The 136,919-nt window shown below is 54.7% G+C and overlaps 6 protein-coding genes across 11 annotated transcripts; 4 read left to right on the top strand and 2 right to left on the bottom strand.

Moving 5' to 3' along the window:
* Positions 1-17,389: 17,389 nt before the first annotated feature.
* On the bottom strand, positions 17,390-22,019 carry LOC104353026 (green-sensitive opsin). Its single transcript, XM_086476451.1, has 5 exons — positions 21,659-22,019; positions 19,666-19,834; positions 18,088-18,253; positions 17,736-17,975; positions 17,390-17,521 (listed from the first exon to the last, which is right to left on the bottom strand). Exons 1-5 carry the CDS (start codon positions 22,017-22,019, stop codon positions 17,390-17,392), a joined length of 1,068 nt encoding a protein of 355 aa, XP_086332577.1.
* Positions 22,020-36,144: 14,125 nt separating this feature from the next.
* MLN (motilin) lies at positions 36,145-42,918 on the top strand. Its single transcript, XM_086476742.1, is given in 7 exon segments — positions 36,145-36,225; positions 36,227-36,262; positions 37,776-37,852; positions 37,854-37,896; positions 39,298-39,406; positions 40,917-40,982; positions 42,743-42,918. Coding segments are annotated over 7 exon segments (588 nt in total).
* Positions 42,919-45,072: 2,154 nt separating this feature from the next.
* On the top strand, positions 45,073-56,798 carry LEMD2 (LEM domain nuclear envelope protein 2). 4 transcript variants are annotated; one of them, XM_086476560.1, is made up of 11 exons: positions 45,073-45,659; positions 45,834-46,456; positions 46,496-46,690; positions 47,952-47,992; positions 48,706-48,781; positions 50,074-50,150; positions 50,802-50,881; positions 53,243-53,388; positions 54,447-54,548; positions 54,640-54,742; positions 55,912-56,798. In XM_086476560.1, exons 1-11 carry the CDS (start codon positions 45,073-45,075, stop codon positions 56,060-56,062), a joined length of 2,181 nt encoding a protein of 726 aa, XP_086332686.1. In that variant the 3' UTR covers positions 56,063-56,798. The 4 variants fall into 4 exon arrangements, with proteins under 4 accessions (XP_086332686.1, XP_086332685.1, XP_086332684.1 ...); XM_086476559.1 differs by having other exon boundaries at positions 45,073-45,680; positions 45,798-46,456; XM_086476558.1 differs by having other exon boundaries at positions 45,073-45,845; positions 45,927-46,690.
* Positions 56,799-69,544: 12,746 nt separating this feature from the next.
* Positions 69,545-78,602, top strand: IP6K3 (inositol hexakisphosphate kinase 3). Its single transcript, XM_009957635.2, has 5 exons — positions 69,545-69,743; positions 74,633-74,855; positions 75,905-76,077; positions 76,717-76,892; positions 78,132-78,602. The coding sequence occupies exons 1-5, from the start codon at positions 69,545-69,547 to the stop codon at positions 78,600-78,602; spliced, it is 1,242 nt and encodes a 413-aa protein (XP_009955937.1).
* Positions 78,603-81,020: 2,418 nt separating this feature from the next.
* UQCC2 (ubiquinol-cytochrome c reductase complex assembly factor 2) lies at positions 81,021-84,698 on the top strand. 2 transcript variants are annotated; one of them, XM_086476563.1, is made up of 4 exons: positions 81,021-81,164; positions 83,320-83,394; positions 83,738-83,807; positions 84,520-84,698. In XM_086476563.1, exons 1-4 carry the CDS (start codon positions 81,027-81,029, stop codon positions 84,612-84,614), a joined length of 378 nt encoding a protein of 125 aa, XP_086332689.1. In that variant the 5' UTR covers positions 81,021-81,026; the 3' UTR covers positions 84,615-84,698. The 2 variants fall into 2 exon arrangements, with proteins under 2 accessions (XP_086332689.1, XP_086332688.1); XM_086476562.1 differs by having other exon boundaries at positions 83,320-83,410; positions 83,700-83,807.
* Positions 84,699-85,875: 1,177 nt separating this feature from the next.
* Positions 85,876-128,529, bottom strand: ITPR3 (inositol 1,4,5-trisphosphate receptor type 3). 2 transcript variants are annotated; one of them, XM_086476426.1, is made up of 58 exons: positions 128,441-128,529; positions 120,397-120,467; positions 116,250-116,371; positions 112,974-113,060; positions 112,626-112,784; positions 112,395-112,493; positions 112,185-112,268; positions 111,068-111,214; positions 110,585-110,680; positions 109,344-109,394; positions 108,601-108,743; positions 108,332-108,431; positions 107,860-108,020; positions 107,014-107,155; positions 106,608-106,769; positions 106,302-106,474; positions 106,053-106,172; positions 105,707-105,889; positions 105,371-105,622; positions 104,939-105,083; positions 104,624-104,771; positions 104,144-104,340; positions 103,867-103,996; positions 103,524-103,581; positions 103,149-103,314; positions 102,819-102,983; positions 102,530-102,598; positions 101,961-102,086; positions 101,666-101,788; positions 101,279-101,479; positions 100,683-100,934; positions 100,462-100,587; positions 100,029-100,154; positions 99,789-99,909; positions 98,877-99,061; positions 98,592-98,740; positions 98,303-98,411; positions 98,041-98,131; positions 97,654-97,823; positions 96,800-96,974; positions 96,533-96,717; positions 95,973-96,173; positions 95,445-95,555; positions 95,057-95,152; positions 94,710-94,811; positions 94,373-94,459; positions 93,568-93,678; positions 92,903-93,095; positions 91,776-91,901; positions 91,104-91,276; positions 90,825-90,989; positions 90,148-90,340; positions 89,520-89,615; positions 88,953-89,077; positions 88,519-88,684; positions 87,661-87,821; positions 86,990-87,151; positions 85,876-86,678 (listed from the first exon to the last, which is right to left on the bottom strand). In XM_086476426.1, exons 1-58 carry the CDS (start codon positions 128,527-128,529, stop codon positions 86,610-86,612), a joined length of 7,995 nt encoding a protein of 2,664 aa, XP_086332552.1. In that variant the 3' UTR covers positions 85,876-86,609. The 2 variants fall into 2 exon arrangements, with proteins under 2 accessions (XP_086332552.1, XP_086332553.1); XM_086476427.1 differs by having other exon boundaries at positions 88,953-89,071.
* Between the last annotated feature and the right edge of the window lie 8,390 nt (positions 128,530-136,919).

Genomic DNA, 136,919 nt, shown 5'->3' with positions numbered 1-136,919 from the left:
GGTGGGTGATGACGGCCCCGCACCCTCCTCCCATCCCCTTCCCCTGCAGCCCCCTGTGCGGAGGCAGCACCGCTGCTCCCCGGCTCCGCTGTCTCCGCTTCCCTGCTTCGCTTCCGCACGTGCCGATGTGCCGACGGATTCATCGGTGGCTGCGCTTCGCTCCCGGCCCCGCTGCTTCCAGCTGCCAAGAGCAAGATGTTTCCACGCAGCCACCGCTGGAGAAGCCCCAGTGATACCCCTGCAGCCCGCTTCTCCGCTTGCAGGGTGGTAGCCCCCTGGGGTGCACCCCTTGGGGGCTGATTTAAGAGCTGCCTTTGGAAAGAAGTTATTAAGAAGTTGCCCAAACCCAGCCATCCCCGCAGCTTGTCATAACTCCGGGGGTCCTTTCCCAGGGTCTGGAGCCTCTAAAATCGATGTTGAAGGTGTGGAGCAGCTGAGGAGGCGGCAGGGAGAGGATATTGTGAGGCACCGGCTCGTTTTGGAAATTGCTCTTTGCAGCAGCGAAGGGGCTGTGACCACATTTCTGCAGAGGAAAATGGAGAATTTTCTGCGTTTTTATTAACTTGGATTTTAACTGAAGAAATGAGAGGAGCAAAGACACTGAGGATGTTTGGCAGCCGAGCACACACACCCCTTCCTACCTCCTGATGGCTTCTTGGCCACAGAGATTAGAGCACTTGATTTCATTTTGCTGCCACCAATAAAACACACATCGAAGCGGATTTGTGGGGCAGGCGGAGGGAGGGAAGAGAAGCATCATGAGCTGGGAACCAGTGCTGAAGTGGAGGGTGGGGACCAGTCCCATTGGTAACGGTTAAAGAGAGAAGGAGTAATAATCAGGGGTGGTGGGTATTTGGCAAGATAAATGGTGCAGAGAAAATATGCTTCTTGCAAACTTCGCAGGGATAAAAATGATTTAGAGAGACACCATGAAGATAAAAATCATATCTATTCAAGAAAACTCCTCACAAGTGTTATTAATAGTACCCGAGATTGTTACTCTGGGAAGGACTTTAAAATATTGTGTTTGCTTTTCATGTCGGTGCTGCCTGGTTTAATTTCTGCAGCGTGCTCAGCCACAGAGGGCAACAACGCCTGGGCAGGTTGTCGGCAAGCCTTGGAGTGAAGATGAGACGGCAGGGCCATGCAAGCCCTGGGCTACCCTGAATTCAGCTCCTCAGCGTGCTCAGGGACATGGTTTTTGGGTGCAGACGCATTTCTCCACCCTGTCCTGCAGCCATGAGCATCTCCTGCACCCCGAGCTGCCCTTGCATGGTGATGTTGAGGGCTGGGTAGAAGCAGCGGGTACTTTGCTGTGTTGATCCTGACGCTGGTGCTGCTGGACCCTGGCACAGAGCCTCTCCTCACTGCACCCCGTAACTGCAGCCAGGTTGGGGTGAGACTTCAGTGGAAGCCTCCAAGCGCTGGTGCCTTCCGCGCATCCCTTGGGAAGTTGCGCTTTGACTGCGGGATGAAAGGCTTCTCGGGCATCAGAGACCTCCTCCCTGGGTGTTTAATTACAGGCTGTGATCCACTTGTCTCCTCATCTTCTCTTCGCCAACATCAAGGCGCCGCTCAGCCGGGTCCCCAGGCCCCGCTCGTCAGCGCTTGCAGGGGCTGGGTTCCTCCCCGCAGCGGCAGGGACGGGGCGCGGAGCGGGACAGGGGGGAGCGGAGCCGCCCCGAGCACCGTTTGGGGATGTCAAGTTCAGCACAGCAGGAGGACCAGGGGGACAGGCCGAGCGGGCAGATTCTCTTGGAAACAGGGAAAACCAGATCGTTCCCAGTTTCGTCTGCTTCCCCCCAGCCCGGTGGCGGGGATGGCCAATTCCACGGCCCCATTTGCAGCTCAGGACTCAGACGCAGCCCCCTCTGGGGGCTGGGAGAGAGCACGGGGGTTGGGGGGATGTGATGAGGTTGAGTTTTGCTTAACGCTCCCGCTCGCTTGTCCTGCCTCTTCCCAGGACCCCAGACGTCCCTGTCTGCCTCCCTCTCCACTGCTTAACTCTCCGCAGAGCATCTCCTCCCGCCCAGCCTCAATCTCTCCATCTCTGACACCCATTATTCCTTTCCGCGCACCCAGGGGACAGATTATACCTTTCCTCTCCTGCCGAGCTCTTGCACCTTTGAAAACTGTGATCGTGTTTCCCCTCTGTCTTCTTTGAACCGCTCAACCCCAGCGGCCTCCATCCCTGCCCACGGGTCTCGCTTTGCAGCCCCCCCCTCAATCATTTCTGTTGCTCTCTTGGGCTCGTTCCCGGCACTTGACATCTTTCAGCCACATGAAGATTCATTTTCGCTGCCTGGCCTGCCCGTACACCAGGAAAAGGGGGATCGCTGCTGTATTTTAAGCCGGACTGGTTTGAGAGCTGTGAAAGCAGAACTGAGAATTTAATGGCACATTAAATATATGGCTGATTGTTAGGTCCAATTCTGATTTCAAAGCAAATATGGGCTTGGGAATTAAGGGTGAAGTTGAGTTTCTACAAGGCAAATAAAAATTAACTGATGGTGATATAAATACACCCGTGTATTAAAAGCGGGCAAGTGTTTTTTGAAATACACTCAATTAGAGAAGAGAGTGTTTGGGGTTATTTTTAATAAAAGCTTCATAAACACGGCAAAATTTCAAGGACTTACAAACAATAAAAATACACCCAGCTCCAATATCTAACTCTGGGTGTTTATGACTGTTTAGTGCTCCTCGCATAAAATAAAAGCACCGCCACAAATTAAGCCCGTTGCTTTTGCTACCTCTTGTCCCTGATCTCTGCAGGCGGCTCTAAACCCTGCCTGGGAGCGAGGAGGTGGCAAGGGGACATCTGGATGTCCCTGGGGATGATCCCTGGCTCGCTGTGGGATGGAGAGGTGGCCCAAGCTGGGAAATGGGGTGGAATGGAGTAAGCGCAGGGATTATTAGGCAGGGCTGTCCCTTGAATGCAAGTCCCTGGGTGTGGGTGCAATTAAGCGTCACCCCCGATGATGCTCTCGCAGGGTCTATTTATTCTCGAGGGTGTTTGGAGCAAGGACTGGCACTTTCCAGACAGCCCAGCGCTGGGGCTGGGCCGGAGTGTTGGTGTTGCTGTAGCACAAATGCATGAAATAATAAAAATTGGCTAAACTACCTTTTTACCTGCTTGATTTGCACTTTGCATACGCAGCACTTCTAGAAACCTGCTTCTGGTTTGGGTACCAAAGAGGGAGCTGAGGACGATGAAACCCAGCCCTGGCTCCCCAGCAAGGAGGGCTCGGGGCTCGCGGGGTCTTGCCTGGCCGAGGCTCTTTCTGCAGCTCGCTTCGGTCCAGAAAAAATCCCTAAAACGAGGCAGGAGGGGGAGAGAAAGAGGAAACCAGAAAAAGGAAAGCTCCTGCTTCAGGGAACGTTCTCCTCTGTTACCAAACTTCTCGCAAGCACGAAACAACAAAGAATTGAAACGCGGAGATAATTAAGGACGTAATTGTACACACACAACTGCTTAATTAAGCTTTTCCTCTTTAAACCTGACAGAATCTGCTTACAAGGTGCGAGCGCGAGGGGAAGCTCCCCATATGCCGGGCCATCTGCACCGCAGGCGGGGGAGGCGAGACAGCCCCATCGCCGCAGCCCGGGGAGGAGGAGGTTGCCAGAGCGCCAAGGAAAAGAGCATCCCGGCCCCGAATCCGGCCAAGTGCCGGTGGCTGTCTGTCGGTCCCACGTGTCCGTCAGTCCCATGTGTCCGTCAGTCCCATGCATGTGCCTGCCTAGGGTGGGACTGGCAGGTCGCTGTCTCCTTTTTGCTGTGGAAAAGCACGGAGCCATCCCAGCTTTGAGCTCCTCTCCCTGTTTCATGCTCCTGCGTGGGATGTGGGGGATGAGGACAGACAGACAGCGAAGATTAATAAGTGAAAGAAAAAGGGAGGGGGACACCTGACCCAAGCTCCTTCTTTCTGAGATTCAAATTAGAGTCATAATGCTGTTAGGAACACGATTCAGAGTTTATGAACATGTTATTTATATTGATTTATCCCCGCAGCCCTCAAGACTTCTTGAAAATAATTAGGGTTGACATTGCCAACGCTCGAGCTAAATGTTGATATCATATAATGAAAATTGCATGCCTTGGCTCTGCCTGGCAAAGGCGGCGCGCTAAAGCAAACACGAACATCTGCAGCTTGCACCCTGCACAGCTCCTAAATCAGACACTGCAGCTGATAGTGGCACCCGGGAGGACACGTGGCCACGGGACAGGGCACCTGGAAACCCTGACTTGTGGCTCCTGCTGCCCCCAGCCCCGCTTGGCTGCAGGAGCCAGTTGTCTGAGGGGCTGTGGCAGCCCCATCGCCTCCATCCCAGCTCCGATACTGGGATAGCCCCACACATTGCTGCATCCCGCATCCTCGCCGGGACGTGCAGCCCAGCCCTTCCACCCGTGGCTGCACTGCCATGGCAGACATCTCCATCAAACAGCACTGCTTTTTCTTTGCCGTATAGTAGTTTTATTAAATTTTTTCCTTTACTTGGCTTATAACAAGATATGACACATGTACCCGGACTAGGAAGGTATATTATGGCCTCGCCTGGGGCCAGGAGACGCGGCTCCAGATTTAGCGCACGTGCTCTCCCCATTAGGGTGATATTTGCTCGAGCTGCTGTGGAAGTGGCTCCCTGGGGACAGCCCATCTCCTCCATCGATGGAGAGGGGCCGAGCTGCGTCAGCTCTTTCTCTGAACACGGAGGATGCCCTCCATCGAGCTGCTCGGTTACTTGTAGATAAAACCCCGCGGGTTTTCCAGCTCAGGGATATCAGTTTCTCTCAGCACTTAGCAAGAGGTGTCATCCTGTAACTCAGCCCCTGTGGAGGGGACACCGGCACGTGCTTTGTCCCTGTGTTTGGGGGTGTCACATCTCGCTGTCCACCCCATCCTGGGCTGATGCCAGAGATGAGAAGCTTTGGGATCGCCGGGATGACCGTGCACACAGGCATCCCTACGGAGAGCAGCACATGGGGAACGGAGAGTCCAGCCCAGGCTTTGCACGGCAAAGCTGGTGGGATTGGGGGAGCAATTCAATTAGGTGCTCGACGAGGCAAGGAGAAATGAGATGGGTCGTGGCTGCACCAGGGATGTGCTGGGAGAGGCAGAACAGGCGCGATGGCAAAGGGCAAAGCTGGATCCTGGGAATATCCATCTTTAGTGTCAACAAGCGGTAATGGAGATGAGAAGCCTGGCAGCCCCACTTGCCTCCAAAAGAACAGGGAAAAGGCAACACGAAGCTGCTGGGGAGGGAAGGGAGCGGAGAAAGCCCAGCTGGGGGTGGGGGGGGGCAGCCCTGGGGGGTGTGAGATGGGGGCTGAGCCCCAGCTGGGGCAATTTGGGGATTAGCAGCAGGTAGGGCACACCTGGGGCTTTGCCCTCGATAAAGGGCCTGTTGTCCCATGGGGAGGAGGTTTTGCAGGGAGAGGAGGTGGTGAAGCTGCGCAGAGGCTGTCAGGCTGGTAGGGTGCTCCTTGGCTTTAGTAGAGCTCCGGGTAGGACCTGGGCAATAGCCCCCGGTGCTGAGATTTGGTACTTGCCCCTTCTGCTGAGCCAAGGCTCTTTCTGCAGTCAGGGGCTGGGGTTGAGCGTTTTGGTGCGAGCTGAGCTCGGCTCCGGGGCTGGCTTTAATTACGTGCGGCGCTCGGTGCCACCCCTGCGAGCCGGGCTGTCGGCTGAGCCATCGCTCATCTCGTCCAGGTTAGCTGCGTCCCACCCGCGCCCGCTCTTATCTTGCTGTTTATTGCTGTAAATTATTGAAGTCAGAAAGGCTGGCTCAGCAACGGAGGCTGGAGGAAATTTTTGCACATCTATCAAAGCGCCGAGTCCCACTCCTGTCTGTGTTTATCGCTGGCTGTGTCACCTTGTGATGGGCTCGCTGCTGGGCTGAGGTGGGTGGTGGCGGCTGCACGAGCGACTTGTGCCTCTCCGGGGCTGCCCTAAGTGGGGCAAAACTCTGTGTGTGGATCCAGCTCTGCAGCAGCCCCTGTTGTGTCTTGTTGGCTGTGGGGTGGGATGGGGCCAGAGCGGTGATGACAGCCTGGTGTGCTGGGGCCGTAAGCACGGATGAGCTGGGAAGCTGGAGAGGGTAACTCAGCAGTGGGGTGTTGCAGGTGGGTGGGGAGAAGAGGTAACATTTTGTATTGTTTCTGCAAGGGGATGTCTCTTCTGGAGACCCCCTGCATGGCTCGATTTTTGGGAGTGCTAGTGCCCCAACACTGCTGAGAGCTCAGGCCTTAGTGTGTCAGGATTGGAGCTGCCCAGTACTTCAAAGAAATCTGTTGTCTTGGGCCAGCTGCAAAAAAAAAAAAAAAAAAAAAATCCCTCTTTGTCTTGGGGAAACGTGGCTTGTCCCCAGCACTGCAGTGCCTGCCCTGTGCTGGCCCAATCCTGGCAGCCACCCCTGTGTTCCCATCGTGGAAGTGCCCTCCTCTGGAGATACAATGGCTGGGTCCCCTGGGCGTCGAGGGGAAAGTTTTGTTTGTGTATTTGTTCCACTTTAATTTATTGAAGTGGCATGGAGACCTGCTAATGAAGTGTTGAAGATGGATTGTGGCTGGGTTGTGTTACATGGGGCTCATAGGATAGTTAATTACCCTGGGAAGCTCGAATGCAATGAATACTTCATAAAGCAAAAGCCAACAGTGAATTATTCATTATCCATTTATCAGGGGCAGCTATGATAAACCCTCTGGGACAGGGACTGAGCGTGGGCTCCCTTTCCCAGCCCCCAGCAGACATGGGCCAGCTCATCTTCCCCTCTGACGTGGGACCCACCGGGGCAGGGACCCTGTGGGGCTCCTCTGGGGAGGGATTTTGGGGGAGACCTGTTCCCTATTGTTCCGTCATGCGCTACGCCACGGCAGGCACCTGAAAAGTTCAGCAAAGCGCTGAGAAGGGGGATTGGAGACACAGCCAGGGAGCAGGGTCGGGCATCTCCCTGCAAGGGAAGAGCAGGACAGGTTGTCTGCAGCCGTGTGTCCCCTGGAAGGACAGGCACTGTCCCTCCATGAGCTGGAATTCAAGGTGGCAACTTGGTCACTGCTGCAGGGGTACCCAGGGATGAGGGGAAGGGAGAAGAGGCAGGCAAGGAGCCAGGCACCGGGCAGAGAGGCATTTTGAATAGACCTGGCTGGCTAATTTGCTTGACCCGTCCTAACCAGGGAGAAATGAAGATCCCGCCCGAACTCTGAATCGTGCTTAAGGAGAAAAACCTGGGGAAAAGGAGCTGCGGTGGAAAACTCAGAGCGTGGGTGAAGCGAAGGACTGGGCGGTCTGTAAATACCCGCTCGGTGCGGTGGCTCGCAGGGCTGGATGGTGCCTGAGCAGGGGCCGGGCTGTCGCATCCCGGCTGCTACAAGAAATAGGCTTTGCTGCCATCTACCTCTCCCGGGCTCCCCGGCAGCCGGCCTGGGTGCCTTGGGGGAGGTTGTGGGTGCCGTGGGCTGCCCTGCTGCTCTTGGGAGTCCCAAAACATCCTGGCCTGAGACGGGAATGGTGCTGGGAGGCTTTCAAGGGGGAGCACTTCGGTTTCCCCTCTCCATCCCTCTGCTTTGGTCAGTGGTGGCTCTTGCACCGTGGTCTTCCTCCGGCACCAGCCCAAAGGCAGCTCGCTCCCTTCTGGTGCAGGGTTTAAGTGCCTCCCTGATCTCCGTGCCTCGGGAGGATTTTATGGGGGAGAAGGAGCAAGAGCTGGTGGAGAAACATCCCCTTGATAACCCATTTCATCAAGCCAAAATGCCATGTCCTTCCAGCGTGACCTCCAAGGGCACGCAGCTGCTCCGCACTCACCCTCAGCATCGCCCAAAGCAAGATGTGGCTTCACTCAAGCCCTGCCAGGCGAGGCAGCCCCCCCCCCGCCTGCACGCCCTGGGCACTCGCCTCACTCCATTTCCCTCCCTGCTCCCCACTTAATCCATTTTTTGGGTACAGGCAGGGCAGCCCATGCTGCACATCTGCATGGCACAGCTGGCAGGGCACTTCTGGGTGGGATATTCCCCTACAACCTCCAGCCAAGCCTGTTCCCTGCTGTGTCTGATCCCGCTGGATGGAGATGCAGCAGCGATGGGTTGTCCTGGTCCTTTCCCTCCTGCGGCATTGGCTCTGCTGCTGCATCTTAGGGCTTCTTCAGTGCTAAACCGATGGCAGTGCCCAGTTCAGGCCACCCCCCACCTTTTTGTGCTCAATTTGTAGTTTTGTGTTATCCCCCAAAATCTGTGCTCCTGCTGATGTTCTCTAGACCTTAAAGAATATTTAACCACCTGGTAAATTATTTATCCCTCTGAGGTTTTGTGCACTCGGGGCAGCTCGCAGGGCTCCTGGAGAATTAACTAGAGCCATAAATCAAAGAGACGTTTGAGAAATTTCCCATTGCTTGTGCTGATGGCGGCCTGGCCCCTGAAATGCCACTCGTAGGTTGGGAGCCGGGTGCTGCCACTTGCTGCTATTACTTGTTTAGGAGCTTGTTAAATTTAGAAGTTAAATAGACTCCAGGAAACGTATGAGACGCACCAAGTGCCGGCTACGGGGGAAATTGGGTGGCTGCCACCCCCTAATACTCCTTTTTAAGGTATGTTTTTTTTCAGGCTTTGCAAAGCGCCGCCATCAAGCCGGTTGCGAGGGCGAAGGCAGCCGAGGGCGGCTCGTGGGCAGCAGCAAGGTGTTGTGCTGTAGGGAACTGGGACAGCAACGCTGCCTGCCTGGTGGGTGGGAGATGGGATGGTGGGACTGCAGCAGCTCCACTCACATAAAGCGTGGGGGGATGCCCCTGATGCAGAGAGGGGGGCAGCCTGATGCCCCCAAGGGGCTGTCGGCAATGCTGGGCACATAAAAAGCTGATGGCTTTTACCCGTTATCTCGCAGAGCAGCTGGGGCAGGGATGGAGCAAAGTCTCTGCTGTCTCTCTGTGATGCCCCAGCCACTCGGGAAGGCTGCCTGCGCTTCCAAGGGGGCCAGCAGCTGATGTGCAGCGGCGATTTCTTCGTTTGAGTAAGGCTTGTCCTGGGTGGCCCCGACAGGGTTAGGAATAAAAGGAGGTACAGGGAGGAGAAACCCAGCAAAGGGCTCAGCCTGCCAGCCTTGTGGCTTATTTATTCACACACTAGAGCTGAGCTGAGGATGGGAATTCGGGCGGTCTCGGCAGGGCGGTGCATTTGGTTTTGCATGGGATGCTTGTGGATGCCTGCTGCAGCAGCAGCTGGGCTGGAGCAAGGCAGAGCCCTGCTTAGGCATGCATGCAAAAACTCTTCAGTAAGGCAAGGCAGGGAACAAATCCTGGCTCTCTGATGTCTCTTCACAGCATCGTATGGAGTGGAATGTCTTTAGGAGTCACCTCTGGGCAAGGCCTCTCAGTAAACAAGCTGTCAGGCAGTGCTGCCACGTCCTGGGCAGCGAGCTCTGGGCAGCAGAGAGGCAATGGTGCCCGCAGAGCTGTGCTGACGCCAAGGGACACCCGTGGGCGTCTGCACTGAAAGGATGCTGCTGTCTTGCTGAAAATCATACAGATTGCCCTGGGCCCTGAGGTCTGTGGCTCATTTCATGTGGCTTCTGTATTTTTTTAATGGGTTTTTTGTATCCTTTACATAGCCTGCAGGCTACAGATTGCATCGTGGATGTGAGTCAGGGGCATCTCTCCCCTCCTGCTCTGTGCCCGCAGCAGAAGGGAGGAACGTGGACCTGGGAGCTTGGGGCACCCTGGGTTTGCAGGAGGAGGCTGCTTGGCTGCAGTGCTACCAAGACACCATCCCCAGCCACCCCAGCGAGGGCTCTCCAGAGGCTCTGAGCTGGACGTGGCTGTTTCAGAGTGCGTGCTGGGTCTCCATTTGTATCCCCTACCTCAACAGTGCCTTTTCCTTTGGGTCCCCTGCCTTCTCCCCATGCTGGAAGCCTTCTGCGGGGGTGGCAGACAGGCGTTTCACCTTTCCTGAGACATCGTGACTTTCTCTGCCGTCAGTGTTTTTCCAGCAGAAGCCACCTGCATCACTTCTGCTCCCGAGCAGGAAGAAGCTGCCTCGAGAGGCCGCTTTCACTGCTGACCACGGGGTGCAAATCATTTCTGTGACGGCTTTCCCTTTGCTGTCAAAATCTCCTGCTTCCCCTGCACCATCTCAGCGAGATTTTAAGTGTGGTTTGTCCTTATTCCCTTCCTGCACTAAATCTCAGGCCCACCCCAAGGTGCACGGTGGCACCTGGGACAAGCCCACATGCACCCACAGCACTGGGATCCCCAGGGACTGTGGGAAACCTCCTCCCCCCTCGAGACCAGGGCAGGGTGTCCGAAGAGAGGACACGATCTGCTGCCATGCAGTCAGACAAGCCCCAACCCCACCTTCCCTAAGAAACTAATTCATTTGTCTCCCTGAGTGATGATGCAAAGTGCAGCCAGACCCCAGAGAGGGGTTTTCTCCCTTCCTGTGCTGCCCCTAGCCCTGTGCAGCCAGCCTGGCTCAGTCCTGCTGTTTATCCCCCATAGAAATGAGAATTTCAGTTTATCACGTCTGCCTGGCAGGCAGCAAGCCACCAAGTGAGCGAGAAGGAGCCTGCAGCAGCCAGCTGGAGAGAGAGCTGGGAGAAAGCGCTAGGTAATAGAGGCATTTATTAAAGGAGGGAGGAAATTTATATGCTATTCCTGCTTCTTCAGCTCTCAGTCATCGCCAAGGGGAGAGGAGGAGTGGGCAGCTTGCGCAGGAAATAGCCAGAAGTCTGTTTTCTGCCCATTTGTCAGTCTGATGAACAAGAAAAATATAGGCGGTCTTGATGAAGGACAAATAGAGAGTCTGGAGGAGGCTGGCGCGTGTCTCTCCATCGCTGTTCAAGGCCATGAGCAGCCCCAGAGTCATGGGGAAGCCACCCTGGACACCAACACCCCTGCCCCCCCCGGGGCTGGGGGCTCCTGCCACTGTGGGGCTGGAGGCACCCGAGGCTCCTGTGTTGGTGGCAGCGAGCTGTGAATGGGAGAGCAGGGGTGAGGAGGGGGTGGATGGGGTGGGGAGGAGAAAAGGGGCTCTGGAGGAGAGCCCCGGCAGCGGGATGGGGACAGTCTCTGTGTCTGGAGCCATCGCTGCAGTCTGTGCATCTGCCCTTAGCAAGGGCCCCCCTGCCTGTTGGTTTATCTAAAGTGTTTGGCATCTACCAGAGAAGAGCACTAGGGAGTAAAAAACCCACCAAGTATTAAGTGCTAATAATTCCCTACTTTTATTTGCAGTTATCCACCTACATGAAAGAGGCTGGGTTTTTGCTGACACTTTCTTGCTGGAAATTGAATGCTGCCTGAATCATCCATCCAGGGCCATTTGTTCATAAAAGTAAGGAATTGCTGTGTGAATCTTTTTATTGCTGCTAACTTGACACAGGCAGCGGTGATGGATTCTGAGAGCCTTTGCACAGGCTGGGGGTGTCCATGCTGGGAAATGGCATAAATGTGGGTGCTCGTGCACCCTCCCCCGGGGTGCAAACACTGCCTGGGTCCCCCTGGGTTCAGCCCCATGGAGGATAGGTTGTTGGGGCTGTGCAATGTGCCCCTGGCACATCCCCTGGCACTAGCAGGGGGAAATCTTGGCTTCTCCCAAGCTGTAAACCCAACAACTCTTCCCCTGAGGGGCAGCTTCTCCCCATGGTACCAAGGTTTGTACAGCCTGGAGCAGGGCTGGGGGGAGATTTGAACTCCCCAGCCCTGTGAGTGTGATGGCACAGAGGGAAGGAGGGAGTTTTTTAATCTTCATCTTGTTGTTTCCAGAGCTGTTGGCATGGCTGGACAAGGAGATGTTTTTCCTTTGGCAGAGACAAATAGACAGAGCCAGACCCTCTGGCACCCCGGCTGCCGCTTCTGCGCTCAGACGTGCTGAATGTGTCCCAGGAGAAACCCCAGAAAGCAATGTCCCAGCCTGAAGGGGATCAGCCCCGGGGCAGGATGAGTGCTGCACAGCACGGCACCGGGCCAGGACCCCGTCTCAAACCTTGCAGCCCTGCACCCTGCGCCTGTCCCCGTGTTTCGGTGCAGGATCTCGATCTGCAGCTGCAGGGGATTCACGCAGCCGCTGCGGGGCGAGGACCAAAGAATGGTCCCTTGCTGAGATCTCCCTCCTCATCCCTGCGGATGTCTCCAAATTAGGGATGTTATTAACTACAAGCTGCTTTTTCCCTGACTGCTGCTTGCACAAATGATAACTGATTTAAAATGAATTGAGCCAATTACTGCAGTTTTCCTAAAACAGATGATGCCAATACTCTGGTAAGGAGGAGCAATCCCAGCTGCAGCAGGGATAAGAGTTAGACACTGAAATGCCCTTTGGGCCCGAATTTCCAGCTGTCTCTGTTTCCTGGCTAAGTCTGGCTGCTTTCCTCAATTGCATGTGAATTTAGGTAGTAGCAGCCAGGGGCTGCTGAGCATCCTCAGGCCAATGGTGCTGGAGAAGGTGACGGTACCTGCTCTGTGTGCAATTATCTGCTACAAATCAGTGATGCTGGAATGATCCTTGCTGATTGCAAGCATACCAATGTATTTATGGAAAAAGTGGAAAGAGAACTCCTGAATGATTTTGGTTTGTGGGTTTTTTTTTTTTCAAGGTGGGACCTTGGGGCTGGGTTTGGGGATCTCCCAGTTCCTCGGTGCACATGGGGGTTTCCCATATGGGAAAGGTGTGGGTTGTCCAAGGGCTCCTAAAGGGTAGCTCCTGCCCCAGGTTATTCCATAGATATGCCAAGCCTCCCTGCTGTGCCAGATCTGATCTGCATACGAAGTTCATCAAATTTTAAAGAACGATAATTGTCAACTGGATGTTTTGCCCTTGTAATATGGGGAGCTTTAGTGAAAAGGAAACGTAATGAAGGTGTTTAATGCACACTTAACTGCATGAGAATGAGTTAAGGAATCTTGAAATCAGGTTCCTATTTGTCTGCCTTTCCGAATCATGGGAAATACCGATTTACTGGTGCCGGCAGCAGGGACAGCACGCCACGGTCCCAGCAGAGAGGGTGAGCCCAGCTCTCCAGGATGGGGACAGGCCGAATCCTGCACTGCTCCTCAGCCAACTCAGTTGACCACAAGGTCTGAGCCCTTGGCAGGTTTGGCTGGCGCAGGCAAACACTGCAGGCTGAGTTGAGGAAGAGGCTGGGCAGGACTTCCTCACGCCAATAGTGGCAGGTGGCCAGGCTCTGCCTTGCTGAGGGCGGTGAGACTGAGCTTGAACTCTTCCCTGGGCCCATTGTGCTCCCCGGTTTGGCTGCAGCCCCTCAGCCTTGGGTTTCCATCTGCCAGGAGATGCCCCTGGACAGAACAGTCACCTTCGATGCAGCCCACACAAGCCTTTGGAATTGAGATTAGATGAGCTGTTGCAAAATCAATTAATGATAAAACCCTGTGGGCAAAGCATGATTGTATCATTTTATTATGTTGCCATCTGAGGGGTGAAAATACATAGATATACATGTATAAATCTGAAACACTGGCCCAGAGATCTGGGCTCCTGCTGCTTCCCTCTTAATCTCCTATTAAGTGATATATCTTCTCATTGCTTTTGTCAGCTCTCTAAATTTAATAACTGAACTAACCATCTTCTCCTATTGTTCGCATATAAATAAGTGTTGGATCAATAAAGAACATCTTTAAAAGCCCCTGGATTTGAAAAATGAGGAGAGCATGGCCTGGCAGGCAGTTGCAAGAAAATTATGACTTCACACCTCTGAAAAACAGTGTTTAAAACAAGGATGAGTGGACGAAAAAGACAAACCCTTTCGCTGAGATGCTTTCTGCTGCCAAAAGGTGGAATCGATGAGGACTACATGAGGTTTCAGCTTTAGGTTGCAGATTGCCCGGCTGCTGCACCTCTACAGTTTTGGAGAAACCAGTGCTGCAACTTGGATGGCTTGATTATTTTTTTTTTGCAGGGGTTTGTTGAAGGCGAGGCGAGCATCACCACCAGGGGCTGGAAGCAGAAGCAGAGGGGTTGCTCTCTTGGGATGGGTTTATCTTTTTGTTGCCATCTGCAGCCTCTGCCCCAAATGCAGCAGCTCCTCCCTTGCATCGTGGATGACTTCAAGCTGCCCGCGCCTCCGAGAGCATCCCCAGCCAGCCACACTCGGGGCACCGCATGTGCTCAGCTGGTCCAGGCTGTATCCACCTCGAGAAGGCTCCTTGCAGCGCGGTAGGTGCACCAAGGAGGTAAAACTATTCTGCTGGAGATAATCCCCTCTGCGAAGCATCCCGGGGGCTGCAGGGGCAGGCTGGGCGCTCAGGACCTCTGCCGGCTTCGCAAAGGGTGCTGGCTGGGCCGCTGCGGTGTGGCGGGCAGTGGCACGTCTGGCAAGGCAGCCGGCTGTCGAGCGCAGCTGGGGGCGGCCAGAACGCATCGCTGCCAGCATCTGCCGCTGCCCAGCAAGACGCAGCACCGCGGGACCGGGGCACTCTGCTCCATCCCTATCATGCCCGTGGGAAATTCGTCCACCCTGAGGTGGACCTGTCCCCGCAGTCCCAGCCCCGTCCCTCCCCGCACCGCAGCCGCCGGTACCCACTTGTAGGCGAGCGTGGCACTGAAGTGCTGGCGGATGTAGGCCTCCAGGACGGCGTTGAAATGCTGGAACTTCTTGTCGGCCACCAGCCCCACGATGAAAACCTGGGGGGGAGCGGGCAGTGGGACGGTTTGGTGCAGGCAGCGGGATGCCTGGGGACAGCCAGGTGCCCGCAGCCACAGCCAGAGCGGCATTGACCCCTCGTGGGGGCTGCTGGGGCTGCCAGAGCCCCCTGCACGGCCGCCCAGCCTGCCAGGACGGGCAGACCTCCAAGGTGGAAAGCCCAAAACAAGCCCTGAGCCCAGCAGCCACAGGGCTCCTCATGGCCAGCTTGTGCAGAGCTGGCACCATCACTGACCCTGGGTGTCTCACGGGAGCCGTCCTGACCCCAACCCTCCCCTGGTCCTGTCACTGGGGTCACTCTTGTCTCGGTGTGGGAGAAACGCCTTTGAACCTTGCTGGAACTGGCCCCCAGAGGGACAATGTCCCTGCGAGTCACAGCCCTGCCCTGTGCTCGGTCAGCTGGGCTCTACTGGCCCGAGGCACGGCGGTGGGGTCACGGGCTGCTGTTACCCCCTTCCAGGGCCTGCTACGTCGTTGTGAATTCTTCCAGCGTCGCTGCACGGCAGCAAAAGGTGAGCAGCCCTCAACTGTAACAGCAGCGTTTAAAAAAAGAAATAAAAAAGAAGTGTGGGGGGATACAGAGCCCGGCACTGTGCTCTGTTCAGGGCGGGCGGTTATGGAGGGTTGCGTTCACGTTATATATTGTGCTCAAAAGTCTAGGGGGTGAGATAAGCAATGCCGAGGAGGCCTCCCTCGCACGCAGCGTGTTCAATCACTCACTATAAAAAAGCCCCGGTGCCTCCGCTCCTCTGCTTCTCCCTCGCTTCAAAGAACAAAAGGAAATGGGCTTCTCGCTTTGTAGGCGAAGGAAAGGAGGCTCCCGAGACCCGGGGAGAGCGGGCCATGAATTATTCAGCGTAGCTGTCTGCGCAGGAGTCGTGCCAAGACCTGCTCCTGCAGTGACCCCCAGCCTCGGGCCCTGGCTGGGAGCCTCAAATTTGGATGGATGCAGGCACAGTCCTGCTGGGTGCGAAGGTGGGAGGGAGCCCGGAGAGCTGGGGCTGGGGGCAGCATCCTTCCCCAGGGCACGGCTGCGCTGGTGGTTTGGAGCTAAAGGTGGTTCCCTTTCCTGCACTCCCATCCCAGGGGAGAGCCTTGGGCTTCCCACTGGTTTTGGTTGCTTTGGACCAAAAAAGGAGGAAAAATGCCTGAGAGGGGGCACGTGTGTTCTGGATGGGGAGCGTGGCAGAGGGTGAGAGCCCTGGCAGCAAACGCGTTCGGGATTGCTCTCCAGCCAGCTCGGTAACAAATTCACTGACACAGGGAACAATTTTTCCCTGACTCTGCCAATTCCTTAACGACGCTGACTCGAAGGGCCCCGCAGGGAGGGGAACTTGAACTCCACAAAAAGCTCTCTGCTGAAGCTTTATTTAAAGCTGTGAGGGGGATGCTTAAATATTAAAGGATGAAAAAATGATAGCTGGTGGTCAGCTGGGCAGTGAGGGCCGTGGTACAAGCGGTGGCACCAGGTGCCCCGTGCCCTGTTTGTGTCTCTCTTTGCCTCTAAACCCCTTTGGTGCTCCAGCTAACGGGACTGTCACCTTGCTGGGGATGGTCACTGCTCTTCCCCAGGTGATCTGGGCTGGTCTAACCCACAGATTCCCCCTTCCATGGCTTTTGAGACACCTCTGGGCTTGCGTCTCCAACAGCAGCATTGCGTTTTCTCGGCTGGAGACCAGCATCTGGTCAACACAGCCCAAGAGAAAGGACAAGGACTGAGCATCTGTATTTTTCTCTGTGCTGCTTCTGTTTATTTCTTATTTTGTAATCCCTACTTCTTGACTGTAGAAGTCCTTGTGCTGACATGATATTATTTATTTATAAAATATGTACAGGAAAGCGCTCGGGTACCGGTCCCACCCTCCAAGGTTGGCCGTGTGCGTCCAGCCAGCAGGAGCGGAGGTGAAAGATGGTTTCTCTGCCTTGGAGTCAGGAGGAGGAGGAGAAAGGAAAGGGTTGAGAAAGATAGAGACTTCAAAGTACATGAGCAAATATTTACAGGTTCCAAGACAAAAAAAAAATATATCTACAGTGTTGTCTTGGGGATACAGAGAGTCGGGCTTGAAGCGAAGCCCGCTCACAGCTCCATTTGTTATATTGATTTATAAAGACTACGGGTATTGATTTCCACTGGCTGCGCCGGCAGCGGGGTGCGCAGCTCTGGCGAGCCCCAGGCTCAGGCGCTGGCAAGGGGCAACCGGGACCGCTCCAGCCATGGGTTTGTGCTTCTGGGGTTTTTGCAATGGTGCTTTGTCGATATACTTAATTTTTGTAAATGAGGGCCGGATGCTTCTGCGACGCTCCCTTGAGCACCAGGGAAAGGGGATGCTAGCAGGGAGGAAAATATTGCAGTTTGGGGTTTCCCATGGATCACTGCAGTTTTAACACACTGTGAACAAGTAGGGGGGTTTGCTGGTGCTTGGGGCAAGTAGGGACAGTCCCCAAAAGCTGACCAGCTCCTGGGAGCTGGGGAAGGGGCCTGGGCACCCCTGCAAGGGGCTGTATCGGTGTGGAAGAGCTCAGGGTGCTGCTTGCACCATTGGGCGCAGGGGTGTCCCAGCGAGCGTGCAAGGGGCTGGGGGTCTGCACACGGAGGGGGGGGGAGCTACTGCAGTACGTGCACAGCTAACTGCTCGTGCAGGGGAGGGTGTCGGCGCACAAGGGAGCGACTGCGTGAAATGAGACTGTGGGTGCGTGGGTGCCTCGATCCCCGAGCACGGTGGGTCACCCCAGTTCAAACTGTCCATGGTCTATGCAGGTGATACTTGGCTGGAGGAGACGGAGGAGACCTCGGTCTTGCTCTGGGATACAGTGGAGGAGACGTCTTCATCCCCAAAGGGGTTCTTGCCGCAGCAGATTGTGGTGATCATGCAGTTACGGAACTGAAGAAGGGAGAGAAATGGAGAATGGTGGCATCAGGGGCAGCGGGGACATGCTGCGTGACCAAGGGCCTCCAACGGCCTCTGAACTTGCTGCTCGCCCCCCCCAGGCTGAGATTTAACCACTTCTGGGAAAGAGCAAGGTGCCTTCAGTGACCCCAGACATGTTGGTAAGCCAAGGGCAGAGGCTCACCCTGCGTGACATGGGGCATCTCACCTGTTTGTTCATGAGGACGTAGATGATGGGGTTGTAGAGGGAGGAGCTCTTGGAGAAGAAGGCAGGCACTGACATGAGCGTGGCGGTGAAGTCCGCTCCCTTGTTGGTGAAGATCCAGAACGCCACCACGGCGTAGGGTGTCCAGGCCAGCATAAACCCCAGCACCATGAGGATCACCATCCGCGTCACCTCCTTCTCGGCCTTCTGGGTCGTGGCTGATTCCTGCTGCTGGGCAGCTGCCTGCGGGCAAGGGGGTGGTGAGGGGCACCCCACAGCTTTCCGCCCCTAGATCACCTCCCCTCTCCTCCCCAAGCTGCCCACCCTGTCCCCGTTCGTCCCCTCCCAACGTTACCTCTCGGACTTTGCAAATGAGGCGCCCATAGGAGAAGAAAATGACCACGACTGGGATGATGAAGTGGATGATGAACATGTAGAGGACGTAGGACTCGTTGTGGTAGTCAGGGTTGTGGGTGTAGTAGTCGGGGCCGCAGGAACACTGCATCCCCTCCGGCATGTATCTGCCAGTGAGAAAGGTTAGGATCTTCACCAGGACCCTTCCTGGGGGCAACAGGAGGGGCTCAACCTACGGACCGAATTCCCCGAGGATGGGGGATGCCCGAAGAGTGGCGTGTGTGTTTTGAGTGAGCTCCTCCCTGGTTTCTCCGCTGTGCCCCGTGCACCAGGTCTCGCTGGCTCTGCAGCGCCCAGCTCCTTCGGGGCCAGTGTGAGCCACGCCGACGTGTTGCACTTGGCCATGTAGCATCAGTTTGTTGTGACGCTCCCTCCCTCCCACGGGGAACAGGTTATTTGTTTCCTTCCTACGCGGCCGAGCGCTTGCCTGCCGGGAGCCACCTGCTCTCCCTCTGCGGATGGAGGGATGCCGAGCGGGGATGAGAGACACCAGCTTGGTAGGTCCAAGCTCTTGAAGGCTTCATCTCCGCGGCTGCACGGGGTGGAGGGATGCACAGACTGTATCTGGAGGGGCCCTGGCTCAAAGGGACGCAGCTCAGGTCTGCTTTGGAGCCAAGGGCCGGCTGCCTGGGCAGGGATCCCAGTTCAAGGCTGGAGAGGGACCATCTGGCTGTGCCTCCACCGCAGGTGGATGGTAAAGGGACTTTGCTGCCCCAAAGCCACCTCCTGCATGTGCTCAAAGGGCTGGTAGGGACTTGCTATGACCCCACAGAGCAGCTGTGCAGTGGGGTGTCAGGAGGGGCCAGAGCTGGAGCATTAGAGAAATCACCTCCAGCTTCTCCCTTAAGCTCCGGGTGGCCTTTGGCTGCTGCATCGGCTCCTGGCCAGGGATGTGGGTGCGTGCCAGAGCCAAACATGGGCTTCAGCTGCCCAGAGGCCACACTCGCTCGAGCCTAGTGAGCAGCCTGTGGTCTGAGCAGCCAGCGTTGCCTCTGTTTTTGTTGGGTGGCATTTGTTGGTGGAAGGCTGAAATGTGCTGCAGTGCCGGGAGCAGGACAGATGGGCTTGGGGCAGGGGTGCTGGGAAAGGTGCTGCAGGGCTCCCAGGAGCAATGCTGAGGTGGCAGCACATCAGCAAGGCCAGGTTTGCCTCCCCAGAGCAGCCTTGCTTGCTGGCCTTGTCATCCAAACGATTTTTAGTGTCTGCAGAGAGAAATGGACCCTTCACAGCACGGCTGAGATGAGCTGTGCCTGTCAAAGAGCCTCTTTCTCTGCGGAACATAAAGGGAGCACAAAGGGCTATTGCAGCTGGAGATGCTGAGCCTGTAGGTGCCTTTGGTTAAGAGACACCAAGCCACTGTGAGATTGACTGCTGAGGTCCCATTTCTGTTTTGATTCACCCTATCGCCCTTGTCACCTGGAGCCCAGGGAGTTTCACGTCTGAGCCACGAGTGCATCTCCTGACCCGCTAGGATGTTTGCACGGCATCTGGGGCTGCTGCTCAGCATCCTTCGACTCACCTGGACCAGCCGAAGAGGGGTGGAGCGGCGCAGGAAAAGGCCATTATCCAGGTAAAAGCGATGCCCATCATGGCGTGGGTGGCGGAGAAGCGGAAGTTTCCCATGGGTTTGCAGACGACGATGTAGCGCTCTATGGCCAAGACAACCAGGGACCACAGGGCGACTTGGCCTGCGGGAGGGAGAGAAAGCGAGAGGGTACGGTGGTGATAAGAGCTCCTCTGGGCTTGATCTTCCTTTCACGGTCTTGTGGTTGCAGTGAAGAGCAGAGGGAACTGAGAAGTTGGGGATCAGCAAGGGATAACCAGCATCCTACTCAGTAACTGAGAATCTCCCGGCTGTAACGTGCAAAAGGTCTGAGAGGCAAAGGGAGCGCCTGTGCTGCAGTGGGATGCTGGTGATGGAGGAGAGGGATCATCATGGGGTTTTAATAATTTAAAAATCAAGGAGGTGGGAATTCCACCTGGGCGTGAGGAAGCACAATTTCCGGCAAAGCCGCCAGATGCATCCAAACCTGTTGATGCCTTTAAATGTGTATTTCATGAGTCTTCCGCCAGTGCTGGATCAGAGGGATACGGGGGAGGCTGTGTGGGTGGGCATGCGTGCACATGTATTTATAAGGGATAATTAAACTTCAGGGGATTGGGAGCATTTAGTCGGTGCTGTAAGCCTGCTAATGCCCCCAGCTGTGATAATCTGCTGATAACTACACCCTGCGCTAGGATTCGCTGGAGACCTGCTGCTCGCACAGTGACTGCTTCCCACCAAACTTTCTTCCCTGTGAACAGGAGCCTCCTTGTTCTTACTAGATACAAACATTGGAAGGGCAAACGATGCTGCCTGAGAACCCACAGCCTCGCTCGATCAGAAATGGTGCAGACCCACATGATCTTCTGACCCCAGGACCAAGCCTATCCTTAGCTTGGATCAGGACATTTAGCTTTGCTTTTGCCTAGCAGAATATCCTTTTTTTTTTTTTTTTCCCCAGATCCGCGTCGTTGTGGGAAATTGCCCCATTTAGGAGGGGGAAAAAAAAAAAGTGAAGTCCTTGCAGTGGTTATGGATCTCTACAGCAAGGATTAGCGGTTGTCAGATCCATCACGAGGTGTCGTGTGGGCCCGGCTGGCTGCGTGGGCACAGGGTGCAAAATGAATTTTCCCTGTTTTGCACGGGGGCTTTCTGCAGGGTGAAGTGTTAGCGGCTCTCATGTCCCTGAGAAACGAAATAACGAAGCTCCCAAGGGCACCCAAATTGGGTGCAACTGGGAGAGAGCTGAGCAATTGCTGCAAAGCCTGGGCCTGGTTTCCCTAGCTCTGTGCAACCCTGAATCCTCCTTCCCCTCTGCGCTGCTGCTCTTCTCTGGTTAAGAGCTGCCCCATCTTTCTTTTGCCCCTAGATGAGCTGTGACCCCTCTCGTTGTCTTGAACTCCTCCTTTCCATGCCCGTACCTCTTCTGCGGGATCCCTCTCCTGAGGGATATCTCTTTCCCCTCTGAACCCTTCCCAGTGCGTCACCTTTTCCCAAAAAGGGCAGCTTTTTGGCAAAGATGCTTGAGGTTGATTCAAAGACACGATGTAGCCATCCCCAGCAGGTCTCCAAGAGCCATGTAACCTCGGCGTGAGACCCCCTGGAAGCACGCTGACCAGTACGGCCAGATGACCCCAGGTTTGATCTCGCAAGCAAGGATCCCTTCCTGCGTTTGCTTCCTTGCAACTGCCCAGCTAGTCATGAGATGGATGTTTCTTGGTATCAAGACCAAACTTGCACAAATCTCTGTTTTTATCCTCGTCTTTAAGCCGCAGGGAAGCAGCGCCTTGCATGGCGAGCTCTGCCCCGTGTGACAAGCTGCCACACCGCAGCAGCATGCGAGATGGCTTTCTGCATGGCAGGGACGCTACATGCACTGCAGTGGTCCTGATAGCACGATGAAGGGGATGAATTGGGCGCCCAAAGCCCTGAAAAAGCAAGACCCAAGCTCCCACCCCAGAGCCCTTACCTCCCAGTGTGGCGAAGAAGCCCTCCACAGCACAGCCAACGGGTCCGAAGACGAAGTAGCCATTCCAGGCAGTGTAGAAGGTGACCGTGAAGCCAAAACAGGCCATGAAGAGGTCAGCCACCGCCAAGTTGACCAAGATGTAGTTGAGCGGCTGCCGGAGCTTCTTGTGTTTGAAGGTGACCAGGAGGGTGAGGAGGTTGATGGGCAAACCGGTGGAGATGAGGAAGAAGATGTAGCAACACACGAGGCGGTATTTCCAGGGCTCAGCTAGGTAGTACTGGGGGTACTCGAAGGGGCTTCGCACCACCCCTGTCTTGTTGGACATAGGCACGTAAAAATTGATACCTTCCGTCCCGTTCATCCTGCCAATGCTATGGCAGCTGCTTTGCTTTTAAGGGTTTTTTAAAAAATCAAATGTTCTGGTTTTGTAATTAATTTTGCTTCAACCCAAATTGGGAAAAAAAAAAGAAAAGAGAAGCTCCACCCCCACAATGTGGAAAAATACACAACTAAAGGATTCTGGCCCCCTGCCCCAATCCAAAAAATAAACTAATTAATACGAACAACAGTAAATCCCGAGGGGACGGGAGGTGGTGCGCTGCCCCTGCTCCGCGTCGAGGGCTGGCGCTGCCCGCGTGCCAGGGGAGGTTTTATACCCTTTGGCCTCCTCGAGGGAGCGCGGGGGGAGGCCGGATTAGGGGCTCGGCTAACTTTGTATGACAAGGGCAACGGGATTGAGAGGGGTTGATGGTTTAAGCACCCTCTAAGCAGCCTGTTGGCCCCAAAACCTGCATTAAAGAGTATTAATTGCCATTAAGTGTTTAATATTGTTTAAGGAGTTGGGGGGAGGAAGGGATGGGGTGAGGAGCACTTTGGAAGAGGGGCAAAGGCAGGAGGAGCGGTGATGAGTTGGGGAGCGGCTGCTTTGGGTGACTGATGGGGAAATGGACCCGTGCTCAGGTCTGCGGTGGGTCACGGCCTTTGGGGTGTCCCTGGGTGGCTGAAGGAGTCCATGGGGGTGTTTGGGGACGGGGGAGCGCCCAGCTTTGCCCCATTGACCTTGGGGAGGTCGCTGGGGGAAGACTGAACCGAGCTCTGTGGGTCTGAGCCTCGGGCTTGGCTTTGGTTGTTTGGCTGCCCTGTGCTTCAGGTGCCTGGTTCAGCGTGGGTGCTGCCTGGTACGGATACGTGTCTCCGTTATAGACCACAACCAGGCTCTGCCGACATGACTGAGGGCCACTCCGTTCATGGAACTGGGCAAAGACAGGAGGGAAAGCTGCTTCCCATTCCAAAGGCTTAGGAAACACAGAAATTTGGGGCCAGGTCTCTTGGCTTTGTTGTACCCTGGAATCATTCACTCTGGCTGTGCCAGAGTGCAAAGGACTGAATTTCCTCCTTTGCCTTGTCTCCTCTCTGGGCTAAAGGATATATGTTATCCAGCTGATCCTTCAAGGACCTCGGGCAGGACAGGAGGGAGCACACCATCCTGCAGGGATGGATGTGGCACAATCAGCTCTGCTACTGCCTCTCTCCCGGGGAGCTGCCGGTGAGTGTTTCCCACCTGAGCCTCCTCTCTATCCCAGCAAGCGGGACACCACTCTGGGTTGCATCTTCGCAGGGATTGGCGGGGTTTAGGGAGGACCTTAGCCACAGCTCTAAATCCAGCTTGACAAAGCGCTGCCTCTTGCTGGAGAAGCAGTGCCTGAGTGCCTGGGGGAGGGAAGGTAAAGCCTCAGCCGTGTTGATGCCCTGAATTCCCTCCAGAGACAATGCAGAGACCAGTCCCAGCCTGAAGCCACGCTTGGAGAGCCAGCGGGATGGAAAGAAGCTTCTCCCAGTCTCTTAGCATGGGGTGTCGGATCCCCATCCCAGCACACATGAGACTGTGAAACCCTTCTCAGCAAGGTCAATGCCAGCTTGGAGCACCAATGCTCCAGCTCATCCAAGCTCTTTCCCCACTTCTTCCTTCTGGGTCATGGGAACTCCTTCTCCAGGAGACCTGCCTAAGGCGCCTTAGTGAAGCTCTTCCATTAATCTCTGTCATCTGGTGGCGTTAATGGCCCTGATCTGTTAATGCGGTAAGCTGTTAGCCTCTTTCCCACTGCTGCCCTCCGCCAAGGCAGGGTGGATGGAAAAAGTCAATGCTGTCTTGCTGGATGAATGAGGTCTTCTGCAAGACTGGAGTGTCTCGGAGCTAAAGGACAGGAGCGGAAGGCTAAGGGGTGTGGGTGGGATGAATGATGTCCTAATTGCTGACCCGTGATCCATCTGCAGAGATCCAAGAGGAGCAGAACTAGGACATGGTGAGAGTAAGTGGGTCACATCAGCCTCAGGTGCCCTGGGACAAGGATTCCCCATGGGATGTCTGTGCCTCCCAGACACAGTATCTCACTGTATGTCCTGTGAAACTACCAGTCATGAAATTCCCAGTCTGGATCTTCCTGGAGGGGAAGAGTTTCTTTTGGACAAGTCCCATGGCCTTACTTCTTATAAAGCTTTCCCTGGAGGTATTTCATGCCTCTCCTGGCCACGGTCAGGCTTCTGGACCTACAAAAGTCGGGCACGTTTTAGTTGAATTAGTTGAATGTTACAGGAGAACCCAGAAATGCCAGTACACATAAACAGACGTGCATCTCGATTCCAGTATGTCCCTCCCAACTTCCATGGTAGAAAGGAACTCTTTACAGCTAAAACAGTTCGCTATGATGGTCCACCTTCAAAAGACTTGGACCTTGCTGTCAGTGCCAGCAGCATCTGAAAGCTCTGGTGCTTCTCCAAGGTTTTGTATGCGAACACAGTTATCTCATGGGAAAGTTAATTTTCACCTTTCCCAGAAAGTAATTTTCACCTCCTGTCTCTGTGAGACTTTCTGCCACATCTTTGTGGTGTCCCGTCTTCTCCTAAAGAGTTGAACAAATGAAGCACAGCTATGGGGAGAAGGGGTGAAATGACAATCTGTTTGGGTTGTTGGGGAAAGGATCAGCAGTATTTTTTGCACAGAAATTTTTTTCCTTGATCCTCTCCACTTGCTCTTTCAGCTAAGGTGTGGTGCAGATTTGGCTTCATACGTGACACCCAGAAACCTCTCATACAGAGGACTGCCAACAGCTGGACCAAGAGGACTTTCACCTGACCTTCAACTAGATCTGGACCAGGACCTTTCCCCTTTTTGGGAGCTGAATATGGAGCAGGTAAGCCTGAGCCGCCTCTGTTGCGCTACCATGGGACTGTCCTCGCGGACTCCGCTTGCTCCCCCTGTGAGCTGAGGCCAGTGTTTCGGTCGATACCCTGAGGCTGGTGGATTTAGAGCTCTCCGCAGGTCAGTGACAGCCGGAGCAATGCCCAAGGCCTCGCATAAACTCAGCGCAGGAAAATGACACCGGGGAGGTTAGCTGGTTCCTCCAGGACGTGTCCTGAATGCAACCTTGGTTCCCTCTGCGTCTGTCACAGAAATGGAAAGTGATGCCTTTAATTTGGTGTCTCTTAGCAAGGGAACTTTATGGGCTGTCTCCCAGAGAGCTCTCAACTGTTTTCTATGCTGACTCTATGACAAAGAAGGCAACAGCAAAATTCAGGCCCTGTTTAATGTGAGAGGAGAGGCTTGCTTTCTTTGTGTTTGTCCTTAAAAAAAGGGTTTTCTTCCCTCTTGCAGGTTTTTTTTTTTCTGCTTTGCTAAGCTCTTTGAGATGAGATTGTCTCTTATTCATTGTTTGTCAGCACATTGCGTGACAGAGCCCTGAGCTGCTCTGGGCTTTCATGTCCTGTGTAAAGCAAGAAATGATAATTATAATCAAATAACTCACTTGCACTGAGCTGATACGGTTGGGCTCAAGCGACAGGCAGAGCAAACCACATGGCTGTGGTGGGGGAGGCGAGTTTCCCGGAGAGGTGGCAGCTGGGAGCCCTTTGCGGTGCCTCTCCCCATCCTTGTGCAAGGCGCTTTGTTGCTCCTTGGGCAAAGGCACGGGAGCCACTTGCCCAAGGACACCCAGGGAATGACTTTCAGAGCCAGGTGTGGAGAAATGCAAAAGAAACCTGTCATGAAGCAAACATCCGTGCTGAAATTCTGGCGGGGGATGAACGCACAGGACCTTAAACCTTGGCCGTGAGCACCAACGCCGAATGCAAAGTGGTGCTGAGCTCGCCTTTCTGCTTTGGGCTGGTTTTCTAACGTGCTGCCTTGAATCTCCCTTCTGGAGGGGTTTATTCCTCCCTGGTGGGCAGGAGAAGAGGGAGGATGGTGCAAATATTGCGGTGCCTGCCGGTACCCCCGGCTGCCCTGGGAAGACCTCGTTTCCCCATATCAGATAGCAGCCACGCGTGGCCGCTGCGCTGAGCCGCTTACGCCGGGCTTGTGAGCTCCCTCGCCAGGAAAGGGGTTAAAGAAAGATAAAGCCAGAGCGTTATAGAGACCATATGGAGGGGAAGAAAACCCTTTATCCTGTAATTGGATTCGTTCCCCAGCGGAGGTGAGGCTGAGTGGAGCTGACAGGTCGTGATGGGTGAGGCGCTGCCAGCCGCCCCGTCCAAAGCAGGATGTGTGTGCACAAACTTGTAGATCAATCCATTAGAGTGGATCAAATAGATTTAAATGTGTGGCAGGGAGAAGGAGGACACAGATGTATTTACAATTTGGTTCGGTGGGCCGTTCCTCCCCCAGCAGGGATTAACTCGGCCATGGCTGGCGGCTCCGAGGAGGCAGCCGTGCCCTCTGCCGGCAGCCGCGATGCTGGGGTCGGCTGCCTCCTGCTCCTCTGGGCTTGCACGGTTGCATCCATCCAAGACCACGACGTGGCGGTGCAGAGGGAGGTTCTTTGTACCGTGCCCTTGCTTCTTTCCCCAAAAGTAAGAGTGAACAGAAGCCCATCTCCTGCCTTGCTCACAGCTCCCAGAGGGCTGCGCCCACAAGGTTTGGGCAGGAGAAACCCCAGGTCCTGTTTTCCATGTAGGTTCCCCATCACAGCTCCTTCTCCAGGCTCTCCCTACCAGCACAGCCTCGCAGGGGGTGGACACAGCAGAGCCAGAAGGCAGCTGGGAAGTGGGGAGAGCTTCACCGCTGCCAACCTCATCTCATGTGCACCTTATCTGCAAGCAAGCAAGTCCCTGTCACCTCCCAGGCTTTTCCTCCTGCTGCCGATCCAGGTAACATCTCTACAAGCGCCGTAGGATATCCTTGGAGAGATAGAAAGTCTTTGGGACCTGTCATTTTCTTGCCAAGGAGCTGAGCAATCCTGGCTCAGCTGTGAACCTGCACCGCTCCGTGTGGTGCTGTCAACACTTTTAACTAAGTGATAAACCGGGGCTGTGGCAGAGTAGGCAGGTTTGCAAGACAGTCTCACCGGCCACGCAGCACCACGGGACGAGCAGCCAGCACAGCCCAGCAAATCCAAGCAGCACAAGCAGATTTCTCTGTATGTTAGCAGCTGTGCAAGGGAGCAAGCTGTCCTCTGACCGGGGGTGATGGCCAAAGCAAGAGAGGAGATGCTGTCTGCTCCCGTGAGATCTTCCTGCCTTGCAAACTCCAGTTAATCCCTCGCTGAACTTTGTTCTGTTTTATGGGTTATTTGAGCCAGGTAGGTGTTAGGCAGGAGTCAACAGGGTGAGCTGGGAATCAGGGATCTATGTCCAGCTCTTTTCTCCAAGCTCCACTCTGCCCAACTAGCGGCAGATGCTGAACTGCAAAGTCAGAGAGGTAAAAGACAGGCTTTCATTTCACCACCACCTTTGTTCTGTAGTGTCCAGCAGCGCCTGCCATGGCCCAGCTTTGAGAACGGCTGATCAGTCAGAAAAGGGGGGGTTAGGCAAATAGAAACAATCCAGCTCTTTTATTTTCAATTTGTAAATCTCATTTGAAGTTGAACCCTGTTATTCCCGAGGGCCTTATTGTGGATGTTCGTAGCCCTCTGCAGCGATGCTTTGTACATGCTGTTTAGTTTTGTCGTAACTGGGTCAATTTTTTTTTTCATTTCTAGTGCAGAGCCCTTGGTTTTCTCTGTGGAAGCTTGGAGACTGCTGTGACGTGGCCAGCTGGGTTATAATCTTTTGGGAAACAGTACAGAGAAAATAGGGGGTTTGCTTGCTTGTTTTCTGCTTTCCAGCAGGGCTGTTCCCTGGTGTCCGGCTGGGCTGGCTCCTGGCTCCAGTGTCCTTCTAGGACCACAAACAGACAACCTGGTGTTCCAGCTCCCCAGAAAAGCCATGTACTGGTGGCACTTTGAGTGCCCTGGCAAGAATCCCTCATGTCACTGCCCTGGCCATACTCTCAGCCAGCTAAAGAGCCCAATCCCCTTGCCTTTTGCCCCATTTTGAGGCCTCACTTCCTCTTGGTGGCAGCTGGGTGTACTGCACTGCAATTCATTTTTGTCCTCTTCTTGCTGTCCCTGCTTTAAAGCCTTCTAGGGATTTGCTCCAGACCAAATTGTCCTTTCTCTCCCTTTGCCCTTCATCCTGTAATTGGATTCATTTCTTCCATCCAGCCCACCCTGGGCTTCTGCCCATTCCTTTACGTAACGATGCTGGCTCGGGGCTGCGCGGCTCGGCACTTGACCCGCAGTCACCGAAACCAGTGGAGGGGTTTGCACCCATTCCTATTGCAGTGGAATCCCACATTGGTACAACGACTCTTTTTCTTTTTCAGTCCCTGTCCCCTTCCCATTTGCTCCCCCTCTTTCCTTTCCATGTGCGATGGGGGATCCCTCCAGCCTCTGCCTTGCTTGTGCAGCGGTTGCCTCTCTGCACGAACCTACTGAGCACGTGGTCCTGCCCGGGAGCTCCTACACCCCACATGGCAGGAGAGAAGAGGTAAATGCAACAGCCCCGCACAGATGAGAGAAGCAATGGCAGAATCATCTTGAAAAAGGATTGATTTTTCCCACTCCTTTCATTAATATTCATTGTCCTTAATTCCTGATCTCTACTGTTTAGCTCTCTAAAGCCTTTGTGGTTGAGAGGCTTTCATTGAGGTTGCTATTCATCACCTAAGCAAGATATCCATGGATTAAACAGGCATTTTATCAAATTTGAGTCCTGTGCTGGAAGCGGACTTGCCTGGACAGGCCCAAATGTCTCCGCAGATCTTTTCGCCGTTGTCAGAGTTTCCATTTGGTTTTCCCAGCCCCATGTCCCAGCTGGGATGGTTATGCTGCTGTTTCACTGATCACCAGGTTTCTCCCATGAGAAACACTCACCAGTAAGCACAGTGATTCGCAGCGTGCGCTGTCTCTTTTTCGCCCTGAAGGCATCTGACCCTGTTTCCTTGTTGCCTTGCAGAATGAATTGGTGCCTTGAAAGCCTGAAAGGAGATAAAGCAGCAGCAAACTCTTCTCCCTTGTTGCAGATAAACTGCTATTAACTGCTGAGGGTTTCCGGAATGAGAAGGGAAACTCTCCATTGAAAAAGCTGATAAATCCTGGGCATCCAGCATAATCCGGTCCACTGTATCAGGAAATCTCTCGGGAGCCGGCAGCATTGAGCACAGCACTGCCTTTTCATGCTACAGTTCTCCCATGGACAGATAATCTCCATGGACAACAACTGCAAACGCTGGCAGTTGGATCGCGCCTGCTCTTACCTCCCCTCTCCTTCTCAGCAAAACCACCGCTGCCTTCTGCAGCGAGACGGGGCTTACCTGCCAACTTCATCTGCCACGGTGACCACGGGACTGAATTTTGCATCCCGTGTGTGAGCAAGAATATCATACATCATCCCCCCGCTGATTTGACAGCGTAAGCGGTCCTGCAAAGCAGCAATTTAATGCACTTCTTGGTGCCTCGGTGTTTTTCGTCTTGCTATGCTTAACGTGATATATTGTTGTTTGATAGGGGAACAGTAGGGGGGGTAAAAGGAGGTAATAAGAAAATAAAAGGTCAGTGGGTGCCTGGTGTGTGTAAAGGCTAAATTGCTCTTTCATCAAATCTAATAAATATTCCCTGTGAGTCGGGTAGGGAGCTCCTTTTCTGAAATGCTAAGTGATTTCCTTGCCTCAGCCCAGGGCTCGGATTGTCAGCTGCAGGCAGGGTCTCCCATCGCTGGCCGTGGCACCTTGCCTGCCCCTGGGTCACCACCAGCCAAGCCCTGTGTCTGCAGCATCCCGGGAGGCCGGGGCAGCGGGGTGTGGAGGGAGGGAGCCAGCCGCCAGGGACGAGCCAGCCGCAGCCCCTCACTGCGCATGAAACTGCTTTTTTTTTTTTTTTTTTTTTTCCCTACCATTCCTAAAAATATTCCTGAGCCTTCAAGTGAAAACCCGGTGGTTTGGATTTGAAAACCAAAATGGAAACAGATGAGATGCATCCCATCTTGCTTTCTCACCTCCTCTCCTTTCTCTCTTCACTTGTTCCAGATCAGGGAGAGAACAGCAAAGGAGTGACCGAAAAATGAAGAAAAAACAAAGCAAGGAAGTATTTTTCTCTTGTTTACTTTTTTCCTTCTCTGAGAGACTAGGAAGTTTTTATAAGCACAGAAATCTGTTTTATAAAAAAAAAGGATTTTTAATTTTTTTTTTTATTCCAATGGAAGAAGATTGTTATGGGATAGGACACTTTGGCCAGTGCCTGTCTCCTCCTCCACTGGTACAGAAGCTAAACCCACCCACGCTGTGTCCAGAAACACATATTTTCCTCTTTCTTTTGTCCTTCCATTCAGAAACTAAGGCACCAGGCAGAGTTTCCAGGTGTTCCTGGTTTTGGAGGGTCCACTTGAGACCACCTCACGCCTGGTTTCCAGAGAAGCTTCGGCATGATGGGGTGCAGCACCCATTTGTCAGGCTTCAAATGCCTGTGGGAAGCTCTTGCAGGTGCGTTGCAGACTCAGAGGAGCTCAGTGAGTTGCTGAGGATGTAAACCCTGCTGGAGCTGGGTCTGCTGCGAAGATGCTGAGCCATCTGGGCTCTCTTGGAGGTGTTGGTGCTGAGGAGCTACAGAGCATTGCCTCTGCAGGTGTAACTGAGATCGCCGCCTCTGAAAGGCGAGCGGTGGGATGCTCCCTCCTCTCTGCTGCACACCCAAAAACTTCACCTCCTTCCCCATGTTGGACCTGCACCTTATTCCCAGCTCGCTGCCATCAGCAAGAAGAGCCTCCGGTCTCTGGGTTGGCTGTAGGAATCAGGCAGAGTGGGAGGAGAGAGAAACAATGCGAGACGAATTCCCCATTAATCTAAGAGATCATTATTTGCTGCTAAAACCAGGAGGGTGAACTGTTTTGGGGAGTCAGCAGGAGTTAAATCCTTGCTATTGATTCTCGCGCAGCTGTGAATTACCGTGAGTTACACCGCCGAGCGCTGGGGAGAAACCGAAGTGGGCGCCAGGCAAGCATGGGGCCAGGAGGGGAAACTCTGCGCCTTTAAAGCATTTATGCTGCAAATTAACGCGTGTGTTAAGCCTGTGATTCCTCAAATATTTATCTAGCGTTAATATTTTGAAAACTGCATTAAAATTTGCCACCAGTGCTTCATTCATCAGGAGCGCTCGGCAGCCACAGACGGCAGCACTTGCTAAATCTGAAACGCGTCCATGCAGAGACAGCAGCTGGAGGATGGTGCCTGGGCTGGGCGAGGGAGTTTCTGCTCCGACTTCCAAAGCAGGGAGCCGAAAATGAACTCCTTACCCACGCCGGCTTCAGCTGTGTGACTGCAGACATTCGGTTCAGCAGAGCATGCGCCAGGCTTTTGACCCATCTGACTCCAAACAAAAATAATTTAACGTGAGCGGGGTGAGAGAGAAATTACTGTCTATCCTGGGAACGGAGAGACCTGCTTTTCCAAGCCTGATGGCTGCCGTGGGGCTGCGAGAGCAAAGCGGGCACGCACAAAGCCGTGTCCTCCCTTCTCATACGTGCCAGCCTCATCCAAGGAGGTTGTAGGATATGCGGGAAGAGAGGGTGATTTGGCCCACCGTGGCTATCAGGGCTAGTGCTATGGCTCTGACGCTCACCCCCAAATTGGAAGCTTTTTGGGGGGACACCCCAGTGTCTGGCTGAGCCTGGCGGAGTGGCAGTGCAGAATTTCAGTCCTTCCCCCTCTCCCCACATGCTTTCCGCCCGCTGCGTTAGCCTAGGGCTGAAATTCAGCTTCAGACTCATATTGGCTCCTCTCCGCTGGTTTTTATGCAACCCACTTGCCAAAATACCCCGAGCACAGAGTGACTTGGAGGGAAAAGTACAGGACATGGAGACAAATGCTCAGTGTTGCTGGCACAGGGAGCTCATTTTCCCTCGATTCCTTGACATTGCAATTGATACATGGCTTAATGGACTTTGCTGCTACTGCCAGTTTCCTGTTAAAATTACTCCCAATTATGGCAAACGTTTAACTTTAGGTACGAGCAGAACTGCAAGCAACTCCATTTTGCACATCATATTTTTGTTAAGCTTCTAACCTCTGCTGCAATTTTGCTTCATAAAACAAGGAGAGTTTCAGGGGCCCTGCGGATTGCAAATTGTTCCAGGGACTGCAGTAGGACAGATTTTTTTGCATTATAACGCTAGGGAGCGAGATTTCCAGCTGTGATTTTTGTTTTTATTTATCCTCATTTTGCATTGGCAATGGGGGCGTGCCAGAAGCTGCTTTTACGGATGGGGCCAACCACAGGCACCACCTTTTCAGGTGCCTGTTGCTCCCACCCACTCTGGTGCTTCCACTGGAGAAGTCTTGGAGTCAGGTGCCTTATTTTCAGCTTTCTGTTTCCTTTCCTTTTTGAGTACTCTCGCATAATTAAGAGGTGAACCTGGCAGACAGCATCCAGCTAATACAGATATGATTAATTTTCATCTTTCCTTTTTATTTGAAAGGTTGTCCTTTCCAACGCAGAAAGCTTCACCGCAGATGGATGGGAAACCTGCCAGCCAGCCACATTTTTGAGGTAAAAGGGGACAAGGCATGGGAAAGTTTAGTGCTTTGAAAAAGTGACCTTTCTTGGTAATTAATTTGTCACTTCCCAACGCCATCTGCTGACTCGTCAGCTGCATCCATCATAACCACGCAAAAAATACTGGAAAAGTCAATTAAAATGAGAACCAGAGTCAAATGGGCTTTGTGCAAATTCTCTAGCAAAGCGAGGGGGGGGCGGGAAATAACCTGTCATGTAACGTCCTTTTCATCAACACGCACACACGTGGTTCCAGGGAGAAAAACTGCGTTGACCTCTCTGGAAGTTCTACGGGTAGGGCCACTTCATCGCCTGGTGATAAGCTGCAGTAAATGCACAGGGATGTGGGAAGCATCCTAGCGACTGCCGCATTTTTGGGAGGAGGGGTTTGGCCCAAATTGAGCGTTATTGACTGTAGCGACAGCAGCGAGTCCCTTCTGAGGCCCAGAAGTGCGTACACATCGTATCGACGAGCTGCGATGGGGCTCGGTGAGAAAAGCCGTTTTACGGGCTTCGGAAACAGCTCTTTTCCCCTCGTCTCCAGCAAATACCGCCAGGGCTTAGCTTTCCACCAGCCAGGCAGGAATGCCGCTGCACGGCCCCGCTGTAACGCCCCACAAGGCCGCTTGATGCAGGAGGATTTCGTTGCTTCCCCAACTCATTTTTTCCTCTTGCATCTCGCCTGGTTGCTCTCAGGTTTCCTCGCGCGTAGCCGCCCGTTTCTGAGAAGCACCAGGACATTGCTGGCCTGATCCCAAACCCTCCAGCCTCAGCGCCTGTCTGATGGTCTTGGGAGAGCAAAGATGAGATCTTATGCAAGTCGCTTGCTCTCCCTGCACCTCATTTGTCTGGAGAGAGATGTCAGCGCACAGTTTCGTGTCCCTGAGGCGGATCAGAGCATCCAGGACTGTGAAATGCTCAGTTAGGATGGTAAAAGGGGCCGCACGGAGACTCAAAATGGACAGATAAATCCCCCAGACTGCTTTAGTATCTCCCCACTTGTCTGCTCAGTTTATAAAACTCTTTGGTGATAGATGTAGCATGTATATTTTTATTTATTATTTTAATATTTAGCTCTAGATCCTGCCAGGGTATTTATTACCTTAAATCTATGCTTTTTGTATAGCTGGTGAGTCAAAGCTCGTTCTGCATTATGTTCATTTTGTGGCAACGTTGTTATCGTGATTTGTCTGCATTAGAGTAGAAATACAATTAAGACAGGCATCGTTTTACCACTGGTACACTCGCATCAGAAATGCTTTATCCTGGAGGGCTCATAAACTAAATAGACAAATTGGGAGAGAGGAATTTCTCCATCTTATAGATAGGGAAACTGAGGCAGAGATCCCCTGTCCAGCTGCGAGACTTGCTGAGAACAGCTGCCAGCCTAAAGACAGAGCCTGGGGAGGGAGGAAAGGGGATCTTCCTGGAAAGGAGAATCTCCTAAAACCCCAGTGCAGGTACCAGCATTCCCTGTCTGGCAAACTCGTTTCCATGCGTGCCAGGCAGCCGTTCGCCAGCTCTGTGCAGGGAAGCGCTCGCGCTCCGGTGCCTGTCCGTGTGCACCAAGGGTGGGGAAAGGCAGCAGGAGCCGCCGGGTGCGAACAGGAGCAAGAGGAGATCTGACCTCCAGCACCCCGCGGCTGCGCTCGCCGGGTGGGTGCTTCGTCTCTGCTCCCATTCGCCAGGCGGGTGGGGTGGGCTCAGATCGGCGCTGGTGTTACCAGCACGTGTTGGCTTCAGCAGAGTGAGCTCTGGTACAGGTAGGTAGCAAAATCGATGCTTAAACAAGGGGAAAGGTGCTTTCTGCTCATCCCCCATCCTGGGAGCATCGATTCCACCAGCTCCTCCCTGTCCGCTTGTCGTGAGCACCCAGCAGACACACCGAAGCACGCTGCAGAGGCGCAGGGAGCCCCGGGTGCCCTCTGCACTCGGGGAGCTGCTTTGAACAGACAGAAAATGAGTCACAGACGGTTCCTATTGACAGTAACGATTTGAATTTTTTGGAAGGCAGCTCGACAGATAAACGCACTGACTTGTCACGGTGCTCACGCCAGTACTATGTGGATGTTCACTCCTCCTGCCCGCAAATTGGCATTTCACCCCATTTTACGCAGGTATAAGCAGAGCTGGGCAGTGCTGTGCCCAGCCCCACGCAACCACAGTACTTTATTGTGCTGATGCTGAACTTGGGATCCTCCTCCTTTGTGCTTTCTCTTTGTAGCTGGGAAGCAAATTCGCTAACAACAAAGTACGTATCAGCCTGGAGAAGCATTGAGCTAGAGATCTCAGGTCTGAAAGACATGTCCTGCTTACAAAATAAGGAAGGGACATTCAGAAATGATGTTTTTTGACTGGAGTAATGTGTGGGGGTGTTTTTCCGGGGGAAGAGGGAGTGAATCAATTCACAAAGGGATAGTCAATAAGAGCTGAAGGAGGTGACTGGGTTTATTTCTTTGTACGTGGCAGCATTTTATTGTGGTGATAGAATAAATGAAAAGGCACAAAAGATTGATGCTATTGAGATAGATAACACCCATGTCAGCAGCACATGTGCATATCAACACGTAGTCCGAGAAATCCTCTTGTGATCACGGCAGCAAAAGGTACATCTGACAGGGCGATGCCCCAGCGCAGCTGATGGCACCCATGCTGCCCCGAGCAGCGCCAGGGGGGAGAGGAGAGGGGCTACGGCCGCCTTTGCTCGCTGTCAGCCCTCCCCTGGCCTGGCACGCAGCAGAGGGATGTGACTGGCAAGTGCTACGGAAAGGGAATATTTATTAACTCCCACTGGCTTTTGGTTCAATACCAGCTGATATTTATGGGAAATCTAATTTAGGGGTCAAATTTGACCTAACAATGTCTTTTCAATAACGTCCAAACCAAGAGGTTTCTGAAACTAATTAAGGATCAGGCTCCAATCAGGTAGAGTAGTGAAGCTGTGGGACCAGACTTCATTAAATTCATCCAGAGAGAATATTTTAATATTTAAAGAGAACATTTAATGTTTACGTAAGTCCTCTTCTGACGTGAAGTCGCTGTTAAATCACCGCAGAAGGTAGTTTTTAAAGCCCTTTATGCTAGGCTCTTATGGAGCCAGGCTGGCAAACGCTCTTCCCAGCTCTCTTGGACCCAATGAGGCTTATGCTTATTAAAAGATTCAGTCCAGCAAGGAACTTTTGAAGTGAGGAATATGAAAACAATATTTAACAAAACAGCTGTCTTAAGGCTTTTCTCTCTTACAGCATCGCTCTGTCTCCCTTGCTGTCAGTGGGATTGATGGGAGCGTTTTGCTCTGGATGTGTGTGGGTCTCAAACCAGTAGAGCTGGAGGGCTAAAGCTTGCAGAACAGAGGGAATCTTTAACAGTACTGAAGGGCTGGGCTTGAAGTCTCTGGAGATACTGCTCAAGAACAAATCTGTTTACAGAAAAAGGTTTGAGAGGAGAATTGTCAGTCATGACACTTCTATTCTCAGCTCAGGAGCAACTGGAAGAGTAAATATACCTCTAGTTAGCTGGTGAATAAATTAGATTGCAGCTGATCAAAAGCCAAAGGGATTTCTTGTCAAACGTCCCGCTCCACTGTTACCCTGGTATCTTCTTTCCCGTGTTGTTCAGACTCTCACGATGGTTTCCAAGAAGGTGGTGGCCAGTTTGCTCTTGGTGTACGTGGTGGCTATGCTGGCTGAACAGACCAAAGACTTCGTGCCCTTTTTTCACCCAGAGCGACTTCTGGAAAATGCAGGTAACTCCTAAGAAATGTCCTGCAGGGGCTGGAGCCCTGAATAAACCAGGAAAAGTGTTTCTTTCTCCCTCATTCCCCAAGCTCTGCCAGTGCACACTGCGCCACTGTCATTCCCATCATCTGCGCCTTCTGTTCAAAGAGGAGTTACTCTGATACTGGCAGTCCCTCGCTCATCCCAAAGTTAAGGGCTATGAGAGAGGGCAGAGAGAACTTTTAAGATAGGAGACTAGAAAAGAGGAGCCTGGACTCCTTCACAGAAGAACTAAAAGACCTGTGCAGGTTATCATCTGCAGCTACTGTGTCTCGGTTTTCTTTCCCCCGTGCTAGCGGCTGTAATTTTTATAGAGGAGCTGCAGCCTCCCATCACCATACTGATGGGTCTTTTTGTTGTAAGAAATAATTAACCATCCTCCAGATGGTTGTCACCTCTGGGATGTGCAGCGAGAGGAGAATGTTTTTTTCTTTTGATGTGAAACTAATACTGTTGAAAGGTGTCAGGCAGGCAGCCTCAGAGACTGCCTCTTCTTAAACACAGCCGAAGTGAGCTTCCTCCGCACGACACAACCCATTGATACTGGGGAGAAATCTTGTTTCCAACACCTATCTGCTTGCTGGATAGCAATTGCTTTTTGTGGGGAGTACAGTCATCCTTCAGCCTCCTTGAGGAAGATTATGGGGACCCACGCATGGTCCCCAGATCGGTTGTTCATATATCACAACCCTTGTAGCGATGTGTCTGCTAGTGATTGAGGGTCTTCCTGATGTGAGCGGTGAACTCAGCTTCCCAAAGGCTGCCTCTCCTCCTCCGAGCGCCCGTTCGCACCAAAGCAAGTGCACAGCAAGCAGTTTGACAGCGAGCACAGCCTTCGCTGCGTTTTACATGTCCTGTCATGTCTGTCATATCTCAAAGCAACTTTGGCTTTTCTCTTCAGGCTGGGAAGAAAAGGAGGGTCCTGAAACCAAGTTTCGCCCCATAAATGGGAAAGGACTGACACTACGGACCTGCAAGACAGACTGGTAACACGTAACGTCTGCACAGAGCTCTCCATTTGCAATGAGGCTGTGCAGGTTTTTATTAAACTTAATTGTCACTGCTACAGAACAGAAGCTGGCCCAGGCTTTGGGACGTAGCTCTGTAAGGTCATATACTTGGCTACCACATCCTGCAGACACTGTTGTCTTGCACAGATCAAAGGAGTCGCCTACGAGTGTCATGTTTGCTGCAGATCTTTACACGTAATCCTGTAACCCAGCCTCAGCTGCCTGTCAGAACTACGGTTCCCGAGGCCACGCTGACCACAGCTGATGGGTCCCTTCCCAGGGAGCTGTGGCCCTGGGGAAGGAGGCCACGTCAGGTCCAGGCGGTGGTTAGACCTCCAGTCCCTCTGGTTTTGTGCCCAGCTCTGCAGGCTCCTGGCTGCTGGGCATCCGACTGATATGGTGCAGAGCAGGTTTGGTACCCCCACGATGCTGCATCCTAGCACTACCGCCCCATTTGCTCTCTACCGCGAAGTTGCAGGAAAAGGAGAGGAACAAAGGAGGACAGAAGAAATCCCTGACCTGGCTGCAGCAGCTGGAACAGGAAAGCTTCTGAGCAGCCTGGTACAGATGTCAACAAGGTCAACCCCATCCAGGTACGTTGAACCAAGCGACTCTAGGGAGCCCACGAGGACGCACAGCGGGACCAGCAGCCCAAGAGTCAGCGCACAGGGCCTGGCTACAGAGGAGTGTTTGGTGGTGCTGCCTGAGAAGGCAGCGTGTGTTATCAGGGAGCTCACAGTCAACAGAAGGGAGTACCACCCAGTTCCTGCCAGCCCGGCCAGGCAACGGAGCAAGGTTGCATCAGACAAAGTTTTTATCTCCAACCTATAAATTATCTTGGACATCCAGCAGCCTGGTCACCCCTCCAACCCACCTGGCTTCTACCTCAGGAAGATGGAAACAACGTGAGGTCTGTCTTTGCCGTTCAGTGAACACCAGCCAACCGCAAGGCGGGAATTTGCAGCTCTGTTTCAGCTCTGGGTTTAACTTGTCACTTTTTCTCCCAACTCCACATTAACTGCCTGGTATCACCTCTGATCTCACAGTCCTCTGTGCTGGCAAGAGCTTATTTATAAACTTGGGCCCATACAGCTACACAGCCCCCCTGAAGTCTGTATACAGAGCAGAAAATTGTCAATTTTAGGGATTTAAGTGCCAGTCTAAGCCCTCAGAGGCGTGCTTACCTGGTTAGCCAAGTCTGAAACCTGTGCTTTTCCACTTGAACACAGGGAACTCTTTGCCCTGTCTGTGCAGCTGCTCCTGTGGTGAGCTCAGCCGTTTGCTTGAGTGCGTAGGTCCACCCCAAACTGCGGGAGAGACTGAGCGGGACAGGTAGAAGGACGAGCTAGACCGGAATTTGGCCCAGACGCAGGTTAACGTGCAACTCTTGCAGATGTGGTGCACCAGCAATCAATAACAGGATTTAAACAGCAAGGATTCACAGTTCAAAGCATTAAATAACTGACACATCCCAGTGTCTAACACCCCCTCCCCACTGCACCCACAAGCCCTCCTGTGTCTCTGGCCATGACCAGAACAACTCTATTTACTTCAGGTACATCTGAGCCACAGCTGGCTCCAAGTCAGTCAGTCTGGAGGCAGGATGATGTCTTATCCTCAGCCTTTACTGAGGCAGGGTGCTTCACCAGCATCAGTAAAGCTGATGGCTTGAACAGTCAAGGTGTGAGATAGCGGGGGATTATGAGCTTCAAAAATTATTCTTCTTTACAGTCTCTGTTGCCAGGAGGTACCTTTATCTGTGTTTCTGAGTCAGCCCACAAATGACCCAATGCATAAGAACTTTGGCAGTCTGAACAGCATAAGATTGCGTTGACTTCAAAATGTTGCTTTTCCCCATATGAGGATCATCCTCTTCTCTTCAAATCAGCCCTAGACCCTCTACCGACTTGAGCAACATGGGGTCAAAGCCCCCCAACCTGCCTCCCTCTGCTCTCCTCGGTTTTTCCTTCTGAATTTTCAGGCTTCTCCCACAGCGAGCTCTTCCTGTCAGAGCTGGGATGTGGCTCACCCCAAGGCAGCTGGAAAAATACCAAGATGTCCTGGAGAAACTGCTAGCAGAGATGTTACAGGACACCCCAGACGGTACTGTCAGGAGGTTGATTTCTGCCTTGGGAATTCTGCCTTTGCCTCCTCTCACCATCTCATCAGCACGGAGATATTTATATTCCTCAGAAGGGTTTTTGTGTCATGTTTGCTCAGTTTACAGAGTCCTCGGATACCCCACCCGCTCTCATGTACACGCTTTTCTGGGAAGGTTATTCACTCTCGTAGGCTGCTGTCTGTGCCCTAGAGATGATATTGACTGTTAGCAGCACCACAACCCTTCCCAGCAGCTCTCCTTGGCACTCTTGCTTCCCACTTCCCTCCTCCTCCCAAAAAGTCCTCAGTCTTCAGGGTGCAACTCCCAGCAGAGCTTATAACACCAGCCACACCTGCAAGGCAGCTCAGCACCTTGCTCCCTGTACAGGGGCTTAACGCTTAACTACAACTAGAATTAGCTGCAATTCAAGGTGTCGAGCGCTAACAAATCCAGCCCTGGGCTTTGCTCTTAGTGTACGGGAATTGCAACAGAAAATATCCAGGGGCAGTCTGTTATACAGCTATTCCTGCCTGCAGGTTTGAGGGGTGGTGGGATGGGTCTCGATTGTGTTATCTCTGGAGCTTTGTCTTATCTGGGCTTAAATGTCCCAAACAAGAGGGTCTCCGCTATCCCTGTGGGAGTTGTTATTCTGCTTTGGCTGTGCTGATTTCAGTTTGCCTTCCAGCTTTTTAGTTGGGGAGCTGAGGAGGAGGAAACAATATATAAAGCCCAGGAAAGACTGAATGACAAATTTAAGGACACTTGTTCTTTTCTCTCTTTTCTTTTTAGCTGACTGATATCTGCAGGATCAGAAGAGAAAGGGACGTAGCTTGCTAAAGCTAAAAGACTCCACTTATGTAAACGAAATCTGTAAAAGAGATTAACAACAAAATCTGAGGTGAGATAATAAAATGCGCAGTATAATTAAATGGAGGATTTGTGTCGTCTTTTCTGCGTGCCTCTCAGCCAGATGGCAAGCAGCAAGTGTGGGAAAGAAGAGAGGGAGGGTTTCCAGTTCTGGAGAACATTGCCGTCCTTCTGAGAAGTGCAAAGCATGTTGCAAAGCCCGACTAATCTTTGTTGACTAATAAGTTTTAGCCCTCCCTTTTGGCAATGAGGGAAACTGAGGCAAACATTTACCGGATCTCCTAGCCAAACTGGTGACACAAGTGTAGGATGAGGAGTGTTGGGTGGGGGATGTGGGTGTCCCTAACCAGGCTCCCTGCTCTGGACGCGGGAGGGCACTCTCTCCCACACTGCTGGGAGGAAGGAGGAGCCCTGATTCCCAGTTCCTACCTGTGCTCTTAACCCCCTCTTCCTCACCCAGGCGATAGAAATTCAATAGCGTGGTGAGGAGCACCTCTCCCATAGCTAGGGTGCAAACAGGCACAGCATGCGTGAAACAAGGCAGAGTGCTGGCCTTATTTGTGCCTCTCAAACAAACCTGGAGGTGAAATTGTAATTCCAGTTGAACATATTGCTCTTCATTTGCATACCTTTGGCTTATTTTAGAGCTGCTCCTCTATATTGGCAGCAGGAAATCCAACATATGTAAAGTAAGGACGGATGAGATCAATGGTATGTATGTGAACGTATCCAATTTCAATCCAATTTTATCCTCCCAACCTAACACAAATTCTGTTCTCACTGTGGCTCATTTAAATAGCTGTGTTTGTGCTAGAACAACACTTCTCAGTATGCTCTCTGCTGCAAGCCATCCCTTAGGAGCAAAGAAATCTCCCAATGTATAATGTAACATCCAGCGTGGAGTGGATTCCGGCTTTACCCTTCGATTCAAAGGCACGCTCCTAGTCCACAGACTGATCAGCTCAACGTAACTCAGAGTTTGCAGGGATTATTGCTGAGGCAGGTTGAGCTATGAAATCACTATAAATGAGTCTGAGCAGGAGGAAGATAAAAAATAATGCATTCTATTAGGCTGAAAGTGAAGGAAACTGCACGTACTGCTGGGCTATAGGGGATCAGCCCGTGCAAATCAGTCTGCAGTGGATGACATCCATGAGAGATCCGGCACGGAAATCACCGGTGGAGCTACACCATATTTGCACTGGTGTCCAGCAAGAGCAGAGACAAGACTGTTTCCTTCAAAGGGGGCATGTTACTTCTGAAAGACCCAAAACTTTACCCCAGGTTTAGTTTTGCCCTGCCACAGTAAAACTAGGAGAATTTCCCAATGAGAGGCAAACTGCTCCTAAAAACCCCATGTAAGCTCCTCTGCAGGGCAGAGTTGTCTCTCTAGCCTGCCCTTTTGCCCAGCTCTTTCACTCAAGTGGTTTCCCAAGCTGACAGTTCCCCCCGTGCCATCGAGGAAGGAAAGTTTCCCAGTGACAGCAAGAAACAAAGCGAACATGAGCCTCTTGGATTTGCTTCCTGGACCGTTTCCCGCCGCTGTGATGGTGGGGCTGGTGCTGTGGAGATTTCCATGAGGAGATCCACCAAGGTGACTTTGCAGGGATATCTCCCTCTACTCTTACATTTTGATGCAGACAAGCTGCAGCAGCAAAGGCCTGCTTTTGCCCTGGCCACTGGTTCTTCCAATGGCTCTTCCCAGTTGACCCAACTATAAATGAGCTCAGGGATGTATGGCTGGTTGTGACAGTAACCATATGTCTTGTCCTGCAGCAACAGCTGTGTTGTCTACATATGCACCAAAGTACAAGGGAGCCTTCAGCTTTTGGGAGTAAATTCCTTCCACCCTCAGGGGCCCGAGTAGTGGGAAAGAAGGAGGTATTCTTCTGCTGGAAGGAGAAGGTAGATGGACCCCAACCATTCTCCCCGGCATGACTCCCACTCTCAGGGCTCTATTTCTAGTCAAGAAGCAAAATGGTCTCCAAGCTGCAGGACAGATCTGTATCCCCAGTGCCCTGGAAGGCTGCTCTGGCAGCCAGCAGGCCCAAAGTCCACGTCTGCAAGCAGATAGGAAGATCTTGCTGCTCCAGAATCCGAACATTTCGTGGCAGGATCAGCAGCCCAACAGTTGGGGGAAAGAGGCAGGAGAAGGAGGGGAGAAAAGAATGAAATCAGGGCTGACTTTCTAACCTAATAGAAGCTCGGCAGGCTGAGGACATGACATACGATCGGGAGGATGAGAAGAGGTGTTCTTGGGTCACACCTGTGCCGTGGCTGTGAGTGACAGGGTGTTAAATTGGCACAGTCGGCTCCCAGGCAAGATTTGACACTTCCCCTGGTGACATATGCAGGACTGTCGTCCAAATGCCATGGGAGAAGAAGAGGGGGTGGGATGGCGGCTTTTTTCCAGCAGCCCCTCAGTCAGGGGTGGAAGGGTTCATCTGCTGCCCGTGCTTTTCGGGGTGCAGACGATGGTCCCCTCTTCAGGCGCCTTATGAAGATGGTGCAGATCTATTTCTGCCCCTCTGCTTACACCAGCCCTGTCTTGATGCTTCAAGAGGAGAAGCAGACGGCACGGCACGCCTGCTCTTCCCATTCCATGTCTGAGTCACTGCCAGCAGGCCTAAGACAGCTTCTGGGCTAGCAGGGAAGATGGAGGCTGTCCCCTCCTCGCTGTCCCATCTTCCCACATCCAGCTCAGGATATTTACAGCCAAGATACTCGAGAGTTACACCGTGGGCTGGGAAACCGGCTTTTCACAGCCGAGCATCTCTGAGCATCACAGCCCATCTGCAGCATCAGCAGGCCTCTGCTCGCCCTGGCAGCCTTTGCTGCTGCCCTGAGCTGTGGGGATGACGAAGGGGCTGCAAAAAGCAGAAAATCCACCATCAGCAGCAGCAGCAGCAGCACTGTGGGCAGGGTGATAGGAAGAAATAGGTGATTGTCCACGGGGATACAGGCTGCGTCACGTCTGAGAGACAGAGGGCTGTCTTCTGCTGCCTTCTCCATGGTGCCCAGGTACCTTCCAGGGAATGCAGGGATGCTCCCAAGGGCTGTCTTACTGGGGAGGAAGGGAGAGAGGTTGTGGATTTCTCTCCGCAAAGAAGAGGCATCTGGTCCTGCTGAGCATCGGTGCCGCCAGCCTGCGGCAAGGAATCGCAGCTTTTCCCCAGCCCTCCAGTTCTTAAACACCCCTCCCATGTTCTCCACTCCGAAGGTCACGCAATGAGGCTGCTGGGCCAGACTCTGGGCTGGTGTGACTTCCCTGACCTCCAGAAACGAGTTGAAAGGATGGCTTTGGATTTTTTTTTTTGCTGCTGTTCTTTTTCTCCAAAGCAAGAGGAGTTCACTTAATTAATGGGCATGTACCAGCTCAGGGTTAGATGCCAGCATGCATCTGCATGTCTAGGTAGAGCTTCGCCAAATTCAGAGCTGTGATCTTACAGAAACTCTGTACTAAGAGCATATTCTGATTCTCTATTTACATTAGACACTGCTCCAAATTATCAGCCGTCGGTTGTGCTTTCCAGTTAGTGAGCAGGGGAGGCTTAGCTTAGCACGTTCACACTTCCCATTGGAACTGAATATGCTCTTTTAACAGGCTCCCTGACCTCTACTAAGTGTACATTTGTTGTTGCCTACGAGATTAACAGATCTCAGCACCTTGTTGCTGCTTTCTTGAATAAATCAGGAAGAGCAAGGTGAGCTGTGCCCGACGCCCTAAACAAGAAGGGCACGGCAACAAAGGGAGTGCGAAAGGAGGGGGATCCCTAAAGAAGTTTTTTCTATGTTGGGCACAGTTTAGCATCTGCAGCCTCGTGGTGGCAAGTGGCGGGGGTCCACGCCGAGCTCTCCCGCAGCCCCCTCCAGCTCCCACTTGCCGCAGGTCCCACTTCGGTGGGACCACAAAGTTTCTACCACTCCGGTATCACAGGTCTATCACAAAACCAGTGATGCACAGACAGGCTGCACGCATTCATCACTTTTTCATTATCTTTAATTAAATTTCCGTATTACGCCACAGTATTTCAGCCGTTTTCATTACTTTCTTTATAGGCGGCAGCAGGAAAAAGCAATTACTGTAAGTCACTGCCTTGCCAAAATAAATTTTCAAGTCGACACTTGGTTTTGCCTTTTTTTTAGGCTGCAAAGTATGCAAGGAACCTCCTTCCCCGGCAAATATCCCGGGGACCCAGATCCTGATCCTGCCGAAAGAGGTGGCAAAGCTCCAGCCCGCTTGGTGCCAGCTAAACGACTGTAACTTGGCAGCAATGAGAGGGATGAGGAAAACCTGTGTGTGGGGGTGGCAGGTGGCTGGGAAAGACACTTCCTTCTCCTCATAAATGTCCCTGGAATTGTCAAAACATCGGCGTAGCTTGGTCAGAGTGAGGTGCGAGGTGCTCAGCCCCCCTCTGCTTGTTCCTGAGTAGGGTCCCCAGAGGGACGAGGGCGGTGACACTGCCCGGCTTCAGATGCTGAGGCTGCTTTTGCCCTTCGCTTTCTCCATTTCTCCCTCTTTTCCCCTCTCCCGGGATGAGCAGGGCCCTTGACCTCCCCAACATGGCGGAACCAGCGCCCCTGCCTTCCCGAGGAAGCCGGGAAGCAGCGCCTTCCCTCGACCTTCTCAATATGGCGCCCCCCCCCCCCGCCGCCTTGATCTGCGGACGGAGGCGGCCGCATTTGCCCTTCCCAAGATGGCCGCCCGAGGCGGGGGTGCGGCGGGCCCCACCCAAGATGGCGGCCGCGCTTCCCTCCTCGCAGAGCGCTTCCGGTGGGGCCTGGTGTCAGCGCCGCGGCCATGGCGGAGCTGACAGACGCGGAGCTCCGGAAGGAGCTGGTAGCGCTCGGCTACCGGCCGGGGCCCATCACCGCTACCACCCGCAAGGTCTACGTCAAGAAGCTCGGCTGCCTGCGGGCCGAGGTGGCGGCGGCCAAACGCGGGGGCCGCGGAGCGCCGCCGAGCCCGGCCCGCACGCCCGCCAAGCCGCAGCAGGCCTCGCCTTCGCGGCAGCGCTCCGGCTTCAACCTCAGCCCCGTCGGGGCCGCCCGCGACAGTGAGGAGGAGGAGGAGGAGGAGGAGGAAGAGGAGGAGGAGGAGGAAGGGGGGCAGTCGCCCGCGTCCCGCTGGGGGACGTCTGGGGAGGGTGACGGGCTGTCCTGGGGGGACTCCCGGGGGTCCCCGCCGGGCCGGGGTGGAGGATTCGGCTCCAGGGCTGAGGGAAGCCTGTCCCGGGACAGCTTTGGGGGGCTGAGCTCCTCGGCGCTGCGGGGGGTGTCTGGAGAGAGAAGGGGGGGGGGCGAGGACAGGTTGGGGGTGTCCCTGGGCGGGCTTGGGGGACTGAACTACTCCTCCCAATGGGATACGTCTATAGAGAGAAGTGGGGGGTCCAGGGACAGGCAGAGGGTGTCCCTGGGTGGACTTGGGGGGCTGAACTACTCCTCCCAGTGGGATACGTCTATAGAGAGAAGTGGGGGGCTTGGGGCTGGGTCGAAGCCATCCCTGGATGGGTTTCGGGGGCAAAGCTCCACGTCCCAATGGCACACGTCTGCAGAGAGAAGGGAGGAGTCGGAGCCATCCCTGGATGGGTTTCGGGGGTCAGGCTCCTCCTCGTTGCAGTGGGGCACGTCAGCAGAGAGAAGTGGGGGGCTCAGCACTGGGTTGAGGCCGTCCCTGGACAGGTTTCGGGAGTCGAACTCCACATCCCAGTGGAGCCCATCGGCAGAGAGAAGTGGGGGGTTAGACGTCAGGGCTGGGTCGGGGACATCGCTGGATGGGGTTGGGGGGCTGGGCTCCACGTCCCCCTGGGGTACCTCCACAGGCAGGAGTTGGGGGCTCAGCTCCAAACCCCTTTCCGGCGATGACAGCGGGGGTCTGAAGTCCAGGAGCCATTGGGGCACGTCGGGAGGAGGAATCGGGGGGCAGAGCTCCCGATCTTGGTGGGAGACAGCAGGGGAAAGGAAGGGGCTCTCCTCTAACAGCTCATGGAGACGGGAAAGCGAGGTGACACCCAGCACCCACTGGGGCACCTCGGCGGGACCTGGGGGGTTGAGTCACCAGTTTGGGAGAGGGAAAGAGGATTTGGCTTCCAGCGTTCGGAAGGAGGCAGACAGGGAGCTGAACCCCAGCAGCTGGGGAAGGGGGCTGATCCGGCGGTTCCCGTGGAAGGCTACGAGCGATGCGGGTCTGTCCTCAGGGAGCTGGTGGGAAGCGTCGGGAGCAGGACAGGGAATAACCTCCCGGCGGCAGTTGTTGCGGTCAGCGCCCAAGCAGCAGACGGAAGGAAAGGGCAGAGGCCTCGAGTACTACCTCTCCCAGTTCCTTTGCTTCGCCAGCTTTGTGCTGCTGCTGATTTTTCTGGGCATCCTCATGGTGAAGATGATGGGGTCAGGCTGGCTGGACAGGAGAGAGGAGAACTGTACGTGTGCTGGTTTGATCCTGTTTTTAAACTTTATTGTTCACCTTTCTTCCCGGCTTTCCCTTTGTTACTTCCATCGCCATCACATTTATCATTCTCATTGCCGTAACCTGACATCTCTGCTCCTGTCCCCGTTTCCATCTCCCCTTGCCCATGGGAAACCTTGTTAGTCACGGAAAGTAAGTCAAGTGTGTGCTTTTTCTCAAATGAGTTTGGCCTTCGGTTCTTCAGAACCACGGGTTTTATGGAGAGTGACATTCCTGCTAGGCCAAGGATGTATTTTATGATTGTCCGTTGTGTAACATAATGTCTGTGTAATCGCCCGTTGTGTGTGTTTTTAGTGTTTGCTCAGCACGGCCTTTCGTGGCCTTTATCCTGGCCACGTGAGAAGTACAGCGGTTGAGTTGGGACTTCAAGTGTGGCAGAGCTTCGATGAGAAACGAAAAGGGGGTTCCCCGTCACCTGGTTTTTAAAGCAGAGTTCCCCAGCTAAAATAGATGGAAATACTGTCATTTCATGGCTTTGAACTGAAAGAAGAAGGGGTTTGGGGTGTGGTTGGGAAGGTGCAAGTCCTTTTAACTCCCCGCGCTGTGCCTGGAGGTGTTTGGGCACTTTGCATGGGCTGGGAAAGCTGCTTCCCGCTTTCTCAAAGTCGGAATGAGTCAGTAGTGTTTTGAAGCAAGAGATCTTGCAGCGCAGCTGCAAACTCTTTAAATTCTCGGGTGGTTCAGATTGCTGGAAAGTCCTGCGCTGGTGGCTGGTGTAGATCCAGTTGTCGGGGTGGGAGGGGGCTGTTACAGCAGAGGCCATAATCTGCAGAGCTAACGGCTCCAACTAAAAGAAATCCTCTGCTTTTGCCTTGAGGAGGCTTCATTTAAATCCCTGTTATCACTGCGATATTTCAGGTGACCGTGGCGGGCAGCGAATGCCGTTGCTGTAAGAGACGAGTGCAAAGCAGTAAGCAGAGGAGCACAAAACAGGCAATTAAAAGGAGCTATTAAAGCGTTCAGACCCCAGTTTTTACTTCCCAGCGGAACAGGGTTCATCCTTTGCACCCGGTTTATTGGTTTGGCTTTCAGTGCTGCCTGCCGGAGCAGCGCTTGGAGCACGCTGTGTGCCTAGCAAGGTGCCTCCTAGAGTGAGATTAAGAATAGCAGAATTGGGCTTTTAAGTAGAGACTTCTTTTAAAAAGGTAATTACTTTCTTGATCAAAGCTCTTGTTTTGCAGCCAGCTAACTCGCCCTCCCCTTCTCTCTCGTAGTTAATCTCTTGCCTGTGGATTGTGACAAAAGAACGGATGATGTAAGCGTATATTTATTTATCTCCAAGTATTGTGGGTAGGGGATTCTCACAGGAGAGTAATTATGCTGGGTAACTTCCACCAGTATCGGTATCACTGTAAAATTATTTGTTCTGTCGTTTTACAGAAAAAACGTGATTTCGATGAGTTGGCATTAATGGGCCAGATTAAATTAGGAGTGTATATGACACTCTGAAAGATAAAAATTTAAATTCCCAATTATGTGAATCAATTACTTTAATAGTTGCAACAGAAGTGATATTGGTTTGCAATAAAGCTGTGTTCAGCTTTAACAATACAAGATTTAATCCAGCTAATTCCCTGAACTCCATCATAAAGTGTTTGTACGGACCTCTTTCTTTTATCCCCATGTACTATTAGGAGAGAGGAAGTTCTGTGTTGGATTCAGAGCTGTGCTTGGTCTCCTGTGATGTTCTGGAGGCAAAGAATCCATCTGGGGTCGGTCGGGGGGGAGGGTGGTGGTGCAGACTGGGAGAGGGGCTGGGGGAGCCGGCGGCACTTTGGGGGGATGCGCTAGCTGGCTTTTGACTGGGAAACTGCAGATCTGCGCGGCCGGTGTGTTTAATTTGAACTGGTGGTGCGTGACTGAGCCAAGCCCCGCTGCTGGCATTTTGTGTTGGTATTTGTCGCTAGCCTGACCACTGTCCTGTTGCTGCCGGTCTGTTCATGTTTGTTACCTGTTTCTGACTTCCAGTTCTGTCAAGCCAAACAGAAGGACGTAATAATGAACGTGCTGCACGAGCTGTATAATTACTTGTCCGTACAAGCTGGTAAGTTCCAACTGTCGTTATAAAACACTTAGGAGCATTCAGCAAACTGCCCCTCCCAGCTGTCTGGGTGGGTTTTTTTTTAACCTCGCTTTGTGGAACAGTCAGTTCCACTTGAAGAGCTCTGAGAAAGTCAGGTAATGGAAAAATAGAAAAAGATGCATTTATTTTTATTCTGAATAGTGCTTAGCTAATGCACTGCTATCACTGTGCTCTTGTGGAGTGGTCTTTATTTGCACTTGATATACTGGGAATTTGGGGTAGAAATACTCAGTTTTACGCTTCTTTTCTACCAGCATCTTGAAATTGTCTTCAAGACACTCGGAGCCAGTATGTGTAAGCTGATGTGTTCTTACAAATGAAGTTAAAGCAACTTTAGTAATTGCCAGCTCTCTGCTGAAGTGTGGCAGCTGATGATGTGTGCCTTTCTTTTTTTTTCCTCAGTGCAGAGGAAGACAGGCTCTCTGAGCTGAGGAGCTAACCGAGCACAGTAGTTCAGCACAGTCTCTGCTATGTATAGAATGAGCAAATCCAGTCCATAACTAGTGCTCTGGGATGGAGAAGGCAGCTAGAAATTCAGTGTATGAGCAGAAACTTGTTCAGCGAGATGTATAGCGGTGTTAATGAGTAAAAGTGCGTGAGTGCCGTTTTCTAGATTTCAGACCTCGACGAGGCTGAAGCCTTTACATATTTAGAATTCATACTCAAGCTTCACAGAATTTCTAAACCTTTTCAAATGAGGCTTCGGCACCTGCAGAATTTCCCCCCGTTTTGCATAGTCTGAGAGCATACGTGCTGAGAGCGCATTTGGTTAGTCAACTTTCTGAGGGAAGATTTAGAAGATTTAGTTCCTCACCAGCATTTCTCTGCCTGGGTGGAAGGTAGAGCTGCGATTTAGGCGCCTTGGAAGCGTTCTGAATGCTGATCGTTAGCTCCAGCACCGCAGTGTTTGATACCTGATGGAAGGAGCCCCTCTGCAGGGCATTAGGTCAGAGAGGTGGTTATGTACTCTGCAAGGGGGAGAAACAGTATTTTTTCCTCCTTGTTCTGTGCTGAGTAGCTCACACGCTGAAGCATGAGGTTTGATTGCCCTTATCCAACCTATATGCAGTGGCTGAGCATTTTATTAATAGTCGTAATCTTATCTGCCTACACGATCAATCTTACCCTTGTAATCATTTTGCCCAGAGCTATAGCCAGTTTTAAAGGAGAGCATTTGCAGACAGTTCAGTGTGTTTCTGAACTGTTCAAGGGCTTTTTTTCAAAACGTTATTTCTATTTGACTTTTTTACCAGGTAATTTTGAATGCGGAAATCCTGAGAATCTAAAAAGCAAATGCGTTTGGGTTAGTGAAGCGAAGGATCACGTGGTGGTGAGTAGGCTGTGAACAGCTATTGTTGTAACATAGCGCTTAGTCTCTTGTAAGGCAATAAATAATAGATACTCAAGCAATTCGCCATCTGTTATACTTCCTCATCCTGTTTTTGATTCTTTCTCGTATCTCTAGCTTCCCCTTTGGCCAGTCCTGTTCTCAGCAGTTCTTTTGAAAATAATCTTCTCCTACATCTCTGATTCAGCCCCTGTAAATCTAACTTAATGGTTTGTTGTTTCACCATAGTCATCAGTCTTCTGAAACCAGAAATTTCCCTGGATTGAGGGCTGGGCAGAAGAAGGATTTTTCTATACCCCAAAGTGTCAGAAGACAGACTGCTTTGATCTAACATTCCATTTCTTTCATGGTAAACTGTCAGTAAGATTATGTCGTATTTAGTGGTTAGTCTTAACAGTCTGGGATAGTGTTATTTCACAGAGCGCTTCATGCATCATCTACTGTAGTCAGAAGACTTTAGTCCAGACAGACCCTCAGATTTAGTTCTCCTTCTTCTAGTTTGCAGAATTATGATAAGAGTTAACCTAGGGAGAGACCGTACAGAGTGAATTCTCCCACCACTGTAATGGAATAAAGTTAGTCGGTATTTTAAATGAATGGAGAACTAATCTTCTTACGGCTTCTTCCGAACAGAATATAACTGGTAGTTCCCCACAGAAGTTTGAAGCTGCCCTGCACTGGATACTAAACAGTAACAAGGATTTGGGAATATGGTAAGTGGAAGCCCACTCTGTCAAAATTAACGTTTCTCGGTGTCGGCTGATCTGGAATGTGACATCCTCTGGGGTGTGCCCTAAAAGCTCCCCTACCTTGTTAGATTTCAGCAGATCATCTGGGATTGGCTTTGTCAGTGCTTGCTGGGCCAGCTTCCAAACAAAAAGTGCAACCCTGCGGCAAAAATTGGCAACTGAGCTCATGCCTTGGGAGGCTCTTTCCCAGCCGTTGGCGCTGGGGGACACGGCGTTCGCTGTCTTGCAGATGAGGCGTGAAGGGGAGGTCAGGGCTGCTCGTGGCTGTCGGGGGTTGTGCTGTGCTTCCTTGCGGGGTGTGGAAAGGGTGGTCCTGGTGTCCTGCCCCGTGGTCCTGCGACTACAGCACGCTTCGGAAACTTGCCCGTGGAGTCGCTTTGCCCAAGAGAAACTTTTCTTCAGCGCTGTTAGAGTAGGCAGAGCGTCAGTGTTGTGTGGAGCTGCCTCCTGTGGCCAGAAGGTTGATGGGACAGCAAAGCGCTCTCTTCAGTGGGTGACATCTCCCGTGCTCTGGGAGCCTTTGGAGCAAGTCCCGATGAGGAGGAGAGGAAAATGGGTTGTTGAATGGTGTCTTCAGTGTCAGTTGTCTTTTTGGCAGCACACGCCGTACCTGTTAAAGGAATGGTCTGGCTGACTATGTAGGCTGTAGGTCAGTCGTCAGTGGGGCTGTTTTCTCTTGGGTTTCTCGGCTAGCAGTCTCTTCGGTACATGAGAAATAGCAGAAATACTGGGGTTTTTTTCAGGTAAAACATACATCATTCAGGCCATAACCTAACGAAAGACTGTTACCCAGAGTCCGCAGACATCATTATCTTCCTCGGGGAAGTGTGGGCTGCCTCCAGTCTGTGTTAACTCTGAAGTCTAACATTTCTCTGCATTGTAACATCGCTAAATGCATCTCTGATTAAATGAATTCTAGCAGTAGTAACGCTGGAGTTGGTGGGCATAGCTTGTATGAATTCCCACTGCTCGATTTTCTCGAAAAAAAAAAAAAATTTCTGCAGCTGCTCCTGTGATCTGAGGATCAGACAGTGTCTGTGGCTTTGATTATTGGTGGATGGCAAATTCCCAGGACAGGACATAGTTTCCTTAGTGGCAGGTTTGGATTTGTAGGTGGGCTGGGATCCAGAGTTTTCAAATTCATCTTTTTATACAGGAGTGCTGCTCGTGTCAGGAGCAGTGTGATACAATATACTCCCATTTTTTCTATTTTCCCAATTAACAACTCTGCCGGCTGTTCGCTGAACGGATCCGCTTTCACGAGGTCTGCGGAGCGCAGAGCGAGCGTTCGGCAGCTTAAAGACCTGCGGGTGGCATTTTTAGCAAACATTACGTGAGATTATTTTCCTAGGTGCTAGTCTGGGAGGCAGAACTGAAAATGAGCTCTGCTCTGGGTGATTCTGCTGCACACTTTAAATATTTTCATGGAATTTGGATTGTAAATAAGACAAGGGGGTGGGAAACAACTGCGTGTCTCCAGCTACTGTAGAATCCGGCAACCAAATGCAAGCTGTCAGCAGTTTGTGAGCTGTGCCACTAGTAAATTGAGAAAAACGTCTTTGTCTAATAGGTTATTCATTGCAAACATGGAATGAATTAATAGCTTAAAAAAATGAAATCCCCTTTCGTCCAGTTCCTCCGAGTCGGGTGGCTCTCACTTGGATTCCTTGATGCCTGTTGGCTACGAGTATCTAATAAGGAAACCACATCAGTGTAGATCTGTGTATGAAGAAGTGAGTTAAAAGCATATCGAATGGCACGGCAGGTGTAGAGAAGTGATTTTGCAGGAGGCTGTGCTATCGATTTTTGCCGTGGATGCTTTCTGAGGGTGTGTCCGTTCTCACTGCAGATACCGTTGATGTGTTGTCACTTTTCTAGCTAAACTGTTTATGCTCGTCTGTACTGAGGGAAACAGCACAACCTCCACAGACATTCGCAGTCTCCCTCAGCTGCTCTCTCTGCAATTGCTGATGAGTGACTCAGTAAACATTTCCATTTCTCTGTGCTGGGAGGTGGGAATCCAATTTAAAGTTTAATCTTCTGCACGCTGAGAGGTGCTGTCAAAGAGTCTGCAGAGGGAGACTTCAGTTTACCAGTGGGAGTTCCAGCCCTGCTGCCTTTTCTAAAGCCATATCCATTCCTTGCTAAGCAGCCAGTCCCAAAATGTTCTGGAAAGAGGAGCTGCAAGGATGTTGGTGTATTTTCTGTGTGGTGTACGGGACGAGTTACTGCAGCCGCAGTCTGTTGATTCTCCCGCTCTTGATTAAAGACTGCAGTTGGAGTGTTTGCTCTCTTCAGTGAAGATTTTCTGCCTCTTCCCATCAGGTTGAGAGGCAGAGACCTTTCGGAACCGGTTACCAAAGTGGAGGAGGTGTTCTGTCTCGAATCGGCCCACCCTCAGATGGGGCTCGGCTGCCGTTTCCGTCGGGCGGTGGTCACTGCCATTATGAACCTCTTCCTGTGTATCTGGAGTAAGTTGTCGTCGTCGGTGATCAGCTGCTCCCCGTGCTAGCTGTGGGGATGAACTTGTGCGCGCGCACGCGTTCTCCCAGCCGTATGAAATTACTGACAGAGGTGAAATAAATCTGCTGATGAGTTAATTTCTAATTAACCTTTGTTCGAGCAGCAGAGGGAGACCTGTAGACCTGCTCTTGTGCTGTGAGTGCTTAACACGTACTTTAAATCAGCACGCTGATGAGCTTGCTGGGTGTTCCTCAAGTACCCATGACTACCGTCTGCAAAATAAGTACGTTCACCTACGTAAAAGATTGGGTTTTTCTTTCTTTTCTTGCACTAAGCTGCAAAGCCTTCTAGCCTCTTTAGTAATGACTTGTAGCATTTCAGCATTAGAGGCTTTATTGCAATAGTCTGTCATGCCCCTGGCTGAGACAGAGGTCTCGCTGAGCGAGGTGATAACGAGAGATGAGTGTTGACTAGAAGAGTTTATAATCTCGCCGGACAAGGTGGAGGTGAAAGGGGATAGTTATGTTTATTGTAGAGCCTGAGATACTAAAGTTAGCTCATGTTGTAACGGGGGCATTTGTCAATGCTAACCCTTCAATATAGACCTCCTGAATTCCGGGCTGGTGCTGGAGCCCCAGGCTTTATTTCCTTATCAAGCAGCTATCTTCGGAGCAGTGAAGCTTGACAGTCTTCCTAAGTGATTATTGTGGGGGAGGCCTCTAGCAAAGAGATAGCTCTGGGACTTAGAGAATTGAAGCCCTGCGGTTGTGCGGAGGTTTCTGGTGGCGGGGGGGAAGGGGGAACTCTGTGATGAGCCCTTCCGACCACCTCTTCCCACATCCCTGTGTGCTCTCCTGCTGCAGGTGGTGTCAGTACCGAGGTTTTTGGAGGGCACACACCTGCACTGGTGAACAGAACGAATGGCTTGGATTTGGTTCTGAGCAGGCCTGGGTAGCTGGGAGTGAAAGCTGCCTCTGGGGAGAGGCAGTGTCAGAAATAAAACTGCTAGCATCCAGCAAGTACACGTCTGTCAGTTATTGAATTCCGTTTGTTTTTATTCTCCTAGGTCTGATAACTCTTTGGGGGATCCTGATCTTCCTTAGGTATCGCTGGCGGAAGATGGAGGAAGAGGAACAAGCCATGTACGAAATGGTGAAGAAGATCATAGGTAGAATCCAGTAGCTCTGTAAATGCAAGTAGCCCTGTTCTCCTCTCTGCCGTGTTGAGATCTCTCTCTCTTTTGTCCTCCCGCCCTCCAGCTGTTGTCCAGGACCACTATAAGGAATGGGAACGGAATTTGGAGCGTTACCCCTACGTCGGCATTTTCCACGTTCGGGACAGCCTCATCCCCCCTCAAAGCAGGTAAGCTGGAGTTGGGTCATTAAGGAGGGCTGTCAGCACCGTGTTATTCAGCTCAGCTGAAAAACGCAGTTACGGGGCAACAGACCATGAGCAGAGAATTGATGGGAAGCTGGACTGCAAGAAGAGTGTGTCTGGCCTTTCAGTTCCTAAAGGATTTTGACATAACTCAGGCTATGTCTTAACCTGCTGCAGATTAATGTGACAGTCCCGGGGCTGATATTTTGTGCAGTCACACAGGTGTATTGCCGTTGTTCTATCAAACAGTAATTGGATTTTGTTTTGCTTGGGCATGGAGCATCTGGTTTTCTCTCCTTCATCTGAAGTGCGTAGCATGCTACCCACCCCCCTTCTCCGCCGTCGTGCCTTATGCTCCCACAAGTGCTGTGCTTTTCGGAACAAACCTTCCCATGAATGGAACGGGGCGTCGGGAGGCTCTTCTTGAGGTGGTTGTGTATGTTGCTGCCTGGAAAGTTACCAGTTTGAGTGGGGAAGCTTGAAAGGGAGATACAGCGAGATGGCTGGGTTTGGTGCTTTTTCAGAAAGGAATTGCGGTGGAGAGAGTTGCTGCGTGGGTGGTGGGGCCAGAGGGCTGCAGCCTGGCTCTCGGTGGCTTATGTGCCCCTTGTTCCATCGCTGCAGGAACGTTTCTTGCGTTTTGGTTAAGTGGAGCTGCCCTGTTCTGACAGCACAGAACGCGACGTGTGCTGCAAAGCCTTAAACATCCTCACTCTGTCGGCCACAAAACTCCTTCTCCTACCAGGGGTAACTTCAGCTGTTTTGAGCGGAGCTCTCTGTGTGGTGCCCCGCTGGTTCGCAGCGGGGGTGAACTTCAGTTTGTCCTCCCTGGTCTGAGGTCTCTCTGCGGGCAGGAAGGGTGAGGGCCGTTTGCTCATCGAGTTCCTTCGCTATACGAATCAAGCTTGAAATTCAGGGCAGCCGTCGATTCCTGGTGCTGACAGAGGGTCTTGTCTTCCCCGCCAAGGCAGGACCTGTGTTCTTGTGTCCTGGCCTGAAATCCCCCCCTCAACCAGAACTGTGATTTAATCTCCTTTAGTGCCTGCACAGGGAACAGGAGACAGCTAGCGGTAGCTTGATCAGCAGCCCCAATTGCTGTAAGCAGGAAAGCACAATGAGGACAAGATTCTAATTTATTTTCTTGTTTCTTGCAGAAAAAAAATGAAGCGGGTCTGGGAGCGAGCTGTGGACTTTCTGGCTTCCAACGAGTCACGGATTCAGACAGAGTCGCACCGAGTCGCAGGAGAAGATATGCTCGTGTGGAGATGGACTCAGCCGTCTTACGTCTCAGATTCAGAGCACTGAAGAGGAGCAGAAGTTGAGCAAGTGTTGATACGGACCTCTGCGAGGGGACAGTCCCTTCTCGGGTGGTGGGAAAGAGCAGGTCACGGTCCTAATCTCCTAGGGTTGGGGGTTGCACTTCTCTGTTTGCTCTTCTTTCTGAAAATCTTCACACACAAAAATTATTCAGGGCAATAATGTTGGCTTGGGAAGGAGATGGGCTTGAGCTGGTGGGAAGCTAGAAGTGCACCAAAGTTAGCCTTCCAGCAGATGTCTGGCTTCCATAGGCCAGCAAACCTAGAACAACTTTTTAAAAAGAAAAAGAAAAAGAAAAAAAAAAAAAGAAGAAAATCAAACATACCTACTATCGAGGGGCTTAGGAGCTCTCTGATAAAGCTTCGGTGTTTAAAATTTGACCTCAATTCTTCAAAGGCCAACTGGTGGCAACGTCCATCAGGGAATGTGTTTAGAGAAGATTAACATTTCCCATGGAAACATTAGGGTGGCAGTTCAGATGCATTTTGTTAGAATTTGTTTCTGTCAGTACCGAGACAGCGGTGAAAGCACTTGGTGCTTCCTAGCGAGGAAAATGTTTGTGTCGGCTTCACCCTTTAAAAACGGGGGAGAGGGGGGGGGGAAACGTCAGGTGAAGGTGGTCCTAGAGGGAGGGCAGTCTGATGTGCCTTGGTGGTTTGGGCTGGGCTGGAGGACTGGTTGTGACCCTGTTACCCATTTTAAGTCTGCAGTCTGTGTGCTTTATGATTCCTGGGGCGGGGTGGGGGGGGTGGGGGGATAGGGGTGGAAAATAAAGGATATAGGAAGCTTCAGAAAGCGCTTTCTTGTGGCTGCAGCCAAAGGGACTGCTTCATGGGCTATTAAAGAGCAGCTTTGGAAAGGCTTTTAGGGCTGAATGTACATGTTTATCCTGGGCAGCTGCAATGTGTGTGCTGTGTGTCAGAGCAGAGATGTACCCTGTGTGGAGTGTCACTCTGGGGATTGCCACGTCGCCGTTCCTGCAGCCTCATGATAGGTACGGGGAGCAACGCTCAATCCTCTGTTCGTGCTGCAGGCATCGTATTTTGTATCTGTCATCATTTGGTTACTTAAAATTTCTTTTTTATGTCCGGCAAATGAGTGTTTGTTTCAAAGAAAATCGCACCAGTGTGTGGCAGTTTAGGCTAGGCAGAGATGCTGCTAATCTGCTCTTCCCAATATTGTAAAACAGCTGTCCAGCTCGCACCAAGACAGCAGGGACCAAATTCATTTTTGGCACAAGCTAGTAAAACCTGCAGGGGGAAGCCAGCGTCGATCTGAACCAGGGGATGTCGTTCTCCTGAGCACCACGGCCACAGGAGATGCTCGCGCTCGTCCTGGGCGCACGGAGAGCTTCCTCTCCAGGCTCCGGGGGGCTTAGGGTGGCGGCCGAAGCCCTGCTCCCCGCTTTGCAGGCTCCTGATGCCACGTGCAAGGTGGGTTCCTTGTGCCAGTCCCTGCTCCCCTCCCGGGATAAAGTCTGCGCTGCTCCAGCCCGCGGCTGGCTTTGGTGGAGTTTCCCGCCTCTGCACCCCGCGGGCTGCTGCGGAGGGAACTACAGAGGCTCCTTACGTACCTCCTGCTGGTGGTCTCGACCAGAACGAGCGGAGAGAGCAGATTTCTCCAGGAGCAAAACACAGGGAGGTCGTTCCCATTACGTGGGAAGTATCCTGTGTGGAGTTGACTCTTACCCCGTATTATTTTCTTCTTGGTTGCAAAGGTAGGGTGTTTGAACAGAAGAGGAGGCTCCGCAGCTGTCTTCAAGACGATGACCAGCTTCTTCCACTATTAGTAAAATAGGGGATAAAGTGAAGGCAGCCTTGATTCTTCTAAAACGTTGTAGCAAGATCGTCACTGCTGCCGCAGAAATCTTTGCAAACACCAGTGCCTACATTCTTAAGCTTTTTTACAATATTTATGGGGTTTGGGTTAGCTTTTTTTTTTTTTTTTTTTTAACCGTCCAAATCCAGAAGTGAAGAGTCAGGCATTGCAGTCATCTTTTTGTATTAACTTGGTTTTTGTAGAATAAATTTCACTGGCTTGGTGCTGTTTATATGTTCAGTTTAGCTCTGTAAATCAATATATGAAATAAATTTATTACAAATGATTTGTTCCCTCCGTTTTTATTGAGGAGTCACAGATTGTTCCAAGTGCTTTCGCTCAGGCAGGTCAAATAGATCCCGCTCCGCAGCGCTCACGGTTTCGAAGAACAAGGCTGAAGATGGCGTGGGGGTTGCGTGGCAGCCGAACGAGGCAACGGGGGTCCTCGTGAAGCTGAGAAAACTCACTAACAACTCAGTGTTCTCCAGCAGGGATTCTTTATTGCGGCGCCGGGCAGCACGGGGGATGGCTCCTTCCATCTGTGCGTGCCCAAGCGTTAGGATGCTTGCCTTATATTTCCAGCTTTCATGTTTATTCATTACATTTCTAAGAAAAGGTTGGGTTATTCTAATTATTTCATTAACATAAGTTCCTCCCATAGTCCCGCCTCAGTCCACCCAAGTTACGCCCCCGTCGGGGGTCCTTGGTGGTCGTTGGGGCTGAAGGTCCGAGTCTTCCTCAGGGTTGAACTTTTGAGCTTGTCCTGTGGCGCCTGCCCTGCACCATCCTGGGGCTTTTCCAATTCGCAGAACCAGCTCTCGCTCCCTGCCCTCCCTATCTCCTGCTCAGTCTTCTGTGTTCCTTGAGCCCCACAGTCTGACTGGAGGATCCCACCTGGTGTCCTTCGCTTGGTGGATTCTGCTTCATTCTTATCTTTAAAGTGTTAGTTAGTCCACAATGGATCTGTGCGTAATGGTTAGTACAAATCAGCCTCCCTCCCGATCTCTAAAGGCTGATCAGCAGCACTTTTCTAAAAGCCAGTTTTCTAAAAGCCAGTTTTCTAAAAGCCAGTTTTCTAAGCCATTCTTCATTAGACTCGGGGTGCTCTCGGCGCAATGGCCAGCAGTCCGGAGTGCCTGGCTGCGAATTGAATCCGTGTTCTGGCAACAGCGGGCGTTAAGCCGAGCTGTGTCCGGAGAGCGGTTGGCTTGTTCAGCTGTGTTTTGTAGAGACTGACAGCTTGGAGGGTTGGGAAACTGTAAATAGTCATTTAGCAGGTTGATCGGCATTCCTGTGGCCCATAATAAACCAGTTATTTAAAGCGGGGAACGGGATGGTGCAATAAGCCTGGTAACTGAGTGAGGGTGCCTCGAGCTCCGTGTGTTTCGAGAGACGGATCCCTCACACGTTGGGTGTCTGAAGTCAACAACTGCGGCAGGAAATCCTGATGCTGGGCCAAGCTGCTGATCCGGCGTGTTGTGGCATCCTCTGGCCATGGCTAGCTCGCCGCCTTTTTTGGGAAGTGAAGTGCCAGGTGATGGTCTAGGAAGACCGGGAAGTAATGAGGGAAGTGTTGGATACGGTGCTGGAGTGGGGTGGTTGTCCCTGCCTGCCCTTGCTCCTGGGCTGTTGGTTGTCACGGGGCGCATCGCTTCCCTCCCTGTGTCCCGAGGGTTAATACGCTTTAAGTTAGAAAGCCCTGTAAAAGGGGGGATATTTGTGTCAAGGGAAGAGGCAAAAAGTCAAGTCTTGGACTATTTACGAGATCTCCAAGGCTGCCTGGTGAGCAGAAAACATATAAGCGCATCTTGACGGCAAGTCTGAGTTGTCCTTAGGGTCCATTTCCTTGAGTATTTTCAGTTCCGCTCACCTGAGTGTCGGTGACTCAGAACTTTGTGCTACCACGAGTTTCGACTTCTCCAAAGTCTACTCCTGAAACGGCACGAGTAGTCCATGAATCATCGTTGTGTAACTTCTGTGGACACGGCTGACTCACTCCTGTTTGGTTAGAGAAATGTTTAATTGATCTGGTAATGTAGGTCTGGATGACAAAGGGGGAGGTTCCCACCGGCGCAGGACGAGGTTGGCTCCGTGGCGGCCCTGGCAGCCGGTGGGAGCTGGGTACCTCCTCTGTGGCGTTGCGTTGTTGCGAAGGTATGGGAACGGAGAGGGAAGCAAGGCTGAACCTGCATTCCTGTTCAGATGCTTCTACCCGGGCTGGGTTGCTAAGTTACAGCTGAGATATATTCAAGGTTAGCAAATAGTCCTCACTTCGGCATAATTACATGTGCCAGAGGATGTTTGCTTTTAACCGAGGTGCCATGATGTTTTCTGCGATAGTCTTCCCCCCGTGCCCCTTCTTTCATTTGCTGTCTTGAGAGAGGAGAAGACTCAGTTTCGTGCCACGCTCGCTGCCAGGCTCCTGCTTGCTCTGTACAAACTGTATTGATAATCCCTGTGCTATCAGCAGTTTTCCCAGAACCCCAGGTCCCTTCAAAGAAGAGGAATAGCTGGGTTCTTCATCCCCCTGCCCCGCTGTCCTTACAACTTGTGTTTGCTCAACCAGAGCTGCTAACATCCCCCTCCCGTTTTCTTGCAAAATATTTTCTATAAATAAATTCTCCAACGGTGGGCTGATAAAGCCATCGCATCCCCTTACTGTCAGAAAGGAAAAGATGTACCAACAAGGCATCTAAAACAAAATTTGCCCTTTATCTTTTCATTTCCTGCTTCCATTTAAAGCCTTTCACATTAAATGTTTTGTCTCCTGCTGACATGACAGCTGATGCTGCGCCTTATTTATGGGGCGCAGAGTCAGGGCGCTCTGCCAGTTCTCCTGGAAACATCCACGTGAACCGGGGAAGAAGCAGCACGGCCAGCGAGTCCTGCCCGAAGGCGCCTCCCTCCGGCACGGCCCCTGTCCGAAGCAATCACTCCCTAAACGCTTGCCCTGGGATTTCCACCGTGACTTCGTTCAACCTTTAAAGAACGGCCTCCAGGTGAGCGTTGCCCAAAGGTTTTTGCTCCCGTTAACGAACGGACCCTCGCTACAGCAGAGCGCGAGGTGACAGGCCCGTCCCCACCTCCCTACCCCTCGGGGGGCTGCCCGCAGCTGCAGAGCAGACCCCCAACGCGGGGCCCAGACCTCTGTGCGAACCCCAAAGCGGTGCGTGATTTTGGAGGGAACGCTTCTGTAAGGCTGGTGAGGGGCTGATGCGAAGCCCACGGGTGTCTTCGAACGGGCTCTCCCAAACGAGGAGATGCCTGGTGGGTTGTGGAAACCTTCCTTGGCGGCTCTCCCAAACGTTGGGTGGTGGAAACCTTGCTTGGCTTCGAGCTCTCCTCACCCAGGGGCAGAGCATGGGGTCTGCGCTGCGGGAGCCCCCCACGCTCCCCCTTCCCCAGCTCCTGGGTGAGCAGCAGCTGCCTGGGGACACGCTTTCGGGTGGCAGGAGGACACCGGAGCCTCCGCTGATCTGGTCTCTGACAGAGGAGACCGCCTGCCCTGTATCACTTTCCAGTGACCTGCTGTAAGGCCAGGTTCAGTGTTTACATCCCAGCTCCAAAACAGCTCGCGGCATCCAAACAGCAACAGCAGAGGAAAACACCCTGGGGTGGCGAGGAGCTGCTGGCTGGGGGCCCGGAGCAGGGCTGGGCTCGCAGGGTGCAGCTGAGCCACTTCCATGTAAAAATGCCCAGAAACGGGTCCTGGGGACGTCCCCGTGCTCCCTCTGGGAGAGCGGCTCCTGCTTTGCTCCCAGCTGGTGTCCCAAAGGCGCCACCGGCAGCAAGGACGCTTCGACAAGGGGTTACGTGTCGTTGCCAGCCGGCGGGTGAGGCTCCAGCACCCAGCAGCAGCATGAAGGGCATTCCCAGCCCTGGGGCTGGCTCAGGGCGAGGGAGAGACCCAGCATGGCTGTCCTGGTGTCACTGTGCCACCCCGTCTGGCACCGCTGCCTATCTGGGGAGAGAGCGGTGAATGAAACAGCAGCAAAGACTTAAGGATGGTCCAAAACCTTTGGAGGTGGAAAGGAGGGAAACCTGCACTGTTGGCCTCTGTGCAGGAAAGGGAAAGGATGGGCACAGGGCAGCAGGGGCAGCGTCAGCTCCCTGCGTGCCCTCAGCAGTTTCTGCTCTTTTTCTTTAACCTCCGAGGCAATCCTCAGTCACAGTTTTATTCCAGCTCTCCCGCCGATATAAATTTAGTCCTTTTAACATGAGAAGGGCCCTGCACAGGTCACATCAGGCTGAGGCTCGGGGGTGCTGAGGTTACCCGGGAGCTGGGGACCAGGCAGCCCTGGCTCACTCGAGGCTTGGCTTTTACGGATGACAGCGTGCCCACCCTGCCCCGAGCCCACACCGGACTGGGAGAGGTTTGGAGCCGGGACCGAGGCTGCAGCTTGCAGGCTAGCCAAGGGTAATAATATCTTTGTGCCCGTAATTAGTTCCTAATTAGCATAGTTTTAATATGAGACAGGGTTGCTCTCCCCTTAGAGTGCTCTGCTTTTTACAAGAGGCTGAGTAATTGCCTCTGCGGCTCTGCGGCCGTTCGGCAGCCGCAATCAGCCCGGCTGCCTGCGCAGGGACCCTGCAGCCGCTCACGGGCTCGGGCATCCTCCGTGCGCTCGTTTTAGCGGAGCGGTAACTGCAAAGGACACGTCTCCCGGCCCGGCAATACGCCTGCCATAAAAATGAGATTGCTTCAATTAACGCATGCATTAAAAATACATACGATATCCAGCAGGACGGGCCCCTGCAAAGGTGGTGACGTGCTGCAGCAGCCGGACGGTGCTGGGCTCCCTGGGGCCGCAGGGCAAACCTGGGCGCTCGGTTCTGCCTCTCGCTGAGCCCAGGGGAGCCCCCCAGCATGGGCCTGGCCCCCTCCTACCAGCTCAGTAGTGATTAGGTTTAAAGCCTGACGTGTTGGGGACTGCGCATCGGCTCGGCTTCTCTTTTCAGGGGCTTTTATGTGCTGTGGTGTGTGAAGGACAGAATAAGGGACGTCAGGACCTGCTGCTTGCCTGTGCCACCCTCGTGATGGGCACGGCAAGGGGGAGCTGGCTTGCAGACCTGCCCTGCCCCATCTGTCCTGGAAAAGGAGGAGGAAATGCCAAGACCAGCTTGCCTCAGGGGACAGGATAAAGAAGCAGATGCTGGGAACCAGCATGTTCCCGCCGCTGGGGTGGTGCGTGACGCTGAGCTGTGGCCCATGGGCGCCCCGTCCTGCGATGCTGAGCCCTTTCTGGGCACACGGGAGAGCAGGCGGTGCCTGCAGCCGTCGCCCTTGGCTTGCTGAAAGGCAAGAGGTGCTTCAGCCCTGGGACAGCTCTGGGCTGTGTCACCTGCACCCCTGTCCCAGGAGAACCAGGGGGTTTGGTGGTGAGCCCAGCAGGGACCACAGCCCAGCTGGGATGGAGGAGGTAGCAGCTGGGTCTGGGTTTGCACCAGCGTCCCGCAGGTCTGGGCTGGCCCTTCCTCGCTCTTTAACGGCACCTAAACCCACCGAAAACCTCCGTCTCTCACCAGGGATACGTTACCAGGCGCGAGTTCTCCCCAACCCCCCAGCAGTGACGTTTAAGGATAACCTATAGCTCAGCTGTTCGGCCGAGGGGATGCGATCAGGGATGACGTGGTGCTGAGGAGGAGGATGGGAGCTTGTTCCTCACAGCGGAGCAAGGCACCCCAGCCGGAAGGCGGTGAGGTACCTTGGGGGAATTTACACCCCGAGTTTTGGATGCATTTTGCTGAGATTGGCTGATGGGTTTGGAAGTTGTCGGTGGGGGATGTACACGGCTGGCCTCGCAGAGTGCCCATGTCAGCTGCCCTTCCTTCAGAAACCAAGCTTTTTTAAAAAAAAAAAGAAAAAGAACCACTTTCCTAAACTAAAATACCAGCATAAAGCAAAGTGAAGTCAGGGCTTGGGAATCAGGGTCTGTGTTTCATCCTTGTCTTTAATCTCGGCCTCTGCCCCCGACCATCCGTTCGATCCCTCTGGTCTTTGTAAGCCTGTTTTCTCCCCTCCAGTTAGTGAGAATTACCACATCCATCGATCGTTATCTCAACAGTGAGATTTTCTTCCCAACCTCCTGCCGTTTGGCTGCAAAGCCCTCCCAGCGCTTTCCCCATCGCGGCCCACGGGGGCCCCAGGTGGGCACGGGTTTGCCAATGTCCTCAAGTTATGATGGGGGGTGAGAGCGGGCACCACCCCCTGCTTCTCCCAGGGGATGCCCGGACTGCGTGTGCTGTTGATCTCCTAAAGAACACACGGATCCTGTCTTCTTGGGATGCGTGGGGCTGGCACGGCATGTCCCGAGCACGGCTGCCCTCGGCACGCACCAGAGAGGACACTTGGAGGGGGTCTGGAGCGGGCTGGGGAGCACGCACTGTCCTTGTCTCGTTGGAGGAGACAATTCGGCCCTGGCAGGAAGCTCCCTGGGACTTTTCCATTCCCCCAGCGGTCCCAAAGCACTGGGGTGTCATTTTTCCCTGCAGGAGGCTGTTGGCAGGGTTGGGGCTGGGTGACTGCGGGCTCTGCTGCCTGACCCACACCTCTGCTGCCCGGCTTCGGGCAAACCGCGCTCTCGCCCCGTGCCTTGCCCTCCTTGCCATAAATAGCTTTTCCTTGCCAAAAAGACCGGTGAGTCAGTCTGTCCGGCAGCATCCCAGCCCCTCTTACCCCCTCCCTCCAGCGATGGCCGCCCCTCTGCCCTCCCCTGCGTCGCCCCAGCACGTTCCCCCCGCACAGGGAGCAAACAGCCGGCGGGTTTCTCTGCTGGGAGCTCCGGGGAGCCGGTGTCCGTCCTGCTCCCACCGCCAGTCCCCTGCCCTGTCCCGCAGGGAGGTGATAAACACTGGTGGAGCTCGCCCAGGGGGGCTTCTGCAGGTGGTGCAGTGGAAAACAGACCAGAAAAAAAAAAGCAACAGTTGTTTTCCTGGAGAGACGATTGCACAAGGGAGCGGGAGCGTGGCCACGCTTTCTGGAAAGCTTAACGCACGACTGGTGCCGTCTCCCTCCATCCTTAACCCTCTTGCGCACGTGGCTTTGTTTTCCTTTAACACCCAAGGGTGTCTCTTCCCCCCTTTAAAGCTCAGCTGTCAGCTGGACATACCAGGCGCCTGCCAGCACCGACGGCAGCAGTCAGGTGATGGCCCAAATGTCCACGGGCTCCCCCCGCTCCCTCATTTCTCACACTCGAGCCACGCCGAGAAGCAGCCAGAAACCCAGCCCGGGCAGCACCCCAAGGCCCCGCTCACCACCGAGCCCAGAGCAGCCGCAGAAACCCAGCAGGTGAGGTCCAGGGTGGCTTCGGCATCGGCGCCATCCGCCTTCCAGGGCAGGGTGAACAAGCGCTTGATTTTGGAGAGGCTCCGAGCGCGGCCACGGCTTGTGGGAAGGGATGGGAGCGAGGGGGGACAGCTGGCACCCGGGGCACGGGGGTGGTGCAAACCCCGGGGTCTGCCAAAAACGAGCCTGGAGGCTTTCAGTTCTTTGTCACGCTTGTGGCATTGCTGGAAAGCACCGGGCCGGTCAGCAGAGGGGCAGCTGGTGTTTGGGGGCGTGAAAGGCAGAAATTAGGCAGGTAGGTGGTGGCACTATGTCCCCCTGTCCCACGGCACTGCTGGCAGCCCCAGGCTCGCTACTGTGGTCCAAAGGCACATCCCCGTGTCCTGCTGGGAAGCCCAGCCCTCGCCAGCCCCATTGCTGCCCCACGCCAGCCCCAGATAACGCGACTCCCACCCCTCCCCATCGATCCTGCTGCTTCCCGCAAAGCTGCCCAATAAATCCTTCGGTGCAGCAAACCGAATCCTTGCATCGTCTCCGTGAGGGATGTGGGGACCAGTCATCAACTTTGCAGACATCATTTTCTTTCGGGAAAGGAAACACAAGATAAAAGAGCAGAGGATTTCTGCACGTCAGGATTTATGGCAGGATGCTTAGAGCCGGGTTGCTTGCAGAGAGCTGAGCTTTGCTCTCCCGGCATGGTGCTGCCCTGCAACTATTTCAGCCTTTGGCTGTAGTCAAGGGAAGAGCAGGAAAGGCAGATTTGAAGGTTCATTGAGGGATTCAGCCGCTTGTCTGCTGGTGTGAACAGCCCGCGTCTGCTTCAAGCCCTGCCGGGAGGGGCGCTGAGCTGGAACCGGTAGGATTTTCCCTGTGGCCAAGGCGTTGGGGAGCTTGGAGGCACGAGGCCAAAGACCAAAGGGAAATGGGGCAACTGGGTTTCGCCCGCACCTTGCGCTTGGGCTGGGCTGGGGCTCGGTGCAGGAGCTGGCTTTGATTTCAGGTCAGCTACGGACATGGAGATCTCTTCAAATTAACAGCTATGGTCCTGTCTTGCCTTTTAATGAAGAAAAAAAAAAAAAAAAAAATTAGCAGCCCTCTGCAGCGCTTGAAACCCGACTTTGCAGCAGGGCGCTTTGGGATGCTTTGGGGAGCTGGGTCCCCCCAAGGGGAAGGTGCTGACCACGATACGCAAGACAGGGATCCTGCTCTGACGGAGCACTTGTTTTTAAAGTCATTTTGCTTTTTCACATTCCAAAGTCTTTCTGCCAAGAGGACCCCAGCTGTTTACAAGGCACAGGCTTCCTCCTAGGGCTGGGCTGTCTGCTCTTTGCCCCCCCCCCATGGCAGAGTTCTGCTTGGGATGGGGATGGAGTAGGCACTAATTAAAGGTTAGAGACCAGCCTGGCAGGTCCTCGTTACACAGACGTGACTGTTAGAAACGCAAAAGCCTGTCTCAGGCCAGATGCTGCTGCGATGCTGGAAGGGAAGGTGGTATGTTCTGAGAGTCACCGCGGAGATGCAGGAGCTTTAAAGTACCTTGGTTTTGTTGTTGTTTTTTTTTTTTTTTCTGGAGAGGGGGGTTTTCTTATTTTCCTTCCCCAATATTTTCTGGCTCTTCATCTGCAGTGCCAGGGTTGTTTGTTGGTTTGGGGTTTTTTTTAGCTAGGGGCAAAATAGTGAAGGCTTCTGGTTTTGGTTTTGAGGACACATTTCTATCTGTAATTCCACGTAATTTTAGTGGCGTAAATATCTTTTAGCATTCGCGATAACTTGAGCCAGCAGACGTGATTTATTTCGAGAGTGTCTTGTTTCAGAGGAGCTCAGAGCAGCGCAGTAAGTGCAGCAACATTCAGCTGCTCCGAATGGACGAGCTGCTTCAGAACAAAAACTAAATGAAAAGAGCCCCTTTCCCCTACTGCAAATCTTTCTCCGAGTTTTGCTTAAGAGAAAACAACAAGAGCTGTATCAAATGGTGGGCCTTTCCCCCCGCAACTCTCTTCACAACGCCAAGGTTGCCAGAATTGCGAGTGTGTTCTGTCAGCTGAGTTTCAGCCTTGGACTGTCTTTGAAGCAATAAAAACTGGACTGAAATCATGTTGCTCTCTCTGCTCCAAAGAGGTGTTAAGACAAATCCACTTGCTTTTTGCTTTTCTCCTTTTTTTTTCTTAAGGAGGCGGGGGCAGAAAAACCCGAACCCACAACAAACCCACAGCTTTCAAGGGAGAAATCCTCTTCAAAAGTTGCCGCAACTTAACAAAACGCTAAATGCTTTTATTAACTTCTAGAAAAGCTCTGAAGAGCGGCTTTCTTCCCCGGCTGAAAGGCACTTGTCTAAGTGGCCTGGCTTTGTTCCTTCGCTGGTGCGGGCTGGTAATTGTAGAGTAGAAAATCCTCTCCACAGGAATAGGAAAATGGGGGGGAAGGAAAAAAAACCCCCACCTTGGGGGAAGGTAAAGGAGCAGCCCCGTGTGTTCTGGAGGTAAGAGTGTTTCTTCTCTGCCTTCAACCCACTTCATCCCACTCCTCCAGGTGAAAAACAAAATGGGCACCTGCGCCGAGTGCTCGTTTGCTCGGTGGTTTAATTGCAGCAGGAGGAGGGTGAAGGGGAAATTTCAGCAGCAGAGCTTTGGCTCTGTGTTGCAGGATGAGGAATACGCTGCGGTTTAGTGGTTAAAGCTCCCAGGTTGGGCCGTAAGCGCTGGCTCTGGAGGAGAGGCTGAGCCTGCCCTCCTTGCAGAGCCCCGGGAGCTGCCTGGCTGCTGGTGATGGGAAACCCCAGGTTTACTCCTGGTGTGAGCAGGGAGGTACCACCATCCCTCTGCTCTTCGGTGTCTCCTGGGTAAGGAGGGGGTGATGGTGCTGCCCCGGTCCCAGCAAGGCTTGGGCTTGGCAGAGGTGGTGTCACTCATCCAGCAACACATCCTGGAGGCTTTGCTAGAGAGAAATGGATCTTCCACAGACATTATTATCTACTGCATTGGGGTTTTGCTAGCAAAAATAGGATGCAAAACTCCCCAAGCTATGCTGAAGCTGGAGGAACAAGGAGAAAGTCACCCGTGCTAACAGGGGCAGGCAAACCAGGGCTCTGCACACCCCTCTGTGAGGGCTGCAGGACCAGACTTCAAGAGGATCAGGTGGTTTTTTTCCCTTCTTCCCTTTTAGTTTGGGGTCTGGAGTGCCTTCCTCTGATTTTACTGCCTCGATGGGATGAAGCCAGACTGCTTCTGCAGTGTATGTATTAGCTCAGCTGCCTTTTGTCTTCCTCCGTGGCTATGGGAGTCCCATCACAGCAAGAGCCTCCATGGGCTTCTTGCAAAGAATGAAGTGAAGGAGTGGGTGTTGCTGGGTGCTTGCAAGAGAAACCAAAGCAGCACCGGACAGATGTGGTCCACGTCTGTACTTGTCCTACCTTGCTGTTTTAGAGCCAGGACTCGTCGCTGTCAAAATCAAGGAGGAATTTCTCTTGGGGGCTAGAATCAGGAACGGATCTGTTGCTGGATGGTCCTTTGGGCTGTAGCAGAGGGCAGGGCTGGAGAGCTCGGAGGAGCCTGTGCTTGGGTGCAAACCGCCTCGGTGCTGGTTTGACACGTCCTCATGCCCGCGTTAGCACGGTGGAGGGAACGCTCCCGCTAATGCTCTGGTGTTAAGTGACAGGGAATGTCCCAAACTGAGGTTTCTTTAGAAGGTGCAGAAAATGTTGCTAACCCCATCAGCAGTGCTAAAGAGGCAAGGGACTGCCCAGGGACGTGAGCTTGCAGAGGCTTTATTAATAAACCTCCTTTGCAAGGAATGTCCTAGCTTGGGAAAGACTAAGACCATCATTAACGCCGTCTCGTAAGGCAAACTGGGGCTGTTCCACAGCAAGGGGTGTCATTAATACAGCATATTAATAACCTGGCAGTACCGATCCAAGGAATGCCCTGATCCGCCTCCTTTGACAAGGCCATCACATTCACTTGATAGCTCTTCTCTATCATTCCCCTCTGCTTCTCTTGCCCCCAACGGGTCTAAACTGGCTCTTTTCTGGACTCTGCATTTCAGGCTGGGGCTCCCTGCCGGCCCCTGGGCACCTAAAGGTCTCACCCCACCCAGCTGCACCCTCGATGCCCGGCTGCGGCGCAGGCTGCCGGTGGGCAGCGCGAGGCCAGGCTGTGCTCCCGGCCCTGCTGGGGTGCCGAGGCAGAGGGTGGCTTTGCGGTGCCTTGTCCCCCTTTCTCACGCTCCCCCATCCCCTCTGTTTTGCAGACACCGTCGGTGAAAACCCAGCGCGGGTGTGAACTGGCCGCATGTCCCAAATTCCGCTTCTGATCCCCTTTCGCTGCTACTAGAGGGGAGTGACCCCCTCCCTCCGCCTTTCGCCCAGCACCATGGTGGGGCAGAGCCCCCTGGACCCCAGCGAGAGCAGGACCGCCGTCCTCCTGGAGCCCTTTGTCCACCAGGTGGGCGGCCACATGAGCATGATGAAGTACGACGAGCACACGGTCTGCAAGCCCTTGGTCTCGCAGGAGCTGAGCTTCTACGAGTCGCTGCCCTTGGCCATGAGGCAGTTCACCCCCCAGTACAAAGGTAAGGGGAGAGACTGGGGAAGGAGCTAAGGGCCGGCAGTGTGGTCACCAGGATTAGTCCCGAGACTGGGATAAGGGCTGGTGGGGCGAGTGGCAGCGTGGGAGGTACCGGCTGGCTTGGTCAGGCTGGGTCTGAGCTGTGGAGCCCCGCCGCTTGTGTGGGTTTTGCTGAGCAAGGATGCTCCTGGGGTGAGAGTGTCCACGGAGCAGGTCTGTGAGACTGGGAGGGTTTCCTGGGTCTCTGCGGCTGGGGGGAGTCTCTGATGTCTAATAAGGGTTGAGCTGTGGCTGATGGCACCAGGAGATGGTCCCTTCTGCCCACCCCCTTGCTACCACAGTCAGCCTTGGTAACCCAGGGAACTTCTGTCATGTCAAATAGGGCTGAAATGGGTCTGTTCTTCCCGGGGACAGGCAGGAGAAGATGGAGGCTGAGAGCGTGAACACGATCCCCCGAGAGTCTGGGCAGCACAGGAGTGGGGCAGAGAGGGTAAACAAGGGAGAAAACCCCCACAGAACGAGGGGCAGGAATAGGACGGGATTTCCCAACGGTGTTTGCTTGGAGGATTTTTGCAGGTCGTGGCCCCAGAGAAGCTGGTCTGATGGCATCCAAATGAGGGCACTGAATCCCCGGGAAAGCAGGGACTAGGAGAGTCTTGGTTACAACAGCAGTCCCAGGATCTGCCAATTGAGGCGTTTTATTTGCTAGAGCTTTGAATTAGCACCCCCTGATAAGAAAGGTTTTCTGTTCCAGGAGCAGAGCTCAGGGCTCTTTTGCCCCACACGCATGGCCCCACTGCTCCAGGCCTTGGTTTTGGAGGAGGTGAAGGTTTGTGTCAGAGGCAGGGAAGCTCTTGAGGGCAAGGAAAGGGTCAGGGTTGGCACTAGCATGAGCTGGGGGAAAGATCCTTGGGGTCACCATGAAATTCCAAGCCTAAAAAACCAGCCCAGGGATGTATCAAACACCACTTTTGCTGGGTGCTCCACCTTAGCCAAGCCCTGCTCCCCCCAGCACTCCTGTGAGCACCGGTCCCTGGAAAACCAGAGGTACAGACCAATTAATTTCTTAAAAATCACATCCAAGCAGCTGTCCTGCCACAAGTGAGACCTTCCTGGGGCAGGGAAGAGCCTCCTGCCTGCCCCACTGCCTTGGTGCCCCCCATCACTGCCTGGTCCCCCCTTCAGATACCTCCCCTGTCCCTATCTCTCTTTGCCCTGAACCACTTTCCCAGCGGAATTTCACGACTGAAAAGCAGCACTCCATGTCTGTGGGGGTCCTAGTCTTTTTTTAAGACATCCTCCCTCCCTCCCTTTCTTATTCCCTCACTATTTCTGCTTTTACTGCCAGACTTGTGCTGCTCATAAAGCTCCTGACCCTGGGTTTTTGCGAGAGGCGAGAAGCTCAGCTGTCACGTAAAAACTTAAAATATCTTTTGGTCCTTCAGCGTCACAGAAAAGAGCTCAAAGTGTCAGCCGCGGTTTCGATGCGCTTCCAGTCCAATCTCTCCCTTTCCCAGAAAGTCAGGGGCCTTTGCAGATTTATGGGACAATATTAAAAAGATGCTTAAGAGAGAAAACAAGTCTTCCTCTACACAGTTTTCTTTAGCCAGGGCCAGGGTTTGGTGCTGGAGAGCTGGGCCCTGCTCTGTCTCTCTAATAAAGATGTTAAGCAGTCCCAGCTTATCAGTCCAGGGGTGGCCTGGTTATTAATACCTTTTTGTCTTCTTTTTTCTTTTCTATTGCAAGTCCCAGTGAGTTTTGTGACGAGGGGTAATTAAATAGCAATTCTTCTCCAATTTGGCATTGGGCACACACATGCTTTATTCTGATTATAACTGTCCCAGCCCTGAATGCCAGGCAAATTAAAGAGGTGGAACATTTTCCCAGGAGGGTGATGGAGGGGATGAGCATCAGTGGGAATAATCCCGAGGTCTTCATTGCCCGTCCACACGTGTCCATGTTCCTCATCTCTATTCTTAGGCTGTGGGGGTGGGGTGGCTGGGGGACTATTATGTAATGATGACATGATGTGCAATGCTGATCAAATGTCATCATTCAAATCCAGCACCGACTTGGCTGCTTAAAAAATACCTCCCGCTCGCTTCACCATTTCAGGCAGGTTGGTGACCTTGGGACCAGCTTTCCCCCGCCAGCCCCTCGCAAATCTCTGCCTGCCCCAAGCTGAGCTTGCCAGGGGATGCTGGACTCTAGTTCTGCTCAGACCCCTGTTGCACGTGGCTGTAAATAAATGCACTTGTAAATTTAAAAATAAATCCACGAGGGCAGAGCTACATAGCAAAACGCTCCTGAGGATCACTGGGATGCCACTAGCAGGGTGACAGCACCCGTAAATACCCGCTGGCTGCCTCGCTGGTGCTGGACAGGAGCGGGGTGGCAGTTTTGGTGATACTAAAAGGCCAGCAAAGACAAGTACCTAAATCCACCTTTGCTCACAGACAGATGTTTTCTTGTTGCAATAAAAGAGAAGGTCAGTCGCCGTGTGTCATAGATGTGCTTTGCGCACGCAGGTCACCTGCAGGACGCACACAAAACCTGTATGGAAGCCCAAAAGTATTTTTCAGGCTGAGACGTAGGTTTTTGAAGACAGAGTTTTCAACTGGAAGGAGTGAGAGGATCACATTCACTTGCAATTTAGCTGCTCATTCTCGCCTTTGAAAATCTCCCCATTAATTTTCATATTAATGTAAGATACTTAAGAACTCTTAGTTTCCTGCTATATATAACGTTTTTAGGGCCAGATTGTCAGCACTATGTAAATCAGCACAGCTCCATTGACTTGCAGATATGTAATTGGGACAGTTTTTAAGGTTACAGGCTGCTAGAGCGCCGTAACTGAGGCGGAGCGCTCGATTTGGAATCGAGGACTCCGTTCACCTCGCAGTGACTTTTTAAAAATAAAAAGGCTTTGATTTAGGCAAAAGATACGCTGGCTTTTTTTTTTTTTTCCTGCCTGCTTCCCCTGAAAATTCAAGGCAGGCATCCGATAGAGCCGATAGGAATTTCGCTTGCTCTCAGTCATCTGTAATACGGATTTTTTGCGAATGGGATGCAGCGAAAGACCAGGTGGGTAACGTGGGAGCCTGAGGAAGACAGAGCTCCCTGTGCTTACCATCACCATGAGCAAAGGACTGAGATACAGCTAAAAATATTACTTACCCCCTAATGAAGGTTCCCAGCCCCCCAGCTCCCTTGGCAGAGCAGCCTGTGTATATTCCTCCCCCATTTCAGTGCAAAATTAGCTGATTTAACCAGGCCTGCCGTGGCACGCTGTACGGATTAATGCTGATTTTACAGCAAAAGGGACTGAGCTGTACGGAGGGCGGGAGGGAAGCGCATCTGAATACACTGGAGGATACGGGGTGTAGGACCCGGGGAGGGATGGGCACCCCGAGGCTCATGGAGGTGCCCAGTGGCTGCAGACACACAGGGCTCCTGCAGTTCAGGTGGTGGAAACCTCCCTCAGTCAGCAAAACTCGGCAGGCGGGACTCTGCGCACCCACAGAGAGGGCAAATCCTGCCGTCTGTGTCTGTTTACCATAACCTCCCTTTAAACGGAGAGAAGGGAGTTTGCGTATTTATTTGCTTTGGCAAATCTGCTTGGGAGAGCAGAGCTCCCTTGTTAAGCTGCCGAAATGCATCTCACCGCAGTGCCCAACAGACCAAGTGAGGATACCCTGGGGACAGCTGGATAAAACCCAGCTCCGCTTGTTGCTACCAGGGGCTCTTTCCAGTGACAAGTTCTGCTGGTCCAACAGCCCTGACCGTCCTCTTTGGGACCTGCCTCACTGCAGCTAGTCTTGAAAGCAGCTAAGTACGACTCATGCGGCTGGCATCCCCCTCGGAGCCCCAAAAGGGCTCTAAAAATGCTTCTGCTGCCTTGAGAGGCTCAGACAGCCTTGACAGAGGGCTGCAGGAGCCAGGCTGCGGTGAGCAGCCTTTCCCGGAAAGGTCAGAGCCGTCTGGTACACGAGCCATGCCCATTCCTGCCCTGTCATTTGAGATCCAGAAGCAGCCATCCCCATGTCAGGAATGGGCTGAGACTGGGCTAAATATGTGATGGGCTGAATGGCATTTGAGCCCTATGATCCTTGTTAAGAGTCAAGGAAAATGGCAATGCTAAAATGCACAGTGGTGTTCTAAGCACTTAGGGTGGAAAGTAATAATCCCCAGGCACGGTCATGTTCCCCCTCATGCGTGAACATGGGACTCGTGAGGGTCTGATCCACCCCCCCGCGCCAGCCGTTTGGGGGCCGGTCCCTGGCACTTGGGGAAGGGCACGACCATGACAATGTACAGGCATCACGTAGGCAGGCAGCGCTGCCAGCCCACGCGCAGGGCTCTGCCCTTGCTCCTGGGGGCTCTCCAGTCAAAGGAAGCAGTTGGCATGCCGGTTGTCTTTGGAAAATTCCGGGTCCCCAATCCCCGCTTTGCTTCCTACCAATGAAAAGCATTTTCAACCTTGCCCTGTCTGAACAAGTGAGACCTAAACCCCTTGTCATAAACAGGCCAGGAGCTCCGGGTCCAACGCGGGGGGTCTTTGCTGGGTCACTTGCAGCAGAGCAGAGCCTGGAGGGACGAAGGAACACGATGTTCAGAGGAAGCAGGTTTCAGGCTGAGCCTGGAGAGGAGGGAACATTAGAAAAGCCTGTGGCTGTTTTCCAGGGTCTCCAACTAATGGTGTTTATTGGGCCTCAAATTAGAGTGGGATCAGTGTGAGAGGCCACTAAAATACGAGGAGGCAGCTGTCCTGCTAAGCGCCAGCCCTCTCAGGAAGGCTGGAACACCTCGGGCTGGTGTCGATGGTGGCCAAGCCTGTATGTTAACCCACGGGTTGATCTCATTCTGGTTTGGTTTTACCCCCTTTTTGTCCAGGCATCGTTTCCGTGCACCTCAGAAAGGACAGCCTCGGCAACCTGACCCTAATCGCCAGCCCCAGCCTGCAGGCGGAGAGCCGCGGCCGGCTGGATAACACCATCGGTGACTCCTCGGTGACCATATGGCACAAATGCAAGTGGGCTGCCAGCACCAGCACCGGCAGCGAGCACACGCTGGTCCAGTGGAGTCACACGCAGCTCAGCAAGACCTTCAAAGACAGGTGAGGGTCTGTCACGGGTGGGACGCTCCCTGCAAACCTCCTCCTAGTCCTCTCCCGCCTCTCTTCGGGTAGAGTCTAACCGGGGTGGTTTTGTGGCACAACTCTTGGTTTAAGGCAAAGGGAGCGAAAGCGATGCCCAGCCAAGGTGAAGAAAAGCAAAGCCCAGCTTGGTGGCTTCACGGTTCATCTCCTCCCCCGGCCTGTGGATGGAGCAGGGCAGATTTGGCTCTCGCTCACATGCTGTTGCTCAAATACGCGCCTCAAACTCTGCTTTAGACCCGTTTCCTCAGAGCGCAGCACGCTCCGAAAGGAGGAGAGGCCCCGTGAGGGCAGCCACCAAGCACCCAGCCCGTAACGCCCCTCCGCCGGTAACAGCCACGCAGCAGCGGCACACGCGAGGGTGGGTCAGTCCTGGCCTCGTCCCGGGGCGGGGGGGAGCTGTCTCCGAAAGGCATTGCCGTGCTTGCAAGCGCACCGTGACCTTAGGGCTTGCCCGAGCTTTCTGCAAGACATGTTTCATCTCAAACTGGTTCAGAAAAGACCGAGGTCAGCTGTGACTGAAGGGTGCAATATTGCTACCACGAAAGCGCTGCCCTCGGTGTGATGGGTTTTGGACGAGCGAGACTAAGGCATGACCCTCCAAGGAGAATAAATCTCCTCATTGCTTCCTCCCTCCCTTCCTTGAAACCAGCACCTCTAAACTGGGAATCATCCCTATTGTGGGACAATTTGCCTGTGTTGTGCCCATTAGGTAGAGAAATAGAGATTCCTGGTCATTGGCGTTACGAGTGGCGCTTCTCATAGGAGCCAAGCACACTCTGAAATGATAATGAAAGCAAATATTGGCACCCAGCAATAGCTGACTTTCTGAAAACCACTTTTACGGAGTAACAAAGGATCTCCGCAGGTTGGACACGATGAATACGTTCCCTTTGAGAGGCCCTGAAAATTCACCTCAGCAAGTTTGAGGCTTGACAAAAGAGGAGAGGAGGGAATATTCTCTTCTGGAGCTTTTAAACCAAACGTGTTCTTTTGCGCATTTTGTCTAGCTGCCCGGGGAAGATGCTATTGAGGACAGACCTTCAGTACCGCACAGATTCACTTTTGGAAGATGCAAATGGAAACCAGCCAGAAAGGAACAGCTACAACCCCTGGGGACTGCACTGTCACAGGCAGCACCTGAACCGCATGTCCTCCAAGCATAATGAGAACAAACTTCATCGTATCCTTTTTCCTCGCTCCCCTCCAGCATAGTTTTGGCTATAAATAACAGCTCGTAATCCACGTATGGTTTAGTGCAGGGGTATGCATCCCTCCTCTGCCCAGTCTCTGGGAAAATACGGAATACAGTTGCTCTGTTATCTTTTCCCACCGTTCGTAAAAAAAAAAAATAGAAAAAGAGAAAAAAAACCCCACTTCCCATAAAGGGTATTCAGCGTAAGTCAAGGATCCCCTCGGCATACATTTAAAACCACAACTGTATAGGAATTAGCAGCTGCCTCACCTTTTATTTTCCTATTACACTCCATTACCCACCAGTCATGTGCGTAATGCAGTTTAACAACTTCCCCCACACCCACCGCAGTGAGTACAGCACCAGGCAAGGTGTCGGATTGACAGCCCGGGGCTATCGTGTCACTAGAGAATGGAGCTGTTGGTGCTTTAATTGGGAGGACTGTACTACAGTAAATTAACTGAAATTGGCAGCAAGGGGCCTATAGCAATGACATGTTGGTAAAATTGGCTCAGAAAGTCTCATTACGGTGGTGAGCTATTATGGAGAGCGTCAGCGGTTGCTCTGATTTAAGGCCTTTTTCAATTAGAATTTTAAAGTATTGGGTTTCCCTTAACTCATGCTCAGAGTTTCTATTGCTTGAAAACGTGGTATCAAAATACAACTATCCCTGCATCCTGGACTTAAAGATGGGAACCCGGCAGCACGGCGATGACGCCTCGGAGGAGAAGAAAGCCCGGCACATCAAGAAGTGCGAACAAAGCACCTCTGCCTCTCTGGGCGTTCGCATCTGCGGGATGCAGGTGAGATGAAGCCTCGGTCCTTTTGGTGTTTGCCCAACACAGGGTCTGAAACCAAACTGGAAATGTCAAGGGACTCTTTTTTTTTTTTTGGTGTAAACGGTGAGAGATGAGAAACACAGGCTGGAAGAACTGGCCACTCAGCTGTGTGTCCTGTCCTCCAACAGGAGAGGGTGCTTAGGGAGAGTACAGAATGTGGCACACGTAGGGTAACCCTTTCCCCGTACCCCTCTTTGACTCCTGGAGATACGGCTGCTTTCACAAGTGGTGGCTGCATGAGCTCCACTGCCACCACCACGAGCAGCTGGCACCAGTTCACCCCAGCTGAGAAGCTGCCTGGACGTGCGCACAGATTCCTCGCTGACGCTCAGCTCGTGGCTGCTGCACGCAAAAGAAAACCAAACAAGCACCTGTCGCCCCGCTCACGCCTTCGCGGGCCTGTCTCATCCCGCCGCCGCGAGAGCGAGGGGTTCATTTTGTGCTAAATATTATGATTCCTCTTGCTCAAAATCGCTGCCCTTCCTCCCAGAAACCGAAACCCCACATTTGTTTCACTCACACTTCTCGAGCAGGTTTCAAAACGCTGTTCTGCTGCGCCTGAAGGATAATTACGAGAGTGATGGTTGTAAGGCACATACACAGCAGCGTAAACACTCGGTGTCAAAGCCCGTGGCCCTTTCTGGCCTCCGACATCCTCCTGTTGAGCAGATTATCCTTTAAATCACAACGGGCGTGTGAGCTAATTCTAAATTCGCTCCCTCATTTCTTACTCAGCGTTAGCAAAGCCTCACATACAAATTTCTGTCTACATCTTGTCCCTCTGTGTTTAAGAAAGGAAGGTTATTGCTGCCCCTGCATTACCTGCTGCGGGAAGGTACAAAGCTGGGGTATTCCTGCACGGCTGCGAACTCCTGCCGTAGCCAGAGGGAAAATGCTGTAAATCACTAGCGACACGGCTATGACTTACAGCTATTTGGGTTTCACCAAGGGGTAATTTATAGCAGCACAACAAGAATCTGCACCAGTGGTTTAAATTGAATAGTTTAAATCTCCAGAAAAGACAGGAGGTGGGATTCAGGGAGAAGCCTGCAGTGCACTGCCAGCATTGCTAGAGCCTGCCAGGCTGCAGAGGATCCGTGTCCCATTCCACAGCTCGGGTCTGAGCTGTTTAGATTAGGACGAAATCCAGAGCTTTGGGAGAACTGAACAACTCAATCTGGATTGTTGCTCTCTCTCCTCAAGGTTTACCAAGCAGACACCGGCCATTTTCTCTGCAAAGACAAGTATTACGGCAGGAAGCTCTCACCGGAGGGATTCAGGCAAACCTTGCGCCAGTTCCTGTGCAACGGGAACCACCTCCGGACGGATCTCCTGGAGCCCATCATCCTGCGGCTAAAGGCTCTGCTTTCCGTCATCAGGAAGCAAAGCTCTTACAGGTTCTACTCCAGCTCACTGCTCATCATTTATGACGGACAGGAGCACAAAGAGAACACGGCACCCTTGGATAATCACCTTCGCTTCCAGAAAACACACTGCACCCCGTCCCACGGCACTAATCACTCCAGAGTCGACGTCCGGATGATAGACTTTGCCCACACCACTTTCAAAGGCTCCCAGTGCAATCCCACCGCTTACGACGGGCCAGACCACGGCTATATTTTTGGCCTGGAGAATCTCATCAAAATCCTTCAGAATATCTCGGAAGGCAAGTGACAGATTGGGTGGAACAGCCTGGATTTCCTAGTGACCGACAGCCCTGACAAGTACCGCGTCGGGTCGGTTGTGTGGGACCCTCACGGCTGCTGGATGTCACGTTTGGGATGAGAGCATGGGCAGCTTGCTCGGGAAGCGCCAAAACCGCTACGTGCCATGGCTGAACTCAGGCGTGAAAAGCAAAGAGCTGAAAGAATCTGTTCCGTCCGCAATCAATCAGAAGATTTATTTTCTTTTCTTGTTTTACTGCCGTCTTTGATTTATTTGCGAGCCGAAAGAAAGCATTACTTGAGAGTCTTAATGATAAAAGAGGACCCGCTCACCTCCAGCTCACGGAGCCAAACGGGCGGAGGAGATACTGGGCGTTGGAGCGAGACCATTAACAGGAGCTGGCGGGTCTGGGCAGGCGGCAGCGCGGCTCGACGCGAAGGGCTGAGCGCGGAGGCGCCAGAGGGAGAGCAAAACCGCGCCCCCCACCCCCCCTGAGGTTCGCGCCCCCCCCGGGCCCAGCACTGCGGGACAGGCGGGGGGTCTCCGTCCGGCAGCGGGGGTCGAGGCTCTGGGCTGCTGAGGGTACAAAAGCAGGGGACCCCGGAGCGGGAGCTGCGCCTTGCAAAGGTTTAACGTCCCCGTGGGACTGTAACGGGGCACGTTTCGGGAACTTGCTGAGCCAAGGGGCTGGAAGTACGGGAGTGCGCTGATGCTGGCAGGTATCAGGCACAAAATCATTCACACGAAGGTGTTTTTGCTTAAAAAAAAAAAAAAGTGAAAAAAAAAAAAGTGTGAGTTTGAGTCAGGGACTAGACATTAAAGGTCACCTAGAAATTCTTTGGTACAAATACTGTGTGTGTTTGAAGGAGACAATAACAAACGACTCAAAATAATGTTTACAGCTTTTGTGGACAGATTTTATTATTATGGAACAAACATAATTCCTTCCTGCATGGTGTGGGAAACCTGATAGTGAAGTCCTTACACAAGGAACAGAGCTACAGAACCCCGTTACTGGGGAGTGGGGATATAAATAAAATTGTCTAAGTAACTCTCACCTGTTGTCCATCTCTTTTTTCACGTCCACAGCATCCTTAAGTTACGTTACCTTTTATTTAGGGCTGTGTGTTTTGAAGAGAGATGTTATTTCCACAGGTTTAAACACCAGATCTCAAGGGATGCCCCTTCACTTGTATTTTACTGCATGCAGCAGGTGAACTGCTACAATTTATAGCTGGGAAATTTAAGGCATCTGGCCCAGTTGCATTATTTTACTTGGCCTGAAGTCCATCTGGGAAGACCTCATTATTTACTGGATATTGTTCACGGTGTTGCGTATTTCTTGTCCACAAACTCAGACGACTATAAAAAAAGCCACAAACATTCCACTTCAGCACTGAAAGGATGGAGTCATCGATCGTCTCGGCTCCCACGTGAGCAGTGCTTGCCGTGGCTGCTGCCAGCTCTGCTGACAGGGTTTACACAGACCCACCTCAGCACCTGCACCGACGCCGAGCCTCTCGCTGGATTCGCACCAGGACGCCGGCTCCGAAGGCGGGGAAGGATGAGGAAGGGTCTAAGCCACGACGCCAGCAGCCAGACCCCCTTATCCGCGCAGAAAACACCCACCTTGGCTGCGTGCCTCACCTCCCATTGCTCCTGGGAGGAAAACAGCAATGTGTCGGGCACCCTGCTTTTCCACCCTTTGTATACGAGCACGCAATTAGCAAGTATTTAACCATTTGCCTGTCAAGAGCCAAGCCATTTGCCAAGCTCTGAGCCAGAGTACAACCTTATGCGCTCCATGTGGAGATGGGGAAGGACGGGCAAGACTTTCTAGGTTTTAAAATGGCCAGAAACCGAGCAGTAAGGTAGCTATTACAGGCTGGGCTGCTGGTGGCCTGGCCCGGTATCTGCAGCGCCGCGGGAGCCAGATCCCTTTGCCAGCCGCACGACGCGGGACTCTTGGCAGCGTAGGCAGCAATCTAGCAAATGAATGGGCAAAGCCAGGCTGCTCATCAGCTGCCGTTCAAACACACAGGGTGCGCTGTGAGGCCATCGCGGGTGGTCCTCGGGCCTCCCTAGGCCTCGGCCCCCCCGCCCTTTTATAGGGGTCTGGGCCAGCGGGGCCTGAGGGCCCAGCAGCGGCCTGAGGGCCTCGCCGGGCAGTTCTCCCAGCCCAGCCCCGGGCACGGCGGGGAGGTGGATGGGGCAGCCTCTCGGGAGCCCCCCCAGCCCTCCTTTTCGGTAGGGTCCCCCCGGGGGGGGGGCAGCGCTGAGGGGCAGCGCCGCTTCCCGCCCCCGCAGCCGCCGCCACCACCAGCCTCCCGCCGGCGCCGCGCCGCGCATGCGCAGCCCCTCCCGACACCCCCCCCTCTCTTCTCGCCTGCCGTAGGTCACGTGATCCCTCCATGGCCGGCGCGGCCGGCAGCGATGGCGGCCACCAGGTACCGGCGGTTCCTGAAGCTCTGCGAGGAGTGGCCGGTGGAGGAGACGAAGCGGCAGCGGGACCTGGGCGTCTTCCTGCGGCAGCGGGTGGCACAGGCCTTCCGGGAGGGAGAGAACACGCAGGTGAGGGCGAGCGGGGGCGGGGGGGCGAGGCGGGGCCTGGGCCGCGCAGCCGCCTCTGCCCCTCCCGGCTCCGGCGGGAGGGGGTGGAGTGGGGGGGGGGATGCGGTTTAACGGTTCCTCTGAGCCGGCTTCTGGGCACAAACCTGAGGAGTTTGGGGTTCTTCCTCGCCTTGGAGCTCGGTCGCAGTGAGGTTGTGCTTGCGGGGCGCCGGTGTGAAACGAGCGCCCCTCGGGTCTCCTCAGGGCCCCGCAGAGCCTCCCTGGGGGCCTCCCTGGGGGCCCAGGACACCGGTGTGCGAACGCTCTGCTCGCTTGTGAAACCCAGCCCTGGGTCAGCCCCGCTCAGCCCCGCCGCTCGTTCCTCCCGTAGGACAAGCTGTGGTTTACACCCGGTTCTCGCACCGTTTGCACGCCGTGCTTTGGAGAGCCCCGTTCCTGTGGTTATGGAATTGGGGTACAAAGCACTGGGAGTTTGTCAGTGCTGTGCTGGGATCGAGTTAATTGGTGTGTCTTGCTTACCATAATGATGGTGTGATGCAGCGTGGAGTACACAGTGCCATGCAACATTGCCTGGCACTGTGAGGATGCAGCGCTTATAAAATTGTATTCCGTGGGGGAGCTTAGGCTTTGGTGCTGAAATAAATTAGAGAAGCTGATGCTTGACTTGGGCTGCACACCTTTACAGGCTCGGAGGTGGTGCTGTGGAATGCAAATGTGCCCTTTCTTCGCATCAAGACATTGTTCCAGATTGTGTTTTCTACTTCAAGGGGCCATTATAGGCACCTAATTCTATATTGGTCACCAAAATAGGCAGCAGCAGACATTTTGGAAAGTGCTTATTGCTTTTCCGTGTGCTCAGGACAGCTGAATGTGCTGCACCAATTGGCTGCAAGATCCCAAAGCTGCCACTCGTCTTGAAAATCTAAATTGATGCCTGCAGCGCTGATGTCAATTTGTATGTATAAGGGCTTAATACAGCAAAAGGAAATGTACTGGCAGACCGCAGGAGGAATGTCTGAGAGAAGAACTAGGACCATAAAGGACACTTTATCGGTCTAATGTCTGGTTTATTCACGTGGAATAAGATTTGCTGATCTTATGGGGAGGGGGGAATAGTGTTTCTGCTACCCATTTGATCGCTATTTCTGCTGTCATTACTCAAACATTTGCAGGGTCATTTGAAATGTGACTGCAAGACAGGTTGAGCTGACGATCACCTGCAGCGTGATGGTGCTTATTCTTGACAGTCTGTCTGTCCCTATATCCTCTCTCCTGCAGTAGCCATTACCTGCTGATTAACGGGAGCCTTTCCTTAATTCTCCTAGCTTGCACCGAGGAGGCATTGCCCGCCTCGTGCTGAACCTGTGCCAGTGTCCCAAGGACAGATGAGCTGTGTCATTTTATCCCAGCGTGTTTCTGTGGATACTGTTCCTATTCATATCCCCGTTTTAATCATTTATGTTTGATGTCATTGAGCAGCAATGCAGCGTTCTGGTTGAACTGACCCCCATTGTCAAAGAGAAAAACGAGATGATGTGCCAGCCACGCTGCCAAATAGATGGCTCTGCACGGCAGAGGCACCTGTCCAAGGCACCTAGCAGAGGTTTAGGTATTAGCAAGATCTTTCCAACTTACTGGACCAAAATAGAAATCCATTTACCCTTCACAAGCTGTTCTGTGTCTTTCATACTGCTTTTCTCTAATCAATTATAAACTATTTTTAGCCTGCACTGGGATTTTCTAACTTCCATCCCAGTACGTTATCCTATTTGATGCTTTAGAATAAAACTGGCCTTTGAGCAAGAAGTCTCGCAGATTTCCCAGCACTGGCCAATAAATGTGGGAAGAAAACTGGCCGGCAGAGTTCTCATTAGCTGCGTGTTCTCAATTGATCTGTCGCATCTTTTTGAGCAGCGTTTAAGGTCCAGCCTGGAACTCACATGGCTCGTTATTCTTGTAGGCCGAGGTGGTGAGGAGTGGAGGGGAAAGAAAATGATCTGCGCTGTGGAGCGGCGTAGTGGGGGTCACCAGCATCCTACACTGCACCGAGAAGTCACCTGCTTCTTGACTGTCCTCCTCAGAGGCCTTGGAACAGGGTGGGTTTTGCTGCGGAGGTTTCAGATTGGACTTGGGTGATACTGTTATCCCTTTCCAGATTGCTGACCCTGAGACCTGTGACCGAATGTACGAGAGCTTGGTCAGAATCCACACCAACTACTACAAAAACAAGGTGAGCTTTGGTGGTAGCTGTTGTCCCTCTTTTGAGTCACCAGCTACTGCAGTTGGCTGCCTCATCCCAGCAGGGTTTCTGGGAATGTCTTAACAGCCACATGAGTGGTCAGGTGGAGGCAGCACTGGTGCCTTTGGTCACTCCAGGGAAGCTGCAGACATCTTGGCCTCTCTGACATGTATGCACAGTGCAGGTGACAGTTCTTGGCATGGATGAACAGAATTTGTAGCGCTTGACTGAAAACGGGCTCGGCCTCTACCGTCTGGTGACATTTTTACCTTTTTTAATGCACTACAAGTGACATCTTTTTCTCTCTCCTTCTCTCACCTACTTGCTTGTGAAGTACCCACGCCTGAAAGACACAAGCTTCACTGGAGTGACAGTAGAAGATTGCAAGATGATACTAGCAACAGGTACCAATACTGTGCTTGATTCGAGAATAACCCGGTGCAGGAGAGAAAGTACCTTCTGGTCTTTGTGGTGTTCACTGCATCGCTTCTGCTAAACACCTGTGACTAAAGGACACAGTGGGACTGCTGTACAAGTATATTAGGGTGTTTAATGAGGAGTAAGTTCAGGAATAGTTGAGGGGATCTTCAGTAATCTTATTGGGGTGAAAAGCCCATTGTATTTTGCACTGGGCAGGAGCAGCAGAGGGTTTGCGAGGGCTCTTTGAGATCAGACGGCAGGAGCTGCGTGAAAGAAATGCACGTTTGCTACGTCATTCCAAAATGTAGCTCAGCTTCTGTTTCACCATGTTCAAATTCCTTTCAGTATTTCTTCTTTGAGAGAAAACAGGGTACCATGATGGAGAAATACTCTCAGCCAGATCACTTATTAAGTGCAGCGTAGGAAGCTAGTGCAGTTTTGTTCTGCTCTAGTTCCTAACTTTGATTGCAGAGCGTGGAAGCTGAATATTAGATGTTAGTGTTAAGAGACTCCCTGCACAATTGGTTGGAAGGGAAGAGAAACTTGCCTCAGGCCCTGAAATAAAATTCTTTAAGATGAAAGGTCAAAAAAAAGGGAAAATATATGTAAGGCAAAGCTGTTATAAGAGGGCTTTCATTCCTTTGCTTTTCTGCTTTTCTTCCTCTTTCCCCACCTCTCTCCCTTCTGCTTTTGCAGACGTTCTCAAACAGATGGAAGACATGAAAAAAGGGACGTGGAGAAAACTGCGAGAAAAGTTTTCTGCCAAGAAACCTGAAGAGGACTCAAAGTGACAGGCTAACTCCCAGATTCTCCACTGTATATATTCCTAAAGCACTCTATGTTGCCATGATGAATAAAACCATTTATTCCTCTTAGCAACAGCGTATTTGTTCAGACCCACACCTCACAGCCTTCATATTTAGTGCCCCCTCTTTCTTTTTTTCCTGAAAATCTAGGACACGGCTTCACACATCTGTGCTGAAACCATGCTGGGGCGATGCAGTGGAGAGGAGAGAACTTTGTGGTGTCAGATCTGATCCTTTGTATTACGAGTAAGTGGGACAAGCAGGAGATGCACAGAGGAAGGCGATGCAGCCGTGTGTGTGTCTGTGTGTTAGCTTTAAATCTGCTTGTGAAGGTAACGGTAGTGATGATGTGAAAACGTAGCTGTGCTGGTGTTTGTGTGTGTCAGCCCTGGTAATGGTGAAATGGAGGGAGAGGTAACTTTGTCGTGTTTAGTTTCCTTTTGGGAAGAGAGAGGAGAGGGCTGAGGGTGACTGTTTACCATGGTGACAGTGGGGCAGTGTAAGAGTTTGAGATGTCAGTCCAACGCCACAGCGGTGTGTTGCTGGTCGAGCTGGCTGTGTGCAGCTTTCCCTCAGTGTGAAGAGATGGTTCCCTATGGTATATCTGAGGGGTAAAGATAGGTTTTAACGCCGTGCTGGTATGGAGGGCTGTAAACAAATTTCAACTGTGATTAGTCCATTGCTATGGCCTATTTTTATTCCTTTTTAAAGCTTTAATGCTTGCATCAGTGTCTATTCTTGGGAGGCAGAGGCACAGGACTGTAGCTGGGGTGGCTCCAGCGCTGCTTGGCTGGGGAAGGATGGGTGTCTAGAACACAGCTATGCCAAGATGCTGCTTGGCTCCAGGCAGCACCAACAGCTGCTCCTTTTCATGTCTTTGAAGAGTGTTTTCCTGGCAAGTCATGAAAGAGTTTGAAACTTTGCATCAGGCTGTAATCCAAAGCTTCAGGAAACAAGGCTGGTCTTGAAGGTAGTTCGTCGTGGTAGCATTCTTCGTCTTCTGACTGGAGCATCGGACTATGTTTTACTGGTTAACAGCTGGAGCTGAGAGCGTGGGGTTGTGGAGCACCTTGGGTAATGCAGCCCTGGTTTGGCTTCGGGTCCTTGGCTTGTTCTGTATTTCTGTTTCAAACAGCCCCATGACAGACCAGAGTGCACAGGAAGGGAGCTTTCTTTACCATGTTTAAGTTTTTATTATAACATGATTTTTGTATTTAATTTAGTTAAGGCAATTTACACTTCAGTTCTTAAGTAACGACAATAACAAAAAAAGTAAAACATTACACCAGAGATGAAACTAAAACACAGGATACCCCTTCACAGTGAACTCCTGTAAACCTGCAGTCTCCCACTACTACTGCCCAGATATTCTTGGTCCACAGAAGGCAAAAGACTAGTTCCCACTGGTACAAGCTTGGATGCTCATCCTCGTCTGGCGAGTTAAATTAACAAATCCATCTCCTTGAGTTTAGCTCCTCTTCCCTGCACCACAGTGATGAACAGAATTCTTTAAATGGAGAGGGATCAGCATGGAGCAGGTACAGCAAATACGACGGCTGGTTTGCAAAGATCCACGTGTACTAGTGCCACTCTCGGAATAAGTTAAATATTGCAGCCCTACAGCTAGGCACGCTACGCCTGAGGCGGAGGCCAATCCGGCTGTAGCGCGTGGAGATAAAGATGCAACCCTCCACGTTTGCAAAACGAAGAGTTACCGCAACGAGGAATAAAAGTCCTGTATAATTTATCTTCCTACAAGGGCATTAGAGTAACCTGTGGGTCCAGGTATCGTGAGGAATCCCGGCCGGTCCCTGGTTCCTGAATTGCTTACAAGCGCTCTAAGGAAAAGGGGGACGGTGAAGCCCTTCCGCATGGTCCGTCCTCCTCTGCCCGACGTCCCCGCGTGGCACCCAGGAATAAGCAGCCTCGTTAGCTGATGGATACGGGTAGTCCCTCGGTGGGGGAAGCCGACGCTTCTTCCTAGTGGTTCATGGTATTCTGGACATCCACAAACCCCATCCTTTGTCTGCGCTTCCGTTGCTCTGTCATCTGGAGTTCAAACAAGGACACAAGTGAGGTAGGAAACCAGACCTGCCTTCTGCTCCTCAGGTGTGTGACTGGCTAGGCTGCTTTAAGCATCTGCCAGAAAACCCTGTGAGCTGGACTCCAGCTGGTGAGGAAGTGTCAAAAAACCACGTGTCCCAAGCGTCCCCAACTCCCCCCAAAAGAGCTGCAGGAGCCCTTTGCTTTGTATCTGAAGTTGTGCTGGTTCTGCCTCCTGTTCCTTGCCATCAGCGTCTGTTTTGGTAAGGACAGCGGGTTTCTGCGCCCGTGTTCCTATTTTTAAAAGCGGTCAGTACCTGTTCCTTCAGCTCGTTCAGCTGCGAGGTGAGATGGGACACCAGCTTCATCGTGGTGTTGAGTTTGTCCTGAAGATTCCGGATCTCATTCTGTTCCCCTTCCCCTTCATTGCTGACCAGCGACATGGCTCGCATCCGGGGGAACCAGTCAAGGTTCTTGTTCTGGAAAGGAGACCGTGCAGAATGGGAGTTGGAGAGGGGCTGAGGAGGAGGGGAGAGACCTGGTAGGATTTAACAGAAAGCCTGCCTGTGCTTAGGGATTAAAGACATTCTAAGGCTCAGTCTTGTCTTTCTGCAAATTTTCCACGAGTGGTCCAGTTCCAGTTTTTCTTTTCTTACAGCCTTCTGGGCTCAAGTTCAGAAGTTTTTCTTTTCTAAATTTCCGTTCCCTCCCTTCTTGCCTTGAAATCACGCTCTCTACTGCTTGGTTCTGCCCGTGCTTCAATCCTTAAATACCCAGTACAAAACCTCAAACAGACAATGTGGTGTTGGCCCGGATTGCAAAGCGGAAATCAGCAGCTAAGAAAGAACTAAGGCACAACAACGTTACTAAATATTTTCCAAAAGCTCCTTCTCAAAACTGTTTTGCTTTGGCAAGCCCCTGGTGCTCGAATATTTCCCAGAGTAGGCAGGCTGCAGTAGTGAAAGAGCTGCCCTGAGGCGACCCGTACCTTTATCATCTGCGCCACGTAACTCTCTGGCCCCGTGTAGTCTGTCTTGTTCTTCACCCGCACCAGCACTATGAAGTACAAGTAGTTCCACATGTTGTGCTCATATTTAATATGCTCCTCAAAGGACACTGTCTTGTTGTCAAACTTGTCCCTTTCGAGTCCTGGGAAAGGCAGGTGAGAACAGAGAAGGTGGAGGGAGGAGAAGGTAAGAAGTGAGCAGGCAGATGCGAAAGGAAGCACAGATAATTGCCTCCTCTCCCAGGTGTGACTTTCAAGAAGTGCTTTTAATAATTAGTTGGCATTTAGCACACAACAAGCATTCAAAACAAGGGGAAAATAACCCAGCTGTGGATTCAGGCGGCTTCTATTTAAAGTACTACTAGCTACGCTTCCTGCCTATCTATCTAAAATGCACCCAGTGGATCTTTTAAGAAAAAAGCAGCTAGACTGATTGGGTTTTTCCCTTTTTTTGGATGCCTTCTGACGACTGGAAGTATTCCAGAACAGGTTCTGTATTTTATTTCCTTAGAAATATGGTGCGCTTTTTTTCCCCCCCACTGGCTCACTGATGGTCTCAGGAGTGATGGATGCACAGCGACAAGAACTATACAACACTGCGTTTCAGTTTTACACCTCATTAACAGAGGGCGAGGAACAATACAGATAATTTCCCCTCTCAGTTTGTGTCCTTGTTTAAGCCTCCTCACACTGCAGTGACCCCTCGGTGAACAGATTCAAGTTTTGCTGTGAGCCAAATGAAACCCAGAAACCGGCTGAAACTTTTTTTTCCTTCCTCCAACCTTAGCAGAAGGGAGGAGCTTTGGGGCAGTTCCGACGCACCGAGGTCCCAGCGCTCACCACATATGAAACAGGTGGTCTTCAGGATCTCCTCCTTCTTTTGCTTCTCACTCCTCAGATCAGCAAAGGTGTCGATGATGACCCCAAAGATGAGGTTAAGGACGATAATAATGACAATAAAGAAGAAGAGGAGGTCGTAGACAACCCGAGCAGGAAACAAGGACTCCTGTAATGAATGAACAGGATAAATGTGTGTCTCTGGCACACCTCTCCTCTAGCCACTCCAACCATGCTGCCACGTTACACAGGCCATGGGCTGAGGGTACCAGGGGAGGAGGAAGAACAGGGATGTGGTAGGGGAAGAGAGGAAGGAAAGCACCGGAGGACAGTGTGGGGGGATAGAGCTGGAAGCGTCACGGTTTCCAGGGAGGGAGGGCAGCTGCACAGCGGTAAATGCAGCGGGACTTAGCAGGAGAAAGTGCTCCCAAGCTCACATCCTTCGATGGCTTCCGCAGAATGTCACCCACGCCCCCTCCGTTCCTCAGGCCGTGGTTCAGGACAGTGACGATGCACATGAGCAGCGTGTCGCAGGCACGTTCCCACGGGTCAGCCGCTGTTTCTGGAGGGCCAGAGAGGGAAATAAAAGCAAAATCCCAGAGCGCAGGCAGGGCTCAAGGACCAGACCGTTACAAAAATCCCGAGCTGCAGGGATGATTCTTCTGCAGGGATGCAGTGGCAAATCTCCTGGGAGCAGGTGCTCGTTGTGGATCTCCCAAGCAGCAGCTTCCCGGCACCTCCTCCAGCTCGCTGCTTGCTGTGGAGGTGTTTGGCTGAGCGCTCCTGAAGCTCCCACTTTCTTTATGGCTAAATCAAATCTACTTCAACGTTTTTTATGCCACGGTCAGTGCAGAATTTGCAGGCCTCTTGCCTAATACGTGCCAGAAAGCGGGTTGGTTGTTTCCACCTTTGAAAAGCTAGGCTTTTACTGAGCTCACTCACAAACCAGGCAGCAAATTTACTCTGCCACTAACAAAATTGACCTTTCTAATGAGCTCACTTACCTTCCAAGGCAGTGGGCACAGCCGAGCAGCTAATTTTGTCACTGCTGCATGACTCCATGAAGGTCTCCATGTTCCTGTGCATCCCCAAGGGGTCATCTGCAAGTAAGAGAGACCGCAGCCTTGTCAGAGCATCAGCTTGCCTTAGTAAAGCTTTTCACTGCTGTGCCTTAGTAAAGCTCTTCACTGCTGTCTCGGGTGCTTTTCAACTGCCGCTTCTTGTAGCTTTCAAGCTTCTTGGGGGAAAAAAAAAAGGTTGGTTCACATTGTCTTAGCGTTTTCTGGGCTTTGAATCTTTTGCTCAAGTTCCAGTAAGACCTCCACAGCGCTAAAACTTCATTTGTGGCCGTCTCCCCCCTTCTCTGCATCACTCCCCAAACCCCGCTCTCTGCAGCACGAGGTCCGTAAGTCGGCACAAGCAACTGTCTTCTCTGCCAGCCCCCAAACCAGCACTACCAGGGGTTTGCACCAAGGGTATCAACCCCACGATGCACGCACAGACGCAGACACGAGGGAGCAGGGGAGGGAGCAGGGTCTCATGCAATGGTCCAGCTGCAGAAGGGGACCCACGCTCTGCCTGGCCCCTCTCTAGCCCGAGCACCGCAGCCAAGGAGGGCAAGGGCTGAACAACCTTTGGCCTTGCTGTCCGGCAGCCGGTCCACCTCCAGGATGAAGTCATCCTTGAGGAACAGGAAGCCCACGATGGAGAAGAGGTAGACGAGGATGAGAGCCAGGAGGGCCGTCAGCAGGATGGAGCGCCCGTTCCGCGTCACGCTTTTGATGACGTTAAACAAGGTCTCTTCACGGTAGATCAAGTCAAACAGCTGAAAGGACCCAGGAGCAAAGAAAGGCCGTGGGGTGCTTTTCTGGATAATCCCTGGCCTACCTATATCCCCTTTTACCCTGAGATCTTGGATCACTCCACAGCCTTTGATTAACTTTCACATAAAGCATTTAAGTTTCCCAGCTTACTGTAGGGAAGCAGAGAAGAATGGAGCGACCTATGCACAGCAGGGGAGCCAAGAATAGGACACGTGCACCCTGCCTCTGCCCTCACCAGCTCACATTGTCTCCCAGCTGACCCAGATAAAGTACAGTAGAGATTAGAAGGACAGAGATAGCAAAAGACCAGGAGAGAGACAGTAATAGATACTGTTGGAAGGCAAGAAAGATCAGCCTATGCAAAGATTAGAGCACAGTGAACTGCTCTCACTGCTGTTACCAATCAGCCCCTGGAAGGTGTCACAGGAACCTTCTAGTGGGGCAGACAGGCTATCTCCATGCCCCGAACATCTGCCTTTATCGTACCAGGATGCTGTAGAAGAGTTCGTGCACAAAGAGTCCCAGGACGCTCGTCAGGATGTAGCCAACGTGGTAAAGAAATTCCACATCCATGATCATGGCCTTGTAGCCTCGGATGAAGGTCCCGCGATTGCCCACGAAGCTCACCACAAACACAATCTTGTTGGTCAGCTGGGGAACAACCAGAAATGGGAGGGACTGGGGTTTTGCTGCACTTCACGAACGCAGCACAGCCTCCTGCGCCACGGGCCGCTATGCTGTTTTCCCAGCACACGGAGAACTTACATTGAGAGCTCCCAGTATGTTCAAGGTGAGTCCAATCCCCAAGTAATAAATCGAGCGCAAGATCAGTGCCACGAGGAGCGGTCTGACACCGTAGCGCTTCGTGAACAAGGCCATGATGGAGAAGCAGATCAGAATCCAGAAGAGCAGCGAGATCAGCGGGGAATCCAGCACTCCTGGGAAGAGAAGACCCACAGCAATTAACTGGCGGGGGATTAAATGGATGCTGCCAATCAGACACTGCGCTGCTGTCCAGACTGTCCAGAAAAACGAAATGTGCTAATTATCAGAGGGAAGAAAGAGAGAAATTATGCTTAATTACAAAGACTAGTATTGACTAAGATGGTTCTACTGATACAGTTTCTAACATCTTTTATCCGAGATCTCAAAACCACTGTAAATGGGGGAGGCTTTGCCTGACAGCAGGTATGCATTCTGCCAGTGCTCCCCCCATTTTACAAACGGGGAAAGAGCAGCCCAGGGAGAAGAGACTCCTCCCTAAGAAGGAAGCAGTGGGAGGGCTGGCAACCGAAATCTTGACTCAATCCCTTCCTTTGATCAGCAGAAATTACTTGGAGCTTTAGGAGTCAAAAGTAGACTGAGGGTGGGGGAAGTACAGGTAAGGGGACCAGTTTTCTTCCACCTCGAGGAGCAGCAGGTGCTGGGGGTACTTACCCATGGAAGTGGCTTCAACATAGGGGTAGAAGAAAGCAATGATTATGTTGATGAAGACCGCCAGGTTGAAGGAAATGCTTCCCCAGAGCGTCATTCTGCGGGAGAACCAGTACATCAGCGGCATGCCTGGAGGGAGAGGAGGCAGACACACAAATCTCAGCCAACCTTGTGCCAACTGAGGAAGGCTTTGTCCTCCCAGACATCCGAAGGGCTTGGCTCAGTACAGCTGGCGGGCCCGGAGGGATCCTTGCCTCCCACTATCCTTCAAAACGTTAATAAAAGCTCCTTCCTCATCAGCTGAAGTAGGAGTGCAAGTTCAAAGTGTTACTGCTCACATTTCTTGGCTTCTCAACCCTTTGACCTGCTTGGGCACCTTGGAATCAGATCGGCTTCGTTCTCCTCCTCACCCTCCTCCCTATCTCTGCCCTCCTACAGCCTCACTGCTCACGTCCTTCAAAACAACAGTGTCTTTGTGTTTTCAGTGCTGGTGCTTGGCCCCGGGGGAGCCCCAGCCAGCAATTTCCCATCCATACTGAAAACTTGTTTCCTGCTAAATTCCTAAGATAGTTTTGACTGGATCTGCAAGTGGTTTTAGAGCTGCGCTACTCCTTAGCTGTGTCGCAGTACTTATAGTGTGACTCTTTACTGAGCTCCTGTTATTTTAAGCCAGGATTTCCATCCTGATGCAGCCCTGAAAGCACCTAAGCAGGCCTGCAGGGTGCAGAGAAACAAGTTTTATTTCCCATGTGTAGCTGCTAGATCCTGGCTTAGGAAAAGGCAACTGAAAACAAATGAAGAGAGGGCTTTCCAGGGGAAAACACCTGCAGGTGTAATCCCAGGGAATGGGCTGTAAGATGCATTTCAGACTACCAGGGAACTGCGCTAACAGGCACGGAGGAAATACATCCCTGGGATCTTGATTAACCTCCGCTCCCTGCAAACTGCCCAGTGTGTTGTGCTCTACAGAGCGAGGGGCACAAGGAGCTCAGAGATGGGATTCCCAGGCTGCCGCCAGGGTTCACAGCCCTTTCAAAGCAGGGCTGCCCCCCCGTTGGACAACAGGGGCTATTCGAAGTGCCTGTGCTGGCCTGGGGGGAGCCCAAAGGGAAGGTCTGGTTGGCTCTTACTGCGCAGTTTCTTCTGCCATTCCATCTCGTTGTGGAGGAAGGACGACTGGTCGAAGAAATCACTGACTTTGCTGCCCTGCTCGTCCTGCTCCGTGGTGGTAAAGAGCCGGTACTTGGTCTCCTTGGTGAGGAACTCGCAGATGCCAGGCACGGGGAAGATTATCTGCTCCATGCTTCGGTCCAGGCGCACAATCTGCAGGAAGCAGGGCGAAGGGGACGGTGCCGTCAGATCCTGCCCCTGCCAGGCTTTGGTTTCCTCTTTCCTAGACCCAGCTGTGCCTTCCCCTCCTCCCTCCCGCTCCACTGGGATCAAAGTATCCCTGTGCTGGAGCAAAGCTGACGGTGCACGAACCCTCGCTGGCCCATCTGCAAGGAGATCCAGGCTGACAAGCAAGGATGGGGCTGCCAAATCGGCTGCATCCCCACTGCTGCTGGGCTGGGAGAAAAAGGAAGGGTCTGGGGAGGGGGCAAGCTCACTCCCCCAGCTCCTCACGGGCTCTGCTAACGCCTCCAGCTCTCCGCAGAGCAAAAGGTCTATCTGCTTCTTGCTGGCACAGGGATGGGAAGGCTCCTAGCGCAGAATAACCTGACGTGGGGCAGCTGGAGCACACGTGGGCTTCACCGACCGCGCGCCTACTGGCACCCCAACAGCTAACAGGTCTTGCCTCAATTTGGGATGTGTGTTTCTCGTAATACGCCAGCGGGTCCTCCTCTTCTTCCTGGACGGGGGCTGTTGACTTCAGCATCTGCGTCAGCTGCTTGTTATTTAGGCTGAGCTGGGTTGTGGGGAGAAGGAGAGAGGGTGAGAGTGGCCTCAGCCGGGGGAGTCAGGTCTAACTCTGCACTGACAACAGCATTCCACAAAATCTACCAAAGCTGATGAGGTTTCAGGGAAAAGCAAATGAATTAAAGCTTCCTAAAGGGGTACGAGCTCTCCCTGAGGTGACAGACATTCGATTCCCTGCAATAATTACATTCAAATGCTGCTAATCCACAAATTGCAAATCAATGCCCATAAAACCCCAGGGAAATCATATTACTGCTGAATCTTGTTCAGGATCTAAAGTACATAGGCAAGAAATGACAGCAAAGGACTCAGCCCTTCCTTTTCTGAAGGGAAGGGGAGAAAGCGGGTACCAGCAGGACCCCAGCAGGGCCACCAGCCTGTCCCTGCAGCGAGCTGGACATCACCCTACGGCTGAGCCTTCCTTGGGGAGCCCTGCAAATACAGCTTTCTGCAGCTTGGTTACAAAAGGCGCACATGCCTTTAGGCTTGTAGTTCGGGCTACAAAGGCACTGATAAATCTTTCTTTCTCCAGGCCCCCTGCAGAATACCAAACCCCATCAAATCTCAAACAACAAAACCCAGGGTGACTCAGCAACGGTGGGAGAAGCAGCTCTTTGCAGTCTCTAGTCGGGGTCGGGGCAGGTTGCAGGGGCTCTGCCTCCATTCCTGAGGCCCATCCGTACCATGGACGAGATGCCCTCCTCCTCCTCCTCCTGGATTCGTTTCACTGGCTTCAAGAGCTGCTGCAGAGACTTGTTGTGTCGGGACAGCTGGAAGAGGGACAGCAGTAGCAGGTGAGCACAGGCTGGTGAGCAGCCACGGGTGCACACGAGAGTGGGACACAGGGTGCACAGGGGAGCCTCGGGGCTGGCTTTTCACAGGAGCCAAAAGCCTATTTCCCAGCCATGCTGCCCCAAGGAGGCCAGTCTGGCTGGAGGAAAGTTAAATAAATATAGAGAAAAACGTGCAAATCAGCGAGTGGGAGCCTAGCCTGGCAGGGACCTTGCTGTCACCCAGTACCTGCAGGGCCAGTATATAAATGTTGTGGCCAACTTCCCGGGGGGAAACCTCGGCATTTTCACACTCCTCCTCCTGCAGATAGGCCTTCTTAATCACGTCGACCTGGAAGGCAGCAGGAGGACAGTGAGCTTCTCCCCATCTCCTTGCCTTGTTTTCCTCCTCTGGCCACCAACGGCTCTGGGAAAACCATTAGGCAAGGATGCTTGTGCAGAAGGCAGTGACCAGCAGTATGGCAGATGAGATGGTTGTTGGCTTGCAGACCAGAAACCGTATCAGGACCCGCAGGCAGAAGAGGTCCCGCAATGGGCCAGGGGGGAGGCTGGGGGTGTTTCACTGTCAGCCCTCACCAGTTCCTGCGGGCGGAGGCTGATGAGGATCCGCTCGGCGTTTTCGCTGTCGTGTCTGCTCTCCATGAGGGCCAGGAGGAGCTTGGAGGCATTGTCCTGGTGAGGAGAAGCCCGTGCTGATGGGAGCTGAGCCCTGCTGCTGCCCAGGGCTTCGGAGCGGGCAGAACCCCCCCGTGCCCGGGTCAGCTGCAACTCCCCTGTGTTGGAGGCATCTGAGCCTCACGCGGTGGAGATGCACCAGCCCTGTCCCACCAAGCCCACACCCTCCCACGCTCGAGGACACGTGCACAGCCACCTCACCCCACAGCACACCCCACGGCCATGCCAGCAAGCCCACGCAGTGATGCACACATGCGTGCCCAGCACCCCAGCCCCAACCCCTGCCCACCTTCAGCTGCAGGACCAGGTCCATCCGGTATTTGCAGAGGGGGCTGATGTCGTTAAGGATGAGGGCTGTGATGATGTCGATCCCATTGGACTCGTGGGTCACGATGCAGCTCTGGGGGAGCAATGCAACGTATTATCCCATGGATGCTGCCAGTCCTCCCAGCTTCACCTTGGAACGCAGCCCAGGTCCAAACCGGTGCCCTGCCTACAGCACTGACCCTGCCAGATTAGCCCAGGAGCCCCAAACCTCCTGTCTCCCTGGAAAGGGCACCGTTTGCACCACTGTATTGTTTAAGCCCCATTTGCATCACCATATTATCTAGTCAAGCAGTAGCTCATAATCCATGCAGCATCCCTGTGCACCTTGGCATCCTCTGCTGCCCTGTTCACACCCCGAAACCAAAAGCTGCTCCTGACCCTGCTGCGTTCCCACACATCCCCCCAAATGCTCCCTTGGGCATCCCTGATCAGCGGTGAAGCGTCCCAGGCACGCTGGGAATAACCCAGACCTGCAGGGATACCCACAGACCTGGTTCTCGTGGCAGGGCCCTTGGCAGTACTCAGTCAGGGTCTCCAGGGTCTGGGTGATGAGGGCCACGTTGTACTCGTTGATGTAGAGGCCCAGCAGCCCCAGCCCCCCCGTGGTGCTGCCGCACATGATGTCGAGGAACTGCAGCGTCTCGCACACCAGGTTGTAGTTGGTCTTGTTGTTCTGGCACCGGAGGAAGTTCTGTCAAGAAAAACCTGCAGTTACGGGGCTGAGCGGCAGCACTTTGATGGGCGGGGGGCACTCCTGATCCCCCTCCCGACACCCCTCCAGCTGCAGTTCAATGGAGATTTGGGCTGGGGGCACTGCTGTAACAGACAGACCCCCGAGAGCAGCCCTCAGTCCCACGGACATGGTCGTGTCGTGAACGACTCCTTCCACAACACCAAAAGTTATCCATAAGGGATGGTGCATTTGCAGATGGGGAAACTGAGGCATGGAGTGGCTTTTTGGACCAAATTGAGGCAGAGCCCAGCCTTCCCACACCCCAGTCCCCTGGCCTCTGTCCTGACCCCCAGACCCTAGCAGCCTCCATAACCAACCTGCAGGTCCCGGTTGTGGTTCTCACAGAGCAGCTGCAAGAATCGCAGGATCGGCTCCATGATCAGGACCGTCACCCCCATTTCGTTGTTCTGGCCCTGCTCCCCAGTGTCATGGCCCTTCCGAAACCCTATGGCCAGCGGGTATCGGGAGGGGGTGCCAGGCATCAGGAAGGTGTCTCCTCGTCCTAGAGGGCAATGCAACCTCGTTAGCATCGGGGTATCCAATGAGATGGACATTGGCTCTCCCAAGGGGACACGGCCCCATACCTTTAGTGCCAGGGTCAGGCTCGTCTTTGTCCTCACGAGGCTTGTTCCCAATGTCACTCATGTTCACGGACACCGTAGACTTGGTCTCCTGCTGCGCCTTCTTCATCCGGTCGTGCAAAACTTTGAAGAACTTCTCGGATTTCTTGTCACTCGTCATGAGGTTGTAAAAGGATTTCTGGGAGGAGGGAGGACAGTCGTTCAGGTCTCCACCATGGGGTCCAAACTCTCCCTGCCTGCCCCTCTGATTTGGTAGCCTCCAGCACTCAAGACCTTGTCCAAGATAACCTGCTCACCAGGATTATTTCCATACAACAGCCCTGGACATCACAGTCCTCTTGGATTCACTGGGGTGGACTGTCCCTTGCCGCTGCGCACTTTTACCCCAAGCAGGGTTAGGGACAGACCAAGCAGCAATTACAGCAGCTCCAAGCCTGGAACCCTACTGGTTTTTGCATGTACCATTGTTTGGCTTCCCTGTGGTAAAGGATTCAAGATAACCCACGAGTAATCACCCAAGAGCTGCAGCTCCGAGCCATTTTAGCAATACCCGGCAGAGGGCATCAGCATTACTCCAGAAACAACCTGCAACAACCTGCCCCTTTTGCAGCATCCAGCCACGGAGCTGGAAAACTCAAACCCAGAGAGATGTCTGCGGTTCCTCCTCTGGATGGCTAGCAAACACGAGCAACCAAACAGTATTTTGGCAAAGCCTGCTGCCCAGGGGCCAACCCAGGACTCAGGACTGCCCTGCACCCACATCTTCCAAGTGCTGGGACCGTCACACTGCACACATCAAACCGCGGCTGCCCAATCCCCCTGGGACTGGCGCCCACCACGCAGCTGGGGCTCAGCACCTGGATCTCGGTGTTGCCTCCGTCCAGCAGCCGGATGGCAAGCAGGATGCTCTCTTGGAAGATCTTTTCGTTCTTGGTGTTCATGATGAGGTCAGCCACCAACTTGGTGGCCCCTTCTCGGTCCAGCCGGCACTGGACGGCAGCGATAGCAGACCAGTCCTGGTCTTGGCCTGAACGAGAGGACACACATGGACGTGATGCTGTGGTAGTGCAGAACAAGCACAGCTAAATCTCTGCCAGGGGCATCTCAGTCCCATCCCTTCATCTCCTCAAATCCTTTACTCCCATGGAGGTGGGGGCATGGCGACCAGCTACAGACCTGATCCCATCACGGCTCGGGAGCCAGAGATTCGAGAGACAGGGAAGGCGCAGGAGAGGGGCACTCACCTCCTCCAGAAGCATCCACGATTTCCCCTTTGGAGCTGGACTTCTTGTTCTGCAGGTAATTGTTCAGCAGCATTTTCCGCAGCAGGTTGCCCTGCCAAGACAAATAAACGTCATGAGTCTCCCAACATCAGGGCCAGCACTAGAGCGGAACGAGGCTGAGCACCCGTGGGCTGCAGCAGGGAGGGCACTGCCAGCCTGGGTGGCAGGGGCTGCACGGATGAGGAGCAGGGCTGGGGACATGCCATGGCACCATGGTGCTCACCCTCTCGCCGTATCTGTTCCTCTTCACCAGCATCTGCTGCAGCGTCCTCAGCACCTTGATGCACAGCTTCTCCTCCGTCTCCATGAGGTCCTTGGTGTGCTGCACGAGCCTGGCACAGCAGAGCCACCGTCACACAGACGAGAGGGACAAAGGGGTCCCTGAGGGAACTGTCCCCACCACCCCTCCAAGCTGCAGGCACACGCCGGGATGCACAGCCCACAAGGGATGAAGGTCACCAGACCTTCCCAGCGCTCCCAGCAACCCCTGGACAATTGCAAACCATCCTCACTTGGACAGAAAACCTCCACTCTCGCATCGCTGAAACGCCTCCGTCCCCTCCATGAAAAGCAGCTCTGGCCGGTGGAGGACATCCACCAGGACAGACAGCTCAGCCTCCACCAGCGGTTTCAAGCGATCCTCCAGGGCGTTGATGATGTCCTACAAGTCACAGCACACACCCTTAGGGCCAATGCATGCCTAGGAGACACGAGCACGGGAGAGGGACCCCTGCAACGCCAGCACCTTCTTGCTATCATGCAGTGATCCCTGCCACTGCTGCTTCCCTACCCCGTACCTGCAGCTTCTCTATGATATTCTTGTAGTCCCACTGGTTGGGGGTGGTGGAGACACGAGGGAAGGTCCGCGTGGCCGTCTTGTAGCTGGACGTGTTCCTCTGCACGGTGCTGGTGGAGCTGCTGTTGAGCAAGGAGCTGACGTGGGCGTCCAGGTCCATGGGCAGTGCAATGGAGCGGCTCTTGGCTGCAGGAGACAGAGCCAGGGTTGGGGACAGCCGTGATCCAACCCACCCCATCAGCTGGGCCCTACCACATCCCCTTGGGCTGGGCACCCCTTCAGCAGCTCTTCGTTTGCAGCAGGGAAGATTTGGGTTAAATACAAGAGTAAACTCCTCCAGGCTACTGAGGGGTGGAGTATTTCCATCTCTTTCTCCCCACTGCGGCACAACATTGCCTACAGCCCTCTAAAGCCCAACACAGGATGGAAAGGGACCGAGACCTCCAGTTTTGGTTGGGAAAGCTCAGCACGGAGAAGCTGCAAGCACCCTGCCTCCAATTACGAAGGGAAATCCCCACCCAGTGTCTAACCACAGAGCAATCCTTTCCACGCGGTGACTCAGTGCTAACAACCCTTGTCCTGATTCAGGCAGCCACAAGCAGGCTGAGGGCAAAGTCCTGGCGAGGGAAAACCACCATAAATGCTGGCTTTGTTTCCTTCACCGGCAGGGACACCCCAGGGATCTTCCAAGCAACCCCAGGCATCCGTTATCCCCATGCCACCCTGGAGAGGTAGCTCAAAAAAAAAAGCACATCCCGGATCCAAACCTCCCCATTCCCGGCCGGCAGCCTCTTGCCGGGGCACCCTGCCAAGACCCGCAGTAGGGACGATGGCTCTTGCTCGTTGCCGGAGCAGAGGCAGCCAAAGGTGGTTGCATCCTCCTGGAAAGCATCACTCTGGCGTGGCTCCTTACCAACCATGGCCAGCGTTCGGATGCAGGCTTCCACCGAGCTCTTGTGCTGCTGCTGCAGCCAGGGGCACTCCAGCAGCCTCATGGTAGACTGGAGAAGCTGCACCACAATGGTCTGGTGGGTCTGCAGGAGACAGCAGGCAGGTGTGTATCAGTGCAAGGTGTGCCCAGACCTTGTTTTGGGGGGCTCGATGAGCTGCTTTCCTCCCCCAGCCATGGCCTGTCCATGCAGCACCTTATTACCTGCAGCGACGTGCTGTTCTCTGAGAAGGGGGAGCTGAAGAACGCGTTGATGGTGTCCAGCACCACCGTCAGCACGTACTTCTCCAGCGTAGGGTCTGGCAGGCGTTTCTCCCGCTTCTTGCACATCTGTGAGGAGAAGAGAAGAGGGTGATGGCACCAGGGTGAGGTGAGCACAGATCCTGGCTGGATGCTGCTGGCTTACAGCGCTGCTGGGACCTTGCTGAGCTGATGGATGTGGCTGGTGACACAGCTCCTGGGTCGACACCAGAAAGCCCTGACTGGTCCCCAGCCCCTAGTGTGGCAGCTACACAAGTTCCCATGGTGCCCATGCCCCATGTCTGGCTCCCCAGGCTTCAAGGGAGCCTTGGTGACACCAACCTGTCCCCATCCAATACGGCTGCTGTGTCCCTCCCACCCAACCCTCCCCACGCACCCGGGCCATGTCCAGGGTGAAGTTCTCAAAGAGAGTCCAGATGTGGTTGCTGGTGTAGATCTCCTTCATCTCCACCTCTGTGTCCACGTAGCAGTGGTTGACGAAGTTCACGTAGGCCATCTTCACCTGCCGGGGAGGGAGGGCGAGGGGGGCACAGGCACCATCAGGAGAAGGCAATCAGTGCAAGGCCACGGGCACCCTCCTCCCTGGGCACCCCGTACCTCCGTGATGCAATCCTCGTGTGTCACCACCCGCACCACGTCCTCCAAGGGCAGCAGGGACGTGCACTTGATCTCTGTGTAGACGTTCTTGCCCTCGGCGCAGGCAGCCAGCAGGTCCACCAGTGAGATGTGGTACATCAGTGGGCTGTTCTCCTCCACCCCATCCCGGGCTGCTGTCATCATCTCCAGAAGGGTGGCCAGTGAAGCCTTGTCATTGTAGAAAACCACCACATCGTCCCCGGCGTTGGTGAGCTGCAGGGAAGGGTCAGTGGTCACTGCTCTGGAGAAGGAGGGTCAGAAACCTTGCAAGGCAGAGGATGGTGTCCTCTGCATCGAGGCAGTGAAAGGTGAAAGGACTGTGCATTTACAGGGAAAACCAGGCATTTGCAGTGCAATCAAAAATCACAGCTTGTGGGACTACAAAACGGTTATTGGCTCTTGGACCTTGCATCAAGGTCCTGGAGATGTTTCCTACTCTGGGGAGAAGCCAGCATGGCCAGGAAAGCTCTTCCTCAAGGAAGAAGCTATCCGTGCACCTCCCATGCCCTGCTACACCCCACGCTCCTGCCCCACAGGGTGGGGGGAGAGGTGCTCACCTCGGTCATGATCATGTCCTGGCACTTCTTGACGTACTTGCCCTCGGCCTTGATGATGGTGTGCAGGAAGTCGAGGTACTGCACGTGGCGGCCGTGGGTGGCGACGCAGTGGATGAAGTGCTGCGGCACCGTCTCGTTGATCTCTGAGCAGAGCTGGTAGTTGTTGAGGAAGATGTGCTGCATCGTCTCAGCCTCCAGGAGCTGCGGGACCAGGGGAGCAGAGTGAGGCCGGGGGGCTGTGAGGAACAACCTCCCCTCCTGTCCTAACCCTTCCTCTCCTGAGATCTCCTCCCAGCTTTTGCATCTCTTGCTCTCAGCCCCAGGAGCGGTACTGAAGCCTCTCCCTGTGCTGCTGCCTGCGACTGCCCTTCGGTCCCCTCTCCTTACCCCCGGGGTGAGGAACAGGTTGAGGTGTTTGTGCAGCAGGGCCTGGTTTTCCTGATTGCCAGCACAAAACTTCTGCAGGAACTGGTGGGTGAATTTCAGGATCTCCATCATCTTGGCATCACCCTGAGGAAGGGCAGAGAAAAGAAACACCCAGAGTTGGCGAGAGGTGGAGAGCAGCAGTAGGCTGCTGCCCCTCCTACCCTGGCCAGAGGCAGGACCCAGCCATGCAAGGGGGGTCCCTGCATCCCCCACGCTTTGCCCTGGGGGGGGGACAGGGCAGCTTCTGCCCACCCACCTTCTCGTAAGGGATCTGCAGCAGATCCAGCATCACTTTGTGGGCATCCATGTTCTTCAGAAGGCGCTGCTGCTTCTTGCGCACTTGCTCTCCGACCCCGCACATCTTATTCAGCCGCTCCAGGATCTGGGGAGACAAGGACCGTGGCAGAGAGGAATTGAGCCTGGGAGCCCATCAGGATGGCCACCAGCACTCGGGGCTTGCTTGCAATCCAGACGTGCCCCCTCCAGGTGCTCCCTCCATCGCTCACAAATCTTGGCACCCCCCTCAGAAATTCTCCTTGCAGTGCCATGCAGAGACCTCGTACCCACCACCAACCTTCTCCCCTCCAGTCCCCCCAGTGCAAGGCTCATTTGCGAGCGCTGGGGACATAAGATGGCTCCTCCTTGCACTGAGCTGGCAGGAACAAGTCCTGCCTTGGACTCGTTTTTACTGGACCACAGGAGAGCTTAGAAATCCCCCCCCATGATTTCACCCTTTCCCTTCTCACTGGTGCCAGCCCAGGCCAGGCAGACATCACTGGCCGTGCCTCCAGAACGGCCCTGGGGACAGGATTCAGTCTCACTTACCCCCTTGACTATCTGATAGTTCTCACTGCTCTTCTCTCCCGGAGCAATGACCTCTTCGTCGGCAGCATGCTACAAGGGGACAGAAACAGCACCAGGGTCTCACTGCACCTCTCCAAAGCCTGGGGGATAACTACACCCCACAGGACCCTCCATGACCCTCCTCTTCCAGGAAGAGGGGTGCATGGCCCAGCAAGAGGCGTTAGGTGTTGGACTGAAGCGAGCTGTACCTCTGTTCCACTCCCCCCCCTCCTCCCACCCCGGTACCTGGGGCCTTGCTCAGGACTCTCACCTCTTTCTTCTCCTTCTTGTTCCCCTCCACCGTGCTGTCCCCTTTGCTGCTGCCCTTCTTGTCCACCCAGAGCTCCGATTTCTCCACCATGGTGCGGAGTTTGTCCAGCTCTGACTTGATCACCTTGTAGTTCTCGACATCCTGGGCTGAGATCAGGAGCTGAACCTGCAGCGGCATTCCCAGGGCGTTCCAGTTTGGGGCACAAACCCCATTCCCCTCCTCTTCCAGACCTCCCTCCCAAGGAAAGGGGCCAGGACCCACCCCGCATCCTGTGCCCACAGCCAAGCATGTGCTTAGATGTGCTCCAGAGCAGCATCCCACCGGGGTTACCTGTTTGAAGGTGTGCAAGACCTCCTGCCTCTGGCTGAAGTGCTTGAAGAGGAGCTGCAGGGAGCCGGAGATGAGCGGCGGGTAGTCGTGCATCGTCAGGTGGATCAGCACCCGCAGAAACATCCTCCCTCCCTCGTCATCCACCTCTAACATGCTGCTCGTCTTCCTGAAGCCGGGACGAAAGCGCTTGGTGTTAGCAGCCACGTGGGAGCTTGCGTGCACTCAGTCACCCCTCGGGGCTGACGGGGACAGCTGCATTAGCCTTTAGAGCCTCATCTTCCTCATCACCTGCAGCTTTCAGCTTCGGCAGTATGGACAGGAGAGGAAGAGCCCTATGGCCAGGCTAACTATGCACTGGAGGGGGCAGGGACTCACCCCACACCAAACATGGCTTCTGCGTGCTCGCCAATCCGGTCCAGGTTCATGGCTGCAGCTGAAGGGAGAGGAAAGGGAGATGAAAGGGGCGGCCAACGTGACCCCTGTGCACAGGCAGAAACCCCCAGAAACCAACCCAGCTCCCTAGGCCCTGCTCCAAGCACCAACGATGGACACAGAACACCTCATCCCATCTGCACAAACTCCAGTCCCCTCCATGCTCCCTGCCAGCAGCGGCGGCGGGTGGAGAGCTGCTGGAGCCGTCACCTCCGCCACCTGCGAGTCCCCAGCCTGTGGGGTTGGCTGAGTTGAAGGGGCACCAGGAGCAAAGTGGAAGAGTTACTTGTGGAGTCAAAGGCTGGAGCCGTCCCATCGGCCGCACTGTCCTGCATGGGGTAGACTTCCACAAACTCCTTCTTGAAGACGGAAAGCAGGTAGGAGATCCTGTAGTCCAGCCGCACGTTCAGGATGAACTGGCAGCAGTGAAGAAAGCAAAAGTGAGTGCCCTCTTCATGCCAGCTGTCTCTCTGCATCAGAAGACCATGGCTTCCCCACACCACCCCATCCCACAGGTCCCACCCGGAGCTCCACAATGCTTCTCCCTCCCCGCTGGCTCCAACCTGCAAGATCTCCAGGATCTTCAGCTTTGTCTCCATCACCACAATGTTCTCGTTCTCAATGCTCCTCCCTCTGTCCACTTGTTCTGGGGCAGACCCGGCACTGAGGCTTGGAGGGCTGAAGATGGACTGTTTCCTGCTTAGCACCATGGTGGACATCATCTGCCCAACGCCCTGGATCGATCTCCGCACATTCTTCCCTAAGGAGGCAGCCACAGCGGGCAGAGTTAATGCAAATGGAAAGGGAGGTGGCAGAGGACCAACAGGACGACCCACTGAGGCTGCAAAACGTTGAAGATATTAACCAAAACAAGTAGGAGGGACTGGACATTTCTCTGACATGGTCAAGGGCTCAACACCCGTCTCACCGTGCAGACCCAGCCAAAGGTTCCATGTCAGCAAACCAGTGGCTTGTTTTCTCACAGCTAGAACTGGAAAACACCTTCACACAGGACCACGCCTGGTTAATGAGCAGGGACTCACCTGTCACCTCGTCGTTGTAGACTGCCTGCATCATCAGCTGGGGGTTTTGGACACAGTCGATGATGCCCAGCAGTGTCCGCGTCAGGCGCAGCAGCTCACTGAAGCTGTAGAAGCCGAAGTAGATGAGGTTGTGGGCAAGGCTGACAACCTAGGGAAGAACAAGGCAACTCCAGACCTCACCATGTTCGAGGTTGAGAAGGATAAACAGACACGGGGGGAGAGGGCTGCCAGCACGGCCACCCTCGTGGCAGAGGCATTTGCAGCCAAACCATGCTGCATCCTGCAACGTGCCGGTGACATCGGCAGGTCTCGCACCTCGAAGGTGAGTTTGTTCTTCTCCTCGTTGGCGAAGGGTACCGCCTCGCTCACCACGTTGTTGAGGTAGTCCTCCACGAACTCCATGGTGCTCGCAAACTTGTTCTTCTTGTCGTCCCGCGAGACGTTGAGGTTGGAGTCGTAGCTGTGAGGGGAGATGGTGGGGGTGAGCTGAATGGCAGCGAGTCTCCTCACAACCAGCCTGGAAGAAGCACTGTTCAGGCAGCTGCTGAGCCATCATGGCCAGAAGCGATGCTCATGGCTGCGACGGAGCCTGCTTCCTTCTGAAGGCTGAGACCTGCCAAATTCACTGCACAGATGCCCCCCTCCCAGTCCCTGCTAAAGCCAAGCCAGTCCCTACACCGTATGACATTTTCCATCCCACCTCCTGCTCTGTCCCTCAAAGCTGCTGCGAGCCCCAGCATGTCTCACTCTTTGATCGTGATGGCCGTGGGGATCTCGGTCCAGAGCCGTGCAAACTTCACGGGCATCACCAGCTCCTGGGGGTCCCTGTCCACGTGCACGTGCAACATGAGGTGGCAGAAGGACGCCCGGAGATCGAAGGGCAGCATCTCATCTGCCATGCAGAGGAAGATCAGGTCCACACCCAACTGCTGGGAGATCTCTTTGATGGCCAAGTACTGGCGATCCAGGCACATGCGGGCAAAGAGCTTCAGCTGGTACCTGCCCAGGGATGAGGGGGAGAGGAAGTGAGGCCGTGCAACCCTTACACCCTCACCTGGAGAGAAGATGCTGTGGGATCATCACCTGTAGTAGCTGAGGACGTTCTCGTCATGGGCATTGCCAGCCCGGGCCTCCTGCGCCAGCTGCCGGATGCTTTTCTCATGGTGGTCGTTGTTCTTGTCCGTCCAGGTAAGCCAGACCTCCTCCTCCGAGTACTCGATGCTCAGGTACTCGTGGGTCTGGGACATCTCCTTCACTGGCCTCAGCCTAGGGCAGAAAAGGGGTAAAACTGGAGACGCTCCTGTGAATGGGGAGCAGCTGCACCTCAAGGGGTGATGGGGCTTTTACCAGGGCACTGCAGGAGCTGGTGGAAGGCAGGGCCAAGCACCAACCCCCAAACATGGAAGAACCTCTCCCCTTGGCTACTCACTCGGTTTTGATGAGGATGTCGCTGTTCTTTGGGTCCAGCACGCATTTGCAAATCAGCTCCTGGGTGACGGGGATGGCAATGTGGTTGGACACACACAGGTCCGAGAGGTAGTCCAAAAACCTACAGGGCAGAGACAGCTCGCTGTGAAAGGGGGGTCCCCTGTGGGCTCTTTCCACCTCTGGTGGAGGCACATCCCACCCATCACGCAGCACAAAGCCTTTTGGGACGGGGGTCTTTCCAGACACGCACCGTGGCTCACGGTTCTTGCGCACCAGGCTGACAAAGGTCTCCACCTCGGTCTTCGTGATGTGTTTCTCCAGCAGCTTGCGGTTGTTGTGCAGCAGAGCCGTGATGGTGTCCTCAGCGAGGATGTCGTAACCGATCTGGGATTGCATCATGCCGAACTGCTTGGCGATGTGCTCCTGGAGCGGGCAGAGAGGCGGTGAGCACACGGGGCTGGCAATGCCCCCTGCCCCACCGAGAGCTCGGCAGCCCCCCCCAGGGCTTTGCCACACATGGTGGGATGGGGGCTCCTCCCGTCACCCCGCCATATACCTGGTTCTTGCGATAGTCCTCCTGGGAGTGCCGGAGCACGCGGTAGCACAGCCGAAACATGTACTGGTAGGGAGCGTTTTTCTGGTCCGACAGCTCTTCCAGCCGCACCAGGGGCCCTTCCCCACCCTTGTCCTTGAAGGGGGCTTTCAGGATCCCAAAGATCTGCCCAAAAGCAGAGATGATAAGTGCTGTGTCCCCCTCCACACCATCACCCCAACGTGTGGCCGCACACCAGCTGTGCTTGCCAGGAGGGCTTGGTGCACCGGTGACGCACGAGCTGGACACCAGCTACACCTCCTCCATGGGGTTTTCCAGATCCCTGGCCTCCAGAGTGGCCCTGGGCAGAAGAGGACATCTCCACAGGACCTCAGCCTTGCTCAGAGGCAGGGGGCCAGGGGCTACTCACTTGCTTCAGGATGTTCTGCTCCCGCATTAGCTTCTGCCGCTCCCGGTTGGGCTTGGTCACCACAATGTCCAGCACATTCTGGCCATTGTTGGGGACGTCGCTGACAAAAAACACCAAGTCCTCCAGCAGCTGGATCACGAACCTGCAAAGGGGCACGGTGCAAGTGCGATGGGGGGACTGCTCACCCACCCCACGTAGCCCACCCAGACTCTGGTCCCTGCAATCATGCCGGCACATTCTGGAGGACCAAAAAGCCCACGTTCAGGGCTCAAAAGGCAGCCAGGGAAGCTGCTGGCTGATCCTCCCCTCCTCGCTAGAGGTTACTGGCTGCCCTGAAGCAAGAGGTTTTACAGCCCTTATGGTTCCCAAAGAAACTATATGTGTCAGGGTAAGCGCCAGGGGTCTTTGCTCATGATTCATGCCAGGGATTTTGCATTTAGCGCCTCTGCCCCCTTAGTCACCTTTGCAGGACCCGCACGGGGCAGGCTGGCAGGGCGGAAGCAGCTCACTCCGTCCCACAGAGATCTGTGTTTGCTCAGGAAGCACCAAGAACCCACCCACCTAAAAATAATACCATGACTAACCCGGCCGCCCCTATCGTGGGGCCATCTCTCAGCCCCTCGGATATTTTTCTAGCAGCAAAGGAGGGGCTGGAGCGGGGCTGCGGCGTTATCTGGTTTCCTCGCCAGACTCCTGGGAGAAGCAGGCGTGGATTTGGGTTGCGGGCAGGAAAGCAAGACAGCGCTGGCACCAAGACCCTGGCAGGGGCCCCATCCTGCAGCGATGCTGGAGAGCCCTTGGAGGAGCCCAGCACAGTTCCATCTCCTGGGGGAAATGACTTTTTACCTCCGGTCATTCTGGCTGAGAAAACCTTCGTTCATCTTCTCCACCACGTTGGCCAGCATCGAGCTGGCGTCGTTAGCAAAGTCCAGGTCCCGGATCTCAGACACGGGCACCGAGACGATGGCAAAGGCTTCTTTGTCTTCTTTGGTGGGGCACGTGCCCAACTGGGAAGTAATGAGGAAGCAGGATCACACAGACAGGGCAATGCCAAGCGTGTCCCCACCATCTGCCACCAACCTGGGTGAAGTCAGTGACCCAGTTTGTCCCGTCAGAAGGACTGAGGTGGGCTCTAAGTTACTGGGATGGGCTCTAGATTACTGGGATGGGCTCTAGGCTGGTGTCCAGCCACCCCTTTGGATCACCACGGTATTTCAGCCCCTGGGTAAAGGCTGGGTGCTGGCAGGGAAGGATCACGCTAAGAGCTGTTGGGGCACAGGGGATAAATCCACGCACAGGAGGAGGGAGGGGGCCATACCATGAGGCGAATGGGCCTCTCCTCGTCGATGTCGATGGGCACGTTGGTGCTCTGGATCCAGGTATTGGTGCAGAGGTGACGCAGCCTCACGTAGGAGTTCCTGCAAATGGCACAGTGTCCTGCTGAGCGACCCCTGCCCTGAGACACGCCAGCACCTGCCACTTGCCCCAGCACCCCGCACAACCCCCGTAAGAACCGACCCACCAAAATTTCACACCACGCGACCAAGCCTCCCTTCTTTATTTCACTCCTTCTGTGTGCTTACATACCGTGGGACAAAGGAGTCCGTCTTCTGCAGCGTGGTAGGGTCCAGCTCGAAGAGGGAGGCGATGTCATTGCCGTGGGGCACGGCCACCAGCCGGTATTTGATCTTCTCCCCCGTGTTCCTGCGGCTGGCGCGGCTGCTGCCCCCCTGCACCGGGGAAAGCGGCTTTGAGCCTGGCGTGGGGCGGCCACCCCGCCGAGCCCGGCCTCCCTGCGCCCACGGCATCGGAGGAGACGCGCAGCGGCTACGCTCGGAGCAGAAGCTTTTGCTCAGACGCCGGGCTGAGCCTCGCAGCGTGCAGACGCACGAGGGGGCTGCAAGAGCACAAGCGCAGCGTGATGCACCTGAGCTACGAGGCCACCCCTTCGCCAAATCTCACCAGCAGCAAAGAGGAAAAAAAAAACCTGAAAGTCCAAATCTCTCTTCTACCAGCACTTCCCCGTGGCCTGGGGATCCAACATGCACTGGGAACCCCTCCGACAGATTTCGGCAGCGTCCTCTCGCAAGCGGGACACGGGGATGCTACTCTAGGGTGCGGGGGCGCGGGGATGCTCTGCTGGGCGGCGGGAAAGCCTCCGGCCTCAGCCTTGGCACCAAGCGGGACCCGGCGGCACGGCGCGGGCGCTGTCCCCACAGTGGGCTCTGTTTTGGGGCATTTCCCTGCTTTCAGGCAGTGTCTAAGAGACGGCGTGATTTCAGGCAGCAGCAGCAGCAGCATTTCTGCTAGCGAGGCTGCACACAGCTCACCGTGGGCGCTGCTTTGGGCTCAGCCACGTCTCCTTTATAACTTGGGTTTTCCTGAAAAGTTAAAGAGGGAGATGAAAGACAGCTATCAGTCCTCCCACTCGGTCCCTCCAAAACCCTGAGCACGGGGTCTTATCTCTATTCCTGCCTTCCTTGATCACACCACAGAGAGGAAACCTGCCCAGATGGGGCTGGAGGACGTGACCCATACCCAGCGCGCAGAGCTCTGCTCCCGAGGAGCGGGACGGGGTGAGCCCTGGTGAGCAGACCCGGGGCTTTGCGTTGCAGCAAGACGAGCTCTTGCTGTAAATCCCTCGAGGCCCCAGGCTGAGGTTTCGGTGGGCAACGCAAGCCGGGCAGCACCAGCCTGGGATGGGGATCAATCTGTGATCTTCTTTCCTCTGCAGAAGATGTCATCTGAGTGTCTTTTTGGTTTAAAGCAGCCATTTCAGAGCCCCAGTATTTGCTGTTTTCCATCCACGCAGTGGTGGAAGGGGCCCTGAGGACTGCCTTGGGTTGTCTTCTCCAGCTAGGGAAGCACCTTTGGCACACGGTGCACCAAGATCCCCCCCGGTGCACCCCTGCTCCCCTGGCAGCAGGGTGTAACACTGTCTTTCCCTTGGTCCTGGCAGCTCATTTGTGTCATATAAACCAATTATCCAAATGCAGAAACCTCTTTGTGCCTCTATCAGGCGGCCTTGAGCTGGCCTTATACTGGAGGAAAAAAAAAAATTGGCAAATGATGTTTCCATGCCCAGATTTTGCCCACACCCTCCCCAGGCAAGGACAGTCCTGGATGCGGCTGTGTACCAGAGGATGAGGATGGGCAAAACCTGACCAGGAAGGGTTAAACGCAGCAGGATGAATTATCTCCCGCTTCCATCCCACCAGGAGGTTGTGCTGGTACAGTCACTTGGCCCAGTGAGAGCAAACAGAGGAAAAACCCGGCCACCCTCGAGGATGGAGCTGGGAACAGCAATTTTGGTGAGTGAGCCCCTGCACCCTAGGGTGGGGGATTTGAAGGGCGAAAGGCAACGACGCTCACAGCCCTGGTGCCAATGCCTCCCGAGAGCAAGGAGGAGGCGCGGAGGCCCAGGGCAGGACAGCTCCGAAAGCGAAGTGGAACGGGGCCAGAGGCGATCCTGGGCATCGCTGCTCTGTCTCAGGGCACTGCCTTGGCAAGGGATGGTCCCAGCCTCTCGGGGGCACGGCAGCTCCCTGCGTCCCTCTGCTCACCCCCTTACCTCTGCTGCCAGGTAGTTGCCCGTGGCGAGGTGCTTGAAGCGGTACAAGCCGTTCCAGTGCCCGGCTCCCCCTCGGCACGGGTCGTGGTGGACCACCTGGGAGAAGCAGAGGAGAGCTCAGCCGGTGGCATGCGGGGCTGTGGGGAACCAGGACGCCACTCCTGCCTCTGAACCTCTGCTGACCCCGAGCAAACACGCTGGTGATAAGAGCCCCGTCCTATCTCAAAGGCGGCTGTGAGCAAACATACTCGGAGTGCAGAGCTCAGACAGGCACTGGTGCCCATCCACCAGCAGCCACGGTTCCCAGTGCTCTCATGGAGCTCAAGCCTTGTGCTGGATTTCACCAGGGCAGTCAGGCTACCAGAGGTGGAAATGTGTAAAAATAACGACTGCTTCCAGCACCACCACCCCGGTGAAAGGGCAGCAACCCACGGAGAGACCCCAAAAGCCCATGGACACGCGCTCCACCCCCTCCCCGCTCACCTCCACCTCCCACAGGGCGTTGGAGCTGGTGGCCGAGGTGGCCGACTGCCTCAGGGTGGTGCGGAGGAAGACGTGCAGCTTGCCTTTGTACTCGTCGCAGGTGAGAAACTTCTCCTGCTCGGCGTGGAAGAGCCTCACCACGTCCCCCTGGCACCGGGATACAGTGGTTAGGCTCAGGGACGTGGCTCTCCTACAAACCGACGTAGCTCCTCCTGTGACCCCCACCTTGCAAGGGGATGGGATCCCCCCTGTACGTGGTCCAGAGCAGAGCACAGCTCCCAGCTGCAGCACAGCAGGACTGCGGGAGCCTGGGCACTGCAGGGCACCATCAGCTTTTCCTCTCCTACCTACCTGAGCTGTGCTAAAACCTGCCTCTAGCAGCACAAATGCTCCTCTAAACCCAGGGAAGGGCACTTGGCATTTGCACAGGGGACTCTGCACTCCGCAATGCCATCACTCCACTTACTGATGCAAGTCATTTCTCTCTGCTTCCCATCCCCAGGCTGTAAAATGGGTGCAAACCCACCGTTTTACACCCCCGGAGCAGGCAGAGGCTCCGCTCACCAATGTGTTTAAGGCATTAACGCCCTGGGGAGGAGGATGCAGTGGATGCGGGAAGCCGGGGATAAGTGCGGCGCCTGGGGACGAGGGTCTGTAGGATCATAACAATCAATATCCATCCAGCTGCTTCCTGGAGGACCTCAGCCCCAAACAATAGCTCCGCAGGGAAAGTTCCTTTCCCAGGCAACAGCCAGCCCTGCTGCACAGCTAAACAGCTGAAAATTGTCTTCGCGGCTAGAAGCCGCTGCTGGCACTACGTGTGCCTCGTATTGTCCTCGAAAGCCAATTTAATACAATAAGGCAGAGGGTAATTTCATGCCCCCTGGGTACCTGCTGCCAGGAGATGCTAAAATATCCAACTGTAGCTTGCTCTTAAGCTCTCCAAGTGATGAATTCTCCCAGAAATTAAGGTCCTCAAGGCAGGATCTCTTTCCTCTGCCCTTGTCACACAGCCAAATGGCTGTTCACAGGTCCTGCCCCTGCAGGGGACCAGGGCCGTGTCCACAGAGCCCACCACGTCCTGGGTGGCCGCCCGTGGGTGAACCTCCTTCCTTACCCCTTTCAGTACTTCCTCCATGTGGTCGCAGAACTGCATGAAAAGGTTGATTTTCCAGCTGGTGTTACAATTGACTGAGTTCACCTGAGGAGCAAAAGAGTGCGGTCATGTTCCCTGGGACAAGGAAATAAAAGGAAGAGAAAGGAAAAAAAGGAAACCAGGCAAGCCCTAGAAGCCAAACCCCACACAGGCAGCCCAGCCTCCCAGTACCTCCTTGCAGCCGGCGTTGTCAGCAAGCTCGTAGTTGCTGGCGTGCAGCGGCTGCCCAGCGTTGACGGGGTTCAGGATGACTTTGTCTCCCACGACTACCTGAGGAGCAAAATGAGAAAGGGGGGAGCGAGGATGAGACCGGGCGCCCGGCAGGGAGGCGAGCCCTGGCAGGCAGCACGCACGGCGCTTTCTGCACCTCTTCACTTAAGGACTTTTCAGCCCCGAGCTCACGTTATCTCCGTTGCTCCTCAGCTTCCAGAAGGGCTGGATGAAAAGCCAGGATCCCTCGTTGCCGGTGGCATCCAGCGTCACCCGCATGGCGTTTTTCTCGAGCAGGGCTGGCAGTCGCTTGTTCACTGTCAGGTACTTGTTGCTCTTCATGTGGAGGAGCTGGAAAAGCAAATACTGGGGTAAGCTGTGGCAGTACAGCCCCCTGAGGTCCCCAGGCTGGTCATACCCAGGAGTGATCCCACGAGCCCCTTCCCAGCAGCTGCCTGACTCGCACATGCTGGGTCTGTGCATCTCCCCCCCAAAACCCACCAGCCCAGCGCAGAGGGCCGGGGGAGTGAGCACTGGTACCTGTATGACGCTGCCGTATTTCACCACGTCACCATGCACCTTCTTGTTCTCCGTCTCGTTCTGCTTCTGCTCCATCTGGGCCGCATGCTGAATGCCAACAGGAGAGGAGCTGAGTGTAGTGGCACCCTCCTCGCTCCCCAGGACCAAGCTCCAGAGGCCACCCACACCCTCAGCTATGGGGAGGATGGGACAGGCTGGGATGCAGCATCAGCATCCCTCTGTCCCCAAGACAACACGGGCCAGAGCTACAACACGGCTCTCAGTGTCCAAGAGCTCAGCCTGGGACCACGGTGTGGCCCTGAGCAGCCGTATGAAGTCCCTGCAAGCCTTAAACCAAGGACTTTAATATTAGAACAGGGACAAAACGGCACCGAAATTCCCCCCAAAAAACCCAGCAGGTCTTACAGGGCAGCCCCAAAAGGGGACTCTGTGCACGGGCCAGGGGCTGGGGCAGTGCCTCCATCTCAACCCCACTGCAGCAGGGCTGTGGGGACCAGGGGCTCCCAGCAGCACCAAGACCGAAGAACAAAGGGTGCTGTGCCGGCGATGCCGTGCCTGTCGACGGCTGCAGGTCCAGACCTGCTGCAGATGCGGCAGGATGGGCCCCCGCCAGCCAAGATGCCCCAAGAGCGGATCACTCAGCGCTGCTTGCAGCCCCTCTCTCCAAAACCACAGGCATTTTCCGTGCGGTGGCTCTGGCAGTCGGAGTGATGTCGACGTACCCGGAGCAAGGCAGGAATTTGCTCCCACAGCAGATCTGTCTGGCGACGGCGAGGGCGCGCCGACGCCCCAGCACCAGCCCAGGCACAGCCCAGGCAGCACCAGCCCTGTGTTCCCCCGCAGCTGGGATGGGAAACGGCAGCGAGGGATGGAGCTGGGAGAGCATCGACCCTTTCCCATCCTGCTTTCACCGCCTTTCACTTGAGAGCAGAAGGAACTGGGAAACACAGCTGGAATCACAGCTCCGCACTGGGAGGAGGGGGGCAGAAGGTCCGTAAGTGCCCGAACAGGCGAAGCTGGGAATTTGAATGCGCCTGGCACGGGTTGTGGCAGCACAAAGCCTTTGTTCTTTTGAATGTTGCCACCACTTTAATTAACTCTCCGTCCCCACGCAGCTCTGGGTGCCAGCCGGGGCCATAAGCCCCGTGGTGGTGGCTGCTGCCATCAGGAAAACAAACCCGCTGCCAAGAAATCCTGCACTGATGCAGAGCTGGGAGTTTAACAACAACCCCATGGAGCAACACAGCTCCGGCAAGAGATCCGGCACTGCGCTGTGTCCTAAATCCGCGTTCAGATCCGAGCCCTTCCCTTGCCGAAAGCCAATGGGACTGGGAGTGGGAACCGTCTGCCCCAAGCGCACAAGCCCGTGGGGGCTGACGTTCCCAGCCCGTCCCTTGGATAGGACGGGGTCCGACCCCAAGCCACGGCGGGATGGGGTGTCAGGGATGCACACAGGGGTGGGCAGCCCAGGAGGGCGCAGGGAGGATGGGGAGACATCGGCAGAGCGGGAGGAAAGCCTCCACGGCACGTCTGCACTGCGTCTGGCTGCGCCTACAATTAGTCAGCCGAGAAAACCCCGAGCCTTAAACCCACTTAAAACCCACGGTGCAAGAGCACAAGCTCGGAAAGGCAACTGTGGGCATCGCAGATGGCTGGGCAGGGTTTCTCTGCTCGAGACCAGGCTGCTTCTGCTTCGGGAAATTATCTCCGTGTGTTGGAAGATGTTTTCAGCCTGTGGGAGATGCTGATAAATCATAGCCAGGAGTCCAGCGCCCTGCCAGGACGTCTAGTGGCTTTGTGGCAGCACGGGCAGTGGTTTGCAGAGAGCTCCCTCCCTGCCCGGGCTCCCCAGGACTCGGCTCCGGATGCGAAGGAGCATTTGCCAAACGAGCAACACCAGGAGCAGCAGAAAGGAGCAAGGAAATGACAGAATCTCTTCAAGACAACTCTTAACCAAGGTGCAATCAATCAGGCTCAGAAATGAGCCCCTCTGTCCAGTCATGGCCAGTACAGCTGTCGACATCACAAGTTACAGCCTAACTGGAGCAGGAAAATAGTGTTTCCATACGCCAGCAACCACGTAGGGCTGGACATGGCAGGAGGCACCGGCCCTGTCCCGGTATCTCTGAACCCATCCCGACACCCCATTAGACCTCACTCCCCAAAGGCAAAACTGGGGGACCAGTGGGGCTGGGCTTGAAGCCTGACGAGATGATTTAATGAATCTCTCCTGAGCTTCAGTTTTATGAATCATCCTCGGGGCCTCGCCAGTTGTCTGAAGCGATTATGCAATGTTTAACATGGGCCCTTTCCAAACCTCGTGGAAGTAAACAGGAGCCTTTCTCTTCCACAGCCCTTTGGAGCACGTCCTGGCCGCAGCGGCTCCCTCCTCTGTGCCAGACACCCCTGGGTGCAGCGGGGCTGTGCTCAGAGCACCTCTTCCCGCTCTGCCACGGGCTCCTCTGCTCGAGGAGCATCAGAAGGGCCGAGACAGCAAAGGCTGAGCACGGCGGCAAGGGTGGAAAGGCAGGTGGACGTTGACTTTCATCCCAAAAGCAGCATCGCTGCCCTCCCTTCCTCTCCCTGCCTGCTCAAGCCCCTGCATCCTTCTCTGCAGGTCTTCCCTGGGCCATTTGCCTTGCACTGGGAGCAACAAACTCATCAAACTGCTGTATTCACTTTGTGCCGTCACGGCGTGGACCGAGCGTGACCACGCCGCGCTGCCCAGGGCTCCCCCCATGCCAAGGGCACTCGTGCAGGCAGGGCATGAAAGCGAAGGAGCCATCAGGAGCCTGTAGCAGGATCCAAGGTTCAATTGCCTCTCACATCTGAGGCCAGATAAAAGCATTACACGAGAAGGGTAACCCAGGGTGCAGCACACATCCCTGGGGGCCAGCCCATCCGGGGAGCACAACCCTCAGTCCGGCAAATGCCGGCGCAGAGCACCTTACAGAGCTCCTCTCTCGACCCCCTCAGCAGAGACCGTGTGCCACGATGAATTAAGAGCGGCTGGCTCCAGGAGCCGTTCCTCTAGAAAAGGCAGTGTGGCAAACGGTCCATGGTGAGGGGAGGGCGGTGGGTCAGGAGATAACAGAGCTGAGCAGAGGAACACCCTGAGGAGAGCAAGACCCAGGGCAGGTCCTGGCCTCCATGCAGGCTGATTTCTGGGAAGCAAAACATACCGGGATTTGCACAGCCAGAGGTTTGGATGTCATCACCCGACCAACCCGCGGGGACTGTCCGCTCTGGGGAGGACGGTCCCTCAGGTCTGCTCACCTGGAGTTTCTGCAGCAGCACCACATCCGCGATCTTCTCCTTGTCCTGCTTGGTTTGCTTGGCCTTCCAGTACTGCTTCTGGGCAGAGTAGCGGTTCATGGGACATACTTTGAAGAGGCAATCTGGGAGGAGAGGAAGGCAAGCATGAGGCTGCTGCAGCCCCGCGGTCGCCAGCCACCCCGTGTGACCCCAGTGGGGCCAAAGTCACCGAGGGGCAGGGGCGAGTGCTCCTCTGGGACACTGCTCCTGTCCCAGCAGCAGCGCTGGGAGATGGTCCTCCTAGCCCACAACAACCCTGTCTGCTGCTGGGGGTCCAAGGGAGACCTGGCCAGGACTGCTGGAGGGTCACGTCACCTTATATTCGCTGGTGGAATAGTTTCAAATCAGGATAAAGAATGAGTCCAGCAGTGACTCCAATTCTTGGACTTAGGATTAGAAGTGTTCTCATTGGAAATGACCGTGCAAGTTGGGAAGGAAAACTTCAGGGGGAGAAAAAGCACTGATAAAGCCCAGCTGTACCAAAAGAAGAGAGGATCCCTCCGGGAGGGAGGCAGGGAAGCCAGCAGGACACGAGCGCTGTGAGACCGGGACGTGAGCAGACACCTCCACATCTCCCTTGCCACCCCACCCACCAGACCCCCTGAGCGAGCAGGACCGCAGGTCGCTGCCCTGGGGCGTCCGTGCCATCAGGGTATTGCAAAGGTGCTGCTGTTCTTCCGTGGCTGCCCACAATCACCGGTGCTGGCAGCTACGGGCGCCCGCTCCCAAAATCTGTGTGTCAATAGCTGCATTTTAAGTCCTAAATGAAACGCTTTGGGGACCTGAAGGGCACAGGTTTGCATCCCAGCTCCTCCAAACGCTTGCAGTGTATCCGTCCTCTGCAGATTGTCCCGATTTGCCTGTTTTTTCCTCAAGCTGCTGTGGCCGGGATGGGGAGGGTGAAAAGCACAGACACCCAGGTCCAGGCTTTGGGAATTGAAGCAGGAGAGCAGATGTCTGGAGATGAGGAGGCACTTACAACTCCCAAACCCTCGTTCAGGGCTGAAAGCTGTATGGGACGAGGGCAGGAAGGGCTCTGCAGCCTGGATCGCCCTAATTACGCCTGAAATAGCAGCCCAAAAACTTCAGACGCAAAAATAAAAAAAAATTAAAAATAATTAAAACAAAAAATCCCTTCTATCTCTGGCTCCAATCCCGAGTCGCTGGCAAGCACGTATTTATTTACCTGGGAGTGCCGAACAAACAAGCGCAGAGCACAGTTCTCACCGGCTCGGGCTGCTGGGCAGGGGCCAAGTTTCACATTTCGTTTTACAGCTCTCTTTGCTAATGGCACATCCCGTGCCAAGGAGGCCGGGACGCCGGGCTTTTAACCGGGGACTGCGCGTAGCTGCTGCAATGCCTGGCTGCCTTCTCCCACTGCCTCCGAGCAGGGCTACCGAAACACTTGGGCCACCTGCAGCACCTTAAATTGCTTTCATTAAATTGCTAATTAAGCTGCAGAAGAACCTGTAGAAAGTAGAAACTGGGATGGAGGGGGGGGGGGGGGGAGAAATTAAAACAAGCAACACAGCTATTAAGAGATAGGTGCAAATCAAACCCCTGGCTCTAAGCACGCCCTGCCCGGAGGGGCTGCCTGACATCCCCCTCTTGGTACTAAGCCTCGTTTTGCAAGGAGGGAAACTGAGGCACGGAAAAGTTTTCACGCAGAAAGGCTCGAGCAAAGCCTGTGTTGGAAGCCGGAGATTTTGGCACCCGGGCCTAAGCACCGACGATTTTTTGCAAGGCGGATGGTGGGTGGAAAAGAGGGAAGCCGAAGAAAGCTCCCACGTCAGCAGTGCCCGGCGAGAGCAACCCAGCAGGGCGATGCTCGGCCAACCCGCCACGACCCAGCACGGCCACAGAGGCAAAACCTCCTGCGGACCCGCGGCGGAGGGGGAATACGGAGCGTTTTGGGCAGCGGCACAGCCGGGGGTCTCGCTGCCCGCTCGCCTTGCAGCCACCGCGGCGCCAGCTCAGCGCGGGATTGAAGCCCTTTATTTGCTTTTTTCCTGACGTGCCTGAACGCAGGGCTGGGAAGAGCCTTGGGGGAGAAAGAAACCGCAAAGAAAAGCAAATAACTGAGAGGTGCCAGGCGTCTCTTGGAGGGCCGAGCCCCGGTGCGACGCAGCCGAGCCAGGCATCCCTCACCGCAGGGACAGGGCTCCTGTGTGGGGTTTGGCATTTCCAAAAAAAAAAAAACCCACATTTGGACCTGAATCCGGGAGAAGGGTCCTGTTTCTCCACCGGGAAGCTGAGCCGGGCCCCGGCGTGACCTGCGTGCACCTCACCGCAGCGCAGGATAGGGCAGGGTCCGGCCACAGGATATGGGGACGGCAACAGCACATGAAAATCCTCTTAAGCCTCTTGCTGCTGCTGCAAGGAAACAGCAGCAGCCCGTTGTTTTTACCTCCCTCGCAGTGATAGCTATCGAGAAGGCAGACCGCTACTTTTCCGGCCATTAAAACAAGCGGCTGGATATCCTGATAGGGTTTGCGTGGAGCGGGGCTGAGTCTAGACCAGACTTTCGCCTAGAAAAGAGATTCCACACCCGCCCATGTCCAGCCAGGGAGACGGTGCGGCTGCTGGGACCAGGCTGGCATGGGCTGCCCCATGGCTGCTTCCAGCGCTTCCCATCCAGCCCCAGGTGAAAGCCCACCGGTGTCTGGGACCGGGATGGCTCCCTGGGCTGCGCAGGGCTGCGGGACTCGGAGGAGCTTTCGGGTGGTTTGTTAATCAGCCTCACGTACAAATTAGTGGCAATGGATCCCACGGAGAAAGGGGTCGCTGGTCGGGTGGGACCCCCCGTGGGGAAGGGCGCTCAGAGGGGAAGGGTGCCTGCACAGCACCCCGCTGAGGGGTGTCAAAGCCACCCTGAGAGAAAGGTGGAGGCACAAAGCAGAGTCGGGAACCTCTATTTCAAAAGGTTTTTTTTAAAAGGGGGCCTGAAATTACAGTAGTTGGGATGAAACGAAAGGCTGCCCTAAACCAATCCCCAAATCCAACAGTGCAATCACTGGTTTGGGGAAATCCCCCCGAGTACAGCACAGCTCTGTGTACGCTCCCCAGCTATATGCTCCATGCAACTGGGACGCCCTTTGGGCCATGGCCCTTCCCCTGCGTTTCGCAGCGTCCCGAGCACACGGGGCAGCCAGGCACAAACCCAGCGTTTCCCAGGTAGATGCAGCGTGGAGCAGGGATCGGATCCCCCGGGCTCAGTGCAGCCGTTTGCTCCTTGGCGAGCCAGAAGGTCGAGGCCACCTCGCCGGCCGCCCCCAGGGCTTGCAAACTGAGGAAGCGGGAGGCACGATCTCCTTTTCCCGGCGGCCTGTCCTGGCTTCTCCAGACCGTTTCCACAGGCCAGGAGCCGCCCCGGCTTCCACTGACTCATCCCCTTTTCCGCCGGGACCTGGCCGTGGCTGCCCGCTCCTGCCCAGGGCTGCCCCTCGCCCAAATGGGAAATAACGAGCGTGGCCCCGAGCACCGGAGGAGATGACGTGGCCCAAAATGTGACGGCTGAGGACAGAGCGGGATTTACCATCTCTCCCTAAACCCTGCCTGCCTCATAAATGGGCGGCTTAATCCCTCGGCTCTCTCTGAGGTGCAGCCAAGCACAGCAGATATAATTAGTGCTGACTGCTAACAGGCTCGCCTTGAAATACTTTGCCTGTTGCAACTGCCCCACTGTCTGTCCCCTCCTGTCCCTGGCTCCCGGTAGGTAGACACCCAGCTGCCAGAATCCCGAGGGATGCATTTTGGGATGGTCGGACCCATCTTTGCCAAGGATGGTTCCCAGCTACCCCTGCTCCTTCGGGCTGGGCTAAGGGGTCCCAAGGAGCATCTCAGCATGGAGGTGGTTCCAGTCAATGCCCCCAGAGGCAAACAGAGGAGGGTAGGTGGTTTGGCCAAGCCACAGAAACAAGGCTTTGGAGGCCATCCAAGATCCTTCTGGGCTCCTCTGCAAAGAACAAGCAGCACCTCCCAGCCCCAGGCTAGCTGGGATTGCCAGGATCCCAGTCCCCATCCCTGGCATGGATGCTCAGGGCCAGCATCATCCCTGAGGCTGCTCACGCCAGTGATGGAGCTGCCCCAGCCTGGCCCCCAGCCTCACCTCGAAACTTCTTGGGCGGGTTGTCCAGGTCGCCGGCAGCCGGCTCCACCACGCACCGATCATCCACCAGCCTGCATGGGGACACAAAGCGGGAGCGAGGTGTCAGCAACAGCAACGGGGCCCGAGCGAGCAAGAGCAGCTTTGCCACAAACCACAGCGCCACGCCGTCGTCCCCTGGCCCAAACCGACACCGTCAAAAGCTGCATCTCCCCTTTCCCACCCCTTTGCACTCTATAAATATTTAGCACGACAGCGCTCGGCTCCTGGAGCAAGCAGCCGCTCTCGGGCGCTTGCTCCAAACACGTTCGCCCCTCGTTCGCCACCACCCGCCGTTTCTTCCACGTGGGTTTTTTTCATCCTTGTCCCTCGAGGCAAACAGCGACAGATACACATCGGCAGGGAAGAAACACGATGCTTCGTGTCAGCCACGCTGCCGGGCCCTTTGCTCAGCGACCCGTGCGGGAGGCTCTGACGCCCACGATCTGCCGGAGCGAATCCTGCCTTGCCCAGCTCCCGGCTGAGCCAGATCCAACCCCCCCCAGTACGGTGCACTGGCTGTGGCATTATTTCACTGTTAATCTGGCAAAAACGTGGTGAGTTCAACTTCCATTCAATGGTTCTCACTCTCTGGCTGGGAGCTCACCCCACCGGGACGCAGAGGGTGTAGCTGCTGCAGATGGAGGTGGCAGGGGCCCCCCCGAAACCAGTTATTAATTATTATCTGATCAGAAGTGCTGGCTCTGCCCATCAGATGCAAAGGGCTGTGTGTCTCCTCCCTGCCCACCCCTTTGTTTTCCCAGTGTTGAGCAAAATCCTGCAGGCTTGGCCTTGGGAGCCGAGGTCCCATTTTGGGATGGGTGGGATGTTGTTTTTCAAAGCTACCAAGAACGGCAAAACATAACCCAGCATGAAGTTCTGCTCGGAGCAGAGGGACGAGCGTCGCCAGAGGGGCTCGTGGTGCCGGGGCCACCCAGAACTCATCTGCACGGCCCGTGAGGCTTTCAAGGGAACTCGGAGCTCTGGCAAGACAGGCTGCACCCGCTCGCCCACCTTCTCCCAGCCCCTGGGAAGCGATGCAGGGAGAGAAACTACGCTCCTGCCCCGGGGGTGAGGAAGTGAGAAGCGTGTCCCCACCTGTGGAGGCTGAATTCAGGCAGCTGGTGAGCAGGCGAGTGGATGCAGGAATGCACCCACTGCCACCCCGGGAGGGAGCATCGGCCATGAGGGCAGCCCTGTCCCTGGGACAAGAGGGAAGAGGCAGCCTGGAGAAACGAGGCACGTGCAAGTGGCACGGCAGCAAAGGGCACAGCAGAGCCTGTGCTGCCCCCTCTGCCCCCCAAGGGACTCTCAACACACCCCAACAAACCAAACAGCCAAAACATGGCCCGAGATGAACACGCTGCGCTGCAAAGGGTTGGCAAAAGAGACAGATATCCCGCTCGCAGATCCAGCCTCCTTCCCCCAGCCCAGCCGCTCTCCGGAGGAGGGGAAAATTCCTTTCAATAGCTCGGCAGAGAGGAATTTGGCCTCCGCACTGATGGATTGGGACCCCGGGGACCCCAGCACTGCTGCATCCTTGGCAGAGGCAGCACGGGCTGGCAGGGTGCTCTGAACACCCAGCGCTGCTACTGCCCCCCCACCAGCTCCCTGCTCTCTTTAAAGCTCCCGGGGTTGGGGGAGATTAACCTTAGATTTCAAACAAAGAGAGAAAAGCAATTTTTCTAACACTTTCCGTGGCAGCAGAAGCTTAAAAACAATTAGCAAAGACACAGAAGCTTGTGAAAGAAACCAAAACCCACGAAGTTTCAGTAAATGCATGGTGAGCAGGTCGCCGGACAGGGTTGCCTTGGCTTTGCAAACACTCGTGGTCGGCAGCACAGGGGGTTTTGGGCTTCGGACCAGGGGCTGCCCAAACATGATGCCTTTTCCATGGGCCACGACAGCAGGGAAGTAGTTTGGCACATTCCCAAACTCCTGCAGGGCACAGAGCCTTGGGAGGACAAGGAAAGAGGGGGAAAAGCAGAGTGGAGCAGAGGCAGCTGCGGACAGGGGCCGTACCACACACCTCAGCCCGCAGGAGATATGCAAAGCCTCAGTCTAGCCCCACTGCCACTTGTAGGTGGTTTTGGTTTCTATTACTACTATTTTGATGGGGGACAGGGAAGAACAAACACTTTTGATGCGCCTGGGAGCGAAGACCACCGAGGGCTGAGCCCCGACCAACCCACACGTCGGGCGCATGGAGTGAAGCACTGACCCTCGGCGCGTGCCCAGCTCCCACCAGTGCCTACAAAAGCAGAGAGCCCAACTCATCTGTGCACTTCAAACAATAATAATCCTCCATGGTCCTGGCTGGGGGTCTCCGAGGAAGCGCCTGACCTGCGCGGCCCATTTTCAGTGCCGAAGTGAACACCACGGGAGCCTCCCACCCACACCAGCTCTGCCTGCAGCATTCGCCTGCTGCTTCCCTGTGCCCGGCGTTACCGCTCCACCGGGCAGGATTAGAGATAGTGACCTGCCAGGCTGGAAGTCTTAATTAGTTAATGATCTCAAGGCAGTTTCAGCATCTTTAATCCTAGGATTACACGCTCTGCAGGAATGCAAAGTGTTATTTTTATTAAACTGATACTCTGGACTAACATTCTCCAGTTAAAAATTGCTGAAAATAAAAGGATTCTGACAGGGTGGACATGAGTCACCTGGGTGACTGCTGGGGCCAGGACATGCTTCCACTAATAACCGGCATTACCGCAGCGGGATGGGGCAAACTGAAGCTCCCTCTGCTATTAGAGCAGCAGGGACGCGCGGGCGCTCGCTGCCACACCGAGCTGCGGGGAGGACGCCGGGCAGGCGGAGGGCGGCTTTCATTTCTCAGGTGTTAATGAGAAAACGGGGCTGTTGGTGTCTGAGCACCTGGAGGAAGACCCCGAGCGAAGCCGCAAGCTGGATGCCCCGATGAAAACTTCACACTTTGCCTTTCCAAATCACATCCCCCCCCCCCCCCGGGGAGCACGAGGGGACGGACCCTGCGCATGGATGAGCCTCCTGCCTGCAGGCGAGCGTCTGGTGAGCTTTAAGCCCTGCAAGTCACCGCCGTGGCTCCAGTGGGGCTTTCTGCTCGCTTTAAAATATCGAGCACAAAGTGATTCCCTGGCCCGGGGCCATCGCGCTTGGCCTCGTGCGAGGCAGAGCCTTCGCCGGAGGTCAGGGGGAAAAGCAGCTCGTCCAGCGCTGCAATCCACGGCGGTCGGACACCCCGAGCCTCCCTGGGGACGGCGGCCAGCTGGGGCTGACGTGGAGGCACCGCTCCTGCAACAGGAACCTGGGCTGGGGAAGGGGACAGAGTCTTCCCTGGCCGCGGCGTATCCGACACCGAGGGGAGCTCCGGCACGCCACGGTCCTGGGGTGCGTGGCGAAGGAGCGCTCTGGGAGAAGGGGAGCCCCAACCCAGGCAGGAGCATCCCACTACAAAGCCCACCAACCCCTGGAGGTGAGGAAGAGGAGGAGGAGAAGGAGGAGGAAGAGGAGGAGGAGGGAGAGGAAGGAGAGCTCGCTGTTGGGCATGGGGCCAGATCAGCCCCTCTGGTTCGAGGTGCAGGATGGGCACTGAGCCCACGGGGAGAAATAAAAATAAAGCGAGGGAACGCAGGGCAGCCACAAAAAAATGCAGCTTTTCCTCCGCTGACCTGGTGCCGGGAGGAGGAAGCTGCTCTTGGCCTCGCATGCTTCTCCTCCCCGCAGAGACGAGTTCGTCCTGACCCGGCAGAGCTGGAGTTACCCTTTAACCAGCTGCGTTTCCCTGAACGGCTCCACCCTGCAAATCCACCTGCAATCACAATTACAGCTACCAAAGGTGTTATTTCACCTTAAACAGCCAACTGCCACTCAGGCAGGTTTCCCATCGGCCCTTCCCCTCCGCAAGCCCACGGTGCTGGTCCCCGAGCCCCCAGCAGGTCCTGGGAGCCCCCCGGGGATGGCAGGGATGGGGCAGCACATCCCCCTGGCAAGCACAGGCACCTGCACTGCATTTCTACTCCTCTCTGGCCCTGGCCATTTGGTGCTGCTTATCAGGGACACAAGATAAGACAGGGACACTCGTGGCAGCAGTGTCTCCCAGGGCTCACAGCATCACCCCATCCATCACGCTGGAGAAGGAACCCATGAAGGTCTCCAAGCTCCTTCCCCTGCTTGGCCACTGCTTTGCTTTGCCTGGATGATCCCCACATCAGCGGCCGTTTCCCCCCATCCCAGACCCAGTCCCAAAAGTTCCCTCTCCCCAAGCACAGCTCTCCCGGGAGTTCCCAGCGATAGCCCCTGAGCAGCGAAGCAGCTGCACACACAAGCTCCCCCGCGGTGGGGTGCCATGCCCTGGTGCAGCTGCTGCTCAGCACCAACCCCACGTCCCTGACCCACGTGGCTGCTTTTGTCCCAACTCATTTCAAGCTGCCATTTCCTTGGACATCTTTAATTCGCAGCAGTGAAGCCACGGCAGCAAAGTCAGGCAGCCCCACAGAGTCCTTCCCCACCTCCTGGCCAGAAGTAGCCTCGAATCAAGCCAAGAGGGAAAACCAAATCACCCTCGGGTCCCTGCATCTCACAGACTCCTCCCAGGCACCTTCCCATGTCCCCAAAACCACTTTTGGCAGCTCCGATACACCCATCGCGTCCCCCCCATCACCCCCAAGGGGCCATGTCACTCCCAGGGCGCTGAGCAGCATGGCCAAGGGATGCCACCAGCAGCGTGGCTGCCCTCAGCCCCGTTCCCCCAACACCTTGGGGTGCTGCTGCTTTACAGCAACCATGCCTTCCCATGGGACTTCTTAAGTAACCTCCTCCTTTTGGGCTGTCTTCAGTGTTTTAGCTAGTTTGGGTATTTTGGCTCAGCGTCCCCCCACCTAGCCCAGCACTGGAGCACACAGGAGTATTCCCCACCCTTCGGCGGGATGTTTTTCCTCCTTAAGAGCAAACACCCACTGGAGAGAGGGTGTGCAGGAGGAAGGCTTTGTGCCCAGCGACCTTCGACAGCGCAATTTGGGGGACTGGGAGCAAAGGAGGCTCAGCCGGGGTCTGCAGGGCTCCCCCCACCTCTGCCACCAACCCCCTCCGCCATCCTCAGCCAGTTCCCTGTACAACAGGAGGAAAGCACTTCAAAACCTAAAATAAACCGAGACTTAGTGTTACTAAGGGGCCTGATCCTGCTTCCTCGGTGCTTTTCAAGGCATCCTGCTGACCGTGGGACACTTGTCTGATGGGAGAAGTCTGCTGCTGCGCGAGTGGCCGCTCCAGCCCCCGGGTACCCCCATGCACCCGGGGCTGCTGCTGCTTTTGTGGCGGAGCTGCTAAGAGCCTGGCAAGCTCCTGCAAACGATGGCACCCAGTTCCTCTGAAGGCGAGGGCGGTGAGAGCAGCCAGTGCCCCATCTGCTGGCTCTGGGCAAGACCCTCCCCAGCCTATTTTCCTGCAGATCAGGGCACGGCTTCACGTTGTCCCCGGAGCAGCAGGGCTCCCAGACCCACTGCTTCTGGGCCGGACACCACCAGTGACGAAGCCCTGCGGTTAATGGGTGTAACGTGAAGCACGAGCTGCAGCAGAGCCAGGCAGGAGGAAGCATCCCCAAGCACACACCCCACCTCCTTCCCCGTGCTCTCGTCAGACCCCCTTCCCCTTCCTCAGCCTCTCCAGGCGCTTCGCAAACGTGGCTGCAGAGGAGCTTGGTGCAAGTGGCTCCAAACTCCGCTGTGTCTCCCGCCAGTGGGGCACCCCAAGAACAGGTGGACAGGGTCGGTACTTAGTTGATGTTCCCACCTGCATCACTCAGAACACCCCGGAAATCCCAGCAGAGCTCTCGGGAAGGAGCTCGCTGCCCTGCCGGGATGTCACAGCACCAGCACATCGGGGTACGTCCCTTAACGTGACACTTGTGACCCGCATCCAGAGACACTCCATATCATCCCATATAAACAGAGGTTCCCACTGCAGACCCCTAGCGATCCCACGGCCAAAACCAGTCCCTCTGGGAGGAAGGATGGAGGGAGTGCTTCCAGCAGGGTGCTCAGCTGGCACACAGCACCCGGCGTGGGGCTGGCAGAGCTATTTGCCTTGCAAATGGGCTAAATAAGGTCCAAAGCTGTGGCAGGAGGCCTAGGGAAAAGCACTCTCAGTGAGTCACCCAGTCCCTTATCGCAGGAGTGATTTAAGGTGTGGTTGGGTCTCCCAGGTTGTGGGGCACAAGGGAAAACAATTTCAGAAGGCGGGAAACAACCCGGAGAAAGCAGAACCCCGGGGAAAGTGGGGCTGCCCAGCGAAAGCCGTGCTGGGGCCGGGGAGAGAAGGGTCTCCAAGCGAGCCCTGCTTTTCAGAAGCTCGTAAGTAAGCCTAGAGAAGCGCCCAGCGGAAAGGGAGACCTTGGGGCCAGAGCTGCAAAGGAATCGGAGCTCCAAACTCTTAATTCAGCTCCCGGTGAGCCATTGGGACATGCTGCGTGGGCTAATAACTGGTGTTGAGCCCCAGCGGAGCCTCCTCCAGACCCGATTTCACAGACAGTCTGGAGGAGTGCTCAGCGCTGAGCTGCCAAGGCTGCAGCCCCTGCCTTGGGGTGGCTCTGGCACTTGGAGAGCGGGCCAGCTACAAGGAGACCCCTCCAAAAAGGACCGTGGGGATTGTCCTGCCACCCATCCAGGGAGGGCTGGGCATCCTGGATGTGCAAGACCTTCTGCCCGGCACCGTACAGTTGCACACACAGGGATTTGGTGCCTGAGTCTGCACCCTGCTGCACCCAACAGCCCATTTCTGGGCAGCATCCCGCGGGCAGTCAGAGGAAGGCTTCGGTGGGCATTAACGCCGAGGCTGCACGTGCCCAGCGGTGGGGATGCGAACACGTGCAGGCGAAGGTATGTACATCGCCGGTTATACAAAGGCATGTGGGAGCAAGTGCATTCATCGCAGATTATAGAGCCGGGCAGCTCCTGCCCCAGGAATCCCATCCAAGTCAGCATTCCTGGCTGAGCTCAGCCTCTCCTACACGCAGCAATGGGGCAGGAGCTCTGGCACGGCCCCACGTCCACCCGCTCGGGGCTGCGGGCAAGGTTTGGGTCCCTGCTTTAGGGTAAGGGAAAAAAAAACCCACCTGTGCCCTGGGGCATCCAGCAGCTCTGCCAGAGCCCTCACCACCACTGAGACACAGCCTCTCCCCACGCCGCAGGGCAAACCCTCCTGGCAGGAGCAAGCAGCGGATGGAGAAGGGTGTCACTGAAGGTCTTGGCCTGGCTTTGCCCGGGTGCTGCTTCAGCAGCACCATGGGCTTGCACGGAAACGGGAGAGGCAAGGGACGGGTCCCCAAGCTCGCTCTCACCCGTGCTGACACGTCCAAGAGGCTGCAAGGAGTTGGCTCAGCCTGGACCTGGCAGCGCCGTGGTCCCCCCCAGCCCTAAGCAGCACTTGGTGGCCATGGGCACCCTTGTGTTGGTGACCCTGCAGCGATTCCCGCTGAGCACCAAGCGTGTGGGACCCCAAGGAGGAACAGCAACCGCCATCGCTGCCTGTCCCAAGGGATGGCAGCCTCCAGCCACACCAGACCGGGCTGGAAGCACTTAATCACCCCGTGCCCCAGGAGGGATCCCAGCAGCCCAAATCCATCCTGCTCAGCCACACACACAACCCCTTCCTAACCCCACCAACCCCTCACGCTGCTTAAGCCCATTTCATTTCCCCCAGCCCCTAAATGAGTGGAAGCTTAGTTAGAAACTAACCCTAACCCCAGTTTCTGGCCACGGCTGCCCGAGAGGGTGGGCTGCAGGTTATCTCCAGGGCCACATCCTGCCCCCAGCAGCGACTTGAGCTGGAGGAGAGCGCAGAGGCACCCATCCTCTCCTCCCCAGCACCTGTGCCCATCCTTGCTGCAGCACCCAGAGCTTTCCAGCCCCTTTTTCCCACGGGGCTCAGGCTCAGCACCACCTTCCCTTCCCGTCCCATCCCACCGTGGTGGCCGGCTGGCCCCAGGACCAAGGCTCGCTCGTCGGGCAGCCACGGGGAGCACCTCACTCACCCCAAAGTGCTGATGAAGCCATTGACGGAGCCCTCGGCGTACAGGGAGACGATGTCCCCGATGTGCAGGAAACTTGACATCTCATTCATGGTTGCCCTCGACCACGGAGCAGCACCTCTTCTTCCCGAAATCACCTCCCCGTGCCCAAATCCACCATGGGGCGAGCGGAGCTTGGGGGGGGGGGGGCAAACCCTCCTGCGGGGTGGGGGAGCTTATCCCAACCCGGCTCCCTGCGAGCAAAGGGGAGCGGGACGGCGGCGAGAGCCCCACGCACAACTTTTACATGTGCTGTGCAGGAAGGGAGCCAGGGGAGCGGTGGGCGTGCAGCGGGGAGGAGGAGGAGGAGGAGGAGGAGGAGGAGGAGGAGGAGGAGGAGGAGGAGGAGGAGGAGGAGGAGGAGGAGGAGGAAGGGGTGGGGGTCGGGGGGTGGGGGTGGGGTGGGGATGAAGCTCAAGGAGAGGTTTGCAGGAGATCTGTCCGGCTGTCCGTGGCTCCGTCTCGGCACAGTTTTGTACCTGCAGCCAATGGAGAGCGATCAGGAAGTTCTGCTCGAAAAAGCATGCAAATATTTTTGGTCTGGGAGGAGAATCAGAGTCGCCTGGGGTGGGGGGGGGATGCCCAAAAAGAGGCCCCACCTTCCTCCCTCTCCCCGTCTCTCGCCTTGGGGGAGCGGGGGGGGGTGGGGGGGGTGGTGCTGGGGGGTGCGCACCCCGCTGCCCTCGAACGGCCCCCGCGGCAGGGTTGGGGGGGGGGGGTGGGGAAGCGCTGCCGGGGTCCCCCCGGGGGTGCTCGGCCCCTGAGCCCCGGGACAGAGCCCCCCCCCCCCCCCCCCCCCCCCCCCCAACCGGCCCCGGAGGGGTCTTTACAACTTGCTGCTCTTCGGCCGGGGCTCCACCGCTTGGAAAGGCACTGGGGGGGGGGGGGGGGGGGCGGGGGGATGTGTGTTTTGGGGAGCGATGGGGGTCGCAGGGTGGTCTGGGGAGTGATGGGGATCATGAGGTGTTCTTGGGAGCGATGGGGATCGTGGGGTGTTCTTGGGAGTGATGGGGGTCGCGGGGTGGTCTGGGGAGCGATGGGGGTTGCCGGGTGTTCTTGGGAGCGATGGGGATCGGGGAGTGTTCTGGAGCGCAATGGGCGTCACGGGGAGTTCTGGGCAGTGATGGGTGTCATGGGGGGGTCTGGGGAGTGATGGGGGTCACGGGGTGTTTTGGGAGCAACAGGGGTCGCGGGGTGTTCTCCCTGTAACTGGGCGCAGCGAGCCAGCAGCGAGCACAGCCACACTTGGCTTCCACCAGCAAAAGCGAGCGGCCGATGCAGCTGGGATGTACCTACTGCCCCCAGCCCCCTCCCACACGTAGCAGGGGGAAACAGAGGCCCCCGGCTCCTGCAACCAGCCCCTGCTGCTCCCCACAGCCCCTCTCCTGCCACCCCAGGTCCTGCTCTTGCCGTTTGCTTCATCCCCCTCCTTGCTTTGCGGCAGGACCAGACACTGGCAGCCGCAGGTGTCTGTCCCCATCCCTGCTCCTGCACCCCAAAAGCTGCCCTTCGGCCACCACTTCCCCCAGCCCGGGGCAGGCCTGGGGATCCTGCACCACCCGGGAGCAGGGAAAGCCCCAGATGAGGACAAAGCTGCTCTTGCTGGATTTTTCTGCCCCAGGCAAGCACTTGCAGCTTCCTGAAGCCCAGCTGCCTCCTGCCAACTCGCCGCTCCCAGGCTGGTCCAGTTCATACCTGCTTCACCTCTCGCCACCTCTGTCCCCCTCCTGTCCTCACACCATTGCCCCAACCTTCCCCCTGTTCAGTGCACGAGCTTTCCTCCTGCACCCCTAAGCCAGGGTGACGCTGCAGCCGCTGTCCCCAGCCCTGTCCAGCCTGATGGCGCCACAGGGTTCACTCAGCACCCAACACTGCTGCACCCAACCCACCCCCATCACCACCGGGAGCTGTGAGCAGGATGGAGTCCCCCCCCCACCCCTCCAAAGCCCACCCGGTCCCTGCAGCCCATAAAAAGCCTTTCCGCAGTCAACCCCGCACCACAGGGCTGGGCGAGCAGCTCCAGGCTCCCAATATAACACTGGTGAAAAAGGACCACATCCTCGGAACATCTTCTGGACAGCACAAGTGCCCTAGTTCCTCACTTTAATTAAAACTTGCCTGCTGTAAAAACAATATCGGAAGGGAAAAAAAAAAAGCACGATGCTTTTCTCATTTATTTCCCTCTTGTCCTCTTTTCTCGCAAACAAACACACAGGTTTCAGGAATATAAACCTTGCCCTAAATAGTGATTTTATTTTTTTTTTTCCACTAGGAAACGGACAGGTCCCCTGGCAGAACAAAGGGAAAAAAATTAGTGCAATTCCTCCGGGGGAGATGCGAATTCAGGTCCATCAGGATTAGCTGCGTTTTCAGCACAGGACAAATTTAGAAGCCTTTATCTCAGGGCAACAGAGGGGGAAAAGAGAAGATCATAAGAAAAAAAACTTGCTGCTGTTAAAAGCAAATGAAGGTTTCACAACAGGAGCTCAAAGAAAGCCCCCAAGGAATGAAAGACCACAACTTTGTGCACAGATCAGCCGCTTTGATCAAAGGCACAAGCAGCATCGCAGCTGAGGGGCACCACGGCGTGCCCATGCCAGTGCCCACACCAGTCCCACCAGCCTCGCTGAGCACGGCCAGACCAGACACCACCTCTCTCAGCCTGGCCCAAACCAGTCTCCCCATGCACCCGCCCTCCCTCGACCCCAGGGATGGCTTGTGTTTGCAGAGTGCCCTGCAATAAAAATCATCTGGAAGTGCAAAAAAAAAACCAAACCCACATTGCACTGAACAAGCAGACGTCTGGCCTGGTTTCCCCCGCCCAGGAGAACGGGGAGCAGCAAGATGAAGTGTCTTGAAGCCTCCTTCCCATCCCACGGGCGGAGGCAGCCCCCTCCCCACGCCAGGGTGGTGGTCACCCCTTGCTTGGGGCTGAACATCCAGCTCAGCTCCGTCAAGGATGAGGAACCCAAAATGTTTCAGGTGTGCACCCCTGCCTACCCCCTGCACCCTGGGGACGGTGACACTATGTCTCCAAATCCTCCCTGGGTGGAGCTGGGATGGGTGAAACCCTTCCTATCCTCCAGCCCTGGGAGGGCAACGTGCTGCTCCAGCTCCCTGGGCAAGCGGCTGGGACGTGACAGATCTGTCCCTGTGGTGGGCACAAATAGGGACCCCCAGCATCTGCCCCCCGAGGTTTGCCAACATTCAGGCAGCAGCGCTGAGAGGTGGCTTCTAGGAGGAAAAAAAGTGCATTTCTCCTGGGGCTCAGTCGCTCTCAGCTGCGCTCAACGTAGCTATGACCGCGCTGAGCCATCCACCTGCTGTGTCCCTGCTCTGCACAGGGTCTTCGGGCTGCTCCCAGCCTGCAGGGACATTTTGTGCATGGGCTCAGACCCCAAAATACTGTGGGGAGCTGCAAACAGGCTGCAGCCCTCAGGTGAGCGAGCAGCCCTGGCCACGGGGATGCTCATGGGCACATGCAGCGAAGCGGCCACCTCGCTGTGCCAGCGCTCGCTCCCCCAGGCCCCGGGGAGATAGAGGAGTTAAAAATAAAAGCGTTTCCTTCCTTACCCCCTACTTTAAGCCACGTGATAACTAAAAACTGGGAGTTTCTGCCTCCTGGAGAGGAAGCGGCTGCCGTGAGTCAGTCCAGCAGCAGTCATCCCCATCCCTAAGGCACAGCCTCCATCTCTGGCAGGGTTGGAGCCACATTCCTTTCGCATGCTGAAATTACTCCTTTGCAGGCAACTGCTCAAACTACGGGGCCGCCTCCCTCCCCCAGGCCCCCCCAGCCCTGTCCACAGGATGCCTCTCTGGGAAAAACTCCTCTCTACCTGCATGCCCTTCCCACGATGGCCCCCAGCAGTGAGCACTCCCTGACGTGGGATGGTGTTGGCTTCCCAACCGTGCCACAACCCTCCGACAGGTCGGCCAGGATTGTAGCCCCCCCCAGGGCTGGGCAGGAGCCCAACTGGAGCTTGAGTTTGTCCTGATACTTTGGGAGCAAATACATCGCTGATGGAGAGGGTGATGAGCAGGGATGCTGGCTGGCGAGGCAGATGGGTTAGTGGTACTCAAGCAGCATCGCAGTGCCCTGCCAGGCTTCCATCTGGCTTTTCCGTGGGTCTCCTCAGGCATCCCAAATCAAGGCCGGGAACTCAAGGGTGAAGCCATTTGGAGGAGGAATGCGAAAAATAACTGTAGCCTCCTTTGTTCGAGGAGGAGGGAGGGAGACACTCGGTCCCTTGTGAGCGAGCAGAGTGGGGAGCAGGAAGGCTCTGCTGACAGACACACATAAGAGGGGGATTCTTTGTCCAGGACGCGAGTTTGCCCCCTCGTCTTGCTGGCTCTGGGTGCGCCCTGACCCTGCTGGTGCCTACGGACGCAGCACAAAGGCAGCCCGGGCTCTGTGTGGTGCCTTTCATGCTGCTGCACCGTCCTCCCACCCCGGCCACCCCACAGAGAGCAGCGGAGTTGGGCCAGGACTCCAGGCTGCAGCTATCAAAAAAAGAAAAAGGGGTAGTTTCAACATTATTTCTCCTTCTGGGTGAGGATTTCAGAGCCCAGAGTAACTACCACCGAAAAAGAATTGCTCCTTTGGTGCAGAAGATGCTACGTGTGTCTGCGGTGATGAGAGACAGACCCCAAATCTGCTTTGCTCGAGCGGCAAACCCAAAACCCAAACCCCAAACCGCCCCCCCCTCCAGCAGCCATTTGAAAGGCGACCCAAGGTCTGCCGGGGCAGGGCTGAAACCCCCTCGGGTGACTTCATTAACCGGCGGAGAGGAGGGCGAGTCCCCTCCTGCCTGTCCCATCTGTGCCTCCGCTCGCGCCTGGCCGTCTCCGACTGTGGCTGTGCGAGTGGTCTCACGGGAGCAGCCACGCTCCCCCGAAATAGCTCTCAGACTGGATGACTTTGGCCCACATCCTCAAAGGTATTGAGGCTCTGGGTTACCTCGGAGAACCTGAACCTCCATCCTCGCAGGGGTGGTAGGAGATGGCCTGGGAAGGAGAAGATGCTGGGGCACACGTGGTCCTGCTTGGACTGACCCCCGCTGTGCGTGGGAGGATGCCCACACGCTGGTCTCACGCCGGCAAGACAGAGAGGAGGCTGCCATAGGAAAACAGGGCAAAGTAGAGCAGTTCCTTCAGTCCCACACTTGCTCCTTCCTCACCCTCCCATCCACAGGTCCAAACCCGCAGGTGGGTGCGTCCAAACCCGGGTGGGTACATCCTGCCCCGAGGATGTGCAGAGAGAGCAGCGGGAGTTGAGAAGAGGGGAAGGACACCCCCCCCCCCCCCCGGCTCCCACTCTCCCTCCCCGAGAAGGGTTAAGCGACGCTCGCATCGAAGACACTTTGTACTTGGATTTAAAAATACAACCAATGTCCCCGTGGCTCAGCTCCGTGCAAGTTGCAGGTATATTTCCACGCTTGAGCCAATAACCTTCCCCAAGGGAAATTTAGGCTTTCTATGATTAAAAGGGGAAAAAATAATAGTGGGGAATTAAATATAGTACAGAACGACAGAACAATTAGCAGTTGCCGTTAGCGACACCGGGCCAAGTTTGGGACAAACGCTGTGGTTGTCTGGAGAGCAGCGGGGCCAGGGACAGCCACCGGCACGGCCGGGTGGCACGGGAAACAGCCGGGCGCTCAGGGCAGGGAGGGACTCGTGGTCCTTGGCAGATGGGTCTCGGGAGCCCAACCCCAGCACGACCCAGACCCCCCGCGAGCAGCCTGCCAGGACTGGCCACACCTCACGGGCATGATTTTTCCCGACCTTCACTTTATCAAAAGCAAATGGAAGCGTTTGCACAAGCTTATAACTTCCCTAATAAGCAAACACAGGTTGATTGCGGGGTGGAACTGGGGCTGGGGCTGCCAGCTGTACCCTTGCAGTGGGCCAGGATGGCAGCCAGCAGCAGGGACAGAACTGGCGAGGGAAGAGCCCCGTTCCCCATTTCCCATCCCTTCTGGTGCGTTGCCCGAGCGATTTTGCACTGAGCAACCCGCCCTGGCTCGGCTGGCCATCCCGCTGCCCGCCTGCTGCTCAGCACCTACGTGCATCTACTGTGCAAACCCCTCCACAGTTGCACAACCATTTTCCTCCAAATCAGCTGATTTGCTGCCCGCTACAGTCACACCCATGGGAGAGCACCACTAACAGCTTTGCTGGCTCATCTCCAAGGGCACACGCTAATTTACATCCCGGGCAAAACCTCCTGGTATTTCCCCAAAGTCCTCCTTGCTCCTGCACATCAGGGCAGGGACCCAGCCTAGACTGCCTCGCACGGTCCCCATCGATGGGCAGATTTTCAAGAGCAGCCAGCAGCCCCAGAGTGACCCCAAGCACTGCTGGAATTGGATCACACCAGTGTGTCTCAGCCCCTGAAGAAATCCAGAGGGATCTGCTGCAAACCACACTGCAGCACGGAGGAGCCAGCGGCACAGCCTCTTCTTTCAATAGCTCTCTTGGAGATGGATTACCACGCCAAGCAGCATTTCCTCTGCTTCCAAGTGGACCACGCAGGCCCTCTTGCCTGGCTTGTGGTCAACACGCAGCGATGAATGAACAACACATCTTATCGGAGAGCGGACGGGAAATGCTCTCCAGCTACAGCCCGGGACGGGCACGGTGCCCACCTCCGTGTGCTGCCGGGATGCAGGACGGGCTCCAGCTCCATGCTGCTGCCTCCGAGCTGGGGACTGGGATGCTCTGCCAGGCTGGTTTTAAACAGTGTGCTACTGCACCCAGTCCAGCTCTTCTTGGGGTGGGTCGGGTTGGAAAGGCACGGGGAGGTGTGGGAATGGCTCAGAGAGGAGAAGGGACAGAGCGCAGAGGAGCTGGCTGCCCACTACAGACCTGGCCTCCATTGGCCTCCATTTCTCCCTGTAAAGTTTCATATAAAATGGCTGATCCGTGGTTCGTCCCTCCTCCCCAGCTTTTTGAGACAAGTTAGTGCCAATCAGCCTAATTACAGCCTGCGCTGAGATAACCACATGCTTTCCTGCTGAATGACAGGCTGGGTTACCATGTGGCTCAGGGCCAGGACCAGCTGCCTCCCTGTCTGGGCCAGGCCACCACCGCCGTCCCACCGGGTCACGTCCCCGAGGGATTGCGGGGGGACAAGCAGACGCTGCTCCCCTCCAGCAAGGGCGCGCTGAGGACGGGAGCGTGCGGGCAGCCCTGCGTGCAGGAGCCCGGCCACCGCAGCCCACGCCTGCGGTCGGTTTTATGGGCTCCCTTCATGTGACGGTGAAAGGAACCACGCTGCGAGCGCGGCCGAGCCGCTGCACGGGTGTTACACCTCCGAGACCCAAGGAGATGCTCGGGGCAAGCGGGGCGATGCTGCGGTGCAGGCAGCTGTGTGCCCCGCGGGAGGGGGATCCCACGCCGAGCTGTACCCCCATCCCAGCCCTACGAGCGAGGAGTGACCCCGGCACAGCCTGTCGTCACCTCGAATTGGGGACCCGCCGCAGCGCAGGGTGCCGGGAGAGTTTCTGCTCACGCGGCGTGGCAAGGGCTGGCTCTGCAAGCGGGGACTCCCTGGGCTGCTGGTGGGCTCCCCGCTGGGGTCAGAGCACCCCTGTTGCGGGGGGAGACACGTGGGGACGCCAGGTCCCACGCAGGGCTCAGTACCCTTCAGCGTGGGGATCCCAGCCAGGGACACCGTGCGGGGAGGTGAGTGTGGGGAGCGGGGCTCTGCCCGCGCCCCGATCAGGGGGGCTGCATATGGCCAGGGCTAAACCGAGCTCAGGGCAGCACAAAACCCGCAGCAGGAGCATGGGACAGGACGAGCTGCCAGGGCTGGGTGCACAGGGACACCCCAGCACACCAGTTACAGGCTGCAAACCACAGTTGTGCTTCCATCCCAGGGGAGCTCTGCGCTCCCTCTCTCCTGCTGCTCTCAGACAAGCCTCATGCAGGGTAGGGGGGCAAGCCCAGTGCAGGGGGAGCAGCTTTCCAAGCTCACACCCCAGCTTTCCAGGCTCACATCCCTCTTGCATGTGCCCCAGTGCAGCGAATCCCAAATGCACCAGCTGCCAACCAAAGACCACCCCACTCCCCCCCCCCCCCCCCAATAAGTACTCACGGTGCAGGACACGCGACGGTCAGGCACCACAGACCCCCCTGGCCCCAGAGCTGCATCAGCCCAGGCTGCCAGAAGGAAATCCCCCCCCAGCTCCCTCCCCTTTGAAGGCTCCCCATCCATCACTGCAATTAAAGGCCTGGGGTGGGCTCACCTCCTCACACACACCTAGGGGTTGCTGGACCAAAGGATTGGGCTCTTGGCTTTTTCCCACTTAGAGTTTTCTCATCAAAGAGGGAAAGATGGGGTGAGTGGTAACGGTGCCTCATCGGACACATTTCCACCCTCCTGGAAGTCCCTGGGGGATATCCCCAGGTGAGGGGCAGCCTTGCTCCCAAACCCGTCTCA

The sequence above is a fragment of the Leptosomus discolor genome, chromosome 21 (assembly GCF_034619465.1).
Source record: "Leptosomus discolor isolate bLepDis1 chromosome 21, bLepDis1.hap2, whole genome shotgun sequence".
NCBI lineage: Eukaryota > Metazoa > Chordata > Aves > Leptosomiformes > Leptosomidae > Leptosomus > Leptosomus discolor.
Note: the sequence above shows the minus strand (reverse complement) of the source record. Positions and strands in the feature narration are given on the sequence as shown.

Excerpts from the sequence above, each read along its gene's own strand:
- LOC104353026 (XM_086476451.1), bottom strand. The coding sequence starts at position 22,019 with ATGAACGGGACGGAAGGTATCAATTTTTACGTGCCTATGTCCAACAAG. Across the intron at positions 18,254-19,665 it reads CCCCTCTTCGGCTGGTCCAG|ATACATGCCGGAGGGGATGC; the intron begins GTGAGTCGAAGG and ends TCTCACTGGCAG. Across the intron at positions 17,976-18,087 it reads TCATTTGCAAAGTCCGAGAG|GCAGCTGCCCAGCAGCAGGA; the intron begins GTAACGTTGGGA and ends CCTTGCCCGCAG.
- LEMD2 (XM_009953449.2), top strand. The coding sequence starts at position 45,073 with ATGGCGGAGCTGACAGACGCGGAGCTCCGGAAGGAGCTGGTAGCGCTC. Across the intron at positions 46,691-47,951 it reads GGACAGGAGAGAGGAGAACT|TTAATCTCTTGCCTGTGGAT; the intron begins GTACGTGTGCTG and ends TCTCTCTCGTAG. Across the intron at positions 54,549-54,639 it reads AATGGTGAAGAAGATCATAG|CTGTTGTCCAGGACCACTAT; the intron begins GTAGAATCCAGT and ends CCCGCCCTCCAG.
- IP6K3 (XM_009957635.2), top strand. The coding sequence starts at position 69,545 with ATGGTGGGGCAGAGCCCCCTGGACCCCAGCGAGAGCAGGACCGCCGTC. Across the intron at positions 69,744-74,632 it reads GTTCACCCCCCAGTACAAAG|GCATCGTTTCCGTGCACCTC; the intron begins GTAAGGGGAGAG and ends CTTTTTGTCCAG. Across the intron at positions 76,078-76,716 it reads TAATGAGAACAAACTTCATC|AGTTTCTATTGCTTGAAAAC; the intron begins GTATCCTTTTTC and ends ACTCATGCTCAG.
- UQCC2 (XM_086476562.1), top strand. The coding sequence starts at position 81,027 with ATGGCGGCCACCAGGTACCGGCGGTTCCTGAAGCTCTGCGAGGAGTGG. Across the intron at positions 81,165-83,319 it reads GGGAGGGAGAGAACACGCAG|ATTGCTGACCCTGAGACCTG; the intron begins GTGAGGGCGAGC and ends ATCCCTTTCCAG. Across the intron at positions 83,411-83,699 it reads CAAGGTGAGCTTTGGTGGTA|TTTTTCTCTCTCCTTCTCTC; the intron begins GCTGTTGTCCCT and ends ACAAGTGACATC.
- ITPR3 (XM_086476426.1), bottom strand. The coding sequence starts at position 128,529 with ATGAATGAGATGTCAAGTTTCCTGCACATCGGGGACATCGTCTCCCTG. Across the intron at positions 95,153-95,444 it reads ACCTGGTCCTGCAGCTGAAG|GACAATGCCTCCAAGCTCCT; the intron begins GTGGGCAGGGGT and ends TCTCCTCACCAG. Across the intron at positions 86,679-86,989 it reads TGAACGAGCTGAAGGAACAG|ATGACAGAGCAACGGAAGCG; the intron begins GTACTGACCGCT and ends TTTGAACTCCAG.